The sequence below is a fragment of the Phaenicophaeus curvirostris genome, chromosome 3 (assembly GCF_032191515.1).
Source record: "Phaenicophaeus curvirostris isolate KB17595 chromosome 3, BPBGC_Pcur_1.0, whole genome shotgun sequence".
NCBI classification, from domain to species: Eukaryota; Metazoa; Chordata; class Aves; order Cuculiformes; family Cuculidae; genus Phaenicophaeus; species Phaenicophaeus curvirostris.
The window spans coordinates 92,284,411-92,428,589 of NC_091394.1; positions in this window are offsets into that span (position 1 = coordinate 92,284,411).

Genomic DNA, 144,179 nt, shown 5'->3' on the forward strand with positions numbered 1-144,179 from the left:
CCTTCTTCTGCTTTTCCTGTGGGCTTATTCCTGGGTTTGGAAGGCTTCATGCCTTTCACAAATCCCATCTGACCTTTTATGAGGGAAGGCCAGGAGTAATCCCTGTCACCTTCTCACATCATGGCCATTCTGTTTCTGTCATGGTTCATTGCCCTTGGAGATAGCTAATACTTTTTTTTATAATACTGGAACAAATTCGTAACAGCTGAGGATCTTCTGAGTCTTTACTGCTAAATAAATATGTCACCAGTGCAAGCCCACATCTAAGACCAGCTGGTCCTCCAAAATGCATGAATATTAATTCACTTCTGAATTTTCATTTGGAGTGTATAGACTCAACAAAACAAAAACTAGTTGTGGTTTTGGGCACAGTTCATTGCATGAATCCTCCTGAGTGCCAGAATGAGTGAGTTTGTATCAGGCTTGTGTGCCCTGGCCCCACACAACCCTCCAACACTCTCATGCAGCCAGTATAATCCTAAGCTACATTTCCTTCATGACACTGTAGATGTCTGTCTAGAAAAGCAGGTCATAAGCATTGAAGGCAAACAACATACCTACATTCATAATCATAAAGTTAATTCTCTCTCCCTTCAAAACAGTGTAAACTAATCCTTACAGCCTACTGAGAAAAATCAGCAAACATACTTGAGCTTTGCCTGAGAGAATGTTACTTGACCTGGGCAAAACCCATGCAAGGGACTGTGATAGTAATTAAACTGTAGTGTCAATCTCATTAGAGTGTTCAGACTTATGCCCTCTCTCTGATTTATCAGTAAAGACAAAGCTGGAGAGTCTGCAGAGAATTTGAAGGAAAACTTGGTAGTTTGTGTGTTTAAGCCCTTTACAGTTTAAGACAACTTTTGACAGACATCAGTGCTTAGGAATGAGGTGAGATATTTTCCATTATATGCAGGGGCAGTAGTTTGCACCTTTGCTAACAGACATGATTATTTCATTCATAGCCAGGGCATGGAGCAGACATTAGATGCCCAGGAGCAAGAATTGTACTTTGCAAGCATGACATCTATTTCTGAAAAAGACCATCTTAGTAACTGTTGATTCCAGTTATTATGGAAGAGGAGGAAATATGGAAGGAGAGCAAGCACCACAGACGTGATGTGTCTGGAGGAATGAGGACTATATGTTCTGTCACAACACAGCACAAGAGATTGTGTTCACTTTTGTAGAGATCTACGTGGTGTTTAAGCACTTGTGCGAGAATGCATCTCATATATTGCAAGATGCTCTGGCATATTGATCCTCCACACTTCAATAAATGACTAGCATGAGCTTCAAGGGCATAAGAAAGACCAAAGATGCAGGCAGCTATCTTAGACAATTTTAAACTGTCTTTCTTGACTAACTTCTCCAGAAAGACCATACATCGTTTAAATCTTAACTCTCTATCACAGCACATCAGCTATTTTTTTGCTGCAAACAGCACAACAGATAGTAGTGTTGCCTTCATCTTGGAAAGGCAAACTTGGATCTGCATTTCTTTCCACAGTACAGATGAATTTTATCTCACCAGGTATGTTTTTCATCTTGGTTTCCTCAAAGAGGGTAAGGAGCAATTACAGAGGGCCAGAAACCTTGTAACAGATAATGAAGCTTTTAAATACCTCAGCTTACACTACACATTAAATTACATCTGAGAAGGATGTGGTAAAATGATTTTTTAATTTTTTTATTCTTGTTGATTTCTCAACAGGAATATAACAAAATCTTTCAAGTCTCTCATGGAAAGGGATGGGAAAAGACTAGAATAAGCACCCTTACAGTAAGCATAGAAATAGTTCCTCAAGCATGAATCCAAAACATGAGAAAATCCCGAGTTCAACAAGGCAGTAGCATCCCTGGTAAATAGTTTGTCTGCCAAACTGATAGTAATGCAAGTGTGTTCTTTTTCCCCATGTTTATCACTAGCTCTTCCAAAAGGTTTACAAGGATTTCTGCTAGATGATGATGTTCTCAAAATGAGAAAATTCGGATTTCAGTGATCCATGCTGTGATAAAATAGATTTTGCTGGGCACTTGTAACCAGAATACATTCAGCCCTTAAGTGCTTCAGGAGGACCAAATAAAATTTGGGAAAGTGTGTGTTCTGATCTCATAAATCTTCTCTGACATTTTACCAGCTGTTTGTTGTCTTAATCACTTCTTTTCTTAAAGTGTCTTTTCTTTTGAGCTCTTTGGAAGCAATGATTTTTACATGACGAGTCTGAGTCTGAGACAGATGGAAACACTGTGGGTGCTGAACAAGCAGTCTCTATAGAAAAACCATTAGTGTGGGGAAGTAAGTTGAGGAAGTAACTTCTGGTGCTGCTATTTAACAATTACAATAATATACCTGAGAGACTTAATGGTACTTAGCAGCATAAAGAAGGCAAAATAGGCTGGCAAGGCATTATATGAAAGAAAGCTTACTTGCTAGGTTGTTTTTAAGAATTTTGCAATTATATTATAACAGAAGAAAAACAATGTTAGAGAAAGGGTTATATTTATCTCCTCTATGATATTAGAATTGTTCAATCACAAATGCTTGTAGGAACAGGTTTAATCTAGCAAGAACAGTAAGGGGACAAAAGTTGAAATGGGTGAAAATGCCATTTTCTAAATGAACAATTTTGATCTTATTGATGTCATAGTTGTTTTTATTTTGAAATATTTGTTGATCTGTAAACAAAGAAGTACAGTAATTAAAAAGAATAAAAATCAAATCATAGAATCATAGAATCACTAGGTTGGAAAGGACCCACTGGATCATTGAGTTCAATCATTCCTATCAATCACTAAACCGTGCCCCTCAGAAAGAAAATTAAAACATCATAATGTAAATCGAATAAATTCCTTCAGCTCCTGATATTTTTACAGATTTCAGTGCATACATGCTTCAAGATTTTCACGCTAGCATCAACTTAGCTATCACTAAATGATACATAATGAAGCAAAGAAAAAAATACTTCTTACAAGTTTTATTAATGTTTATTTTTATATTTCCAGTTCCACGCTAATATTTGACATATATCATGTATGAAAACCTGGTTCTCAACTGTTAAGGCAGTTTTATTTAATTGGCTTCAGTTAATCAATGCCTATTTACATCAGTTGAAATTGTGACCCAGGAATTACTATGTAAAAGAAGAAATACACAAGTGAAAAAATTCACTTTTGACTACATTAAACAGATGGGTGACAAAGTAGAAAGGCTCTCTAAATCACTCACCGTTCTCAGCAGTACAGTCCATGAAATGTACTGTGAAATGTATTGCAAAAAAAGGTCAAAGTACAATATTGCATAGGACTAAAATATATATTCATTGCATTAAGTTTATTTAGTAGTCTTGGATAAAGGTCCCACACGATTACAAAAGCAGACATGAACCAGAGGAATATACACTTGAGAGGGGTTATGCAACTGTTGACCAAAGGAAAGAGAGGGCTGTTTCAGCAGTTTCATCTTTGGCTTCTCATCCTGAGATGATGGGAAGCACACTGTCAGTTCTTGGATAATGGCTTCAGTCTGGTGGATCAACACAGCTCGCAAAGTACAGAGGAATCCAGACTGTGTTACAGACTCCTAGTCTTGCTAGGCACCACTCTGGGCAATGAGTGTATATATAAGAATTGGCACAGAAGGATCTCCTTTCTGAAGAAAATTACTTTCTTCTTACCTCTGAATTAGTAAATTTGTCTTGGTTGTTATAGGGATAATAGAGAGAAGACAAAGGACCTGTGAGGACACAGCTGTATTAAGAAGACGTTGCTGCTGTAGTATTCCCAGGATAACTAGGGGAATACGTAACTGTTAGGTCAAATTCCTCTACCTTCTTTCACCAATTTGGATCTGGATAAAGTAAATGTATTAAGTGACTTGCTCCAGCCTTCAGTTGGTGAGTTATGCAGCATTTGGCTTCTTGTGTGAGAAAAATACTCCCATCTGTAATTGTTACCATCTGTTTGGTATTCAGGGTGTAAAAATGTAATGGAGATAAAGTCATATTTCATATTCTTTTCTCCATTTGGAGGTAAGAATGAAGCTGTAACAGCCTGTAAAGGCATCTGCTGGTGAAAAGATAGTACAGCTGGAAATGGGTCGCTAGATTCTCCACGGTTCAGAAAGCTTGTGTGTAGAAGCTGTTATACTGCAGTGTGTGCTGGTATTCTGTGATCCCATGAGATGATTAATGTATCACAGATATAGGGTGACAGAAATGTATTTTTGCTGGTATGATGGGAATAGGAAGTGCAAAATGCCAAAAATGCCCTGAAAATAGCCATTCAAATTTATGTAAATTGCTTAATTAATTGACCTCATTTGCACTTACAGATTTCTCCTGCATTAATTTGAGAATAAGTTATTTCTCATTGTACACTGAGACAATATTCCAAGGCTAATTAAACCTTTTAAAGCTATAGGTTAATATCCAGCTCTTATGTAAACATATTTATAAACATTAATCAGATCTAAATTACCCATTTTGTAAATACTTCTTTATTCATTTTCAGCTAGCAGCTGTACTGCCTGCATTTATTCTGCTTTGGAGTCAAGGAGTTCATATTACTCTGTAAATGTTACTTCCTTAGATGTTATTTCTTTAAATGATATTGTGGTGCTTTTAGTTGCATCTGTTTTCAAGGGTCTCTGCTGTTTTACGATCTTATGAATGTTATTGGATAAGAGTCTGTTTGGAGTACAGAGACCAAACTCAGAGACCCTTTGAATCTCAAAACCTGTTGATGACTGTAGTTGATACAGAGACAGTCTAAGGAGAAAGATTATGCAAGAAGCAGGTTAAGCTGATCCTCTGGTAAAGAGGGAGGGCAAGATGAACACATTACCATGCAGTTATATATATCTTGAAGTTCAATGAATTACCTGCTCTCAGGAAGCTGAGCTGTTACCCTTGTGAAATGTAAACTAAATCAGCTTTCAATGAAAGAGAATGGAACAGTCCTTGATGCATGAAGTTTAATATCCTCTCCATATCATCCTGTTAGCATCAATATTCAAACACTGTATATATAATTTTTTTTGCATAAATGTACTATTCCCCTTGGAATTTTATCTGTTTCTTGACAAACACAAATACATGGGAAAGAGGCAAATGCTTTTCTCTTCAGTAGGCAAAATCCATTTTCTGTTCCTTATTTGAATGAATGGTGAATAAATATTGCTTCACAAATTTAGTAGTACATGGAGAAGTTGGAGAGAAACTTTGGATATTCATTCATGGAACATATGGTGGCATGTTCAATCATACAATAATCCATCCTCTTGCTAGAGCAGCTGTAAATAATTTTTAACTTTTTACGTAGAATCATAGAATAGTTTGGGTTGGAAGGGACCTTAAAGGTCATCTAGTTCCAATCCCCCTTTTATGGGCAGGGTCACCTCCCACTAGATCAAGCTGCCCAAGGCCCCATCCAATCTGGCCTTGAACACTTCCAAGGATGGGGTATCCACGGCTTCCCTGGGCAATCTGTTCCAGTGTCTCACCACTTTCATCATGAAGAAATTCTTCCTAATGTCCAGCCTAAATCTACCCTTCTCCAGTTTATAGCCATTGTACCTAGTCCTGTCACTACAAGCTTTTGTGAACAGTCCCTCCCCAGCTTCCCTGTAGGCCCCTTTCAGGTACTGGCAGGTTGCTATAAGATTTCCTCTGAACCTTCTCTTCTCCAGGTTGAACAAGCCCAACTGTCTCAGCCTGTCCTCATATGGGAGGTGCTCCAGCCATTGGATCATCTTTGTAGCCCTCCTCTGGAACTTTTCCAATAGTTCCATATCATTCTTATGTTGAAGATTCCAGAACTGGGCACAATCATCCAGGTGGGGTCTCAGAACAGCGGAATAGAGGCCAGAATCACCTCCCTCGCCCTGCTGGCTGCACATCTTTTCATGCAGCCCAGGATACTGTTGGCCTTCTGGGCTGTGAGCGCACATTGCCGGCTCATGTTGAGCTTCTCATTGACCAGCACCCCCAAATCCTTCTCTGCAGGGCAACTCTAAATCACCATCCCCATCATGTATTGAAATCGAGGATTGGTCCAACTCACGTGTAGGACCTTGCACTTGGCCTTGTTGAACCTCATGAGGTTCTCAGAGGACCACTTCTCCAGCCTGTCCAGGTCACTCACAACCTTTTGGCGTGGCAAGTGCACCACTCACCCCCCCCACTTGTCATGGATCTCCATCTGGACTTTGAATCATTGACCACTGCTCTCTGAATATGACCATCCAACCAGTTTTTTATCCACCATACTGTCCACCCATCAAATCCGTATCTCTCCAGTTTAGAGAGGAGGATGTTGTGGGGGACCATGTTAAAGGCTTTACAGAACTTCAGATAGTTCACATCCATTGGTTTACCTGTGTCCACTGCTGTGGTTACCCTGTCAAAGAAAGCCATTAAGTTGGTCGGATAAGACCAACTTAAGACCACTGGTGAAGCCATGCTGGCTGCCCTTAATCACCTCCCCATCCTCCATGTGCTTTAGCATGGCTTCTAGGAGGATCTGTTCCATGATCTTCCCAGGCAGAGATGAGGCTGACAGGTCACTATTTCCCAGGGTTGTCTTTTCTACCCTTTTTAAAAATGGGAACAATGTTACTCTTCATCAAGTCACCAGGGACTTCTCCTGATTGCCATGACTTTTCAAATACAGAGAGTGTCTTGGCAATCACATTGGCCAGTTCCCTCAGGACTCTGGGATACATCTCATGGATTTTTTCCTTGTGTTTGTTTTCATTTGCTTTTATCCCAAGTCCATTTTATATATATTTAAACACATATTTGAATATATATGTATATTTATACACACATATGCACACATACATAAATACATATTTTCAAGAAAGAAGGGCTGAAATTGTATTACAACCACTGGGCTATCTGAAGCTTGTTTACATGTTTGCTTTTTAGACAGCTGTGTACAGATACCTAAGTAAAGCACATACGAATATTGAAAGAGACATGCCAGGCAATGGGACCATTCTGTTACACTTGGAGTTAACTCCTCACTTCATAGCTAACTGCAACTGTCTAGGGGGGTAGTCTTGAATTTGTGGGCTTAAACTTATTTACTGTGAAAAGGCAAACAAAAGCAAGAATTTACCTGGAAATGTCCTTTAAAAAATAAAGACCTGACTAAATATAGGCAAAGAAAATACAGCTGAGGCTGTGTGAAAGGGAGGATTTCTGTGCCAGAGGTTTTGAAGGACACTTTACTATTATTTTTTGTTTACATTTAGTATGTTCATATTTAAGAGTGTTGAATCTGAGCTCCATTCTGAAAGAGCTCAAAAATATCTCTCATCTGAAACTACTGATTTTTGCCTTGCTAAGTCTTTGTAACCACAAAATCATCTGGCTGGTATGACTTCCACGTGACATTGAAAACCCTTTCCTGGCATAATCATTCCTGGACAAGGTTCAGCCAGAATCTGGCAGAGTAACGTGCCCAGAATGTGGACTCAGGTTGACTGAAAACCAGCCAGAATTTGGCCCAAGTTTACTAAAAGCTTTTCAAATTATTTCTGGTTTGTTAGGAAAATGTTAACCAGCTGTAGTAGTTACAGATGTATTGAAACTGTTATTACACCAAACAAAAGTGTGTCCTGGGGGTGTGGAAAGATGGAGGGTTCCTTTTAATCTTGTACACAGCAGCAGGATGGGAAACTGAATTCCATTTAGCAGGGTTCTAAATAACTTGACTTGTATTTTTTCAGCCAGAAGAGAGTGGCCCAAACAAAGCCTTTCTGTTGATTCAACAGCTGGTTCCTTGAGATATTTTCTCCAGATGGGTTGCATTTTTATCCAATGCAACAATATTTTTTAGAGAGTAAAAAACCCTATGTAAAGATGGTTGTTTTTAAAGGAAATAATACTTTTGTTTGAAAATTGTGCCTGAATCATTAAATTTTGCTATTTGCATCCTCATTTGTACAGTGTTGTTTAAAAAAGTTTCATTATTGATCATTGTAAAATAGCATGAAGATTTTTTGTGTGTTTTACTGTGGTTCAAAAGTCGATTTTATTTTATCAGTTATGAAAAGAATCCCTGTATAGTTTATGAAATCTTCCCTTTTTTTATGGTATTTTCCACAGTATGTTAAAGTAGGATCATAGCAATTTTTGTTGCTGGAACCATCTAATCCATAACTGCTTGGAGCAGAACTATTGTCAACATCAGGATCTCTGGATCAGGCCAGCTGGGCCTGACATGCCAAGTTGTGAAAAAACCTACACGGACGGAGGGTCAACAGCTCTACTATCCTCTTCTTGTATTGAACTGCCCTCCTAATGCTGTTGTTTATCTTAGTGTCCAGTCTGAATCTTCCATGCATTTTAATGCATCTCATGCCACTGTGGAGGACAGTTTGGGTCCATCATTTCTGTAGTTTTTCTTCATGAAGCTGAAAGCAGAGTTCAGATTATCTCTTGACCACCTTTTCACAAGATTAAATAGTCTGAGGTCCACGAACCTCTCTCTGCAGGGATTGTGCTCTAGTGTCCCAAGTGTCTCGGTAAAGTTCTGCTGGAGCCTCTCCGGTTTTTTAAACTTAATAATGCTACTGTAACCTGTTACTATTTTTAACATTCTTAGTCCATCTTTTTGATAAAAATTCCTCACACTGCAGTCTGTTCCTTTGTTTTTGTTTCTGGGTTTTTATTTGGGTTAGTGGAGAAAAATGGAAAATGTAAAAAAAGTTTTAAGAAACCCTGTGGGAATTTCTTTTAATATCCAAGATGTCTGAATTTTGAATACTCAAAAATACTCCACAAAAACTCACAAAAAAAAAACAGAAAGAAAAGAACCCATAAACTTTCCCTGTTACTTCCCATCTCTGCTTTTCAGTCAGAATTCATAAACCAATCTCATTGTGTGTCTCAAAATGTTTATGCTTTCTGAGCAGTTTTTTTTGTCTGTTTTAAGAGTGATTCAAACAACTACAATGTTAAATTCAACATACTGAGGCTGAGTGCAAGGAAAAGTTTCCCAGAATTGAAAATTATTCAGGGTTGGTTGTTTCGTTTGGGTCATCTAAAGTTATACTACACAAAAGTATGAATTAACTTTTCTGTTTCTACACAGATGAAAGCTGAATGTCTCAAAAGATTGCTTCCAGCATGGACTGCTTCAGGGAATATGCAATACATATTAACTGTTACATACCAAGATGCTTTTCCTGCAATTGTTTATCATTTTGTGAAAGAGATGTTTCTCTTACCCACGCTGGTAAACAAAGAATTCTATATTTTCATGTCAGCAGCCATGAAAATGTGCTAAGGTAGATATTCCTTCATCTGATCATATTCTGAAAGGCGTTTGTGTCCAAGTACCCTCTGGTGACCTCATAACGTAAGGGCCATATGTTAATGACTTTTCCTGTTCACGAACATAAGACTATAATTTCCCTTTGGACTTAACTCCACTCCAAGGAAGTCAAAGAATATATACACAATTTTGCTTGGTCTTTTTCTGTAATGGAGAAATCAGGCAGCCAAAAGAGAGAGTGCAGAACCTCCTGGGTTATTTTTGAGTGCTATTTATTGATGAGGCCAACAGAGTTATGTACATGCAACAGCTACTTTTGTGTTTGTATGGTCTCCCATGAAAGGTAACAGTGTGAAGTCCTTACCAGAATCTCTTTCTGTTTAGAAAAGGGGATGGTGAGGGCTGAGTCAAAACCAGGCAAAATCTGGGGAAGCAAGAGAATCAGAAATTATCATGGCAGGAGAAAGGAAGCAATGCCAGGACTGGAGGCAAAAATGACAGTAAAGGTTCTCTGACAATTAACAAGGTTAATTCCAAAACGAAAAGGATACTCCATTAGTTTGCTTTGAAGTTAACTTGACACAAAACTTCTCCCTTTTATGGTTACAGAAGCCAGTGTAAAAGGATCCAAAGAATGAATAGAAAAGTTCCAAGCTAAGAATTCTGAATTTGTAGGAATTTTTGAGATTTTAATTCTTTGTTTTCATCCTAAATTAGAGTGAAACCATATATCTTTTAAGTTTTGTGAATAATAAAGTGGGAAAAATATTTTTGAAATTCTAAAATGCCTTAATGAATTTATTTATAGTGTCTGTATTTCAGTTACATTCACATCTTTTCATGGTATGTGATCCAATGCTGTTCCATATGTCAACGTAACTAACAATGTAGCTGACTTCTGAAAGTGACTATGTAGTTGTTGAAATACTGTATTACCCATTTTCTAAATAATAAAGGGTAACTGCTGTTAGTAAAGATTGAAATTCTTTATTTCCTTTGATGAATCAGTGTCCTCGTGAGTTGTTTTTAATCAAAATATTCAACATTTTGTTACAAATTATTTAATTATACCAAAAGTAGAAGATATTTTAATCTAGATGTTAATGTATTTCACTACAGGAAACAGGAAAGAAGTTGACTGTCTGATAAGCTGTTTTAGTCATACTGACTAGCACACGCTCATAAATACTTTTACTAAGTTAAATTCCAATAGTTCAAATATTTTAGGTTGCATTGTAGTATAACAGCAATGATAGATGACACTCTTTTGTGATACCATGAAATAAGGTAAAAAATAAAACCAAAATCATTGAACATGTGATACCCTAATTATAACAGGAGTTCATTGACCTAGTTATTGAACTACTGCATAAAATTAATATAAGTAACACATGTCCGAGTAGATTCTTTAAGATGTCTTAATCTCTTCATCTCCTGCTCTTCCCAGGCTTCACCCCAGCTCTTCCCTTGATCTCTGACTGCAACGGGATCCCTGTCAGATCACAGCAAAGCTCAGTATCTCTGTGCTGAACTGGAGACTTGGATTGGCATGGTTGTCTCTGGATGCTCTTCATTTCCAAGAGCATTACTGCTCCTTGGGAAGAACAGCCTGGGACAGCTCAAGATGAATGCTGTTGCATGCAGTGGGTAGATGATGACAGGCTTTGGCAGGAGCAGCAGGTGCACAGCATGAGTTTGCAGGGGCACCTTGGGGAAATGGAGATGCACTCCTAAGTGAACAGGAGTTTACCATACCTCTCCAGTGTGCATCACTCATTCCACAATTTCTGACTTCCTTGACAAAGATTTAGAGCCATATCCATATGATGTGGTGGAAAAGTAATGAAAAAAAATGTCTCTAATGAATAATTTGGTGCAAGTTTTGAGTATAAAAAACATGTAGGAGGAGACAGATCTTCCATTAGACATATTGGTAGTTTCCTCTGAAAGCCCTAGCAGCTTTGTGTGCATTTATGTTGTCCTAAAGACAGGAAGTGTAAATTTAAGTAATTTAATCAGAAAATTCTTAAAGTTCATTAAAATAATCCAAAACCTAAAGGTTTCTTAAAGTATCAGTGTCCTTCTGCAGAGTAAAATGCAATAATGCATACAAACAAAGCTGACCCTGCTACAACTGAGGATGTTGCATGGACAACCTCAGATTTTTCTGCCTCTTTTTACTGCTATGTAATTTATGACTAAGGGGCATTCAAAGGCAAGGTAGAGCTCTGTTTCCCACCTGAGAGCAGCAGAATTGTTCAAAGAAAAGTTAGGATTGTAGAGCTTGCAGCCACAAAGTGACATTATTAGGAAAATCATTACCAATTTGATACAGAAATTTATTCTTAGAGATAGATTGAGATGTGGTAGTTTTATTTCAGTGGCATGTTACTAGCACAACATAAAAACATATTGAATATATAGAATCATTAGTAGAATAGTAGAATCCTTAAGTTTGGAAAAGACCTCTAACATCATCAAGTCTAACCATCAGCCCAACTCCATCATGCCTACTAAACTGTGTCCCAAAGTGCCACATCTACACATTTTTGGAACACCTGCAGGGATGGTGACTTCATCATTTCCCTGTGCAGCCTGTTGCAATGCTTCACCACTCTTTCAGTAAAGAAAGTTTTCCTAATATCCAGTCTAAACTTCCCCTCGTGCAACTTGAAGCTATTTTCTCTCATCCTGTCACTTGTGACTTGGGAGAAGAGACATACACTCATCTCACTATGAGCTTCTTTCAGGAGATTGTAGAGAGTGATAAGGTCTTCACCTGGGCTCCATCTCTCTAGGCTAAACAGCCACAACTCCCTCAGGTGCACCTCATATAATTTGTGCTTCAGACCCTTCACCAGCTCCATTGCCCTTCTTTGCACACACTTCAGCACCACAATGTCTTCTTGTAGTGAGGGGCCCAAAACTGAACACAGGATTCAAGGTACCACCTCACCAATGCTGGGAAGAGTGGTGCAATCACTTCCCTACTCCTGCTGGCCACAGTATTTTGGATACAAGCCACGATGCTGTTGTCTTTCTTGGCCACCTGGGCACCTAGCTGACTGATATTCAGCTGGCTGTTGACCAGCTTTCTCAGGTGCTTTTCCACCCGGGAGCTTTGTAACAGTTCCAACACTTGTAAATAGATTAGGATATTCTGGCCTTTTCAAAAAAACCTGCCCAAGAGTGTTGCCACAAATGTTACCATTACTGAGATTATGAAGAGATTTTGTTGTACTGTGTTGCATTTCACAGATGAAGGAATGACAAATGTGGAGTAATTTTTGTTTTAAATCAATAAATTTTCATCTAGAATAGTTGATGAAAACCAATCTAATATACAATAAAAATTATAAAATATAATTTCAATAAGAAAAATATTTTTATAATTTTTTTTCATGAAGTAGATTAAATGTAATTTTGTCATCAAGATTTATGTGTTGTTCTGATGGGCACTGGTGTATAAGGGGTACTGGGTTTAGTGTGTTCTTCTTGCACTGGATTCATGCTCTCCAGTCCTTCTTTGGGCTCATGTTTTTTCCTAGCGCCTATTGGGCCACATCTGTATTAAGTTCACTTGCTGGTCAGTTCACATCTTCAGCTCACCAGGCCTAGTTGCTGAAGGCATTAGGGTCAAGACCGGCAGCTCTTTTTCACCACTGGTTTACGTCATTTGCATTCATGTAACACTTTCACAGTGCTCAAATTCAACCCAACTGCTATCCTACACATCTGTACATTCATCCGTGACTGGTTTTTGTAAGCCTTGCACCTGACCTGAAACAGGCAAATCAATTATTTTATAGCATTTCAAAGTGCTGTATTCAAATCTGTCATGCCTTAAATCAGCAGCATTCACAATCAGTGAGTGGCTATTCTGGTGGAGAGAAGCAGCATCAGAACAGGAGTAAATAGCACCATTAGACAGAGACAGTATCCATTATGGTAACAACATCACTAGAGGAATCTTTCCGAACTATCCAATGACTGGAATGACATTTATGTAATTATATATTGCCCATGCAAATGAATTTACAAGTATTTGAATTTTAAATGTTACCATTCAGTCAGAGCCCTTGATGGACTATAATGGATATTAACGTAAGTTATGTTGACTGTGTGGATGCTGGACAAATCACCAGACATCCCACCCACCTTGAGCAATGCTGACATCCTCCTGTCCTCTCTCAGACAGGAACACTTACAGCGTCAGGAGATCAGAAGTTCATGGCTTTATCAGAAACACCTTCTTGCTCCGAGTCATGTCCTACCTGGAAAACACTGTCTCATACTTTCTGGCTGGGCTTTTCATGAGGAAAATAAATTAAAATAATCACTTACACAGCAGTGTCCCAAATATCATATGCATTGTCACAGTCTGCTGCTTGCTACAGAACATTTGCTAGCCCAGCAGGAGCCACGCAATCAAAATTGGTGAATAGGGCACTTTGGGACAACTTTTCCAACCCAATACTGTTCCAGCTCCCATGAGGGAAGTATAGCATTTGATAAATTTATTACTGCCTCGTAAGAAGCCAAAGTAAACTGTGAAAGTAAGTCAGAAAGATTTGGGTTACACTGTGTTTTCTCTCATGATGCACTCTAAACCAAACTTCTCACCTTCCTCCTCACCTTTACAGTTCCTGGGCTAATTAGAAACTCAGTGATGACCACAGAAATTTTTATATCAGGCTCACTCAGTAAATTTTTTCTACAAAGCTCAAACACATTCTTTTGAAGAACAAGGATTCTCTAGTGATGATCCCCTTTCCCTGCACTTGCTACCTACCAGGCTATCTCTTTACTCTTCCTTTTTGTTACTCCCCTTCAATTTACTTGCTTCAATTTACTGCTATAATTGCCTCGCTGTTGATCTCTGTTTATCTTCATGGCAGCATCCCAGGAGAAATTTAGAAAGTTTACATTTGGTGCAATATATCTTCTTTGCATTTGGAGATATTAGAGACATTATATATAGATCTTGTTCTGTGCCATTCTCTAAAGTATCCTCATTCTCTTCCACTCCTCTCTTCTGCAGCAAAGTTAACCCATATATCAGTACAAGAAGATGACTTCTGCAAGCACTAATACCACTCAAGGTCTCATGCCTAGGTATCCCCACTGGAGTTGCCTTTTATAGTTGTTTTCTTGTTCTGCCTAGTCCACAACTGCTGGTAGCTCCTGGTTTTTTTACTACTTCTTGAATCATCTCATCTTTCTGGTAGGTCAAGCATCTCCTACTTTGAAAGTCTTTTGTGGTACTTCATGGATCTCAATAATAATGTCCAAACCAGCCCAACCAGGGAAGCAGGAATTTTGTTCTGTCTGTGAGGACGAACTGGCTCACCCTCAGCATCATGTAAGGACGGGTAAAAGACACAGTGTGTGGAAGGATGCTGCACTGACTGCATCTGCCTGACCACTAGCTGTGCATACCAAGCTACTGCCAATATCCAGTCTATGTCCCGGTTTCCATTTGAAAAAGACAGGGTTGACTTGATCCCAGTTAAGCTAGGACATGAGTAAACATCAGCAGTGTGGGTGACCACAGGGGGCTTGGGTTGGAGTGCAGGCTCGGTATTGAGCATCATCATGGTGATGACTGCCTTTGGGATAGAGTTGAGATCTGTCATAAACCAGATGGGCCTTTTATGGGAATAGTGTCTGGGCCACCTGTGCTGTGATGGATTAGTTACCTTCCTGGCTAACTCTTACAGACCAGGTCACTGCTGATGGGTTACAGCCAGTAGCGATAGTCTCAGTGTGACAGCGCTTATGATGGGGATTGGCTCAGATGAGTGGTGAGAAGGGCAAGGAAAGACATAAATCTGGACGATGAAAGCATGTTGTTGTTTAAATGAACAAAATGACACTTTGGAGAAGGGGGTTGAGAACTGGTGGCTATAACATAGAGCTGTTGATGAACTGCAGAAAAAGTCTAGCCCACCTATGGCTGTGGGTGTTTGGGTGACTTGTGCTGGCCTGGAAACCTGCAGGTTTCCAAGCCATCATGAAGCTTATCAGATAAAAGAATTTGGTGGAGTGAAAAAGATTGATTAACAGTGAGGTGGAATTTTTATTTCTGCCTCTATAAATACCTGAGTGACAATCAGCTGTGTGACTGTGTTCATACCAATAACAGTTTATGTAACATGGGCTTGGACTAAAACATTTTGTATTTAAGCATCCATTTGGAGGCTTGAATCTTGGCGATATTAGGTAAAGGAATCAAATACTGTACTATTTCAGCATCAAGGAATATATGGAATAAACAAGCAAAGTCTCAGAGAGATTATAAAATCTGTGCACCAAGATTTGGGGATATTCTGAGAGATAATCCCCTGGAAATTAAGGTCAGTAAGTGAGATTTCGACTGAGATATTTAAGAAGATGATAGAAGTCATATTTCAGAAGTGATTGTTCTTTTTCTCATGGATCCATTTGAAATGGAGGATTAAGAGGTTTGTGATAAAAATACATCTACTTTTGAAATCTGACCAAGGAAGTGCCTCTCTGGGGCTTTGGAGAGAACTCTGCGTTTTGCAACCAGGGCTCAAGTTTTTAAGTGCAACAGATTGTCTATAAAATTACTACAGAATAATAATCTGAGCCCTCATTGGGGTCCAAATCTTGGTTTTCAGTCACAGGTTTAGGTAAAAATAGGCTGCAGATTTTGCAGTTTGGACTGAGCACAACCTACAGAGGGTAAGCATCTGTTACCTTGAATTACTATGGGGCATATGTAGGCAAGAAGCAAGCTACAAGAGACCATACAGATGTATGCCTGGTGTTTAACCGGTCTCCTGGAGACCTTTGTAAGACTTTCAGCCAACATGGCTTATCCCTTGGTGGAATTTCTCCTTCCACTTCTACCAGAAGAGATTGTTTTTCATGATGCTCCGTGTTGCTCACAGACCTAATTGAGAAGCAAGGGGCCATTTACAGTGAAATTGCTATTTCAGATCAGAATGAAGGAAAATTTAACAGCATGTCCATAACAGCAGATAGGATCTGGTCTACATTTGTCTGTGCTGGATAACAAGGGAAGGACAAAATGTATGTGCATGTACCCTTGCAGATTACTTGCACAAAAAGTAACCATCCCCTCTCCTGACAATTTCCCACTATGAAACCAGAGGCATATTTTGACCCTACTTTTTATGCTATAAATAAATGAATAAATAAGACCAAATTTTCTTCTGAGCTTTATGTTAAGAGCCTTTCCGCTCTGAACTTTCTACATGCAGTCTTCTGAACAAAACCTCAGTGTTTCTTATTTGCTTTTTCTTCCCCCATCACGTCAACCTGTAATTGCCACATTGAAAATGAACAAACAAACAAAAAAAGCATTCCAGATTTTTTTCACCTTTACATTCCTCAATTATTTTCCAACAGATAGTTTACCACATCCTTCAGCAGGACTAATTTCTAACCATGAGGTCACTCAGTGGTCCCTGACAGATATGTTATCGCAATCCTCCTGTGTCAGTTGAGGATGCTGCATGACCACAGTTGAGATGGTTCTTAACAGAAATGACTTGTGCTGTTAGAAGCTGGAATAAGCTTCAGTGTGAGAGGCTGAAAGAACTTAAAGGTGTGAAATACAAGGAAGATATGTCACGAATCTTAAGAAGGGTGTGAGAGCTATGAGGAAGAAGAAAGACTAATGTGAGAAAAACAAATGATTTGGTGCAAAAAGGGAGAACAATCAGGAGGAATCCTAGAACACAGGGTAGGGAGACTGAAATATGCAGAGAAAAGACAAATTGTAGCAATATTTGCTGGGCACTCTTAACATTGGCAAAACCAGATTGTCTTCTGAGGATCCTATTCAATAGCTTAGTTGATACACTAACAAGGAAATCTGTTACCTGATTTATTTAAAGAAATCCATGCTGGTAATCCTTTATCATTACTTTCTCTCTTGAAAGGTTAATGTCTGTTCAGCACAGAGGTATCGATCTTACAGGTGTTTCCTTTGCTTGTTTTTTTCTCTTCCTACTCAATTTTTCTCGATTACTTTTTACTCTTTCCACGACTTCGCATTTCTAGTAGACTCTCAACATTTTTGTGGTGATGATACAGTGGAAGGTAATACTGGAGTGCGTGACTAGCAGTGCAGATAGTGCAGGATATGACTCTACTTCAGTGTTTAATATTTAAATAAAATAGGTACGTGTGATTTAGATATACATATGTACATTTCAATAGTGATTAACACAACAGTGGTCAGTTCTTGGCTCTGCTGCAGTGTGACTTTAGGATAGTTCATGAGTCTTTTCTTCATAAATATACAATTTGTTTCCTCATACTGGCTTTATTGTATTTATGTTTACAAAGGATGATATTAGAACCTTTTGAATTTGTTTCTGTAACACTGGATCCTGTGGAGTACTCACCCTTGGCTGCGACACTTTATATATACACTTTATATACACTTTATAAGAAAAGTGTAGCAATCTTTTTTTTTTTTTCCTCAGGTTCCAATTTGGCTTTTTTTAAATGCTAGCTGTTCTTTAACCACATCCTAAGAACTACTTTGGACCTTCAGCTATCCAGGTGGAGTAGTCAGGATAATTTGCTTCATGTAATTTCAGAAGCTGTGTTGAGACTATTTTGTTTCTAATACAGATACAAATAAGCACCAATTACCTATTTATTTATTTTCAATTCAGACTATGTGGAACCAAAGACATTTTAAACAGGCAAAGTTGGGGAGGCTACTAATCCAAAGTGTGTCTATATTCAGCCAGACTAACTGATAATAGTTTGAAAAATAATTGATAGATATTTTAGTATCCCTCTTGCTGACTAGAATTTAGCTGTAGGCTAGTAGATTAAAAAATGTCTGACATAAAAGAAATGCAAACAATATATTATTCTTATTTATGCTGCATGCATTGAAATAATTTTTACATATTGGGAGACCCTTGTCAGCTTCAGTGAGTTTGAATAAGTCTTTTCCAAAGAGTTTGCTTAAACATGTTTGAACCATCCTCTCATAGCTAAAAGTGACTACTGGCAAATGTGTTGAGACAAAGTAGGGAGAGGGATTCTTGTACAAATATTCATTCTATGGAAGTTCTATATGGAAACAAATTACCAGAAGCACCACATTCAAATTTTAATGTATAGGAGTTTCTAAGCATCTTGGCTACAAAAGCAAACTTAAATATTGCACTAGAAAATTAAAAATGCTAGAAAGAATTGAATCAATGCAGCAAAAAACAGTTAGCTAGTATTTACTGAACACACATAGAAGAGTTCAAGTTACCCTGCTAGGGAGAGAGAAGATGAACACAAGACTGTGAGAAGGGGAAATAAATCCTCCTGCAATCTAACTGTGCAGAAGGTAGTGATTTCAATGAAAATGTGTAACATTTGACCTTTAGGACAGTGTACAAATCTTGTGACCCTTGCTAAAGCTTGCTGAAATCAATGGATTTTCCTAGACAAAGGAAAATAATGCTGATTTTATACACAAGCAGACAGTCAATAAAGCTTGTTCTGCTTGCATTGACATGCTGGAGAAAAGTTGAAGGAATATTGGGATGATTAATTAGATTTTGCCCTTAATAATCCTATTGTTATAGATAAGAAAAATAAGACATTTACCTTAATTACCTTAATTTTAAACTCAAACTCTCACAAGAAAGTCAGAGATATTTAGAAATTTCTTCTCATGCCCATTGGCTTTCCAGTTCTGTGTTTGTAACCATAAGACCATCTAGAATAATTATATAACAATAATAAGTGGACTTTCTGCAATCACCATTTCATCCGGTTGAACATTACATCACTGACCAAATTGGAGGAAGGGAGGTAGAGGGTCAAAGAAGGGCTGAAATCTTTCACTTTGTGTTTCTGATAATTCTTGCATGTTTTAAAATCGCAAAGTCCTCATTTCACCTACTGTTCTGTTGTTCTGCACAGGTAGAAATGGAAGATTTTAAATTTGCCTTTGTAATTCTGTGTGTCCAAAGAACTTGCCTGGAGAAAAAGAATTATGCTATCTGCAAGAAATTTATGGAAAAAAAGATAATGCAGGAAGATCTATTGCCACATACAAGACTAAGTGCAATAGTCCTGTTGCATATGATTTAAGCTGAAGCATTGCGTAGTTATACTAAATAACAAGAGTTCATATTCCGTAAGCAATGATAAGGGGTGAAATGATTCACAGTAATACATGAATCCACTAGGAGTCTTTGCATTTTTAATAGACTTGATGTTTATTTCCTATGGCATAATAAAACTGGTATAGTAATTGGAACAGCCTGTTGGCCCTTGCACACCTGATCATAAAAATTGAACGTTATTTAGTTTATGACTTCAGCTTGAAAAGTACCTTAGAAATGGTTGTGATAGGAACTGATTGCAGTCTCACATGAGTAACAGTATAATAGAGCAGCAGAAATCTGAAAAGTTCTGTTTTGTGACTAAAAATCTCTTCTATTTAAGACAATTTCTGGATGTTCTGGTGTTGCTTTTCTGGTCATACTGTTTTCAACATACTACTATAAGGTAGACACAAATGCAGAAATGTTACTCACTGAAATCTTAACTTTACACTTCTGCCTTTGTAAAGATTGGCTTGTCTCCCTTGTAATAACATAGGTACATCTGAATCTGTTAGACAGTCAACTGTAAGGTGCTTTCAGCGAAACTGTAGAAAATGGGTTTGAAGTGATGGGTTTCCTTTGAGCCTGATCTCTTCCCAAGGGCATTTTAAGACCATTAATTATGAGGCAGAAGATGCATATAAATTAAAAATATTTGGGCTTGGGACAGCCCAAGAATTTGGGCTATGCTTTAAGAATTTCTTCTAGAATCAATATTATTGACTTCTGTTTCCAGTAAATGTAAGTGGTGAAGTTCCTGTTTAATCTTATGTAATGATTTCCAGCAGGCATACATGGAGCCTCGTAATGCAATGAAATTACCTACCAATACACTTCAATTCAGAATGTTTGTTAGTATCCCTTACTTTTGTGTTTATTTTATTACCGATTTCTTGGTAAAACAGCAGGCTCAGAACAAATGTACCATTTTTCATAAAACACAGGTAGAAAATAGCTGTGTTTAGTTTAATATATCTTTTTCAAACCCCTGGGTTCTTTTAAAACAAAACAAACAAACAAACAAACAAACACGCAAACAAACTGTTATGTGACTTTTTAATACTGAAAGTCAGAACTGAGAAGACACTTTCAGTAAACTCCTTGGATGTCAGGGTCGTTAGGGGATTGTTAAACAGTTCAAGATGAAAGAACTCAGGAAAAGTGATGGAAAAAAGTATTTTTTAAATGGAAAATTTTAATTGGAATGCAAGTTGTTATTTTTAAAAATTTACATGGTTGTGTTTTTAAAACTAAGTTCTTAACTTTCAAAACCTGCTTAAAGTGAAAGAAAGGTTAGTGCAACAAGCTAAACAAAAATATTCCTCTTTTATAAAGAAAATAATTTTTCAGCAGGGGAGGTTATGTTGAACTTCCTTTTGGTTTTACAAAAACACATTAAAACTTCCCTCTTCGTGGTATTCTGGCAATTACCTATCAAAAAAATAGAGAAAGGAAAGCAGGTGGCACACAGAAAAAAGCATTTGGAATTAAGCACTTAGGAATTTAGTTTTCTGGCCATTATGCTGAAGGTGGATGCCTGACGTTGAATTCTTCGGCTTTAAGTTAAACGAACAAAATTTTTTTAATCTAAGAGAACTCTTCCCCCATTCTTACTATTCTTTTTGTGCCATAATTTTCCATGATATTTACTCACCCAAAATTATACTGAAAGATAAGATTCAGATATTGTAGGTAAGGCTAGAGGAATTATTCTATTGATTTAGCTAATGTGATTGATAGCAAAATTTTTCATCTAATAACTTATTTGCGAATCAGAGCCTTCCTATTCACAGCTGAAATCTATCTGTGTGCAAAAGAGCTCACAGAATCTTTATATGGCACTCCCATCTCAGTCAAAATATCTTTTGAGGACTCAGATGGGAGTAGCATGATGAATAGGCCATGTTCTGGCCTGCTGTGCAGGGACGAGTTTTATCCTTTCTGACCAGCTGAAATGATACAAAACTTAAATAAAGCACATATTGGCCTTGTAAAACACCATTAAGGTCCACAGAGTACCATGGTGATGAACCATGACCAAAGTACTCCCAGGGTTGTAATAATTCATTACTGAAATAACTTCATTCTAATGACTAAGGCTGACTCTGTCAAAGAGCTTGGACTCCTAACCCCAAGGCTTGTTATATAGCATTAAATAAATCTAAATTTCCATTCATTTACCTGCTGTATCAAAGGTAATGAGTCATAGCTGACATGAAGATATGGACAGGTATCTTTTAAGCATTACTTTCTCGTTATTGGATTAATTTATTATGAGGCAAGCCTGGGTGTGCACTCACTAGGGATTCTTGGTATGCATGGGCAGTACTGAGAAACATCTTCCCATTTGCATGAGCTGTTGAGCCAGTTGTCCTGTAACTGCTTCCTTTGAATTCCTATTTTTATTTTTATTTTGGAGATAGTAGAACTCTGCTGTTCTTTCAGGTGAACATCCCAGCTACCAGGGAACAAAATCATGCCTCCTCAGTATATTTAAGATCCATTGATCAAGCTCTGCCAGGAAGGAGCATGACACAAAATGTAGGGTTCATCCTCCCTCAGGCACCACCACTGGGTATTCCTTAGAGATTGGGAAGGTAGGAATTAATCCCATTTAACAAAGAAGAAAATTGAAGGTCGATGTCTCCTATCCCAGGTCAGTGCTCTAACCACTGCATTACAAGAAAAAAGCACTTCATAGAGCACTCTTCAAAACAGAAAGTGACAGCTAGCACCTTACAAATATCTCAGGTTTTTCAGTGTGTATTTGCTACATTCTTAAAATATCCTATTTTTGGAGCACTCCAAGGTTTCCCAGGACATCTGTCTTGAAAGAATCAGAACCACCCTCACCATCTTTGGTCCTAGTCCAGTAACAGCCATTTTTCTGTCTGTAAATAACCCTTATGACCTCATTGCAGTCAATGGCAGAAGTGAACTGTGTGTAATCTATTGTGTATACAGCAAATGTAAACCTTCCTGACTAAACTACCACCATCGGCTTTAGAAACAAACAAGCAAATAACTATAAAAATTCTTAAACATTTGCTTGCATTTCTCATAATGGAATAGCCTTCATGCAGAGAATCAGATAACCCACAGAAACCCATGCATGAAAATAAATAACCCATTCTTCACCAGTATTTAGCAATCATACTACCCAGTGACTACTAATTTTGACTGCTTTCCTGAAATAGATCTTAAACTAGACTTGAGTTGACCAAAGGTATTCAGTCTTCATAAACTTAATTTCATGTGGCATAAGATTATTTTTTCTTAATTAATAAGTAATGATGATTACTTATTACAAGAGTGATGAGGCTATTACCTCTCCCAAAAGTTTTGAGTAGCTAATGCTTAATTGCTTTGACTCTTCAAACTATGTCAGCACAAGAATATTTCATTTGAGGTTCAGAGATAGTCTTGTCAAGTACAGTAACCTGTTCATCCTAGGTTTTCATTTTTGGAAGAAACAATGAAACATTTATGTACCTGTTTAAATGCTAATCAGCTTTTGTTTTGCAGACAGACCAAAATATTAATTATTCTTACAGCCTTATTCTAGGACAAAGAGTTGCTGATGAACTTCGGAGTGACTTCATCTTACATAAATGGGTTATTTAATAGCAAATGAAATTCTATACTGGAAAAAACCCCAAACAAATAATAAAGCACAAGGAACTCTTAAATTACTTGTCAAACCATGCAGCATTCAAGACTAACACAAGTAGATGAAGAAAGGAACAAAGGCACCTCTGAAGACCTCTGCTTACATTTAGCTGCAGTAAAAATGCAAACATAATATTACAATGCATGAAGAATGTAATTGAGATATTTCAGATCATATTACAGTGCCTTTCTGTATTCTGTATAGTGTCTAATCCTGTGTGATCTCATCTAATGAGCTATGTGGCATTGGTGGAATATTTCTCCAGAAGGACAACTCAAGCAAGAAGGGATTTAAAATGTAAACAGGGTTAATAAAGGACATATAAAGCCCACTCAGTGAAAATCAAGAAAAAACCTTATGAAAGTGTCAAGAAAACCAATTCAATTTCAGTTCAACCTATTAAAATAACAAGTGTAATTAATTTGGACTTGGAGCATTTATTTTCCCTGACACATGTTACAAGAAATAAAAAACATTATATGAGCTTAACAGTCACCTTTACACATTTTGTCAGAGCTAGTAAAAAGAAATACATTTTTTTTTTCGTCTAACAGTCAATTAAGTACAGGACTTCTTTTCCATGGAATTTTTCTTTAAGATATGAATTTTACTATATTCTGAAATACACGTGGACATTTAAACAGCTGCTCAGACTTTCCAGATACCATCTACAATAGTTTAGTTTTTGGGAGAGAGAGAATGAGTGAGAAAGAGTACTTGGAGGGACACATTTGCTCATAATTACCTACTACAACTTTTCAAGATTTTCTTATGCATAAGTAGAAAAATTGGATGTAAAGCTGCAACAAAACACTCCTGTATTTTATTTTCCTGGTCTTGTTCAGTCAGATTTTTCTCTCCTATTCTAGTTTCCAAACTGTGGTGACGTTTAGTTCTCTGAGAGTATAATCTAACTACACCTCTTGCAGAATATCTCAGTGATTTTTTGGAAAGTAATTAACTACAGTCTCAACTTTTCCATATTCAGTCTTTAAGAAACCCAGCTATGGCTTATTGTATTCCTTTTCCTTCCCCAGCTGCTCTGGAAATCTGAAGCAACTGGTATTTTCATTCATCAACACCTAACGGTTGGTCCCATTGCAAATAAGCAGAAGTTAGCCACCATCTATTAAGTGAGTACTAATTTTCATGAAGGGCTTGGTATATATAAAATTCATTAAAGCATACATAAATTGCACATTTACCTGCCCAGAAGAGAAGAACTTCTTTAATTACAGAACAATGAACAGACCTGAAATATAAATACTGATAAGGAATGTGAAAATCTGGAAACATGTAGTAGCTGCTGAGTTATCTCCTGTCATCAGAGACATAAGAATATTATAGCGTCACCTTGCTCAGCCTCTACTTTTGAGCCAAAAGTAAAATTAATTACCTTTGATAGACCCCACTTAATTGCCTGTAAAAGTGATGGGACTTTCTAGCTTTTATAACAACCTGTATGTCATCAACATTTTTTCAAACTCTCTGATACAATCACAAAATAAAAACTAAATTGTTGTTCCAATTATATCTTGGCAATCTCCAGAATGCACCAGAGAAGTGTACATGCACAGTCTCTTTAACATTTTGCTGGTAGAAAGGATATACAAAGAAATAGTTATTTAATATTCTGACACTGTTAAGTATTTAAGATAGCACTCCATACAGGTCAGTGTTCTGAAAAAAATTATGTTCTAGGAGCCTGGTAAACTGTTATGGATTAGCTGTATACATAGAAAATGATGTTTTTAGCAATTTCACAGAATCATTCATGGTGAAGAAGCAGAAGGGGAGGGAAGGGGAGGGAAGGCGAGGTGAGGCGAGGCAAAACTATTCCAGTGTAGGATTAGTCCTTGACCTACATAGTCCAAGCTTCTGATTCTTGACCTACATAGTCCAAGCTTCTGATTTATTGCCCTGATTTTACTTTAGCCCAAAGCTAGGGGTATATGTTAATTCAAACTAACACCTTATAAGAAATGCAGTACAGGTACTTTGGCTAAAATCACCTGTCTTTAAAAGCATAATTCTGATGCTTTTGATTCAATTACCTTTGCACTTTATAATTTGCCATATCAACATGGAGTTGTATGGGTAAATGCTACTAAATGCTTTATTTAAGGCAGTACCCGGGAGTGCTTTACTGCTGAAAAGATAAGAAAATGTTTTCCCAAAATGCTCCTACTCTGTAAAAGTCATTAATCAAATGGATAGTGGAAAGATACATTACAGTCAAACTTTACTTAATAAAACTTGTTTGTATTCATTACAGGGGGTCAACAGTGCCCAGTAAGTGAGAAAAAACAAACCAGGAAAAAAAAAGGGGGGCTACAACAAATTCTGGACTTGAGGCTAGATTTATGCTGTTCTGTAAAAATACTATTTGTCGTAGTACCCTCTGGCTATCCACACTATTGCACCTTTTGGACAATGCTCAGAGAGAAATAAAAACATCCTAACTAGTATAACAAAGGGCAAGACGAGCCTGGCCCTGACTATGCTCTTCAATCCATTTCTGAAGCGAGATGAAGAACTTCTGAGATAACCTAGAACTAGTCAAATCAGTTACATGTCAGAATACAACCAAATTCTTCTACCTCAGAATTACTCACAGAATCACAAGGTTGGAAAAGACCTCCAGGATCATTGAAACCAATCAAAAGTCCATGAGTCCATACCTCATCCTGCTGCCTTGGTTTTGAAAATGCAGACATAGGCAGAGCATCGTGTCTGGTCTTTTACTGGGATAGTCACATTACCTCAAATCTACAGCAATCCTAGGCACAGCTCTGGTTTCCATAATATGTGTGACCACAGTCAACCTTGCTCACCTCCACAGGTACAACAGACCACTTCTTGCACCAACCTTGCTTTTGTTTTGAGAGACCAGGTTTCACTTGTAGGTGGCACCAGGTCTGCCGTTGCTAGTCAAGGAATTAGTCCTGAGTTGTTGAATGATATAAGTGTGCCTGGAGATCAGCCAACCTCTCTCATGAGGAACAGCAGCGAGATAATTCCTCAGAAATCAACATTGTGGTTGTGCATGGGCTGCAGCCTTTGTGAGCCCTGGGATTTAGTGCATGTGGCCATTTCTGGTGCCAGCTGAGGTCCACACTTCTCTCCTTCCAAAGAATAGCAAGTTGCATCATTTTGAAGCAGATGCTAACACAGGTACAAAGAAAGCAAAAGCATTCTTTATATTACATCCAGGCTGTAAAGTAACCACTGATGTGTCGTATCCGTCTCAGCCTCAGCCTGCTTCTTGCAGTTCCCCAGCCTGTTAACGCCTACTGGTAATTTGCAGGCACAAGACCCCAGCGTAACCCACAGAGAACCTAACACATGTCAAAGATGCACTCTGGAGAAGGATGGGTTGTACTGGAATGGCTCAGTCTGACCCATAATGGACAGAGACAACAGAGTTTCCTACTCCTTCTTATCAGCCAGCCCAGACACAGGCATACACATGCAAACTTGCTCTAGTCATGCCTTATCCACTTCTTAATAATAGGATATCACTGCCCAGATCTTGTTATATTTCTCTAGAAACTAGATTGACTTTTGTCTGACTCAGTTTATTTGAAGTTTTCCCAAGCAACAAGATTGGCACTTGGTAAAGTGCTTGGGACATCTCTGGAAAAACATATAATTGTGCTAACATAGGCGTCAGGATGAATCATCTCCTACAGAGACTTTGTACAACCCACACCAGTGCTCGGGTGATGAGCCATAATGCTTCTTTTTCGCTCAGTGTTAACTCCTCAGCACACGCTTACAGTAATTGCAGGGGTGGAAAGCAGAGAAAACAGAACTCTGAGAATATTGATTATCTGTGACGCAGCTTTGTCTGGCCCTGACAACCACTCCTCTGAGGACTTATTTCATCTTTGCTTTTCATCTTATGAAGGCACCTAAGACATTCCTAGGATCAGTCCTTTGACTTGACCTTAGCGTCCTCATTCTTTGCACTGCTGGCTGTAGAGGGAGAGAATCTCCTGCCTGCGTCTCATTGAGCCTCACTGCCAGATAAAAAACTTCAATGAGAGAGCAGGGAGTAAGCTACGAGAATCTGAAGTTAGGTCCCTTCTGTGCAGTGTGAGTTTCTGAAGAGATCATTTTATTTGGCAGAGGTCTTGATGACTTTCACAGAGTATTCATCACAAGGCTGAGATGTAATACTTAATATTAAAGAATATTTAATATTAAGGAACACACATGAGTTTCATCAGTACTAGTAAATCAAATGTGCCTGGCAAGACTCCACCTGTGATTTAGTTTCCTTAAGTAAAAAAGGTGTAAGTTCTTCACACTCCAATTACTTGTTTCTCTTTAGTCACATGGGGAAAAATATATGTTCTAAATGTTTTCTTTTATTCAATTTATACCTATAATATTTTCCTAGTTTCTTCTTACATAGTAAAGGAAAAATAAAGGGCTGCAGTTTGGCTTGCTCCCCTGCAGCTTTATGCATCACTTTTTTATTCTCTTTGTTCTTCATGAATAATCTTGCTATATTTAATTTATATCTTTTTTTTTTTTCTAGTACCTTTAGTTACACATCTTTGCACATCTTTTGTTTGGTGGATGAGATGGCTACATAGCATTCAAGGTGAGGATGTCTTATTGACTACTGTGGTGACAAGACACTGTTTATATCTACACCTTACTGCAATCCAACTCCAAGAAAAAAAAAGGAAAAGGAAAAGAGAAAAGTAAAGAGAGAGAGAGAGAGAGAGAAAGGATGCTTGCTTTATTTTCAGAGTTAAGTATTGGCTGTTGCCAAATTACTTCAGCTGGACAAGTGAGGAGCCATGGGGCAGATTTTGAGAAATCACCCAGGTTACACTGCTGAGAATTTAGTCTTTAGAATTTAGAATTTTGTGACCTCTAATTATTTCACAGCACATGTGAAACCTCACAACATGATTTAGAATTGGAGTTTTACTTGGCATTTTAGCACGATCACCACATTTTCCTTCTTTTTTCCCTCCACTGGGTTTTCATCTCACAGACAGACAGGAAAGCAGAGGCAGCAGGGAGGGGTTGCGGAGGGGGATAGAAAAAGAAAAAAGGACCCATTTAATTCTACGTCTGTATGTGGCCACAGAAATCCCTCAGGCTAAACACAACACAGATTGAAAAAGAAGTGGGAAGAGATTATCAGGAGCCTGGCAAGAGCGGAGTGCAGTCTGTGGTCAGGTGAAGGCTGCTTTGGAGGATAAGCAATTTATGTGTTATCAGTGTAGTAGAAAGAACAGTAGCTCCCTACACTGAAAGGAGATTAAAAAGTAACAATAGCCTTTTTTGTACACCACAGGCCAATCTGTTAACTGTATGAAAAGCTGAGAAGCTGCTTAGAGCTGATGTTTGTTTAATTCTCACCTGCACCCACTTGAACTGTGTAAATGACATGGTGCTTTTCAAAACATATGCATATGTTTCCATGTGACATCGTTTTGTGAAAGAGCTTGTGCCCAGTTAATCTAGGAGTACTATAAGATTTACTGTGAGTATAAAAGACAACATTCCCCTCTCAAACTGAGTAGCCTTGTAAGGAAAATAAGATTTTGTTTCCTTTTTTAACTTTGATTTTGGAATGTATCATAATAGGGAGCTGATAGTAATCAGGGGTGTGCAATGTTGCTGGTTTTGTCTGGGATAGAGTTAGTTTTCTCTACAGCAGCTAATATGGGGCTATGTTTTCAATTCATGCTGGAAACAATGTTGATAATATAGGGATTTTAGTTAACTGCTGAACAGTGCTTACACAGAGTTAAAACCTTTTCTGTTTCACACTCTACCTAACAAGTGAGTAGCCTGGGGCTGCACAAGAAGTTGTGAGGGGACATTGCTGGGATGGCTGATGCCAGCTGACCAAAGAGATATCCCATATAATATGACATCATAAGGCTGGAGAAAGAAGGAAGAAATGGGAGACATTTGGAGTTATGGCCTTTTGTCATCCCAAGTTACCATCACATGTGATGGAGCCCTGCTTTCCTGGAGATGGATGAACACCTGCCTGCCACTGAGAAGCAGTAAATGAATTCCTTATTTTGCCTTGCTTGTGTGTGAAGCTTTTGTTATACCGATTAAACAGTCTTTATCTCAACCCATGATTTTCCTCAGCTTTACACCTCCAATTCTCTCTTCTATTCACAGGAGGGGGAGTGAGTGAGCAGCTGTTTGGGGTTTAGTTGACAGCTGGGGTTAAACTCCAACAGTAATACGAAACAGGACTTGCACAGCTAGACAAGACCAATCTTGCAAAAGGAGGCAGGCACTGAAGTCACTATGACTTTGCAAAAGGGAGCAGTTTGACTTGAATGATGAACAACTTGTATGACAGATGGATTGGATTGTAGTCTAACACTCAAATCAGCTGAGTGATACCTGGGGTGAGGCGGAGCGTTCATAGCCTGATGTTTCTTCAGTTAAGCACAGAAAGATTCCCCCAAAACCATATGTTGAGCAGCCAGCCCTGTGGATGTGGTGAGCTGGCTGAGTCCTACTTCTTAGGATACAACAGGCCTTTCCAAGAGCCAAGTAACACCTAATAATTGATTTCGGCTCACCTTGCCAAGAGGTGATGAAGAGTTTTTGCCAAGTATAAAATTCCCACATTTTTTAAGGAGGAAAAATAACCACCTTACCTGATAGAGGCGTTGGCAGCCCACACCTCTCTTCCTTTCAAGAAGGGATGCCTTTTTGGTAGGAGTAGCACACCTCTGTCTTTGTCAAAAATTCCCCCAAGAAGGATAACTACTAACTCTCTCCTCTTTTATAAATAAGTGTGTGCGTGTGTGTGTAAAGTTATTGTTAACTGCTTGTAATTGTGCAGTGTTAATGCAGGAAGTGAATTTATCGATGATAATCCTAAACTTGTTTTTATCTTTTGCTTTAAATAAATTACCTACTGTTTCAGCATTGCAAAATTGTCTCAGTAAGAGTCCTGTGAGGGGCTGTGGCAGGCATTGCAAAAATTCCTAAACTGTTCCAGTGACAGCCCATTTGGCTCTTTGGCAGCAAGTATTAACCCTGTGGCTGACAGCTTCTGAGGAGACTTTCATGGATAGCACTAACTGACTTAGGGCTAAATTCTATACATATTTCCACTTAATCCTCTAATTATGAATCCTTCTCCAAGTCTGGGTCTAGGGGCAGACCCAGCTACACCTAGGCTTCCCCTCTGAAGAGGAGCTTAAGAAGCAAGGGAGTTTGTTCTGAACCTCCTGACATAATGGGATGGCATCTATTAAAGCTGCAGCTATTTACATGGCAACCAGCTAAAGCAAAAGTGACCTTTTTCGGAATACAAAACTCAAGCGTTGGCTCAGTTCAAGATGCAGAATAATTAGCACTCTTGATAAATCAGTGCATCATATGCACTATGGGTGAAATAATGATGGAGGAGCAGTACAGTGAGGTTGTCAAGATATTCGAACAAGAGTTAGAGGCAGTATTTTTTTTCCTACTACTGATTTTCAATGTGTCCTTGAGTCAACCATTTATCCCTTTCTCTTTCCCCTTTGTCTCTAGGACACCAGACACATTTTATACACTATCAATTCCTTGCAGGCAGAGTCAGGTTTCCAGCAACATCCTTGGCTGTTCCAAAAGTAACATTAAAAGACGGTTTCTGAAAGACCTTATCACACTGCCTATTGGAAACTCAGGCACTGTGAGTATGTGTGTAGATGGGAGCTGAGCTACTTTAGAATGTGACAACATTTTTTCCGTGTGCATCTGGTCCTCCCTTACAGCATCTTATCAAGACTGTGATTCAATTACCTCTAGATACATATAGCCACTACCATAAAGATAATGTGATGGGTTATTTAGCAGACTTTGCTTACCTGATGCTATATATCCTGCCATTAGCTAGACTATTGTAAGTCAACCACATTAAATTAACTGCTTCATCCACATCTGATATTTTTAGTTGATAGATAATATGTATCTGTGTCTATTTTACTAACGCTCTCAAATCAATCAATTACCATGGTCATAATATCACACTAATAACTTAATTTAGGGATACAAGGACTTCCATACAATAACATAAACACTCTATTATTGGATTATGGGGCATTATGCTACACTTCTCCTGAAATTTTAGAGCTCCATTGGAAAATATATTTTGTTTTCACATACTGAAAGGCTGATCCAGATCTTCAGTATCCAGCTGTTTACAAAATACCCAGAGCTTACTCTTATTCACAACCAATCTATATGTATTTGTTCTTGTTACAGCTTTACCCTTTTACTGACACAGCTTCCCTCAGTCCTCATATATGTAGTCCCCTGGTGCAGTGCAGGTGAATATTAGATCTTTTCAGCCTCCACTCCAATGTTCCAGACAAGCCTAAACTTCATGATTATCTTTCTACCTTCCTTTTGCATAATGTTCCACTACCAGAGTAGAGGTCACCACACTGTATTTGTAGATTCAGAAAATCTGTACAAATATCTGCCTCACTGGTTTAAAAAAAAAAAATAGATGAGATTAAGCGGCAATTCAAGACACAGACAGACACAAGTAAACCAGTTGTACTGAATTTCCATCTTGCATGGCTAGAGGTATGGGGAATTACACATTGTGCCTTCTACTGAATCCAGTCTTGGTAAACCCATTGGCCAGAAGGCAAAGACAGGACTTACGATGTTGGTCTCATTTCTGGCATCTTCTCTGAAATTTTGGACATGTGTTTGTCCCTCCTTTGGTCTTTCTGATACACTTTTTAAGGAAGAGATCATAATATTTAGGGCTTCATTGCATACGTTTGTGAAAAAAGGAAGTTACATTAAAACTTTTTCATATATGTGCTCTAATTTCCTGACTTCATCTCAAGACTAGCATGTCGGGAAAAAATTGCACCTTTCTACCAGCTTCACCTCTCCATTTTGGCTGAAAAGTCCCTGCTTTGTAGTGTAGAGGAGGAAAAAAAATCATTGCTGCATTTGATTGCGATCTGTCAATAACAATTCTTTTTTTGCCCATCTACAAGAAGGGTCACAGGGAGGACTACAGGAAACTACAGGAAACTACAGGCCTGTCAGTCTGACCCAGTCCCAGGAAAAGCCATGGAACAGGTGATCTTTAGTGTTATTGTGAAGCACATGCAAGAGAACCGGGTGATCGGGTCCAGTCAACACGGGTTCATGAAAGGCAGGTCCTGCAAAACTAACCTGATCGCCTTCTATGACAAGGTGACTCACCTACTGCATGAGGGAAAGGCTGTGGATGTGGTCTTCTTGGACTTCAGTAAAGCCTTTGACACAGTTTATCACAGCATTCTGCTTCGGAAACTGTCAGCCTCTGGCCTGGACAGGCGCACACTCTCCTGGGTGGAAAACTGGTTGGATGGCCGGGCCCAGAGAGTGGTGGGAAATGGTGGGAAATCCAGCTGGAGGCCAGTGACAAGTGGGGTTCCCCAGGGCTCAGTGCTGGGTCCAGCCCTGTTCAATGTCTTTATCAATGACCTGGATGAAGGCATTGAGTGCACCCTTAGCAAGTTTGCGGACGACACTAAGCTGGGTGGAAGTGTGGATCTGCTGGAGGGAAGGGAGGCTCTGCAAAGGGATTTAAACAGGCAAGATCATTGGGCCAATGGCATGAGGTTTAACAAGGCCAAATGCCGGGTCCTGCACTTGGGGCACAACAACCCTATGCAGTGCTACAGTCTAGGAGAAGTCTGTCTAGAAAACTACCTGGAAGAGAATTATCTAGGGATGTTGATTGACAGGCAACTGACTATGAGCCAGCAGTGTGCCCAGGTGGCCAAGAAGGCCAATGGCATCTTGGCTTTTATCAGAAATGGCGTGACTAGTAAGTCCAGGGAGGTTATTCTCCCTCTGTACTCGGCACTGGTGAGACTGCTCCTTGAATACTGTGTTCAGTTCTGGGCCCCTCACTACAAGGAGTATGTTGAGGATCTGGAGCTTGTCCAGAGAAGAGCAACAAAGCTGGTGAGGGGGCTGGAGAACAAGTCTTATGAGGAACGGTTGAGGGAGCTGGAGTTGTTTAGCCTGGAGAAGAGGAGGTTGAGGGGAGACCTTATTGCTCTCTATAACTACCTGAAGGGTGGTTGTGGAGAAGAGGCAGCTGGCCTTTTCTCCCCAGTGACAGGGGACAGGACAAGGGGTAATGCCCTCAAGCTCTGCCAGGGGAAGTTCAGGCTTGACATCAGAAAATAAAATTCACAGAAAATGTCATTGTTTACTGGAACAGGCTGCCCAGGGAGGTGGTTGAGTCACCTTCCCTGGATGTATTTAAAAGATGGGTGGATGAGGTGCTAAGGGGCATGGTTTGGTGTTTGATAGGAATGGTTGGACTCAATTATCCTGGAGGTCTTTTCCAATCTAGTGATTCTGTGATTCTGTGAACATGCAAGGGGTGTTTCTTCTCTTAGTTGTTTAGAATTTAGTGCTTACTCCTTTTTTTACTCTAGTGTAAGGTCACTCATTTCTAACATGATTTTATATAAAGAACATTAATACCTCTGCACTGAAAGGTACTAAGTATATGCTATTGGCATTGTGTAGGGATTATGGAGTTCTGTTGTTCCACTTGCAAGTCAGCTTTAAAAACTTGGCTGGATAGACATCTTAGCTGTGTGGGCAGAGAGCTCTGCACTCTCAGAAGGTCTTTTGTTTGCTTAACAATGGCACAGGGAAGACCCAGGAAACCTTGCTGTTGCTTTATTTGCAGAGTGACTGCTTTTGTCAAAGGGCAGGCTTGTAAGATATAAGCCATTTTGTATTAATTTCATTATTTCATATTGCCTTTTCTGGGTGAATCATTGATTTCTCATTCCAGCTGTTCTGCCCGTGGTTTATAGTACAATTACTGTTCACAGGCTGCTCACTGATTTTACAGTGGATATGGATGTTGCATAATGCCTTGAGTTTTCTTCAGTTTTTTATTTCTATTTTTGTGTGGTTTTGTTTTCACAAGTGCTCTTGAATCAATTGAAATTTTAGGGGTTGCATAGTGAAACAGCTGCATGAATTAGTGTTTAACCACTGATAACATTATTGTGCCTTAATAGAATACCTAGTATTCAGTCACACTTGACATTCACAAATTCCCCTCTCTGTCACTAAATCCTGGAGCAGCTCTGAAGAAGAAATATGTTCCCTGTCACATATATGTAAACATGCATTCTCCCTCCTTTTAAAACAGAAATGCATTTTTCTTTATGATGTCTAATATACAAGTTGTTTTCAAATTAATTAACTGAAAAAGTGATGTTAAAAATACTTTGAGTTATATTTTTTCAACAGTGTCTTGGTAAGGAAAACATATGTCTGTTTGTTTTTAATTATTACATCTAGTAATGTTTCCTCTATGCTTTATGGAAGTTAAACATCTGATATATGTCCTGTTCCTCTCTGTGGGCCAAGCTCGATGGCAAACCATTTTGCTCATGATATTCTGATGCTCCAGAGAAGAGCAACGAAGCTGGTGAAGGGGCTGGAGAACAGGCCTTATGAGGAACGGCTGAGAGAGCTGGGGTTGTTTAGCCTGCAGAAAAAGAGGCTGAGGCTCTCTATAAAAGAAGCTCATTGCTCTCTACAACTACCTGAAAGGAGATTGTAGAGAGGAGGGTGATGGCCTCTTCTTCCAAGTGACATGGGACAGGACAAGAGGAAATGGCTTCAAGCTCCACCAGGGGAGGTTTAGGCTGGACATTAGGAAAATATTTTTCACAGAAAGGGTCATTGGGCACTGGCAGAGGCTGCCCAGGGAGGTGGTTGAGTCACCTTCCCTGGAGGTGTTTAAGGCACGGGTGGACGAGGTGCTAAAGGGCATGGTTTAGTGTTTGGTAGGAATGGTTGGACTCGATGATCTGGTGGGTCTCTTCCAACCTGGTTATTCTATGATTCTATGATTATCTTCTTTATATTATGGGTACATTACTCAAGAAGAATATCTAACATCAGGAGCTGGAGTCTAATGGTCTGATTGTCTCATGAGTTGACCTGAGCATTTCCAAATGGAAAATTTCTGACTTTCTGGCAAAATATTTTCTCTTTCAATTTTCAGTTGCTCCAGTTTTCAGAAAAAAAAAGGAAGTGTTACTTATAAGCACACACATTTTTACACCCTCAAAACCCATTATCTACTAAGAATGGTAGAGGGAAATAGTGGAAGATTTTAATTTAATTCAGTGGCAAATTTGCATTGATACTCAACATGCTAAGAAACTGCTCACTCATTTATATTGTTGTTATACTTTTAGTATAGTTGTTATACTATTAAGGAAAAATAGAGAATGTAAACTTCAGCCCACTGACTTACCACTACCCTCATCTTCAGAAATATTTGCATTGAAATGTCTCTCCTGGAATTGCTCAGATCTTGTCTTGTATCTGGAAAGTCAGCAATACTGCTGATAGAGAACACATCAGAGATGTTTGAATCAAACCAGAAACACTCTGATGCTGTCCAACTTTCTTTCAGAAAATGCAGGTTCTCCAGGCATTACATGTGATTTTACATGAACCTATTGCAACAAATCACTGAAGTGTATCTTTTAAAACTAAGAAATCCTGGAGGAAGCCCTTGTCATAGCACTACTGCTGCAACAAGGCAAACCAGGGTTAACAAAAATAAAAGCACCAAATAGAAAATGAAGCTGTAAAACAAATACACCTGTCATAGTTTGCTTGCAGTCTTTCCTTGGTGTTGAAGGGGAGTTAGGAGTGGCCGCATTAGCCATTCCAACAAGCTCAAGAATCCTGAATGAGTTGCTATGGGAGACAAATTATTGAGGTGTCAGTTGGAGCTTAAGGTTGAGATATAAGGGAACTTTAACCATTATATGCTTGAAAAATTTCCTGAACAACACAGGCTGGAAAAGAGCATACTGGTAATAACAAGACCAGGAAAGCAGATGTTTCATTGACCTTTGCTCTATGCATTTGGACTACCCATTTGTCAGCATGCCTGAGTGAGCCAGAAAGGAATTGCAAATAAGGTGTTCTCTCCTGAGGCTTAAGTAAATAAATAAATAAATAAATAAATAAATAAATATCAGCTATTAAGTGTTCTTTTTTAGGAAGATATGTAAAAGGAACTCAAAAGCATATGAAACCACCTGGGACACACGCCCCAACATTAAAGATGAGGTGAGATGGTTCTGATTAAATTACAGCAGTAATTTCAGTGGAAGGAATTGAAAGCTGGAGATGGATAAGCTCACCTGTCACTGAGGCAGAACTGCTCCAAGACCCAGTTACATTCAGTCTGTTCACTTAGTAAATGGTCACTGTGAACATGATATTGTCTAGAATTGTCTGTGGAAAGAGAATTAGGAGGACTAGGCCTTCTATCCAACACTAACATTGCACTTTGACCCCATGAATCTTACATCTATACCTGTAGAAGGTGGAGTGTTGCCAGTTTCCACCAAGCATTAACTTTTACAAGATAAAGAATTTATGCTTAATTACACACAGGCTTGTTCAGAAAAGTTTAAGGTAAAACCCTCTGTCTGATTTGATACTGCTGATCTAGCTGCTCACTTAGCAGCTATGAGATTGTTTGTGGAGAGTGGTACTATCATCAAAAGAAGAATGAAGCAGCTTGCCTCTATCATATCATTTGTCTAAACTTTTTCATTCATTAAACCTTTTTCCATTACATGACTTTACATCAAGGAACAAGAAAGGGACTTCATTTTCACTACTGAGATAGATGTAAAAACATCTGCTCTTGAGACTATCAGTTGATGTTGACTCTGGGTCAAAGAAATAAGCATAATTAATTTCCATTAATGAAAATATTTTACTACACAACAGTTAAAATTCTGGCCTACTGTTTTTTTAACTTGAAGCTATTTTTCCCAGGGCTACCTTTTCTTCTCCCAGTCTTTCCTACTACGTCTTTATTTTTGAACACCTATGGGTTGTCATCTTGTATAATTTATACATGCTCTGCTCTAGTAAAAATCTTGCAAAGAGGTGTTATTGGGTAATGTATTGTGGTCCAGAGGAAGGCTGCAAGGATGATCAGAGGGCTGTAGCACCTCTGCTATGAAGACAGGCTGAGAGAGTTGGGCTTGTTCAGCCTGGAGAAGAGAAGGCTCCAAGGAGACCTTATAGCAACCTTCCAGTACCTGAAGGGGGCTACAAGAAAGCTGGGGAGGACTGTTTACAAAGGCTTGTAGTGATAGGAGTAGGGGCAATAGATATAAATTGCGGAGATGCATATTTAGACTAGATGTAGGGAAGACTTTCTTCACTATGAGAGTGGTGAGACGCTGGCACAGGTTGCCCAGGGAAGCTGTGGCTGCCCCATCCCTGGAGGTGTTCAAGGCCAGGCTGGATGGCCCTTGGGCAGCCTGATCTACTGGGAGTTGTCCCTGCCCATGGCAGGAGGATTGGAACTAGATGGTCTTTAAGGTCCCTTCCAACATAAACTATTTCATGATTCTATGATTCTAATTGTCATTGAAATACCATAAGCAAAAACAAAGAACAAAAGACTGATACAGGATATCTAAGAATTATAGGAGGTTTTGAGCCACTGTGCTACTCCATTAGACTTTCCTGGTAACACTTCAAGGTTTCCCATAATACCTGTGTTGGTATCTGTATGTTACAGCCAGCACTTCAGTGTTCATATAACTCTTAATATAAACATATACTGTTAGGACTCAGAGATATATTTCTAGAAGGACAAAGGAACAGTCAATGAAAATCTTTCTATTTCTATAACAAGGCATTATCCCTCTCCAATATTTGTCTTTCTTCTTTTTTCCTTGTGTTGCTTGTTGGATTGTAATGATCCACAGTGAGTAAAAGCTGGATATTACATTTAAATAAAGCAATAAAAAGGCCTTGAATTCTTAGATGTCCCTAAATAAAGCAGTAAAAAGGCCTTGAATTCTTAGATGTCCCTACCACCACCACCTTGTATTAAGCTTTAGTGCTCTTAAGGATCGTGTAGGAGTAACGGAAGGTAATCTCACTGATGGAACTGTGCCAGTGAGATCTCTAAACCAAAGCAGAATTTACATGCTATCTGATAGATCTTTTGAAAGCATCTGCTGTGACTCCTAATTTCGAATAAATGATCACAGGGATTTTTTTGTGCAATTTCAACTCAAATGTATGTGGCTCCCACATTCTTAGGCAGCCTTAATTGAAGTTACACTAATGAGAACAAGAAGATTTATATATGGAGAATGCAGCCTCTGCCTGCTGTAGAAGTTGTTGCTGGTGGGTTTTCTTTTATGTCTTCTCTAGTTAATGTCATGGAACAAGTACAGGTAGTTGTAGGAATGCTCTGTAGCAGAACCTGAAAACACACTCCATCTATTCCAGCTACTACCCTTATAGCTAAAGAGCAGATGCTTCTGCATTAAGGATCTCTGTGCAGCTGGAGATTAGTTTGCCAGTCACTGAAATGGAAACACCTGGGGGAAGTGGAACAGGTGTTCAGCTATACATTGCAGCCAGAGCAAAAGTAGAAAAGTACCTTAATTGGAGAACTCAAAGAAGTAACAGGAAAGCAGAGAAAGTAAATAAGAGCAAAGGTTTGTTGCTTCTTAGGTGAAGGTGGATTAGAAATCACTAGTCAATTAAGGTAAATGAAGAAAGGTAAGACACACATTTTTAATAGGGAGAGCTTCTATGTACAGCAACCTTCACATACACCAATTTTTACATTTTATTTGTCATTTATTATTTATTTATCATGAGAGATTAAATAATAACCCACTTTTTTTTTCTTTTAATAGCAGCCAGATCTTTGTTTCTGCCACCATAATGTATCATCTCCCTACTTTGTTAAGATCTGTCTTCTTCTATTTTACTCATCATTCTCTTTGACCATTTCTAGCAGTTGCTGACTCTCTTGAAGTCTTTTTAGAGCAACAGACTGGTATAGGTTAAGGGCATGTTTTTCAGAGCTGGCTATGATCCTGATTATGCAGATAGATACCTGACAGGTTTTTTTGAGACATCTTAAATGCTGAGAAGAATTTCAGTTGATATTAATAAGCCTTCAGTACCCACTTAATTTTAATTGGGTGCCAAATATCTTTGACAGGTTGACCCAAAGCAATTAGTCATGCACAGAAGACCAGAAGTGACATGTCTTTTAGACTGGAATATTACAGGACATAATATATTATTTTTTATGTCTTTTTTTAATTTACTTTTTTCTCTTCCTCTTCCTCTTTGCAGTTCCATCATTTTATACAACTTTCTGAGGAGTTACCTATAGCACATAGAAGTGACATAAATGTGCAGTTCAAACTGTCTTTTCTGTTGTGCATACATGCTCCAAGTATTGAAGTTAAAATTCATCAAATCATAAAATGTTTTGGGTTGGAATCCGCCTTCAAGAATCATGTAGTTCAACCACTTTGCCATGGACAGGGACGCCCTTCATTAGATCAGGTTGCTCAAAGCCCTATCAGCCTGACCTTGAACAGTTACAATGATAAGGCATCTGTAACTTCAGTGGGTAACCTGGTCCAGTGCCTCACCACCCTAAATATAAAAAACATTTTTTCTTTATGTCTAGTCTAAATCTACCATCTTTCATTTTAAACCAACTGCCTCTTGTCCTGTCATTTCCAGGTATCATAAAGTTTCTCTCAGTCTTTCCTTTAAGTCTCTCTTAAATGTTCCAGGGCTGCAATAAGGTCTTCACAGAGCCTTCTCTTCTCCAGGCTGAACAACGTCAAATCTCTCAGCCTTTCCTCAGAGGAGAGATATTCATTTTTGTGAACATCATCACTTTTGTGGCCTCCTCTGGGCTTGCTTTAACAGCTCCACATCTTTCCTGACCTGGACATAATGCTCCAAGTGGAGTCTCATGAGAGCAAAGGGGGAGAATCACCTTCTTTGACCTGCTTCTTGTGATGCTGCCTGTGATATGGTTGACTTCCTGGGCTGCAAGCAAATGTTGCCAGACTATGTCTAAATTTTTATCTACTGACATCCCAAATATTTCTCCACAGGGCTACCTTCAAACTATTCATCACCCAGCCTAAACTGATACTGGTGATTGCCCTGACCTAGGTGGAGGACCTTGCCTTTGACTTTTTTTAACTTTGTGAGGCTTGTGTGGGTCCCGTCCTTAAACCCGTCAACTGTACCACTGATCTTGGTGTTATCAGCAAAGCTGATGAAAGTGTACCCAATCCCACTGTCTATGTTGTTGACGAAGATATCTTTGGATACGGCCATTTTGGGGGACCACGTCAGGGGCATGCAGATGATATCTATGACTCTTCCATAGTCCATTGATGGAACCACTCCATTGTAGAAGACCACCAGATTATTAAGGCATGGTTTGCACTTGGTGGATCTATATTGGCTGTCCTCTAATAAACCCCCTATCTTCCATACCTTTTGACGTATCTTCCAGTAAGATCTGTTCCATGATCTTCTGTCTACAAGGTGACCTTCCACACTTCCAGTTGAGATTGTTTTCTTTGAATTTCCTCGACAGACAAAACCTAAATAAGACATTACAATCCAGACATAAAAAATGCAATGGGGCCTTCTCCTCTGTTTCTTTCTGTCTTTACTGAGGAAACTATGCAATATCAAATTTAGTTAGCTGGGTTTTTTTTTTTTTTATTGCTTGCCAGAGATACATGCAGGAGTTAGCATCATACATCAATGTACAGCAGTCTAGTTTTCTTCCTCTAAATCCCTTAGGATCAGGGAATTCAGTGAAATGATATCTTGCAACATGAAAGAAGGATTTGCACTAGAGTTCTTTTTTGGAAGAGTTTATTAGGAGGTTTGGAAAGGACCAGCAGACTAACTTCATCCTCACTAGAACTATGAGAAAATGAAAGTAGGAGAGTTCTTGTTTATTTTTTTTTCCTCCCCCTATAGAAAGAAACATTTGATCATTGTTGAAGTCCTGTTTGTGCAGGTATAGTGAAGATTGTTTTCTTTTCTTCGTCTCCTACTAACTCAGATCTATGTATGCATCATCATGTATTTGTTGGAAGAGTAACAGGAAGCATTGCTCCTGATGCAGTAGAAGAACATGGAAATGTGAATAATATGGATCTCTCTCATGTTTAGTATAGAAAAATTTGGCATTGCATTCCCAAAATTACTAGTATCAAAAGTATTATGTTCAGCCTTTATTTAGACTTATGGCCTACCGGGTCATCTTCACTAAAATGACTCACAGCCAGTTGTACGTTCTTTATTTGTGTTCAGACTGAATGCTAGGGGAGGAGAAAGGAGAGAACTGTGATGCAGAAATCAAAATTGTAATGAGGTCAAGCATCCACATTTGCAATTGTTGTTAGTGGGACAGTGTAATGTGTTAAATTTCTGGAGGAAAAAGAAGAAAAACAACAACAAAATAATAAATAAGATCATAAGCAAAAGGCAGTTCCTATTGTCCTAATAAAGCAAAGCAAGTAAATTGAGTAGCGAGGGTCAGTATAAGTGTGAAAATAAAATGAAGTATTATTCAACAGTTAAGTAAAAGCAAAAGACCTTGGAAATTCAGAATGACTGAAAAAGGTAAGGGGATAATTTAGCAGAAGTTTGTAGTAATTTTTGCTCTTACAAATATACATTACAAGGTAGAGAATTTATGGGAAGTTTTCTCTCTTACTTGGAAGTGTGATCATAAACTGCTGCAGTAAGGGCGAGTGGTTTCATCCCTCTGTCATGTGCCTAATGACAGGAATATCTGGTGAGTTCATTGAATTGCATAATAATACTTTCATTGAAGATAATTATTTAAACCCTATGATCTCTTTTAAAGACAAGACTATGATGGTGTCATTGATATTTTAGGGGATCTTATAGAGATTAACAGCTGGAAGAAGTGTATGCATTTCTGTAATGGTAGAAGAATTAGGTCTTGGAATTAGTTGTAAGAGTTGTTATTGCTTTGAAAGGTTTGATTTTTATTTTTTCATGTGCTCTGCAAAATTCAGTTGGAATTGATGAAGGCCAGGTAAGTATTTAAAAATCTTGAAACAATAATGTCTCAATTGGAAACATCTGTTGAGGATGATTCGGAGAATATCATTCTGATTTAGTATGGAATCATCTGTCTTTTAACTACCATAAGACTACTGCAGAAAGACCGGTGACATCAATACAGAAATATGTCACTTCTAAAAAATTCACTGTTCAGCCACAGAGGAAGTCTCTCACTTTCTCAGGGGTTGGTGTTAAAATTTTATTGTTTTTATGCCACCAGATGCTTTGGGCAATTAAGACTTTAGGCTATTTGGTTAGAAGGAAATTTAATAAAAAAAGTTACTTGGACTATTAATTTACACTTTAACCAGTAAAAGGTTTTTCCAGAACATGAGAGGCAAAATATTTTTTTTAATATTTATAAATGCAGCAAAAAAAATCCTTCTAAGAAACTCAGGATGGAGATATTAGTAATTATTTTCCCCAAATTTTATACAAGATTAATTAAAAAAAATCATGACACAACCTTAATTAGCACCCTTATTCAGAGACCTGTGTTTGTTTTCAAGATATGATATAAATAACCTTGTCTCCTAACCCTTGCCGCCTTCTTTGAATATGATAAACATCTATTTATTTATTTATTTTCTATAAAAAAGGAGAACAAATAGAACTAAGTCAACAAATTCATGTTAGGGAAAAAAAAACCACCCAGAATTAATTATTTTCCTTGCATTCTTGCTAGTTGGTGTTAAAATCATACTCCAAGGCCTTACTTTTAATACTATCACTAAATCCCTTGGTTAGAGTACCGTCTTCTACAAGGAAATTATTTAATTTTTCATATCTCTATTTCCTTGCAGCCAAGCAAGACCCCTTATATCTACCTCCCAAACTGTGTGTCTTGACAATCTCAGCTTAAGGTTCTATTATATGAACCCCATTAGTTTTTCTGCACTATGGTGAGCTGATTCAAATCACTCCAATACTCTCCTTTCTACATTCAAACTTCTCTAAAGTATGCTTAAAATACAGAAAAAAGTTCTATTTTTTTTTTATTCCTTTTTAGCTGATAAACACATCCATTTTAAGTGTAGGCAAATTCTAATTTAAAGTCATGGGCTTCATTTCAATGTATGAAAAAGGGCTGAAATGGAATATGGTGTGGTGACTCAAAAGCAATTCTAGTTGTAATTACTTTCCTTAAATACACCTTGACATTCAAACATTTTTAAAAAACAAAACTGCAGTTATAATAAGAAATTTTAATCAGAAAACTGGGCACATTTAATAAAAGGAAAGTGTATGTACTCGCCAGTTATGGTTTGTAAATTGAATGTTCATTAAACAGTTGAGTACTATTTACTAGTATTGTCCGGATTATTGAAGTTTTTTTCTTACTTTTGAACAACACTCTCAACAACTGAAATAAAAATTTAGTCTGAATAGAAATATAAAGCAATATATATATATTTTCTTTGAATGGAAATACTGCTTTTAATTTTTATTAAAGTGTATTTTATTATACTGAAACAATGCAGTCCATGTCTGAACACTCTTTGCAGATACAGTAAGTGTTGGGCTTCTTTTGTACTGGATTATCAGATTAAAGAGAGTACAAACCCTCTTTCTTTCCTCCAAGTAACAGTTTTTAGGTAGCAGGAAAAGGGAGAACTGACAGCAGCACTGCTTTATATGCACACATGCAGTTCCCTGAGTATTACTCTTAAATTAAATTTACTTTGAAATTATAATTCCTATTTGTGTCCTGTATTTGGTGGCTTGAGCTAAGATTATTTTTTGATCTACAGACATGGAAACAAAATATTATCAACTTAATTTTTTATTATCTTTACTATTATTATTATTTGCATGAACTTTGGCATGAGGGCAAACCTTCTTATTTCTGCAGAGAGGAATCCGAGGAGAAGATATGAGGATGCGATGTAGCGTTGCCAAAAATTTGTGGTTTAGTGGTTTGGATGGCTCTTAAAGCTGACATTGGGCAATGCCTTTCTTTTGGCTCACAGCCTGTGCTTTGCACTGACTGGAGATGAAGAGATGCATAAAAATTACTTAAATGGATCAGTTTTTAAGTTCTTATAGTGGTTTGTATGAAAGTTAAAAATACAGCAGTCGATAACACGAAAAGTAATTTTCTACATTCTTTGATTTCCAGCACAAGTTCTAACACCTATTTAAGTGAATATAATCAACGGTATTTTTTTTTTAACATAAGTTCTTCATATATTCTTTAAAGACTGTCTCATGGCTCGGAGACATTTGTACACTCTTACTGAGCTGGAAAATAAACAACCCTCAGGGTGAATAGTTCCACCACAGAAGTTATAGAAATTGAGGTTTCTGCTAGATTTTTTAGTTTTTTCCCCCTTAATCTTTCTTCAGCATAGCACAGCACAATGTTCAGCGGAAGTTTTCTAGATGTTTCATGAGATCTATCAACAAGCAATTCATGGGTCTGACCTCTGGATCACCAGGTTTGTAGCTGCCAGTATTTTCAGTTACCAATTTCTTGATGACACTGAAAACATTGTATTATACTTATTAATTTTTTTTAAATAATCTCTATATAATCTCCTACAATGCTCACCCTATGATGTTATTGTACTCCTTTTTTCAAGGGAAAAATCCACCTCTTGGTTCCTAAGCCCTTTGGCATATGTTCATTTAATCTGTCCCTTTACATAACGAAAGCTGAATAGTAAGACTAAACGTTGGTGAAGGCTGTGATTTTCACGTTTTTTTATTGGACATTTTTTCTTCTTTTTCACAGTCGTATGACTCAGAGAGAGCCATTTTGACTTCTTTAGCATGAAATTATACTGTCTCCTTCACTACTACGCAAAAAAATTCCAAAAGAATAAGACTTAAAGGCTGTAACATCAGAGAAGAAACAATAACTGTCAATTACTAATGATCAGAATTCTCCGAGCTGGGGAAAGGTTAATTCATAGTGACTGGAATTAAATTATCATGGCTTCAGTCATACTCAATGGACTGACTCTTTTTCTTCCTGTATATTTAATACGAGGGAAACATCTCATTTTAGGTGTTCCAGTGTGGGGTCAGTATAAATAAGTTACCCTAAAATGTCATGGCTGTTCCTATCACTTGTGAGTTTTTTCCGTGCCCTTCGTCTCCTCCAAGATTTATATCTGTCATCTGCTTACAGAAGTAAAAATGTGGTAGGACTTTATCGTCATTGATTCACAGACAATAATTTTCTCCATCACAACTCACATACTACTAATATGTTGGTATTAAAACTATTTATAGTTCTTGTTGTAGTGTATCCTTTTCAGTTTCTCATGGTTTGTACACCAAATCATTCCCTATAAAACACCAGAATGTTGCAATTTATCCCAAACCGTTATTGGCTTTTTGGGTGTCATTTTTACTTTTAATGTGCTTCATTCTTATAGTCATTGGAATTTAAAGCAATCTTAGTACATATAGGAGGACCTTTAATATGTTTATAAAATTTTTTATGCATGTTATAATTGTGTCAGTCAGCCAAAACTACGTTAAAAGTGGTTGTGTTATATCTGAAGTGCTAGCAACAGCTACTGTAGAATTAGGGGCTTATTCAATGATTTTTAAGTTCATACTTTGTTTCCAGTACTTTTGCAAAAGTCTTTCAGCTCATGACAAAAGTTTCAGAATAATCTGTTCACAGAAATTACTGTTCCTCGGTCACTTCTGGCCTTGAGAAGCTAACATATTTGGGAACAACAGAAATTACTTCACCAAAGGTTTGTATGTATGAGGATGGGGCCCAACTCTTTTCAACAGTGTCCAAGGATGCTACTATAGAGTGAAGGAGTCAAGGGGGATCTAGGGGGACTATAAAAGGAATCCTGCTGTTTTGAGATGTTTTGGGTCACATTTAGGTGATGTACTAAAGGCGGACCTGCTGTTCTTGTTCATATTAAGAACGTAGTGGCAGAGGCCGCATACCAGCCAGTTAAGTACTTGGTCCCTATTTACTCCAAAAAGAGAGGTTTTAAGGACTAGTTATTCTGTAATAATAGACTGCATATGATCCCATGGGGCAAATGAAATGATGGGGTCAGTGTTTTCTGCCACTGCAGAGCTGTCTCACAGCACAATCTTTCAGATGATGCTAAGGTTAGTTAACTATGATGCATCCATCTAAAAAGCTACCATACTGCTATGATCCTTGCAAATCTAAGGATCTATGATGTTCTAGTCTTCATAACTGTAGTGGGATTTAGGTTCTTAAATGTTTTTATTATTCAGGCTTGAGTTTTACTGAATGAGTTTCTAAGACAGGAGTAGAGATTCAGTGACACAGTCCAACTTCTGCTGAAATCTCTAGAGCCTACAATAGTCAGCAGACGTATCTCTAATAACTTGAACCATCTGGTTTCCTTTTCATTATTTTGTGTATCCTGAGAGTCCTACAGAAGCAGCATTTCCCACAGTAATTTTGAGCTACTTCTTCAAATCTCAGCTGTCATCAGAAAGAGCAAAGTAAAGAGGACAGATTTTAAAAGACAAATTTCTGTACCTAAAATCCTTTTGTTGCAGTTCTATGTAAGCAGAAAGAGAAGACTTAGAACAGCTCATAGTCTATTTATTTCCTTAGCTTTAAAGAGCACACTCTCCTTTGATAAACTGTTCCCATTTTTTCATACTTGAGAAAAATTGAAGGTACTTTGGTTTATTGGGGATGGGTTTCTTTTTTGGGGAACTATTTAACTCCCATAGGTCAATGGGGAGCCAAACAGTATGCTCTTTATGACCCAACACAACACCCAGGATAAAGACATTCTCAGTGACGTTTTACCACTAGCTCATAAATTTTCATGGTTTTTCACAGTATGTTCTCAAAGTTTCTAAAACCAGGAAACTGCTGCTAACATCTCCAGTCAATTCACTCTGATCTTGTAATCAAACAAGCCTGCAGATAATCTTGAAGGCAATTTTTCTCTGAAGTGTTTGATCCTTGCAGGCATATTTCTAGTGCCAAAAATCATTACAGAATTGAAAACCTGTTAGTCAGGTACAATCAAGTGTGAATCTGGTCTCTGGGTATATAAATTTTTAGATTTAGGGCATGTTAGTGTTAACAACTTGACAGCTTGTCTGAAACAATTAACTTTTTAACGCAAAGGAACTCTCCTGTCATAACTTTTTACAGTTATCATAGAACTGCTTGAATCTAGTCTGGCAACAAACCCTTAATTTCTGCTTTAATTTAAATTGCATTATTACTATTGCTATTATTATTATTACTATTACTACTATTATCCTTGTGAAACAAGAGGCAAAAATTTGACTACCTTCTATCCAGTTTACATTTCATTATAGTGGTAATCTGTTTAGGAACTGTTCTAGACTTTAGTTCTTTCCTGTTCGAAAAACACCCTGATGACATTTTATATTTGTACAATCAATGTGCACTTTACGCATTTCAAAATTTTAATAAGTCAGCAACAGTTTTCTAGCATCAAATTGTGCTATCTTGCTAAAAACTTTTCCCATCACTCCCTGGTTAAATATCAGTGATAATAAATAAATAAATCGGAGAGCTATTGTCCTGGTGCCCATTTGCAACCTTCATTATTTTCTCAAAGAAATAACAGTGACACTTTGAGGCCACATTAACTAGTGGAACAGCTGGCTGGATCTTAAAGGTTACTGATGGAAATAAACATATATAAAGTTAATTTTCCTGTATTAAGATATGTGTAGTTTTGCTTTATTTTAGTATTATTTTTCTGTAGGGATATTTAAAATGATCTGAAATCAACAAATTTATTTATTTGTACTTACTTCTAAGCCATGTCAGGTAAGTTCAAAACAATTCAGGATTTTAAAGAATGAGATTTTTCTGAACTTATCCTGTACTTTGCAGGTTTTCCATGTCATCACTGCATCCTTTAGCCTTGGGATTTCTGGCTGCTGAATTTAGACATGGTGCATCTTTTGAAAGAATAATTTATTAAGAAATGAGGCTGAGCCCATCAAATCACTTGTGATAAAAACCTTACATCAGCTAAACCCAAATTTAATGTGAACAAATACTGAATAAATTTTTCAGTTTCAGCTTTTGAAGAAATTTTTATTCTGAAAGTTAAACTTAGCAAATCGTTTAACAAAGAATAAATACCTAAACGAAAATGTTCTTGTTAAATGAACTAAACATGGACAGTGTTTATATTTTTCAGCTTTCTGACAAAACTGTTTCTAAACCTCTTATATATTCATGTAATCTTATTTGTAATGAAGATTTACCAAAACAAGGCATCATGAGCCTAAATTTGGAGCTCATTGGACATTGTACATGGGTATACACCACTACAACTGGACAATAATAACACTGACTTTATAAATCTAAAGTGGATAGAGAAGAGGTATCTTGATGGTCTGCATTCCTGTACTACTGCCCCACAGCTGTTTTCTGTGAACATCTTTGTACCCATTGCTCAAAAGTGCATTCAGTTCCCTTATCCCTGTATTAATAAATTCTGTGTTGCACTCTCTAAGGCCCTTTTCTGACTACTCTGACTTTCCAGTCTTCCTTTCATACATGTACTGACAGTCCTTTTTTGGAACCGTTTTACCTTCTTCAAAATCTGTTTCAAGGAGAGGGAGCAGTTTGTATTGCTGAAATACTCACATACATATTTTTAACTGGATAAACTTTCAGTCATGTTAACTTCTTTGAGATCTGTTAACTCACAGTACATAAAACACACAAAACTCTTGTTAGGATGCCCTCTATGCAGAGTTAGTTATTCATTTGCAAGCATTAGGGTCAGTATTTCCTGTCATGAGTGACTTAACTAGAAGTCATAGAGGGTTTTGGTGACAGATGTGACCTAGGAACAGTTCTCTGGGTGCTGTCTCCTCTATCACTCTGTCTCTCTTGCTGACGACTGTAACTATTGGTTCAGGATGATTTCAGTGGCCTTGAGACTGGCAATATTTATCTCTGACAGCACTGAGATGTGAATTATTATTAATGCTAAGGCAGACAGTGTGCATTTGGGGAGGGTAGAGTGTTTCAGACTTACACCACCATTACAATTAGAGAGTTGTCAGACAATATGATTTCTGCTGCATCCTGAGTTCTCTAATTGTTTATCATATTAACCTTGGGTGATCTTGCAATCTCCTGTCTGCAACATTAATCAGCTGACATCATCCTGTGCTCTGAAAGGACATTATTAAATCCAAAGACTGGGATATGTTTCCAATGAGAAGGGCAATGGGGCTTGGTGACCCGAGAAAGCGAATTGAAAAGATCTTTACTTTTTATCGTTGCTATATAACCTCAAACGAGTCATTTTCATCTTTGCCTCTTCCTGTCCTATGTCTGATTGAGACTTGTCTGAGCTATACTGCAAGTTGCTTGGCATGCATGCTGCAGCTGCCTCTGCACTTAATACTGGTAAAATAAGGAGCTCACTCAAGTTTGGTTGATTCCAGATCCATGTTGCATTCAGAAGGTACTCTACTATTCTGCAAACAAACTGAGCCTAAGCCAGCACTCAAATTACAGTACAGATGTAGAATTCATCTCAGTCATCTCAATGTATTTGAAGAATTATTAATATTCAACAACTATTCCTAAATGATCTTCAGTAGGAAGCATTTGTGAAAAAGAGTTACTCATGGGGTTTATGTTTTCTTGTTTGGTTTCTTCATTTCTCACAGAGCTGAAAATGGTCATATTTGTACTGTGAGCTCATACTTGATGGAAAGAAAGGTTGAAGTTCAGTGAAGTCTGGCTAATAAAATATTTTTGCCAGTAAACTAGACTGCAGCATAATAAATATATAACAATGACACTGCACTGGAAAAGCCTTATACTTATGCAAATTATTTATTTAATAATTGAAGAATTATTTCAATAATCTTCACTTAGTTAATGAACTTGTTTTATTGTAGGTGAACTTCATGAAAAGTGAAACAGGTGTGACCTTCACAAAGATAAGTTTTTTTTATTTCAGCTGCAAATACAATATCTTTCATAAATGATTTAAGTTTGCTGGATCTGTGGGATAAACTGATGGATGTTTACTTTGTGTATCAGTAACATAATCCTTTCCAGACAATGATGGATAAGATTAAATGGCCTAGGGTTCTATTGGAACCAAACAGAAAATAACCCTCCAAGTTCTCATTATGGTATGTGGCAGTGTGACTCAAATTATTTGACATGCCTGTAGCCAGCAGCATGGACAGAAAGAACTGTTTCTTATGATCTGAGATTAGAAAAAAAAATCCTAAAAAAAAGGCCTAGAAGCATATGACACTTGCTGTGATCATAGGGTAAATGTAAAAAACTCATTATGTTGGTTTAGAAATTAGGAATTACTGTGACATTTAGTTTAATTTGGGGTACCTTGACTATGTGAAAGATGCTAATTTGTACTCAGGGCCTGAAATCAGCACTATGCACAGCGAGGTGGCTTACTGTTCAGATTTCGTGCAGCAGTAAGCTACTCTGGTGCCTGGAGTACAGCAGGACTCATGCCGTCAGCACCTACGAAGCAGACTGCTTTTCAGCTGGAGTTGTTTTCTAGGAAGGACCTTAAGTCCTTGAAAAACACAAATGCCTACCCTCTGCCCAGAGGAAATTAAAAAAAAAAAAAAAAGGGAAAAAGGAAGGAGAGAAGGAAGGTAGACAAAGCCCATGAATGTGCAACATGATGGGAATCTTTCACTTGTTTTTTTTTTCCAATTAATAAATCCTTAACTACTGTTACAAGTCTGTAGCTCTATTCAGGTGGAATGTGGCTAGCAAGGTATTAATAAGATAACAGTTACTTAGGAAAAAATCTATTACAAAACTATTCAACTGTGTTGAAGTGGTTAATGGAACAGTTTCATTCCATTAGCATGCGTTCAACAAAGAGAAGTTAATTAGTTTCAAGAACTTCTGATATTTGAGTAAAACTTCAGACTAATTTTCAGTTGGATTTTTGCCTTCTGGGGATCCTGTCTGTATTTTCAATTACCAGATTTCCCTCCACAAGTTCTTCAAAGGAATGGTGTTAAAAATAGTGGAGGGTAAGAACTGCATTCTTCATTTCATAGGAAAGGCAAAATTCCTTTCTTGTTATAAAAAGTAGCAAAGAAGAAAATAGCCAAGTTCTAGATATAAATTAAGTCTGATAATTCTGAATCAATTTACACAATAAATTCTCTGTAATATTTTAATATATTGGAACTGAAATGAAAAATCCCTGAAACTGCCCTTTTCTGCCCTGTTAGTAAACTACGTTCAGAATCATCTGTCTCACTTGCTCCTCTACCAAGCAAGAAATTCCTTGTAACTCTTGAAATACTACAAGAATTATCAGTTTTTCTGCAGAACTTGTGCATCCTTTACTGATTTTAGATACTTGTAAGGGTGTATGCTACCTTCAAGCTTTGCTTTAGTGTTAATTAAACAGATTTTTTTGCAAGCTTGAAGACTTTACAGTAGTACGTGTAATCATTACCTACAGACCACAGTGAAACAAGCATAGTATGTCTGCCTGCCCAGGAGAAATTTGATACTGTTTTTGTAAATGATGTGTAAATAGAAGATTCTTTTGTTCCATTCCAGCATTATATGTTTATGCACAGTAAACATGAAATTTTGTCTGTTATATTAAACAACACACAAATGGGCCAAAGAAATGGATCTTCTGTCAGCCAAGTGCCTACTGATAAGTAGTGTGTAACGGGTGGCTGAATGATCCCTGCATCTGGTACATAGGACTTTGTGTAGTAAAAAATACATAAGTGTTCAGATTGCATTTCTTCATGTTTACATTTAGCTAACAGGACTCAAAGTTTTCAGCTTTACTAGCCTATTTATGTATTGGTTCATCTGACCTACAACATTGGATCATCTCTTGAGAACAATCTGCTTCAGATACGGCTTTAATTGAATTCTGACTATTCAGACATAACGATCCTGATTTGTTCCGCAGAAACACATTTTTTATTCTTGTTTCCTCTTCTTCAATGATGATAAGCTTTCTTTAGTTCTAAGAACTAAAGAAATTCCAGATGCCGGATTCCATCCTCTTTTTCTTCTGTCTTTGACTCTCTCTTCTCCAGACAATTACCTCAACCTTCTTTCTTCTTGCTTTTTTGGCTTAAATTCACTTAAAGCTTCCTTCCTTTTAACTGAGTATTTGTTGCTGTGTTCAAAGTGATCATAACTCCCAGCTCTAAAATTAGTACATTGGGGGTTATATATTTTTTTACTACCTTGCTGTTTTTAAACAGTCAAAAATGCTCTGCTCATAATCCTGGCCAGTTCTTCTATGTTTCTTCCTCCAAATATGCTCTAAATTACAAGTACATGATTGTTGTATGCTAATTTATTTTCCCTATTATGCTTTTGACTGAAAAAACTAAAACACATGTTTGTAAAGCTTTTTACTTAAGATGATGCTTAATTTCAGGTTATGCAAAATAGACAACAGACAAGGAAAGGCCACGGCTTACTGGACATCTGGAAGAGCCTTGGAGTACTCTTGGACACTTCTCAACTGTCTGTTTCAGCCTCCTTCTGGAGATGAATAACTCTTGGTTCTAAAGAAAATCTGATGCCAGAAAGCACTATCTTAAAAGAAAATATATGGGCTTTCTTCAGATGAAAACAGATGCTTTAAGCATGAGTCCAAAATTTCAAAAATATTAACCTTTTTGCATTAGCATTATGTTTTAGGATCATTTTATAAACACCACTTGCTAAGATCATCTCAATAAATTGAACTAATAGAGTGTATTTATTTCATGTGGGTTAACGTATTGGAGTAGTAGTTAGCTTTTTGTGATTTTTTTTTCACAATTGGTATAAAATTCTAAATAAAATATTATGGTAAACAGCTATAAATGAGACTAATTTGGTTATATTTTATGTTATCTCATAGTTTTGAAAAAAAAATGATGCTATTGATAGCAAGAGCACTAAAAGAATATAGGAATCATTTTGTACATAACAGAATATTTTCTTTGATCTGTAGACTTGTGCTGAGGGTAGTGGAAGACAGTAATGGGTGAAGAGAGTCAGGTTAAGAAGTAAAATATTTATAGGAGTGCTAGTAAAAAATAAATAAATTTCAATATCAGATCAAGCAAAATAATGCAAGATCACTTTGATTGTCAAATCTGAGTTTTCAACAATATAAATCCACTGCTTTAAGCAGACTAAAAAGTCTCCAACAAAACTTGTTGACAGAACTTCAAACAGACCTTTAATGAAAATGTTTCTATACAGAGCATTTTGCTTTTGTGGAACAAATCTCACATGTAGAAACTGATGACATAGAATATTACAAGTGCTTTACTTCAGTTATCTCATGCTTACACTGGTCTCACTCCCTGCAAAGTCACCTTTCCCATGGTGCTCTCAGAGGATGAAACACACATAATTCAATATCTTCCTTCACCCAGAGTGTAATCGTTGAGACATTATATGAGACAAATTCACACTGGAGTAAATGGAAGTATAAGGCACCTACTGGACTAAACATGATATACCTTAATTCAATTTTAAATCAAATAGATGATAATTTTTAAAAAAAGTTTCAAATTAACTCTTTTTTCTTAAAAATCTTTCCAATTAGAAATAGCTTTTCATAACATTTTATACCCTATACTAGATCTTGTTATTAAACAAACACAGAAAACAACCCACAGGAGTTTTTGCACTAATTTGGAATAACGTATAGTTGATCTCATCAAGAATGTGATTTAGAAGAAAGGAGAGTCACTTCTAAAGGGCAGCCTAAGATGATTGTATGTGAACAAGTCCCACTCCAAAAGAATCATTAATGTGATCGTGTGGTGATGTGCTCACACTGCTGCCATAGCAGGAGGGTCTGCATGCAGGCTGGTACTGACACACTGCAGTGAGCTCTGCTCTGCTGTTGTAGCTGTTATAGATTTGATAGGAATGGTTGGACTCGATGATCCGGTGGGTCTCTTCCAACCTGGTTATTCTATGATTCTATGATTCTGTGAATCTGTGTAATGAGTTAGTACCCATTACTACAGGCAGTTTTATCTTCCTTCTTAAGCATGATGCAGTCTTGATCCTTTATCCTTTTCTAATTGGGAAGCACATGAAATCTTTCATACCCACCACTGCTTTCTCAGTGTGTCTGATGAAGAGAAAGAAAGTGAAATTCTATTACTCCCAAAACATTAGGCATTTTTCTTCAAGTTTCTCTCAGGCCATGCTGAGTCACATATCTCTACTAGTAATATTTCAGAAGCTTTTTATGGTGTGATTTTGGCCCAGTGCAGCTGCACTGTTCTGAAGGGTTTCTGGATAAGATTTAGCAATTAGACCATTCCAGAAATCCCACTAGGCAGTTTCCAAGCAGTTGAGCTCTTCTAGTGACTGACAGTTCATTAGCATAGATGCAGGTCTTTCCTTGCCAGCTTATCTCAGTGTCTGGGAATGCTTCAGGGTACACATAGTTTATTGGCATAGATGTAGCTACTGTGTACAGGGAGATTTCCCCCTGGATTTCAGTTATCTTTCTATCAATAATTTTAGTGAAATATCTGTATTTCTGTGGAAAACAGCAATAACTAATTAAGAAAAAAAGCCAATTATTTGATTATCAGATATTCTTCAATGGAAGTAAAGTCATTAAATAGACCCATTTGGTTTATTAAAAAAAAGAACCACCAATAAAATAGGCAAACTTACTTTTTTTCCTCTTGCAGACTCATGATTAAATTAAATATTAGGAGGTTATGATGCTCTTAGATACTGCAGGAGCTGCAGCCAGTTAACTGTCTTCAGTAAACTGGAAAAATCAGTGAATGTTCAATTGTCTTTGTGAAATGAGATAACTCTCCTGTGTTGCACAAATTTCTTCAAGTTTTTCTTTTTATCTAAAACTTTGGGTACATGAGATAATGAGGCCTTTTCTGTACTATGGTGGAGGAAAGACAATTTTAAATTACATGGCTGCAATATGGTGGCCCAGAAGTGTCAGCCGTGATTCTGGATTATGGGAGACCATGAAACAGTGTATGCAGGGGAGTTTTCAGATTTAAAAAGCTCTCTCTGCAATATTACCTCTGTTAGTGAAAATAATGAGAATTGGTCAACAACAGGAAGTATTTTTTTTTTATCTAGCTACTTTTCAACAAGTCTGAGACTTTCTTTCCAGTTCCCTTTAAGAAGCTTCCATTGGACAGCTTTTATTTCACATATTCTGGACTGCTTTCTGTTCTTGCTGCTAGCATTTATTGGCACCCCTCTGGGATTTTTAAATCACTAGCTTAGTGCCGATGCATAAAGATCACAACGTATGGAAACAAAAGTGATATCATTTATTTTACTTTTTACTTCCCACCCTAGAATAAATATATGTGAAAGAACATTGGGAACATAAGTTCATGGGTGGAAATAACCTTAAACTGGCAACTGTTGTTATTATATTTTATCTTTGTTTATGCTTCTCTACTAAGGTATAAGCTAAATGACTGATGCTATGAGCAAAGTTGATAATAATTCTAAAACAAAGCACAGAATAACTGTAATATCAGTTATTATTTATTGGGTGACAAAATTTAGGATTTCTGGGCATGGATCCGTTGTTCATTATATTAGATGCTATACAAACACAAACCTAAGTGCCAGACCTAATCTGAAAATTTTCCAGCTCTTACAAATGCATGCATCGTTTTTTTTTTCATCTGTTTAAACTGAAAGCTAACATGACAAGTAGCTTCATCAATACAAAGGAGGTAAGTTATATTAGGTACACATAACTCCTTGAATAGAATTGGTGGAGACAGAAGTCATGTGATAAGTCCTTATGCTCTGAGTTTTCTCCCTTGCCCTTAGGACACTCACTACAATCAATGGGTGGTAGGACATCATGCTTTAGGGACATATCAATCTGCCTAGAAGTATTTAAGAGATTTCTATATTACACTTTATGGTGTTCTGCAAATACCATTATTCCACTGTAGACTTCACTAATGTCTTTAGCATTAGTGTAATGGGCCCCTACAGTGCTTAGTAAAGGCACTATAGAGTCTTAGGCACTATAGCACGTTAAGAAATTTGTTAATTGGCACGTGTTCTTATAAAGCAAATAACACGCATAATGTGTCCCAAAATATTATTGCTGAATAGGAGAAAATCATTAATCTTAAATGTCTTATGCAGTGCTCAGGAAAACTAGGGTGTTTATGGTTTGTGAGGCAGTAGTTTGTTTTCAGCAGTGTGCCTATTTCTAGGTAGTTTTTATTGCCTCCTTACACACTTCTTCAGCCCCTGCTGTATCCCTGTGCATTCAGCACAGCAGATGCTTCATTACAGTCCCTTGCAACCAAAGGGTCCTTCTGTGTTCAGAAATTTTGACCTGTGTTTGCCAGGGATTCATTTGGATGCTCTAATGAACTGTGTTAAGGTAAAGTTAGGTTTATTACTACTGAATCTCCTCCATTTTGTCCTGCTGTCAGAGGCTTTGCCTTTCTTTCTGACATTGCTTTCCTTCTTTGGCAGGCTGTGAATCTGCCACGTTTAGAAACCTCACTCCACCACACACCCCTCCCCAGGCTGAGGAGGCTGAAGCGAGACCTAGAGAAGCACATTTTCAAGCACAGATGTATTTGTGTGATTGGAGGAAAATACTAGAGAATGATTGAGGTTGGAAAAGATCTCTGGAGTTCATCTTGACCAATCCCACTGCTGAAACACGTTAAAAATAATTATGATGTCCTTTAATTTTATATAAAATTTTGCAGATAGCCTGTATTCAAATGCAAAACATGCTGACATGTATAGAACAGTAACGGAAGACCTGGTAGAAAACAGTACTGTGCTGCATACAAGTAAGCTCAAGTTTGCAAGAGCTTGGGCAATGCTTCTGGCAAAATAAAGATAAAAACAGCTACATTTGCAAGATAAGAAATCTTCCAGCCAGTATTACTGAAGATTTTTTCAAACATGTAAGCATTACTGTCCTGATTTTTCAGGTAGAACCCTAAAATGATGAACTTTCATGACAAGCATATGCTGGGTGCTGTAAATCACAGCTGCCTAAAAACACAGTGTCTGGAGGCACGTCTGGGCTTAAAGTACAAAGAAGGATGGAAAATGAAGTTGGAAAAATGCCATAGCTTAACCATCAACCTTTCTTTAATCTATCCCTCTTTTATGTACATGTCTTTTCCTCTAAAACAAGAGGTCCCTCAGATTTCTGTATAGACAAGCCTCACTTAAGCCTTGTGAAAATGTTTCTCATTCAGTCGGTTTACTTTTTCATCCTTTCTCCTTTGGCCTTGGCTCTGTATTTTGTCTGGCGTTTCACTAACATTTTAATAACTGAGCCTAAATTAATAACATGAGCTTCTTGTCTTAGAATGCTCTCAGATCTTCCCAGTGTAGCCCAACAAAATAGCTTGGGCTGGATGACCTCAAGTACCAGCCGCTAAGAAAAGAACCTCACCGAGAAATCAAATTCACTCTTTTTCCAAGAGCACCGGGGCAAGTTCCATGTCATTAAACCTCAATTAAAACCTCAGTCTTATTAGTGAAAAAGCTGAGCAGCTTATGATTATGTCTTTGGAGACAATATCACTGCAACATTCTATGGAGATACATAGTGTCCTTAACTGTATTTTTTTAAAAAAAGAGATGTATTTTCTTATGATTTTATTGCTGTTCCTCTTGTTTAGAATATTATTCACTTCACAGGTTGAAAGTCCAGTCCTTCAGAAAACCTTTTCTTCAACTGCTGGATTTCTTGCTCTCATGCCCCAGGAACAGCTCTCTTTTCAGTATTTACACGAGGTAGTCTTAAGTGCCATTCTCAAACAGAGGAAAATCAACAACAATACAAGAAAAAAACAGTGAACTCTTCAGGTTAATGCAGTCCTGAGCAGAGAAACATTGCATAGTTCTGCCAATTTGAATTATAAAGACTTCAGCTTAGATTTCCTGTGTATCAATGACATTGTTTCTTGCTAAATGAAGTCATATCACAGCTTTTGTGGTTACCTTTTGCATCTCTAGGATCAGTCAAGAATAATAAATTGAATGAATTGTTAGACTATTCCTTGGTATGGTTTTAACTCTGGACAACTGATGCTGTCTGAATAAGTTTTTGAGCACAATCAAGTAGCTTTCATGAATCTGCAAATATTTTTAAACATGTTTGTGTTTAGCTATGGATTTTTAGAGTAGAATCGTGTGAACATATATGATTCTGTGACAGATAGTATTAAAAAATCATCCTGCAAATATTTATTTTACTAATACCGATATTGCTTAAGAGATTTATTGATGTAATCTCATCCAGTTCCATCAGCAGAAGAGAATGGTTGTGGTTTTGTTATAATTTGTTTGTTTTTTAATAAATGTGCAAAATTCTAATAACTGATTATTGTATTAGGCTTTAGAGAAAAATGAATCAAATTAAAGGTAAACGAGTATTACAAAGAGCTTTCAACCCTGACAACTAAGAACACAAGTGAATGCAAATGGTAGTGGGAGGGGATAAAGGAGTAGGGTAATCTGGGAGAAGGAGGGTCAGGAATACAAAAATAGTAACATCTAATTTCTTAAGCCTCAGTCACACAGACATTTAAATGTGCACATAATGCAAGATGAGAGTAGTTTCTCTGAAATCACAATGAAGGTTATGTTACAGGAATGAGTCTGATTTGGCACTCTTAGAATACATGAGTCCCAGAAAAAACAGTGGTGGAATAATGCCTTCTGATTCTAGAAGGGAGATTCTAAAACCCTCATAGTACAATGTTTTTGGCTTTGTTTTTTCTTTTTTTTTCTCAAGACATGAAGCGTGTGTTCGGTGCTAAGATTATAAATTGGGGTTTGAGATGCACAGATTCTATTTCTTGTTTCACTGTAGATTTTCTTCTTTGCCATGAACATTAGTTACTGGGCAGTATAGCAGGAAATGTAGATAGATACTTGGCCAAAACAGATAAAGCAGCCTAAAGGAGTTAACGTGTATTAATTTCTCCAAATCACCAGGGAAAGAAGGATCCAGAAAGCTTTTTCTAACAAACATACATCTAGACTCACAGAGAAAAAGGGTAAGAGAGAGAGAAGTACATTTAATCTTGCGGAGTTTAAGTATCCAAACTGGGTTTGTATAACAGCAGTTTCTGCCTACTCAGATTTGGAAAAATCATCTCCTGAAATTATATTGATTCATCATCTGTCTAGAGGGTATATTGAGGAACACACATAAGGTGTCACCAGGCTGATCAGAGGGCGTACTTGGAAAACAGTGTGATACAGAATAACGCAATATGGATCTGTATCTATCTCTCCTGAAGTCCCAGTTTAGATAGACTTTGAGGTATCAGGAACTCTTGCCTTAAGTTCCCTGTGTAAAGTGAGAATAACAGCCTTTCTTAAGAAGATTGTGCAATATCCATCTCTCTCAAGGTTTTCTAAAGAAATACAGGCCAAATAAAAAACTGAGTTAAATATAGTTCTAGGTGATTGTGGCAAGAACAAATTTATCCTAAATATACTTTCTCCAGTTTTACGCCAAAATTTTTGCTTAGCTTTCTGTCTGACTTCAACTATACCTCTTTTGTTGTAATCCAGCTTGCATATCATAGAGATGTAGTCCTCAGCCATTCAGGCAAAGAAATAGCAACAAATGAGACATCCGGACTTACCCTGGGTATTTGACTTCTCCAGTGGAGGATGTATTCTTCTTTGTTCAGACTTGTAATTCTCTTTAAGCTTGAATTCCTTTTTGGGATTTGGTCTGGGCTCTGACACGGTACACATAAAGTAAAAAAAGGATGACAATCTAGTGTGGGTCATTGTAATGCCAGAAACATTTTTGACTTCCACAGCAATTTGAGACCATACATGAAGTAATGAAAATCAGAAACTTGTACCAATATGAAGTGTCTGATAATCACCTCTTTAGACGCATTTCTTGCCCAGTCAAACTGTAATAAGATTTCATTATGAAGATATTTGTTTTCCTTCAGATAAATAGTTCACAATGGTCCTGGATCACGCTGTGTCAGAGTTTGGACAGAAATCCTTCTCTGTTGGACTGCAGACATTATCTGCTGAAATGCCACATTTTGCATGAAACGCAAAACCAAACCAAGATCCAAGTCTGCAATTGTCTCTACAGAACTTCGCTTTCCTTGCAAAAAAATACAGCCAGGACTTCAACATTATGGCCAGAATCCCAGTTTTGGTAATACATTGCTGGATGAGGGAAAGGCTGTGGATGTGGTCTTCCTGGACTTCAGTAAAGCCTTTGACACAGTTTCTCACAGCATTCTGCTTGGGAAACTGTCAGCCTCTGGCCTGGCCAGGCGCACACTCTCCTGGGTGGAAAACTGGTTGGATGGCCGGGCCCAGAGAGTGGTAGGAAATGGTGTGAAATCCAGCTGGAGGCCAGTGACAAGTGGGGTTCCCCAGGGCTCAGTGCTGGGTCCAGCCCTGTTCAATGTCTTTATCAATGACCTGGATGAAGGCATCGAGTGCACCCTTAGCAAGTTTGCAGATGACACTAAGCAGGGTGGAAGTGTTGATCTGCTGGAGGGTAGGGAGGCTCTGCAAAGGGATCTGAACAGGCTGGACTGCTGGGCAGAGACCAATGGGATGGGGTTTAACAAGGCCAAATGCCGGGTCCTGCACTTGGGGCACAACAACCCTATGCAGTGCTACAGACTAGGAGAAGTCTATCTAGAAAGCTGCCTGGAGGAGAGGGACCTGGGGGTGTTGGTTGACAGCGACTGAACATGAGCCAGCAGTGTGCCCAGGTGGCCAAGAAGGCCAATGGCATCTTGGCTTGTATCAGAAACGGCATGACCAGCAGGTCCAGGGAGGTTATTCTCCCTCCGTACTCGGCACTGGTGAGACCGCTCCTCGAATCCTGTGTTCAGTTCTGGGCCCCTCACCACAAGAAGGATGTTGAGGCTCTGGAGAGAGTCCAGAGAAGAGCAACAAAGCTGGTGAGGGGGCTGGAGAACAAGTCTTATGAGAAGCGTCTGAGAGAGCTGGGGTTGTTTAGCCTGGAGAAGAGGAGGCTGCGGGGAGACCTCATTGCTCTCTACAACTACCTGAAAGGAGGTTGTAGAGAGGAGGGTGCTGGGCTCTTCTCCCAATTGCCAGGGGACAGGAGAAGAGGGAATGGCCTCAAGCTCCGCCAGGGGAGGTTTAGGCTGGACACGAGGAAAAAATTCTTCACAGAAAGGGTCATTGGGCACTGGCAGAGGCTGCCCAGGGAGGTGGTTGATTCACCTTCCCTGGAGGTGTTTAAGGCACGGGTGGACGAGGTGCTAAGCAGAATAATTTAGTGTGATATGAATGGTTGGACTCGATGATCTGGTGGGTCTCTTCCAACCTGGTTATTCTATGATTCTATGATTCTGTGATTCTATGATTCTATGATTGTGACAATGCAAACTATTCTTCAGCTTCCATTGTCTACAAGATTTTTATGTAGCATTACTAAGAGTTATTAGATGGAAACACGTGAAATGACTCTTAAGTTTTGGTATCCCTAAATGGATTATAAGTATATATTACGCATAAAATATGATTTTAATTATTATATGAAATTAACCTTGATTTTTTAATAGAATGAAGATTTCTTTAAAAAAGAAAACAATTAAGCATGATAATAGAGCTATTCTTATTGTAAAACAAAGATGTAGTATTTAAGATTTGCTCAATATCAAAAGAACCCTTAGAAGTAGCAAACCTGTTACAAAGAAACCCACATCTTTGATCTATGACTTCACAGCCTTTATTTGAATTTATCAAGGAAGTTATTTGTCACTTCTTTGTTAATTTGTGCCTAGATTTGACTCTGATGTGGCTGTGAAGACCAGCAGTGCCACTAATGAAGTGTAGAAAGAAGATGATGAGGAAGAACTGGTGGGAGTACTGTTTCCATTGTGTTGTATTTTCTGTCAGAAAGTATGAGGATATTTCAAGCAGCAAATGAAGAAGCAGAACAGTGGCCTCCTGGAAAAAAAATAATAGAAATAACTAAGATTGTGAGACTCAGATGCTGATACAACAGAATAAATGGCATCAGGATGCAGATCCCGGCATAATATAAGAAATTGCCTCCCCCTTTCTCCATCTCTCTCTAGTTTTCCATCAGTGATGAGACCAAAACCACCATCAAGGCCTTAAGATTTAATGGGTAGGAAGATGAAAAACAGTCAATTTATCACCTTCATAACTACCAGCTGAGATTTTGATTCCAGTGAGAGCACAGAGAATTGGTTACACAATCTTCCTATCACTGTTAAGGTTGCCTCTATCAGAAAGCAGTTTGGTCTACTATTTTCTATTTTTTTCTATTTTTTATGTAAAATAGTTTTGTATGCTATGATTCATTACTGAAACAGTTAGTTTCATATCTAACTGAAAAAGTTATCAACTCGCTGGGTGTTCGCTTGGTGACATTTAGTCATAAAGACCATTCTACCTGCATAGTACCCTCAGCTTGAATATCATCAAAACTTAAAGTTAAGCACAAAGGCAAAGGCTGTTGCTAGAAAGCTGTATAAAATTTGGCATGAAACCAAGAAAATAAAACCAAAATATTTCATCCAGCATTGCAATGCAGAAAGGAGAAAAATAAGAAAACAAACAAAGAAAGGCAATTACCAGAAATTATTGTGTATTCAGGACCACTTCATTCACTGGAAAGTAAAAAGGGCTACATTCATCTCAGCAAATGTGTGGATTGTATATCAGAAAATACAACCTGACATCTTCTATTGCCCTGGTTGATGAGAGCATATGTTTGGACAGAAAGGTCATGTCCAGTCACATGTGCTAAGTGTTTAGCCAGTAATGCAAAGTCAACACTTTTTTTCTCTTCCTTCTCTCTTTGTTTGGGTAGTAAGACACTAATAAAATACTGAGGATAAAGATATTGCCTTGATTTAAAATCTGCAGCTGCCGAACCTTAAATATTATTTAGCTTCTGCTTCATAGCAAGAGTTTCCTAGCAAGATGTAATCTTATAGTATTCCTTTATCAGGAGCATCAATTTATCAGTAATAGCTTCGCTGATTTAATTCCACCACCCAATGAAAATCTGTGATAAGGAGCAAAAGGTATTTCTGTATTTTATCTATATCTACATGCCTTTTTTTGAAGCATCCGTATCTACATCCATTCGTGTTACTTATGCAAACAGAGGAGTTGAAAATCAAGGATAGTGGAAGGTGAATAATACTTCCTGAAAATGATGGTAGGTAAGAAGTCAAACAGTCATTTTTTTTCCCCTCCACACTAACTATTTCTGTTCCTTTCCAAAATATATGAAAACTGAGCACTATCAGTAACATAACCCTTGTGGCAGTACAGCTTTTTTCCCCCAGAAGTATGGAAAATGGTTAGATCTGACATTTGAGACACTGTGTTCATATTGAGAGACCATTTGATTTCTGATGGAGCAGAAATTCCATTTTCTTCAATAACAAGTGCTAGATTCAATGAATTATTATGACTTTAAGCATTTCCAGTTCTGTCGCCGATGCCTGAATAATTCGATGTCCTTATTTCCCCTCTTGTGCTTTAATCATCTCATCTACTCAAAAGGTGCATCTGGACTGCCCTATGTTATGCATTTGTACAATGTTTAGTATAATTAAGTTCTTATAACTCCGAGAATCCCAATTCTACCTAAAATTTGAATGATAACAACTCTGAACATTTCTGGCTATTGGAGTCCACAGTATAACAACGCAGAGTGAAGGAGGGCCTTTGATCTTGGCAGTTGTGGTCAGAGTTTAAATTAGAATACAAATCTTGATGAAAAATGCCAAACTCATTTGTTTATTAAGGTGTTTTCCCATAGGAAAGTCAATGGTAAACTTATATCACTCTCAGACCTGTTTCGGTAATAAAATCTTGTCTATCTCCTAGTAATTACCATCTGTCACCTAAACGTTTTCCCTAGCAAAACAGGAAAAAGAAATTTATTATTTGCAGTATCAGATGGCACAGTATTTTGTTGTGTTCAGTGTGCATTCAGTTACTACAATTTTCCAAAGATTTGACTGTTATGGAAAAAATATAATCCTGTCTAGGACTTCAGAAAAAAAAAAAAAGATGATAGAATCCTAGAATCATAGAATAGTTAGGGTTGGAAGGGACTTTAAAGATCATCTAGTTCCAACCCCCCTGCCATGGGTAGGGACATCCCACTAGATCAGGTTATCCAAGGCCCATCCAACCTTGACTTGGACACTTCCAGGTATGGGGCAGCCAAAACTTCCCTTGGCAAACAGTTCCAGGGTCTCACCACTCTCATGGTGAAGAAATTCTTCCTAATGTCTAGTCTAAATCTGCCCCTCTCCAGTTTATATCCATTCCCCCTCGTCCTATCACCACAAGCCTTTATGAATAGCCCCTCTCCAGCTTTCTTCTAGGCACCTTCAGGTACTGGAAGGTCACTATAAGATCCCCTCGTAGCCTTCTCTTCTCCAGGATGAACAAGGCCAATTCTCTTATCCTGTCCTCATATCGAAGGTGCTCCAACCCTTGGACCATCTTCGTAGCCCTCCTCTGGACCCGTTCCAACAGTTCCATATCCTTCTTCCACTGAGAATTCCAGAACTGAACACAGTATTCCAGATGACATCTCACAAGAGTGAAATGGAGGAGCAGAATCACCTCTCTTGACCTGCTGACCATACTTCTTTTGATGCAGCCCAGGATACGGTTGGCCTTCTGGGCTGCGAACACACATTGCCAGCTCATGTCAAGCTTCTTGTCGATCAGCAGCCCCAAGTCCTTCTCTGCAGGGCAGCTCTCAATGACATCATCCCCCATCATGTAAAGTAATCGGGGATTGCCCCGACCCAGGTGTAGGACCTTGCCCTTGGCCTTGTTGAACATCATGAGATTCTCACAGCCCGACTTCTCCAGCCTGTCCACGTCCCTCTGGATGACATCCCATCCTTCTGGTGTGGCAACTGCACCACTCAGCTTGGTGTCATCTGCAAACTTGCTGAGAGTGCATTCAATCTCACTGTCAATATCATTGATGAAGATATTAAAAAGCACTGGTCCCAGTACAGACCCCTGAGGGACACCACTTGTCACAGATCTCCATCTATACTTTGAGCCATTATGGACTTTGAGATCCATTATGTTGAATAATATTCATTGACTTGACTGTTTGTTCTTCAAGTTTGTTTTTAATTTTCAGAAGGAAGAAATGTAATGCAGATGTGCTCTTTGGGAGGCAAAAAAAAATAAAATTACTTAGGCAGAAATCTGACACATGAAACATTATTAGTCGTTAGTATATGACACCTCAAAAATAGGATTAGACATTTCTTAAGGTATTTGAATGGTATACCTAGTTATTTGAGTTAAGACATATGTTGTAAAGCTTGACCATTATTATTACCTGGAAGGAGCCTACAAGAAAGCTGGAGAGGGACTATTCATAAAGGCTTGTGGTGATACAACAAGGGGGAATGGGTATAAGCTGGAGAGAGGCAGATTTAAGCTTGATGTAAAGAGGAATTTGTTCACCATGAGAGTGGTGAGACCTTGGAACAGTTTGCCAAGGGAAGTTTTGGCTGCCCCATCCCTGGAGGTGTCCAAGGCCAGGTTGGATGACACCCTGGGCAGCCTGTTCTAGTGGGAGGTGCCCATGCCCATGGCAGAGGGGTTGGAACTGGATGATCTTTAAAGTCCCTTCCAACCCTAATTATTCTATGATTCTAGGATTATTAGGTAAGATAAGATGGTGAGTTGTGGCCCTTGTTTCCCTTCCTTTTTCTGTAGGAAGCACTTATAACCATGTATTGCTAATAGAACCCAAGAGTCGGAGAATGAATGCCAGTTAAGTTAAGCCTGGGGAGCTCAGATCTGATTTTCATACTGCTATATGTGTTTCCTTTTGTTTTGGTGTAGACCACGGCTCCTACCACTAAGTGAAGGATTTATCAATACATCTCAGCCTACTTCTGTAGAACGTTTGACTTGCAGCTATCTCAGACCCTTTGGCAGAAACTGTAGAGCTAGTCATTCTCCTTTCACATGCCTAGTTATCCAGCACGATTTACTAATATGTTTCCTACTGTGGACCAGAAAGTGACTTCTCTTGCTACCAACTTCTACATCACTTCTAGTCGTGTATGTGGATTCTTTCTCTATGTAGTGCTAATGGGCTGTGTGCAGAATGCTATAACAGAGACAGACGTATTTGAAAGTCTTTGCTCAGTGTTGAGCGTCAGATAGTCTCCTCATGAAGGCATAGAGTCTAAAACCTTTCATTAAAGAGGAAATTCTGGAGAGTATTCTTGGCACAGTTTATGTCAGCATAGAATCTCTCATAATCCCAAACTACTATGTAATGAGTGTGCCCATATCAAAATATCTGCATCTAAGATTGAAGTCTAGTAGGTAGATAAGAAACAACCTACAATAATAATAATTGGACATTAGGAAAAAATTCTTCTCAGAAAGCGTTATCAAGCACTGGAACAGGCTGCCCAGGAAGATCGTAGTCACCATCCCTGGAGGTGTTTAAAATGCAGGTGGATGAAGTGCTTGGGGATATGATTTAGTAGTGAACAGGTACAGTTGAGGTTGATGATCTTAATGGTCTTTTCCAACCTAATGATTCTATGATTCTATAATAACTACAGCAACACACATTTATATATTTGCTCCAATATTCAGTGTATTTTAGCGTTCTGTCTGTTTTGGAAGCAAAAAGGACCATCTGCTTAGGAGGAAATCAATACAGGATAGATTTACTGGGCATAAATTGATACAAAATGGTTTCTTCATTTGAGATAAAAAATTCTTCATAAAGTTTTCATCAATAAATACCTCTAAGGCCACATCGGCTTTTTTTTTTCAGGAGATTTATATTCAAAGGATGTATTTAAACTCACATATTTTTTATAAATATGAAAAGTATTAATAAAAAATGGACATCTATTTTAATTGTGATAAAAGCAGGGAAAAAAAGAGTGAAGATGTTTGAGAAAACCAACTTGCTGACCCCATCTTTTCTATATATCCTTTGGTATATTCATCCTCTATTTGGCAAAATTAAATACTAAAGCACATTCAATTAGGAGTATAATATTTGTGTATCAAGAAAGGCCATCTAACAACCCCACAGTTGTCAACAGAAAGGTTAATGTTTGTCCAGTTCTGTAGAAAATGGATTTTTTTTTTTAAAAATAATAGCTCTTTGGTTTGCAGTTACTAGATTTATGCTGTCTTTGTTCAGGAATATGCTAGGAAAAGCGTCTCATTGATGACAGGATATGTTGGATTTCCAAACTCATGAGAGTAAACAACAGCTCTCATTAAAAGAAAAAATATCTCTGTCAGGAAAATATAGGATTTAAGATTTTCTGTTTTTAATTAATAAATACAAACATCCCTCTTAAAATAAAGGAAGCAAAAAGGAAGAATTTAAATCCTTTATTTCTATCTGTGCCAATTATGGGACATGTTCTATAACTCATTTGATTTGTATGACTATTGTCTTAAGTCAGTCATTAAATTCAGTAGGACTATATAGCAAGGCACTGTTCAGGCTACGAAAGGGTGATGTATTTTGTCCATTTGCTGAATAGTGTTCTGATCTTCTAAAAAGGTAGCAGAATTTACCATATAGCTAAACCTTGATACGTTTATACACTCACAACTCAGGATTGTCTTTGGAAATAGTAGTATACCAAAAGGGAAACAGCTTTATATGTACCTTCAGCCTAGAGGCTAAGATAATAACGGAATCAAATCACGTACTAAAATAAATTTTCACTTGATTAATTGTTCTCATCTAGAGTCTTTAAAGAGTTTTTGGTTATGAACAAATCTCAGCATGCACATAGTCTATTTTAGTGGAGAAAATTTCTTATATTGAATTATTGACATGAGCCTCAGAACCAAGATGATTCACAAATTAGACAAGGAACTCAAATAGGAATTTGAACTTTGCAGGAACACTTTTCTGTGTCTGCAAATTTAACTGTTCTTCGTATGAATGCTGCTAGAGGCTATATCTGTCACACAGAGTGAGGCACACTTTCTTCATTAAGGTGAACTGTGGTCATTTTAGCATGTATTTCATATATTTTGCTGAAGAAATAACTAAATGCTTCAGATTGTTCATCTTATCATTACAGAATTGTTTGCTTATTGATGTCAGGTGTGAAAGGAGATACCTTTTCAACATAGAGGCCTGCCATGTGTTCAGTGGAAATTCTTCCACTGCCTTCAATCGATGCTGAGTAAATGCAGTGTCTAGAAATACAAGTCTTCTTAGATACTAAGAGCTCAATCTGTCATACTTGACATAATGACATAAGACCATGAAAAACAGATTAGGAAAAAAATCCATTCATGCTATTCTTTATGAATATTCAGATGATGTGAAGTTACAGAAAAACGAATGTCAGCTGATACTGTAGTCAACAGACAAATACGTTCCTTGAGATGATTGAGTCATCCTATCTAAGATATAGAAGAATTATTTTCTAAATGTCTCTGTTTCTCTTTAATGACTAAATAGAGAGACTAGAGGAGTTCCAGTCACTGAGATGAATCCTCCGGTAGTACTGAAGGTGTTATTGCCAGGGCTAGCTGGGGAGTCTCACAGGCAGGAGATGTGATAACTTATCCAAGCATATAAGTTGCCTTTAATATGCACTGAAACAACAAAACATTTAACAAAAAATGTATGCAGAACACATCCAAAAACTTGGAAGGTCAAAAAAGTGCTATACCTTTTGATGGCTTTGGTTACTGAAGCATCCAAATATTCAGGCTGTCTTTGAGTGATTGCAAAGGGAGTGAACAAGCATCAGATAACTTGATTTATGCAGCTTTAGAAAAAAAAGAAATGGGAGGGGAGCAGATTAGTATTTTTATTTAGTCAAGAAGTAAAATCTGATTTCCCTGAGAACTGGTAGGGCCATTATTAATTTGCTGGATCATCTTATATAGCAATTTCACAAAATATAACATGTTCTTTAGAGGCCTAAACCCCCACTTTTGATCAAAATAAGACACAGAACTGATAGTATAAATAGAGAAAGGGAACTACCATCTGTTTACTTGTTTTAAATAACCCCTGTTATAGATGGTAGTGTTTCATAATAAAGTCAAAGGTTTCTGTAAGGGAAAAGAGGGGGAAAAAAAGTGTAAAGAAAAGAAGACTTCAAGTAAGCAACCTCCCTTGATAAAGGACAGTCTGACAAAAAGAAAAAAGAAAGACCTGACACTACATTTTTCTTAGTCAGCCTCCTTACTTATATCTCTTTCTTAAAAGATTATTTTTATTACCTACCTTAGCTAGTCTAAGATACATTACCACAAGAAGATTCATTCATCCCACATATTATCCATTCGTCTAGTCTAATTTTTCCTCTCTCTGTATCTTCCAAAGGATGCAGAGTAAATGGGATCTTAGTAAAAGAATCTAGTAAATGGTGTATACAAGAATATTGTGAACAGTTTATTTTTCAATTAAATTATATTTCCATGAGAAGTATATCTGTTGAATATTTTTCACCTTGGCTTTAGTGTGCTCCATTTATTTAGTTAATGAACATATGAATGACAATGCATTAATTCTAAGTTTTAGCTTTCAGAGTGGAGTGGCCTTTTCCAACCTCAGCAGAACCCACAATTTCCTGTGCTGAGGGCTGTACAAACATCCAAAAAGGAGATTGCTATTGCTCTGATTAATTTATTACCTAAAAGATAAGCCATATGTAGGATATATCTACATGGGCTCTTGCCCTCTGAGCAGACATGAGCTCATTCTATTTGCATCCAAAGCAGAAGGAAATTTTCTCTTCCTGTGTTCCACATTAAGAAGTCTTGTAAATACAAATAGCGTGGTGTTTAGTTTAGGGTTTCCTACAGTATATGCTCAGGAGCACAGATTAAGTGAGCTCTAGACTTTCTGAACAATACTATATATGTATTTCCAAAGAAAGGAAAATGGCAGTACAGAAGAAAGCAATACAATTTTTGGAGGTATCTAGATGATCAAGATAAAGGAGAGGAGGTGCAATTTCTTGGGGAAGAACTGGGCAACATCAAATTCAAGTACAATGCCTAGTCTAATGCAAAACCAGTGTACCTGAGCCTACTAGAGTTAATCATGGCTGAGAATCACTTGACTGTTGGATTGAGCATTTAACTGTCTAACAATTAGCTTTATTAACTCAGCTACTCATTTGTATTCCCTCTAGAGCGAAGGAAGAAAGTAGATACTCCCAGATAAATTACCCGTCCAGTCACCACAGACACTTAAGTTATGATGGACTGAATCATCCATGGGCAATCCTTCTTTTTCCCCACCAACTACTGAAAAAGAAAGAGTGAACTTCTCATTTTTAGCTTACAGAACTCTTTCCTCTTGATTTTGAAGTATTTGATGTTTCCTTGAATTTACTAAGTCACTGTTCTGACCTGCAACTCATCACTCAGGACGATTACTAAAGGACATTATTCCATTTCAAAAACCTCATTTTCTAATTTTTTTTTATTGTTTTCTGTTTTCTGCTCTGTAGGTTTGTAGCCATCAACCCCATACCTTAAAAATTAAAAAAAAATCAGATTAGAATAACGAGAAAAATAGAACTGATTACAAATCCATTTTACACTCGCCCTCACTTCAGCCTGAAATTATCTGATTCACTGAGGCACAGGTGGTGATTTTCCTAACTTGATTTGGTCATTAAAAATCCTCTAGCTGCTTCAATACTTTCTCCCCGAGGCCTCTATCAGCAGTCTCTTCTCCAGTGATTAGAATAGAGCCGATTGGCCTTCTGAACTTATTACAACGCTTTTTCTAATGATCTCATAATGACTGCAAACCTGAGCCCAGCAACCTGACAGATAATGATGTCAATTATGCAAAACAGAAATGAAAGCTTTGAACCTAATATACTGGATTTGGAAGGGGGAAGGGGGTAGATGGACATGCAGGGGGAGAGGTTTGTTTGTAGTTTCACTGACTAACTGTCATATTTCAAAGTGTCAGTAAAAGTTAACAAAAGTGAGGTTAGGGAACACACAAAAAGAATGCTGTTTACAGGGCTCTCGATGAATTTTAAAAAGAGAGTTGGTCCTTCTTCCTTCCCTTCTTCCCTAAAAAGATCTGATGATTTTTGAGTCTTGTGCTACATCAGCTAGATTTTACAACTTTAGCCCATTCTTTTTGTTTTCTAATGGAATTCATATGGGAAATCCTAAGGTCTGAAGGCACATCTACAGTAGGTGTCAATAATTTTGCTTTTAACGACCACTTATTAGGAAAAAAACTCTTGTCATTTACCTTGGAAGACTTTTAAGAAACATATATTTTATTATTATTTTAAGATATATTATTATTTTATTATGATCTAATGACACAGGAAAGTTCCAAATTCCTCTCATCTGTGAACAGCAACCTTGTCTCTGTGGCATGTTGATTTATCTTATTACTATTTACCTGTTAAAATATGAGCAAACATTCAAGGCTAAAACTAAAAGATATTTAACTTTCAGCCTTGAACAAACCAAAATTTATTCAGCTTTCTCAGAAAGCTCCTCTAACCTCTCACGAGAATGATGTTTCTATCAGGTGTGCCATGATGGAGATCAGCTTGAGTTAGGATATCACATCACACACAGCCAATGACAGGTGGAATCAACATTCCAGCTCAGTTTTCTCTTTACTTATCTGCCTTGTTCTAGTTCCAGTCATTCCCACCTTCCCTTGATACCCAGGCAATAGTAACTTCCTAGTTCTTATGTTGCACTGTATTTTGACAATCCCCAAGGAGCTGTTCATTTAGACCTCAAATTTTATGTTCCCTAGTTAAGAAATTTTTATCAGGATAGGAATCTGTCCCAAAGCAGCTAGAGAAGTTGTAGGTTCAGGACATTCTGCAATTGCTTAGTGTGATACAATGAAGGCCTGAGCCCTGCACAAAGGAAACTGCGTTCTCAGAGGTGCAAAGAAGTCAACGATACGGAGAGGGACAATTGTGAGATGAGTATAATGGCACTACAGAAGGGTGAAAGTGCTTTGGAGCCATATTTCAATAAAAGGCTGGAGCTGGGAAATGTGGAAATTATGTCTGCTTATTCCTAACCGAGTATGACCAGAAGGTAACAGTTTTTCAAAATGACATGCAACATTGCCCTTTCTAAAAAGCAGTCCTAGTTTTGCAGCCTGTTCCAGCACCGGGAACAAAAAGCACCTGTAATCAATGCAGATAGAAGCATAATATGTTGAAGGGCTGATCCAGTTCATAATACAAACGAACAAAGAGCTCCCATTGATATCCTTAACATTAGACCAAACTTCAGGTGGCAGAGATATATTCCAAAACACGATTAAAACTTAGTTATTTTTCCCACATTAACAAAAAATAAATGTATGGATTTTTAAAATCAGGTACTTCTCACAAGGTTTTAGGATCCAGTAATTTCTAGTGAATCATAAGTACTATTTATATAATTTATTAGAAGGCATATTTGTAGATGAATATTTAAATGGTGTTATTTATAGTAGCATAGGAAACGTACTTGTATTGATCTCAGTATTTTCCAGTAAAGAGAGGTGGTGAGAAATCCTACGCAGTGGTAAACTCAGAAATCAGAAGTGAAAAAAAGTTATTGAACCATCCAACTGTAGTATCATCTCACCATAAATGTCAGATTTTTCCTTACAGTGATGATATTGTGTCATCCAGGTTTCAGCACATAAAGTGACAGTTTCCTTCACTGGTACACACCACTTTAATAAGTTACTACCTGCCCTAGAGGGGAGTCTCTTTACTGTGGCTGATCACATTTCTCCTCCATGCCAGCCCCACCTTGTGACAGAATGTCAAAGTTGGGTGACTCCTTAGGGAAATCAGCACATAAACATCCTCAAAAGCCAGAGGAAACCAAACCAAATGAAACCAAACTGCATCAGACAGAGAGGAAGGAGATTAAAGACATGAACATTGAGCTTTTAAATGGTATTTCCATGACTGCTTTGCTGTGTGGCTATAGTCACGGCTATATATCTATTGTGTTTTCAGGAAAGTGGAAACCTAGCATTACTGTCTGTCTGTATCTTTCCTAGAGATTAATGAGCATTGTAAATCCTCAGATAATTTTGCTGAATTCACGGATTTTTACATGCGTTGCCCAACTTGTTCATTAATAAAACAAACAAGTGAAATGTGATTCATTCTTCTGCTACACAGGTTGTATATAGATGAAGGCAATAACAAGGTATTTTTATCCAAAAATATTTTACTTATTATTAGATCTTTTTAGACTAAGAGTACTCCTGTTTCTTACTGTATTTCTTTATTTATCCTATATTCCATACAGTGATTCCCCCACCAAGACCTGGATATTTGTAGAATGTCCTGGCATCAAGAAAGAGATTTTGCCGTAGACAGCAATTATTGAAGAGCTTATTTTCAGGGAGGAGTATTTGTAGAGGGATTGACTGGATGGGAGATTGTAGATTTTGTGTTTACCTCATTTTTTTTCACTTTTCCAAATATACCACCATTTGATTTTTTTATGTGAATTTACTTTTTTTTTGATACTTGGAAATGGAGATAAGATTTTAACCTTATCTGAGTCAGCAACAACTAGCTTACTGCTCATATTTTTGTGCCTGTAGCCAAGTAGAGTGCTACTGAATACTTTGTGCTCTTCTAGCCCCTTTTCATGTCTAATTTGCTCTTCACTACCTCTTCTTAGTGCTTCACTATAATAAGCAAACCAACTCAGAAGGTGCTTGTTGGGGCTGCAGTGCCTTGGATTTTATAGCATCTTTAATTCTGGTGAGACAAACTACTTTTCTGTGGAGTGGTCCCATTTTAATATACTTTTATTTCGAACACTCCAGTACAATGGTGAGGTATGGCAGATGCAGTAAGTGTTGTAACACTCCAAGAGCAAAGATATTTAATTTCAACCTTACATTTAATTGATTGTTTAATATTAGTACTTGTTGCTGAGGGGTATGTTCAAAGTAGAATTGACATTGAAGGAAATAAGTGCAACCAAAGATACATCTGTAATACTAATGCTTTTATTGTCTCTGCATCAGTTACATCTTGTGTGATGGACAGGAAAATTGCTCTTTCTGTCCAGAGAAAAAGCTATATAGCAATAGTTATTAAAGAGCAACAGGGAAAATAGATATCACATACTGAATGTGTCTAGTGCACTAATATTGTTGGGAAAGAAAAGCAAAATCTTAGGTACCAGGTGTAACTAATGCTCCAGTTCAGCTGCTGTGCTCACATCGCCTAATATTTTATTTCCAACTGTAATAGCTTTTTTCTTGGAAAATTACAAAAAGTTATTAGTTTTCCTATAAGCCATAAATTCTATCAAGTTTAGAAACATGCTTATACGTCTCTGCAATATGATGAACTCAGGGACTGGTTTTCTCACTGCTTAAAAATAGTTGATTATCATTCTCTGTATGTCAAATAGTACAAGTCTAGGGGTTTTAAAGTAGAAGCCTACTGTGTTTGGAATGTCAGACATGCATGTCAAAAGAAATCCAACACTGAAGAGTTTGCAATGCAATAATAAAACATAACACAGCAGGAAAATATGACAGACAGATGGTAGGAACACAAGGTACCAAGAGGACAATCATTACTGGTGTCATAAGCAGTAGTCATGACCCACCAGCTGCCTACCTGCTGTCAGGAGTTTCAGAGAACAGCAGTGGAAAAAGAGTGAGGTGACTTTTGACTAGAAATATGACAAAAAGACTTCAGTGGGAGTTTTGGGTTGTTATCACATCTCATGCCTTGGCAAAACCCTTGGGAATGGGGGTAAGTAGAATTGTGCTTTCACCTTTCCTAAGATCATCCTTGGACTGACTGACTTTTCATGGTTTTATTCTTCTTGTTTCCTGATAACAAGACAGCATTATTTATAAGGGACAAGGGCATTACAAGTCTACCTTGCTGACATTTCTTACTTGAAACTCATAAAAAAGACTTTTGAAGCATGGGAAACTGTAACCAGCAGTAGGCACAACCATGAAACTTCAGGAGGCAAGGTATGATACATTGCTGTTTAATCATACCATAGTCTTTTTTATCCCTACACCTATGACAAATCCAGACCTGCTTCTACCTAAAAAAAATCATCTGAGAATTCATATATGTCAATACACTTCAGGTTATGTGTGTTTGTAAAGCTGGTTACACAATGCTGGTATAGCCTTGATTCTGTCTGGGCAATCTCAACAGTACTCCAACACTCAGTTCATTATGCAATCCTTCAGGCTGATCTTTGAGACTTAGAGAATGTGTATGAGACTTAAAGTTGTGGCTGAGAGTGTCTTCTTCCATTTGTCCATGATGTCACTGAATTTTCTTCCAATGTGCTTGCCAGCACCTAATTATTTCTTCCCTCCTCCAGCCCACAGTGAGCAATGATATCTTAAGCCACAAAACCCAGTGGTTTATTAATACAAAAGGGAAGCTGGTGACCATAACATGTTCTTGTATGGCTTTGTCTAGTAGGATGATAACTTTTGGAGACAAGCTGCCCTCTAAGGGCTAGTCCTTATGACAGTTAATTACTTATTGTTGTAATAGAGGTGAAAAAAAAATGATCAGAACATGCACTTAAAAACTCCTAGTGTTTGGTCATGCAGTCCCCTCACACAGCCTGAGGCTACCAAAGAAATTACCGCTTGCAAAACCCTTCTGTTGGGAAATGTGCTTGCAATATAGCAAAAATATTTGGGAAACATATTTTCAGAAGAAGGAAAAAAAAAGTAAAAAAAAAAACCTGGAAAATCCTATCCTGCCACTACTCTTTTCTAAGTTCAAAGGCCAGATCATGTAGTAGCAGATTTACTGTGGAAAGATTGGGTCATTTTCTGAAGGATAAATGCCTTAATATTATTTCTTACTTAAAACACTGAGGGGAAAAAAAGGGGGCTCACTTTTTAAAGATGACTTAAAACCACCTATCTTTGGCTCAAGACTTCCTTGATCCACAATAAAGCAATGAAGGGAAGAAGAAAGTAGTAGGGAAGGTATCATTATAACAAATAAAAAGATTTGGTTGGGAGGTATCCCTGGAGGTCTTTTAACCCAACTTCCTACTTTGAGTGAGGCTATTTTCCTCACATGGTTGGTAAAGGCTTGCCTAGTCAACTGGAAGACTTTCAAGGAGGGAGATTACATGAGGATGATTGTCTGATATGAGTCTATGATAGCTGTTACGTTCTTAATTTCATAAGCACAACCACCATTTAGAAACAAAATATGGGGCTATGTATGCCGTCAATATGATCTAACATGACTATTCACACATTCTCACATTGTATTCTTATTTTATTTCATTTTGTTTACTGTCAATAGTAATGAATCCTTACATCACCAAAGATGCTCATATCCTTTGTCATCATAATAAAAAGCTCTCTTTTTTTAGCTGGAAAATATTAAAGTTGAATTGTTCCTTTAATAGAATATATGTTTGGTTTATGTAACAAGGTTTTGGTAGTGGAAGGGCTGCAAGTGTGATTTCTGTGAGAAGATGATCAAAACTACTCCCATGTCCGATAGAGCCAGTTCCAAGAGGGACTCACTGTCAGCCAAAGCTAAGCCAGTCAGCAACAGTGGTACACCCGTGGGATAACAGAGTTAAGAAGCGGGAAAAAAAACCTTCTGCTGGGAGAGAGGAGTGAGAAAATGTGAGAAAAAGCAACAGTGCAGACAGAAAGTTCAGAGAAGGTGGAGAAGGAGGAGATACTCCAGGCTCTGGAGCAGAGATTCCCCTTCAGCCCATGAAGAAGACCATAGTGACACAGGTTGTACCCTTTCAGCCCATAGGCATCCACAGTGAAACAGATACCCACCTACCTGTAGAGGAACACATGCAAGAGCAGGTAGACATGCCCTAAAGGAAGTTACAGCCCATGGAAGCCCATACCAAAGCAGGTCCCTTGCAGGTCTTTAGCCTATGAAGAGGATCCCATGCAGGAGCAGGTTCTCTGGAAGGATCTGTGACCCTGTAAGTGATCCACAATGGAGAAGTCTGTTCCTGAAGGATTACATCCTGTGGAAAGGACCCATGCTGGAGCAGTTCATGAAGAACAACAGACTGTGGAAGGACTTATGTTGGAACAGTTTGTGAAGGACTGTATTCCATAGAAAGGAATCCCATCAGAGCAAGAATATGAGGAAGGAGGTAAGAAGGAGATGGTGGATTATGAACTGACTGGATGTGTATTCCCAACCCCCTGTAGAAGAGGGTGAAGTAAAGATGATTCTGGGAAGAAGGCAGAGATGAGATAAGGTGTTATCAAATTTTTTCCCATTTCTCAATCATAGAATCATAGAATCACTAGGTTGGAAAGGACTCACTGGATCATCGAGTCCAACCATTCCCATCAATCACAAAACCATGCCCCTCAGCACCTCATCTATCCATCTTTTAAACACCTCCAGGGAAGGTGACTCAATCACCACCCTGGGCAACCTGTTCCAGTGCCCAATGACCCTTTCCGTGAAATATTTTTTCCTGCTATAAAGCCTGAACCTCCTGTGGCAGAGCTTGAGGCCGTTCCCTCTTGTCCTGTCCCCTGTCACTTGGGACAATGTTCTAGTTTGATTTTATATGGCTATAAATTAAATTAATCTTCCTTGAATCAGGTCTGTTTTGCCCATGATGGTAACTATTCAGCAATTTCTTTATCTCGACCCATGATATTTTTATTGTATTTTCTCCATATATCCTATTGATAAAAGGGGGGTGATAAAGCATATTGGTGGATATCTGGTGGCCAACCAAGATTAACCCACCACAGGACCTAAATGCAGATCACTGTTCTAAATGCTTTTCTGAAAGAGCCAATAATGTGAACCTTTTGATTTTTTTATCATTGTGTCATAAATTTTTGCAAATTCTTCAAAGGAAAAACTAAATGATTCCAATAATAATGAATAAAAAAGAAAAGAAACAAATCCACTCCAAACAGTAATAAGTCAATATTTTCTATGCTGTACATATTTGACAGTGGGACTAGGATAAATGGATCCTTCTGTTAAATGAAATAATGCATGGTTTATTGCATCTGTGAATTAGCTGCATAAAGATAACTGAGGCAGGTAAATGCTGAATAAAACTGGATGATGTATATTAGTGAACCAATTCCATCTGTTAGCAAATAGTCTTTATATTAGAGTGCCCATTAACCAGTGACACCAACCTAACACTTGAAATGAACGGCTGCAGATCCTAATTTGATAGCTGGTATAGATATGTTGGAAGCAATGGAAATATGTTGATTTGGGCTACTTAGCAAAAAATGACCGATGCCTTAAACCAGAACATTATTCTGTAAATGCTGATCATCTGTGTTCACCCTTTGAATGCCACAACTGAGATGAGATTTTCTTAATCTCATTCATAGGATGCATTGAAATCAGGAAATTAGACCTTCCACCTCTTCTACGTTTCTAAATCTCAAACTTTAGAATCTGAAGCTATTTGGATAGTCAAGGCCATGATACAACCTGGGTCAGGATCTGAGCCAGGATCTCAGCACAAAGCGTTGCCCAAATTAAATGTGTTTGGGGGGAATGTTTTTTCTGTTTTAAATCATATATCCTAAGTGAAACTTACCTTAAGAGAAAACATTGCCCTACACCCTTCCAAAAAATAAAATGCTATCAATAACATTTTTCATTCATAACTCTGAGTCATAATGTGGCCATTCCTGTCACAAACTTGCTGTCACAGATATCATCATTACCATTTTTATGAAGCACTAGTCTCCTACAGCACTCTTTGTGTCTAAATAAAAATAACTTCAGTTGCTAAGGTAGAACATAAAGGCCCAGAGAATTAACAGCTGGAAATCTTTAAATGTTGCAACAAATTCAAAGCCAAACAAACACATTTTATGGTGACAGAATACAGGCCCTGATACAAGCACATGCATATTCTTACCTTTAGATTAACTTCATTGCAAGGCTGTGAGAAGCCTAGCTCCATTTTCTTTCAGACCTCCTCATGCTTCCTTGGGAGATTGTAGTTAGATTCTCTGAAACCATAACTTCTTCAGGCTGAGCAAGGTCCAGATCCTCAGTCTCTCCTCACTGGACAATTGTTCTGACCCTGAGCATCTCAGTGCTCCCCACTGAACTTCTTCCAGTTTGTAGAAGTATTTCTTGTATCAAAGGAGACAAAACTAGATACAGTATTATAGATGTAGTCTGAAATGTAGACTGATCCCATGTATTTTATCCATCAAAATCATGATATCAGCCTAAAACTCATTAGTAGAGGATAAGTTTGGGTTGCCTTTCTAGCACACTGGCGAAAGATGCAAACTGGCAAACGTCTATCACCTTATCGGATTCCTCTGTTCATGACTCCTTTCCTTGCTGACTGTAGAGAGCAGTAGAGACTGTAAAGTGTGGTGGTTTAGTTTAGTATGGATGGTAAAACATGTGATGGATAAGGACAAGAAAGATGAATATCATACTTGTTGACTGCTCTGTAATGTCCAGTCAGAACTGATTCTTCAAGTGCAAAGTTGAAGCAGCATCTGAAGGCTCATAATGACACATCTTGTGCTTGGCCTGCTGCAAGAATAACTAGAGGCCATTAGTTTGCAGGGCTGTCAAACCATGAACCTTTCACTAAAATGAAGTTGATCTGGAAAAAATGGGCATTTTATCTTTTTTTTGTTCAACACAGGCATTTTGACTGACAGATCATGAACCACAGAGGACTTTTTGTCCTCAAAGACAGGGAGGAATGGAAGGAAGACTGAGATTAACAAACTATGACTTACAATTTATGAAATCTTTTTCATGCCCAAGAATACAGATCTCTTTCATAAAACACAAATAATATGGGAGACAGAAAATGAAACTTAGGATTTCATTGTATAAGAGAACTCTATACAGACATGTGCAGCCAACCTGCAGATGTGGAGTATCCCAGTCTAAATCCCTGACACTATCTCTTGCCAATACAGTTTTTCTCTTCCATTCTGTGTTTTTCCACTCTTCTGCTCCTGTCCATGAATGCATATTTATCCACCTGCTGAATGTGGTCACCACCAGTTCGCAAGGTTCAGGGAACACTGTCAGCCCTCAAAACATCATACGCTTTTCTGTAATTACAAAGCTCCATCAACCACCTGGGGACCACTTGCTGTGGCTTCAAGAACCACTAATACCACTTGAATTACATTTAGGGAATCAGTAGCCTATGCTATTGCGCCTTCAATTGCATCTGGCCTTGATTCAGAAAATATTTCAAAATAAGTTTAATTTGTTTTAATTTATTTGACTTCAGTGGATTTTAATGTCGTTTTTAAGGTGGAGTGATTTGCTTAACGACTGTCCCGTTTTTGTGGTGTGCTGTGTTCCTTTTTTAGATTGACTGTATTTTTCAGTTCACTTGCATTTTGTTGCTGTTAAAAAAAAATAAAATTCTTCCATCTTTTTTAATTAGAATACCTAAAGAATAAATTAGTAGTAGAAAGCTAAAAACTTAATTCTGCAGTCCACAGGAGAAAAGTTTTCAAACTTGTGATACAAGTGATACAAGAACCCATCTCTTATTAAAAGCTCTGAAGACCATAACTGAATATGTGGAAACCTCTAAATATTCAGTGATTTTATGAAATATAGGACCTACAAATCTTTTAAAATATGTTCTTGCCCATTCATTTCATGTTTAAAACTGCATTTAGGCTCATGTGTCATTTAGGTGTGTTTTGGAAATACACATTCGTATTTTGTAAAATAATATAAACTCTACTCAGGAGACCAGACTCAGACTCTTCTGCATTTGAGTGTCCAAAACCTTTCCTGTCCTTAAATCTCACTCATCTCTGCTTTACTCATAACCCTATTCATCCAAGTCTTATTTAATGTTTACTCTTCTTTTCCCCCCAAATTGGAAAAAAAAACACCAACCACCCAGTAACACTTGAAGTTCTAGCTGAATGCTTGAACTCCTGTAGCCGGATTTGTTCACTCTTGACACAATCAAACTTGCTCATCTCTAAAACTCATCAGTTTGAAGTAGCAAGGGTGTTAATTATTATCAGTGTTTGTTGGAGGCTATTAATAAATTAAACTTGATCATGTTTCCTAGAAATGCTATAGTGCTGATTAGATGTTCATTAAAATAAGGAACAGATATGAACCATTTCCATACAATTAATCTTTTCTGTTCCTCATTTCTTGCTTATTTGTTGACTAAGATATGCTTTCAGAAAGCAGGACTTATGCCCAGGAACAGTAATGGCACAAGATTTAGACCTCTGCTAAGCACTCTGCCTATAGAAATGTTACCTGTATATCTATTTGACACATTGTACTGATAGATTTGGGGAACATAGAGTTAACAATGCTTCATTCTCAAGAAAAGTTTGCAGACTGGTTTCACATATTCACCCTAGCAATACAGGAGCCAAAGAGTTTTGGATAAAGTCTAATGTCTACCTACTCAAACCACCTTCACTGGAACTGCACTGCACTTCAGCATCAAACCATATTTTGCCTGAAGTTCAGCCAAGCAAAAATGAGGACATTAATCTCAGCTGTACTTCTAACTCAGAAAGAAGACAACCTCATTTCCACGCAGTCTTGATATTAACAACTAATAATTCTAGTTCATCTTTAAAAGAAACTAAAACATTGGGATTTTCCTAACTCTGCTTTAGTCCTTGGGAAAAGTTTGCTTCCAACAATGAAGTTATGCCTTGATTTCCAGTCTTGCCAGGTTCTTATTTGATTTCTCAGAAAAAAGCAGCATCACAATACTTAGTGGAAAGCTTTGCTACCAGCTAATAGTAGCCTGGTTATGGCCTAGTGATTCACACTGATGTATTGAGAGGTCTTACATCTTCTGTCAAGCTTCATTTACAGTGAAAATGAGCCAATGCCTCCTGTCTACTTTCCTTCCCAGATGATGAGAGCAGCCATCTCCTGACCATGTTTCCTGTCCCTAGGGAAGGACGCAATTATGCTGATAATCACCTTCTTGATTCCATCTGACATGCAATTTCTCTTCTTCTCCAAATCAAACAAGTACTTTTTTGAAACACAATTCTTCCAAAACATGTTTAAATATTAGACCTCTCACATAGAGACAGGCATTACCTAACAGATCCCAGAGTTCATGAATACTCCACTGAACCAACCAACCAACCAAAAAATGGATCCTCCGTAAGACAGTAGCATATAATCTCATTGTGCTGTCCCCTTTCCTTTCCATCTTCTTGCCTTTGTTTGGGAATTGCCTGTTTGAAACAGACACTCCTCATGGAAAGGGTGACTCACTTTCCCAAGCCCTTAAAACACAAAGACAATGAAGTAGTTGTAAAGTCAGACTATGTTGTGACAAGTAATAAAAATAATAGCTAAGTACTAACAATTAATAAACACTGCTGGTCTTGGAGTTTTATTATTGTGCTAGCTTTAAGAAGTAGAAATAGTTGAAAACTGTTCTGTAGATTTTTTTTTGATAGAAAATTGTTTGTTTGATAGAAAGGACATTGTCATGTAATGGCAATACTTCCTTTGAGTGAGGAAAAAAAACCCAAACAAGCAGAACCTATTTAGTACCTCAAGGACTGAAGTCCAAAATGTTCTCTCTGAAATCATTACATTACAATCAGAAGAAAATTTTATGCACACAGAGATACATATATACCTGCATACGCACAAGCATTATTTATTTATTCATTGGTTTATTTATTTATTTATTTATTCATTCATTCATTCATTTCATTAATTCTGTCTTTTTGGGGGTGATGAGATATAAAGCAAATAAATCCTGGAAGGCTCAGTCCTCTGATTTTTAAACACTTTGCTACAGAAATTTTTAATGTTCTGTTCAGCCGAGATACTAAATGTTTTTTCATTTCTTTGTCTGTCTACTCTAATCAATAATATATGCATATCTACATTTATCTATATGTGCATATCCATTTGTACATGCCTAAGATATAGTGGAATTAAATTTTGCTTGTTTTCTTCTAATACAGTTTTAAAGTCATACATGCACACATAAAATACCAACTCCTATTTCTGATATCCATTCTGCCTTAATAATTTGAAATCTTATCTGTACAGGACTGGGAAGGAAAGCAGCTTTGAACTTGTAATAGTTGGATAATACCCCACAGTTTGCTCAAAAGTCATGGTGCTAGCCTCTACTGTCAGCTCCAAATTGCATAAACCCTCATTCTGCAAGCACAGCTTAAGTTAATTCTAAAGTTCCAGAGGAAAACCTAGCTGACACCACAGAGATTTCACTTCTTTTTTCATCTGAAACCATAGAAAATCATTCACGAGTATACAATTACCTTTGCACTCATTCAAACTTGCACCATGTACTATTATGAGTCTGCAAAGATTTATCCATATGTAAAGTGAATCTGCTTTTAATTTATTTTTTTTTTCAGTCACAAGAGAAAATTTGGAAAAAAATTGCCAATGGATGTTTGGCTTAACTGTAAGAAGGCTTACCTGCTCCCAAACCTATCAACTCCTCTTTTTCTTGCACTTGTTATTACTGGTGTACTTACACATGAACAATGCACATTTCTGTTTTTCCATCTTCCTGCTTTTCTGCACCAAACAAGCAGCTGTGTCGAGGGGGATTTCTGTCTAAGTTGTTTACAAAGCACATATCAAAACTTAATTTTTACCTCTGTACTTTGTAGAAAACCTATTTTATGGAGATGACAGTGTATTTCAAGGCTTCAAGGTATTATGGGGGATACACAGAGCTTTGAAGTCCAGACCCTGAAGGAGAGGCTTATAAATGGTTTGTAACCAACAGTTTTGCTCACAGTTCAGACCATTTAACAGCTCAGGATGAGAAGGGCCATGTAGTAAGGAGAGGGATAATTTGTTGCAGAAGCCCAAGATTAAAATTTTTATTTATGAAATACACCTTTTATTCAGTTGCTCCTATAAGACTGCTAGCTATTGTAAATGTGGCTTTCTGGATTAGGTTGTAATGATTAAAATGATGTGTCCCACTGAAAGTAAGTGTTTAAAACTGAATATGAAATGATGTACTTAAAATTTTCAATATGAAAATTCAATGATAATCACACTTTACAGCATAAAACTACAGGGCCCGATTAAGTTTGACATTAGCAAGATCTCTAAAAAGACATTACCAAGAAAAATAACACACTCAAATCAGACGATTCAGCTCTTATCACATTAAGGAAGTAATAATCTCCTAATATGTCTACTAAAAGACATAACAAAAACAGAAAAACATCTTTCCTGTCAGATGTTTTAACAGAAAATCTAAACAGAGAAAAAAGGGAGGAAATTTAGCCTAAGCAGAGGCAAAGCAAGAGTAGCCAGAGGCTGACCTACATTTGAATAATAAAAGAATTCAACAGCAGTGCCCACTGGAGCTCTAAGAACGCAATTTAAAGTATTTTCCATGGTTTCATATGAAATGGAAATGGTCCAGTCTGAATCAATGCAGCATCTGTTGCAATGATCTATAGGAATTATCAGGAATAAGTCTCAGAGGAGGCTGAAAATGTGCACTGTGAACAGCTGAATCCTTCTCACTTCTTGCTGGACAGCAGTTCCTTCTTACTCTCATCCACAGATGAGAAGTACCAGAGGGCAATGGAGTTACCTTGTTATTTTCCTACTCTGTGAGCAGCATTACTTTATAATGAACCTCAATCAGACTTCATGATTTTTGCAAGTCTATTAGTCAGAGAACCTGCTTCATCTTGCCCCCCTTGTAATGGGATTTGCAAAGCAATTATACCTCCCTGTCTCAGTTGATGTGCCTCGGACTAAAACCTTACACATGACTGCATTAGTTTATCACAGTAACACATACACTCTATAACACACCTCTGCTACCTATCACAACAGTCAAAGAAATTAAAGAAAACTGGGAAGTTTCTAACTGTTATTGCTGTAGCTATTTTCCCAGTCAGTCTCTATTAATTTCCTCCAGGGCTTTAAGGTGTTGATTCTTCTTTTACAGAGAAAAACTGAGGAGAAATAAATTATTTTCTACCCAAACTAAGGAATTCTGTTTTCTTCTGGACAAGCATCTGAGACAATTCAGTTCACAGTAATGGACCACATCTGCAGTGTAGTGAAGATGCAGGGTCAAGATTATCCATGGGGCCAGAATTTCAGCTAGAGTAACATTACACACTAAAAAAATCAAGAAAGACAGCTTTGTTGAGCAGTTAGTAGATGGACACTCTTGGCTGTTTAAAATGTAAGTGAAAGGGGGGCTGACTAAACAGATAATAGTTTGAATGAGTGCATGTGAAAATAGTGACACACGATGAATATTTTAATGGTTTCCCTCCAATTCTTTTTTCTTTCAGAAAAAAAATGTATTCATCTTACACTTCTTACACTTTTATCCCGTTCAGTGTAAGATTTCCAGAGCAGGCTGCTGAGGTCCAGAGTGATCAGAGGAAAGGAATACAGAAAGGAATATATCCATAAAGACAGACAAAACAGGGAGGTTGAGTCACAGGTAGTAGCCTCTGAAGCAGGGATGAGCCAATCCAGACAGGGCATTGATTCTGGTTTTATTATACTCAGAGGATCTAAATATCTAACCAGGAGTACAATGCTTTTCTAATTATGCTTCTTTTTTTTCTTCTTTTTTCCTTTTTGTCAAGAGAGGATGGAAACAGCTGTGATTTTATAATGTTTAAAGTTCCAGACTTGACAACTTCCTAGCTTATGTATTTTTCCCAGTATTGTACCCTGCTTTGTCTCTGTTGATCTCTTCTATACAGTACATCTGTTCTTCTTGGTTATTTTCACTGCAAGCTGGCAGGATTTGTTTCTCTTCCAACACGCCAAGTTAAAAAATAAAGAATCCTGCACTGTGTATAAAAAGTATTCTCATGAGATCAACCCTCTCCTAATAAAGTCAGTTGTTTTATTTTTTTCATACACCAGATCATTTACTCTGAGATGATATTAATTTACTACTGGAATCACAACTGACACCTGGCAATGCTCTAAACAATATGGGGCTTCCAATCTACATCATTAGTTGCTCATGCTTTGCTGAATTTCTGCTCATTAAGCTTCAATCCTGCCTCCAGTGAAGTCTCAACATCTTGTTGGTCACTGGGGAGTTGCTTCTGAAATAAAGATGTAGGGACACACCACAAATGCTACAAAAAACTGAGGGCTGGAGCAGCTGTCCAGATGCCTGTGCCTCTAGCTTCATCTCTTCTGGCAGAAAAAGCTGGATGATATGCATGACGGTGGATCAATCATTTATACTTTCCTCTTCCCTTATTTGCACCAAATCCCTGATGCATGTTGGCAGACTCGGGCTTTACAGATGAGCTGGAGATACCCATTACAAACAGAGCCTCCTCCAATCAGCACAGATATGTTAGCTATGATGGAGGAAAAGCTATCGCTTCCCACAGAGATAAGGACCAAAGGAAGATATTTCCAAAGCTATAAAACCCGAGTAATGTGATGGTGAGCTATAGAAATATAGTTCTGGAATCAAGCAGCTGCAGAAATCAGCTTTCCTGCCTTACTGCTTTACAAATTAGCTGTGGACATGGTAAGTCTACTACTCAGACCTCAAACACGGGACAGATCTGGGGGACATTCATAGAGACTGATAGTGTTTTGGTACAGGTTTTGTGGCTATGGAAATAAATATTTAATTGAAAAATACCCCCCTCCCACAACAGGCCTAGTTAGCTTTGTGATCTATTATTTGTCAGTGGTGATTGTTTCTAAGAGCAGACCTTGCAGGAACATTGAATCATTTTTTCCAGCTGAGACAAGCTATTGGCTTAGTCAAGAGGTAACATTGCCTTGACTCATCCAGCAAAGTTTTTGATTGTGAACACAGTGTTGCTAGATTAGGTCTTATATGAGACAATACAGAAGAACTACTTCTATAAAAATTAACTATTGGCTAAGAAGCTCCTTTCCAGTTCAAGCTCTTTCTGATGTTTGTACCACTGGGTAGATACAACATAAGTCATGGCAGAAGTTAAAATGGATATTATTCGTTTAATATGCTGAAGTAATTCAGGTCCACAGTAGAAGAGGTAGTTGTAGAAAAAAAAAGAAAACCAAGAAAAATATTGATTGCTAAAGCGAAGTGGGATTTGGAATGAAGACTGGGGAAGTTTTGAAAGTGCTTGCAGAAACAATTGAGTTATTTGAGGACTAAAGAATGGCTGCAGGTTTTACAGTGGTCACATTTAGCCTTGTAAACCTGACCTTTGCAGTGGGGAAAGAACTAATAGGGGACAGATTTTGGAAGCAGAAAGAATGCTACTTTGACTAGGTTTAGCAAAGAAACCATGAAGTGTACAAGTGAGCTATTTTATCTAAGAGTTTGTGTAATTATTTACTTCAGAAGTAACTATTGCTGGTTGAGAGGAATTTGTTTAGTCCTGCAGCATTTAAAAATAATATTCAGCATGAAAAAAAATGTACATTGCTTATGCTTATACACACTGAATGAACTCACATCAGGCTTGTCTTCACTACTGGAAGAGTAGTGAAAGTATTAATACTAAATTAGTTTGTAGTGATCAGAAAAAGTCACAAATAAAGACAGAAGAGTACCTGCAAAGCTAGTCATCCTTGAGAGACTGAGTGGAACTGAACAGTTTTCAATCAGAGCTCTGCAAGTTCCTTGGAAATACACAAAACACTTCCATTGGGCCTTTGAGTGGTAAAATCAAGATCTGCACTTTTGTTGTAATTTTTTAGGAAACTCTATACTGAGAAAATGTGAAACAAATTGGCAGGTTAGCTTAGACATATTAGTTGCAGAAAAAATTAATTTCTTTATCACACCTTCTGTTTATTGGTTTTAGAATCGACAGAACCATTGAAAAGAATGAGAAATGAAGACTTGTCTGATTGTCAACTAAGTAATACAAGTTTTGTTTTGTCTTAAGAATTCCAAATATCCTGTCTTAAAATTAATTTCATCCTTTGTCTGTCTCAGACACCTGCATTATCTCTCCTCATAGAAAAAGACTGATTTTCTGTAGTATATGAATGAAAATATGAGCGTGGACACGAGACATCACAGTGGTATCTACTGACACGTCCTAGCAATATATTTGTTCACACATGCTCAGGCTCTTCTGTTTTATCTTTGCCATAAAAAAAACTGAAAGGCTAAGATCTTTGCTTAATGAACTTTAGATATAGTAAGTTGAATGGAACTTTTTTACTTTAGAAGAGAATGAGGACAGTGAATTTAAGAACTGCCTGAGAAAATCAAACAGGGAAGTTTTTTTCTGAAAAGCTGTTTGTTATCAATAGGTGGACAACAAGTAAGGCAACCAGTATAAGTAATTGTACTGTTTTGGGCTGGTATGGAATTAATTTTCTTCAAAGTAGCTTGTACGGTGTTGCATTTTTGACTTGTGAGCAAAACAGTGTTACTGAGCTGCGTACTGGGGTTAAATGACAACAGTAATCAAGAAAGATACTAAAAAGAACAGTGGAGTAGAACTGCTGCTAGGACTAAGTGAAGATGCTTTATTTCCGTGGTCTCACTTTTGTGAATTTTGTTCTCATCAGTTCAGCATTTTCCATTCTCCTTTCTGGAATATTCCAAGCTGTGGCTGGCAATTGGTTACATCTAAGCTCTTGATAAATAATATAGTTATTTGGAATATTTGTTACACACAAAGTGACAAAGATTATAGCTTTCAAAATCCATAGCAGCAAATGATGCATTCTCTGCCAGCCATTTCTTGTGTTGATATTGTCAATAGAATGGGCTCCTATTGTGACATTTATTTCCTTTTTTTCCCTCCGATTCTATATTATAAATGGGAGTTACAGTCATTACGTGTCACATTCCCTACTGTGCAGTTAACTTCCTATAGCTGCTGAGATTTAACTGCCTATTGAGAACTATGTCAGACTCCCTAGAAACACATATTTCTGGAGAGAGGTTTTGTTCAAACTCCAGCAAAGTTACGCAAGACTCTTATTTTATACTTTGGGCCTGATTTGAAAACAAATGCTAGCACAGGAAATTTAAGATGGCTAGCCATGTTGTGGTCTTTATAATCATAACCAAAGTAGTCTACAAGGGGTCATCTGAGAGTAACCATTTATATTTTGTATCAATAACAAAGTCCGTGCAGACTATATGATATGGTCAGTAGGAAACTTCTTTAGTAAAAGGAATTGCACTCTCAGTTTTCTTCTCCTGAGGGATAATGTTTTTCACAAGACAACTTTCTGCACAGAAACATACAGAAACAGTCAGTACAAGTCAGTTAACACACACTTTATGCCAGTGGAACTGGGCTCAGAGATGTGATTATCCGATTGTCAGGACATAGTCGTAGCATTTTTTGGATGAAGAAGAATACAGGTCACAACATTCAGCTTAATAACAGCAGGACTGCGGGTAAAATAGACTATAGAAACCAGCCAGAAGCAGGATGGTCCTGACATAATCAAAGTCACAAACTCAGATTGTGTTAATTAGTATTTCTGTTGACATAATCATACAGGAGAGGCACTAGCATTCTCTTCTCAGATAGCAGGGTGCGTATGTGTCAGGCCATTTTGTTTCTGTGTGTCTTTTTGTATTCTTAGTTAGAATTTTTCTGCTGTTCCTCAGAAAGACCCTGCCTTTCTATTAAGCTATTTGAAGCACAGAAAGGAAAAAAATTTAAACCACATATGTGAAAATCATTAAAGAAAACATTCATGAGGAATGTGGAGTGTAGGACTCTAATGCACATGGCTCATTCCTTTCATTATCCAGCTTTGAAAACTATTGACATCATAACATCTCATAATAGGAACATAAGAACCTTCAGTGGTGATAGCAAGAAGAAAGGAGAAATAAAATTGTTTATTCTGTCCAATTAGTTTTCTGATGTTCTTGTCCCTTTCAGTGAAAGTAGCTGAAGTCTAAAAATGAGTGCAAAGCTCTGTGTGTTTTGCCTTGCACAAACACACAGATCCTAAACTGTTTTTCTGTTTGCATGTGATTGGTTTGTTGCAGTGTTGGAGGTTTGTGTGTTTGCTTTGTGTTTATTTTGGTTTGGGATTTTTTTAGGGCTGGGAAAATTGAAACAGCTGAGTAAATACGTAAGGAAAGGGGAGTAAGTGACACAGAAAGCCTTATAATTCAAGCCAAATTTGGTCCTAAGACTGCTAAGGCCTAGAGGCCTCTTTTAGGTCTTTCATATGCCTATTAATGGAGAGATGAATTTATGGACCATGGAAATAAAATAGCAGCTTTTTTCCTTGCTGTTTCCTTACATACTCTCTATATATTGTGTAGTCAAAATAGCTTCTTGCCTTCCACAGACCCTTGGTTATCAGGTAAAATGTGCCCCCTTCTTCAAAAGTTTCCTTAAACCGTCAACTCCAGCCCTTATTTCACAACATGCCTTTAGGTCAGGAATCGAGGAATTACCTTTATTGTAGAATTAAATTATCAGTATTTGACTCAGTCTTTACATAGTCAATGGGACATAAGTACACACTTCAAGTTAAGGACATACTCAAAATCTTTGCTAAGCTGGGTGTGCAATTAATGATGTTATTTCACTCCTGCAGTTTAAAACTAACCTCTTTTGATAAACTGTGTTATTAGACTGTGTCAATATTCCTCTTTTTAATGATTAGAAAACCAAAGGCAATTTCCTTATATTTTTTTGTTTGTTTGTTTTTAATTTGTACACTTATTTTACACTTAGAACACTTTCTTTGTAACTGAACACAATGAATTACTATATAGAGATTGATCCTGCTTAATTTTCCATCAACACATCACTTTGTTCTTTAAACTAATATCTCCTTTAAGCTGAAAAATAACATCGTCATTGATGTTATACTATCATTGCTCTTCCAGTCAATGCAGTGTTTTTCAGGTCCTTGGCCTTGAGATACCTTTATGGATAACACATTGTGTTATTGTTTTAACATTTGATCCATGCCTTCAGAAGCTATCTCTGTAGCATCCTGATCCAGGGGCAGGGAATATTCTTGCATTTCATAAGCAGTTATATGTGTCTCATGTTAAACATGTACCCAAGCATTATCACTTTAGGGTATTTGGATACCTATTTTTTAATTATTGTTGCTGTTTTCTTTTCAGAAACAAAATTGCCATACTTAAAATGCATAATTAAAAAATAATAGTGCAACTCTTCTGCCAGAACTTGACTGGCAACAAGAACTAGTTCTAATATGAAGAAATCATTATTAACACACTCATTAAAGCCTCCACACAGAAACATGAGAAAACTAAAATAAGATTTCTGATGCTCAGTGACCTAGTTTTCCCCAGTCTCAAAGATTAATTAGTTTAAGAAACAATATTTGTATTAAATGGAGAAAACAAACTACCAACAAGACAGATAAGCAAGGCAACATGCAATACCTAATTCATAAAATCTAACTGCAAGATTTTCCAGTCTTTCTCTCTGGGGAAGCAACTAATAGGATAGTCTGCAGCTTTCTGTTTTTCCACGACATTGGATGTCTATGGAGAACTTCTTGGAAGAATCTCATGGGAGACACTCATGGATGAAAGAATGGTCCAGGAGAATTGATCGATTGTTAAAGGTCACTAGTTCCAAGCTGAAGAAAAATACATCATGATTTACAGGAAGGCAAGCGGTTGAAGAAGGTTCTGAAAAAATGCTTAACTTAAAAAAGAACTGTACAAGAGGCTGAACTAGAGACAGGTGAACCAGGAGGAACCTAAGAGGCATTGGCTGATCATGCAGGGGTGATCTTAGTACATCCAAAGCCTAGGTGGCATTGAATCTGGTGAGAAGTGTGACAAGAAAGATTTCTACAGGTATATCAGCAGCAAAAGCATGACTAGGGAAAATATAGAATCATAGAATCATAGAATAACCAGGTGGGAAGAGACCCACCGGATCATCAGGTCCAACCATTCCTATCAAACACTAAACCATGCCCCTTAGCACCTCATCCACCCGTGCCTTAAACACCTCCAGGGAAGGTGACTCAACCACCTCCCTGGGCAGCCTGTTCCAGTGCCCAATGACCCTTTCTGTGAAAAATTTTTTCCTAATGTCCAGCCTAAATCTCCCCTGGCGGAGCTTGAGGCCATTCCCTCTTGTCCTGTCCCTTGTCACTTGGGAGAAGAGGCTAGCACCCTCCTCTCTACAACCTCTTTTCAGGTAGTTATATAGACCTGTTGCTAAAGGGGGAGGATACTTAATGACAAAGGATATGGATATAGCCAAGGAATTATGTGACTTCCCTGCCCTATCCTGTACTGGCAACAGAGATGTTCAGGAATCCCAGGCCACTAAGAGCAATAGGAAAGTCTGGACTAAGGGAAATCTACCTTTGGTAGAGAATGATCAGGTCAGGGAAACGTTAAACAAGCTGGTTGTGCAATAGTCCATGGTATGTAACAGGGCACACCCATAGATGTTGAGGCAGCTCCCTGATATCATCGAGTTGCCACTGTTGACCATATTAGAAAGACTCTGTCACGTAGGGAAGATTTATGGAAAAAGGCAAATGTCAATCCTATCTTCAAAAAGGGCAAAAAGAAGGATCTAAGTACATGCAGACTGGTCAGTCTCACTTCAGTTCCGGGGAAGGTAATGGACTGTGTAATTCTGGAAACTATTTCCAAACATGTGAAGGATAAGAAGGTGATTGGGAGTCATGCGCAAGGATGTATGATAGGGAAATCATGCTGATACTGGGGACAATACCATTTAACCTCTTCATTAAGTACTTAAATTATCCTATAGGATGCACCTACAGTGGATTTGCAGATAATGCAAAGCCAACAGGAGTATACAATGCACTAGGTTTTTGTGCCTTTGCAATTTTTATTTTTAAAAAGCTGTTTGTTATCAATAAGTGGACAATAAGTAAGGCAATAAGTGGGCAATAGAGAAATAGGCTGATGGGAGCCTTATGAAGTTCAACAGCAGGAAATGCAGAATTCTGCACCTGGAATCACCTAGGCAGGTTTCTTCATGTCACTGGTAGAATTGCAAGTGGTAGAGGTGTTGATATCTTGATGTGTATGTAGTTTTGTAAGGGACTTGGACTTTTGCATTAATAACGGATGCCGAGACTTCAGATGCTAGAGAAGGTTCTCCCAAACACCTGTGTCTTATCTGTGAAACTAGCATCTTCTACATAGGATTACAAATGCAATAAAGAGACATGGATTTGCTGCTTCAGGGCTTTGTGTAACAGAATTCTCCACATTGGTTGATTTGTACTATATCTTGTAGCTTTATCATTGACTTTAAATCAGCCAGCTGCTCTTTCCTGCTGAACATTTCTTGAAAGTGGCCAGTTGCTTAGTGGATCCAGATTTTCTCTGAATAGGCTATAAGAGATGGAGATAATCATTAGCAAAGTTGGCTGTATAAATTTACAAGTATTTGGTAAAACTTATCAATCTATTAGTGTTATTTTTCCTGTGTAAAGATCAACTTTTTTGTTTTTGTTTGTCTGTCTTATCCATCTCAATGCAAAACTCTGTTCTTGGAGTAATAAGAAGTTTGGCAGCAGGAGAGGAGAGAGAGGAGCGGGAGGTGTGAGAGGATATGCTGGCTTCCTTCCCACTACACGTCCATGATTGGCTTCAGAGGTTCTTTGGATGATCCATGCCGGAGCCAGTGCTGACCCATTAAAGCTTTACATGGTGCAAATTCAAGATTGGGACTTTCAGTTGGGCTGGGTCTCACCTGTAGAGAAATTGCTCAGGAGTTGACTAAGTACGGTTGGCATGTGGGATACATAAGCATGGAAGGAAAACCACAAATGATGGTCTGGTGGGCCTAGGTGAGGGAAAAAATTGTTCCCCTTGGGACAAAATTCTGATGGGGCAAGTTTCAAGGAGTCATTTACAGAATGAGGGTCTGAGAAAAGGTGTTCCCAGAGATTTAATGGATGGCCTGCTCCTAGCCACTTTGCAGTTGTTGGTAAAAATGTGGAAGACACCAGAAAATGACCCTCCTTAAAGGGAAAATATGCCCCCCGGCCCCTCCATTCCATTAGCTTTGATTACCCCTCTTAATCTGAATGCATGGCTGACCACCAATGCCCATGGAAAGGAACATAAAATAAGTGCACAGTGGATTGTTTCCTTCCTTTCAAAACTGTCCTATTTAGAGTGAGACTCTCTCTTCTCCTTCAGGACAAATTTGTCACTGAAAGAATTGAGGACCTATGATGGAATGATCAAGGGATTTTGCTATGCCCTCTGCTGCTAAAGACAGGCTAAGATTTTTTGTTACACCTGTTGATTTAGCCTTTGTGACCGATGCAACTTCCTTTACTATCGTAACAGAGTGGGCAAGATTGTATTAAAAAGCATTCAAAATGAATAAAACTGCCTTCCTATCCCACTATCATATCTGTTGGTGCCGGACCCTTAACATCCCATCATAGGAAGAAATAATCTCTTTCTCTATGTCTGGTTGTGCTGCAACATTCTTGTTACTCTGAACAGGGAAAGAACAAAGGAGAAAAAGGAGATTTTATTTTTTTATTTTTTTTCTGCTCTGTCCAAAACCAAAAAGATAGAACACTTTCTAGAAACAAGAAGCTGCTCCTTCAAGGGCTAACTTCCTGATATATACGTGTGTGTATGTGTACAGCTATAAACTATGTAGCAGAAAGCTTAATAAGAGAGTGTAGAAATGTTATAGCTTCCTGTGAGACTTTAATATCATTGAAACTGATGGTAGAACTTCTATTGGTTTCTGTGTTACCATAATGTCATTCATAGCTAGGAAAAAAGAAAATGCACAAATTTCCTTCTCATTTGCTCATAAAGTTCAATATGCAAACAGACCTGTAAAGGCATGAAAGATTAATTAGCTTTTTCTTTCCTCTTGGCATTTCACAAGCCAAGATGGATCCCTTCGCTCCCTAAACATATTGTATTGATTTGTCCTAGTCTTAATAAATCTTAAACTAGTACAGATTAGTGCATGAGAGTGTAATAAGCCTTGGGCTACATCCTGTAAAAGACGTAGGTATGATAAAAAGGGCTTGCTTAGAAATTAGAAGCCTACTTCCAAAGTTGTGAACCAAAGAGTCACAGGCATAGCTTTTTTTTTTTTTTTTTCCTCATCATCTGCAATTCTCTTGTTCAGATCTTAGTTTGGTTTTCTCTATTTTAAACTATAAATTCCTGAACTAATTTTCTGAGCTACAGTGTAGAGGTTATATTTTAAGTTAGTTGTTCAGCTAGTTGCCCAAGCTTCCTCCTGAAGCCAGTTTGTTCCAATTTAAGACAGTTATCACCAAACTGTTTTCTAGAATGTTATCATTTGTTTGCTGGTTTGGGTTTGCATTTTTTGTTTCGTCTGTTTTTTTTGTTTGTTTAGTTGGTTTTTTTACTTGGCTTTTGAAACAGTCTTGACCAGCATAGTAGCTCGGACTTAAAGGTGATGAAAAGCAATCTGTTCAGGCCTATTGGTAAATCTAATCCCTGTCAACAATCCTTACAGGGAATTTCTACTGATGTTCTGAAAACTTAAAAAAAAAAAAATCCCCAAATGCTAATTATAATTTGAGTTTAGAAACATTTTTCTGTCTTGCCTGTAGGGAAACTACAGCAGTACAAATCATTGTTTCCCTGTTTTAATCTGAAATTTGCTTTGTCTGGCTACAACATGGTTATGTCTCAAGTTTTTCCCCACTATTCCTTAACAGCAAGTTTATTGGAAGATCTTATAAATCTTCCTTTCTTACTCATACTAAGTATCCATGATCCTTTTCACTTTCTTCTCTCCCTATAGATTTTTTTGCAGCTAACCATATCACAAACACTACCATGATTATATGCTTACATCGATATTACACAGATTCACTTCTTTACCAAACAATTCCTTTGTTTCTTAAGTTTTATGGAAGTAGATTTCTGATGGCTGCTGTCTTTTGGCTCCATGATTCACTGTTGTTATGTATAATAAAGTATCCATTTAGCTGATGCTTTTCCAGCACCTTTGGCTGGTATGTGTTGTCTGATATGTTTTAATTTTGTTGTTGAAAAAAAACTCTGGAAACTTCCACAGTGGTGTTACCATTTTACATCACTCTCTTTTATTCATAAACTGTTTTAATGAAGCCTCTTTGTCCTTAATAGCTATGAGAATTTTTCCTTTCTCACAGATGGTTGAAACTGAAAATTAACTTTTAAAGATATTTTGAGGGAGGACAAGGGAGTGATGGACAGATAATACACAGGCTGATTATATGGATTTCATTTTCCTTGGAAACAGGTTGAAAAATATGACTATTTTTAAAATTAAAAAACCACACAACATCACAATGTTTTCAATAAACCCAAATTACCATTTTCAATAGGGCCTAAAATGTGCATAAAATAGTACCTGACATTTTATTGGGAAACGTAAGAGACATATAAATGATAATATGAATATGGTAATATTTTATATTATTTAGTTGTTATATAGTTATTTTATATCTATAGTTACTTCAGACTGAACCTCCTTTTTCTTCCTCATTCAACTCATCTTAAGGTAGACATCTAAAATGGGATGAATGCATTGCATTCTAGAAGTGGCCATTTAACACCAGACATAAGTGACTAGACTTTGTGGTTCAAACACAGGTGTCATCTGTCATGGATAAACAAAAAATATGTGTAGAAATGATAAATATGCACAGAACTCATGACAGATTTATGTTTTTCTGGTCCAGTATATGGAAGCCAGGAGTATGCAAGAGAACACTAGATTCCTGTATTCAGTCATTGACAACCTACTGCAGGGGTGGGATTCATCTGAGACTCGGCTGTCTAATTTTAAGTGTCTTCAATTTAGGTGTCTGCATGTAAGCCAATTTTCTAAACTCAACAGAGATTTAGCTAGTAAAATCAGTGAAACCTTAGAGATATTTATAGCTATAACTGAGATATCTCAACTCAGACATTTGTGTGAGTTCTGCCCCAAATGTCACTGTTTGCAAGATAGATGCCTAACGTTTGGTTGGATGAACGTTAATCATGTGTCACTAAAACTGTCACACACTTTTCCTGGTCATGTGAGGTCATTCTTCCTCTGTCTATGCAAAGGAATCCATTTCAAAGGTTGGCTTTTGCTCAGTAGAGCCAGCCAGGCCTCCTGAAGTCTGAGAAGCATTTCTGACTTCAGACAGTACCCAGTAGTCCTCCCTCGTTTCCCCAGTATGCTGTGGCATGAAAATACTGTACAATTTTCTACTGTCCTTCTCCAAAATAGCCATTCTGCATGATACTTTAAAAGTCATGGCATTCAGATGAAATCCCTAGTGACTGGAAAAAAGAAATATAATGCCCATTTTTTAAAAGGGTAAAAAGGAAGACCGTGGAAACTACTGACTCATCAGATTCATCTCTATACCCAAGAAGATCATGGAACAGATAGAAACTATAATAAGGAACATGGAGGACAAGATTTCAGTTCGAGAAAGGTAGTATGGCCTTCCCAAGTTGATGTATTTTGATTATTGAAATGTCTTTTGCTAGATATGTAAAACATAACTGTCCAAGGCTATAACTCTGTTATGTAGAGGCTAGATAATGAATGCTTTTGCACTGTTTTTTAGTGTACTTCTCTCTTTTGGAAAGTGTTTCTTATCTTGCATCTCAGATAATAGACTTCTCAGGGCAGGCCTACTTCTTTGTCCAGCACCGGCATGACACAGAATTTCACCATGGCTTAGCAGTGGGGACCATACAAATAACACTGAAAAATCTTGTTAAAAATATGATTTCAATAAAACATGTGGGTTTGTTTTTTTCTTGTTTGTTTTTTTTTTATTAGGAAGTTTCTTCAGAAAATATAGGAGTAAAGTTATGCTGTGTGGTGGTAGTAATACTGTAGTATTGCAACTTAGAGGTACAGACGAAAAATAAGAATACCAGTATTGCAGAAGCACTGGTAAATCCAAACATGAAAGTATATTTAATGAGAATTAATGCATAGTGTAAGCTGTGTTTTCCCTGAGGAGTCTACAGTGATCCCTTGGTACCTATAATTACAATCCATTATTTGTTGTTTCTTCTATTTTTGACACTCAGTAGTCCCATCATTCCTTGCAAGGAATGCCTAAAGGATGCCTTTCGCTGGCTCCTGGCTTCGATGTGTAGTACATTTGTTAACTGGCTTTGATATTCACTTCCTCTGTAATGTAATAGTTTACTTTGATGTGGGATGTTTTTAGCTTTCCACCTTTATGAGATCTGTGGCTTGGCTGACAAACTGCAATCGAGGACTTCATTACATGCCATTTCATCTAGTTTGTGCCTTTTCATCTGGGTACCCTGACATCCAGCTAAGCTGGAGCTTGTTTAGCCTCGTTACTGTACTTTGGTTTCACTACTCCCTCTTTCCCCCTTCTCACTTTAATTTAAGAGTCATGTTTATTATTATATTTATGTCTCATGTAGGCTTTCCATGTACTTCAGAAGGAGGTGATGCTACTTTTAGCACAGCATTGATCTAGTAGCTTGTCTAAAGTCTCATTTTAGATGTTTTCCCCTTACTGCAGGCTGTTCTATGATTGCAAAGGCTGGCTGAGGAGGTGAGAGGTCTTCTTTGTCTCTCTTCTCTGATACCGATTTCTGTTTTTTTTCACTGACTGGATTTTTGTTTCAGTACATTTGTTAATAAAGTGGCTTATAAATAAGTCATATTTTCTTAAATATGGATGTTAAGCTTCTACCAAGGCTTAATTTTGCTTGTAAGCATATTAAAACACTGTTTATCAAAGTTGCTTTGTGAGTGATGATGCCACTTGAAAAATGAGCAAAGTATACCTAAAATATATTTTCCACCTTAATGTCCATGCAGATCATATACTCAAGGGTGTAACTCCAGGTATTTGGGACTTGATCAGCTCTAATACACAAACCTGGCACTTGGAGACTGCAGAAATGGTGTGCTAAATGGCTCGTTGACAGGAGCTGGGCGTAAGTATAGGTTACAGGTCAATAGTATCAACAGATATTATATTAGAGGGCATAGTAAATCTGAGGATAGAAGATAAAAAGCAATTTAGGGCTGATTAAAGGAAATGCATGACTAGTATATGAAATTCATGATCACAAGAGACCAAATAAAAGTTTGCAATTAAAATTAAGGAAAGTAATTTTTAGCCAGAAAAGAGACTGACCCACAGGTTGGGATTTGAGTACTTTTCCATAATGTCTATTTCTTTTCCCAGCTTTCCAAGAGTAGGGCATATTTATGTCTGTTTTCCAAAATCGTTTTGGCCCAGATTCTAAGATTTTTTTTCTAGTGTTGCATTTAAATTCAGGTTTCCAACCAATGGGTTTTTCTCTTTCTTTCTTTTAGCCCCAGCCTATAAACACTGAATCTTCCACAACCCTCAGATTCAGTGAAAATATATTATTATGAATAAAAATAACAGAATTCCTCTCCTCGTAGTGGCAAGGGGTGGAGGAAGTGATATGTCATACACACTGTGAATGTCATATATTGCATTTTATTCTAATTGATATGGAAAGCAAACATCCCCTGCATAAACCCAACAGTTGTGTTAAGGCAAATTAGGCTAAGAGGGACAAATCATTTCTCAGTGACTTCTATAATAATGGAAAACATCTGGTTGGGTCACAGCCCATATACTACTCTAGCATACAGTGTATTTCAGGTCAATGAGGAAATTAAATACACTATGCCTCTATAGACAGCCAGTAGAGCAGTTATTTATGAAAAAAAGTTCAGACGCTGGCACTTCAGGAAAGGTATATCAGGTGTTTAAAATGTTGCAATCACTTCTTTGGCTGATTGCTTGTTTCCAGAAGCAGTCCATGTACCCCTGAGAAGATGGCAACTGTACCAAAAAGGTCTGGAAAGGGAGAAAGATTTAAAAAGTACCAAGGAAAACTGAAAAACAGACAGACAGAAATAATAATAATAAAAACATATAAAGAAGGTCAAGCTCCCATAAGCTTGTGGCATTTCTGACACATTTTTATTCAACCTACTCTTAAAAATCTCTAACAATGATGACTGCACAAGAGCATTCCAGTGCTTCACCATCTCCACTATTCACCAGTTTTACAATGTCTAGTGTTTGTCCTAACCAGAACAGACATGGCCAATAGTTTTGTCTTTTATAAGTACCTCTTATATTTCAAGTGTGTTTATATGTCTATTGTCAGTCTTTGTTCTTCTAAACTAAACAGTCATGATTCCTTCAATGTTTCCTCACAGCTCATATCCTCAACACCCCTCATTATTCTTCTTGCTACCTCAGAACATTGTCCAACAGTTGCACAGACTTTCTAAGTCGTTTTGCGCAATGTAGGACACAGAAACAGACTCATAACATGAATGTTATTTTACAGATAGATAAGTGATTAAAGGAGGGAGAATAATCAGTCCCTATTGGATGCAGATGGAACAATTGTCACAGTGGATGAGGACAAGGCTGAGGTACTTAATGCCTTCTTTGCCTCAGTCTTTAATAGTAAGGAAAGTTGTTCCCTATGTGTACACACCCATGAGTTAGACGAGCAGAACAGAGCTCCTATCATCCAAGAGGAGGTAGTTAGAGACTTGCTTGCCCAGCTAGAAACACACAAGTCTATGAACTCAGACGGGATCCATCCAAGAGTATTGAAGGAGCTGGTGGATGTGCTTGCCAAACCCCTTTCCATCATCTTCCAGCAGTCCTGTCTGACTAGGGAAGTTCCACTGGACTGGAGGATGACTGATGTTGCGCCCATCTATACGAAGGGTAGGAGGAAGGATTCAGAGAACTACAGGCCTGTCAGTCTGACCTCAGTGCTGGAAAAAGTCATGAAACAGGTGCTGTCTTGAGTGCTATCATGAACCACATGCTAGAGAACTGGGTTAAGACGGGTTCATGAAAGGCAGATCTTGCCAAACTAACCTGATCGCCTTCTATGACAAGGTGACTCACCTACTGCATGAGGGAAAGGCTGTGGATGTATCTTCCTGGACTTCAGTAAAGCCTTTGACACAAGCAGAATGCTGTGAGAAACTGTCAGCCTCTGGCCTGGACAGGCGCACACTCTCCTGGGTGGAAAACTGGTTGGCTGGCCGGGCCCAGAGAGTGGTGGGAAATGGTGTGAAATCCAGCCTACCTAGGGCTCAGTGCTGGGTCCAGCTCTGTTCAGTGTCCTCATCAATGACCTGGATGAAGGCATCGAGTACACCCTTAGCAAGTTTGCGGACGACACTAAGCTGGGTGGAAGTGTCGATCTGCTGGAGGGTAGGGAGGCTCTGCAAAGGGATCTGAACAGGCTGGACCACTGGGCTGAGTCCAACGGCATGAGGTTTAACAAGGCTAAATGCCGGGTCCTGCACTTGGGGCACAACAACCCTATGCAGTGCTACAGACTAGGAGAAGTCTGTCTAGAAAGCTGCCTGGAGGAGAGGGACCTGGGGGTGTTGGTTGACAGCGACTGAACATGAGCCAGCAGTGTGCCCAGGTGACCAAGAAGGCCAATGGCATCTTGGCTTGTATCAGAAATGGCGTGACCAGCAGGTCCAGGGAGGTCATCCTCCCTCTGTATTCAGCACTGGTGAGACTGCACCTTGAACATTGTTTTCAGTTCTGGGCCTCTCACCACAAGAAGGACGTTGAGGCTCTGGAGTGAGTCCAGAGAAGAGAGATGAAGCTGGTTAAGGGGCTGGAGAACAAGTCTTAAGAGGAGTAGCTGAGGGAAATGGGATTGTTTAGCCTGGAGAAGAGGAGGTTGAGGGGAGACTTCATTGCTCTCTATAACTACCTGAAAGGAGATTGTGGAGAGGAGGGTGCTGGCCTCTTCTCCCAAGTGACAGGGGACAGGACGAGGGGGAATGGCCTCAAGCTGCACCAGGGGAAATTCAGGCTTGATATCAGGAAAAAAAAAAAAAATTACAGAAAGGATCATTGGGAACTGGAACAGGCTGCCCAGGTAGGTGGTTGAGTCACCTTCCCTGGAAGTGTTTAAAAGATGGGTGGATGAGGTGCTGAGGGGCATGGTTTAATGATTGATAAGAATAGTTGTCTATAGAGTCTATGATCCTGTGGGTCTTTTCCAACCTAGTGATTCTGTGTTTCTACAGCAATTAAGAAAGATATATCACCTATTGCCCTATCATTATCATCCGGATCCACAGTTGCAACAGAAGCCCCTTTTGCAGCAAAGATTTGGAGAGCCTATCCCAGTAGGACCCCCCATTCCTACACAATGTTTCCAGTTGGAGCTGAGTTCTCCAAAGATCTCTGCAAAAGGTCCAGCTTTTATATCATTAAATAGACAACTTATATAATTCTAAAAATGCGGAAATTCTGGTCCAATTACTCATTGCCCCTCCTCCTTTAGCATCAAGGCCCCAGGAGAGGAGATGAGGAGGTAACTGGATATCTCTTATCTTTAAAGCAAGGGGGCTCTTGAGGTGCAGTGTTCCTGCGTAGTTCTTCTCTTTTCATTCAGTGCTCCTGTGGATTTGTTAGCTGGGGTGTTGGTGATCTTTTTTTATCCTGCATATGCTGAAGAAGCTACAGTTAAGGTGGCATGGCCCAATTCTACTAATAATTCCAACTGTGATACATTTTCTCACACTCTCTGTATTAAGAATAGCACAGCACAATTCTATAGTTCTACAGTTTGGATAATAACAATGTAAGAATTTGTAGATTAAACAGTAGACATAGTAATGCAATATGAATAATCCATATATTATTTTAGGCCTGTTGATCAGGACCTGTCACTTCAAGTGCTAAGTTACCCACGCAGTTACCCGCGCATGGGTGCCTAGAACCAGGTTGAATGGTCTAACTTGGTCATTTAAGATCAGACCTTGTCAAACAGAAATTTCTAGCACCACCCTAAGAACAAATCTTTGCCTAATGGTAATTATCATAGTGCCATTAAAACAATTTGTTCAGTGAAACAGTTTTAATTTATAGCAGTTGAAGAGCTTTCTCAAAACTTTTTTAGCATTAGTGATCTTTAAAATTATTTGGGATTAAACCCAAATGAAAGACATTTGAAAGCAGTGTACAAAATTACAGGTATCTTACCTATAGTATGGCAGTGTCCATCGAACCACTCAAAGACAAGCTGCGTGTGAGCAATTCTATTAAAAACTCCTGATTTCTGGGTTTAATACCATGACAGTTTCAAATTGCCTGTGCTTCAAACCAGAAATATATGTGTCAGTCTATATGAGGCTTTCTTTAATTTAAAGAATATTTTAAATCAGTCTTTGAAGAGTGCAGGGCCATTTTTTTTGGTTTGCTTAAAGCGAGTTTAAGACTTGCTTCTTGTCATATCCCAGATCAATAATAGTCTTCTGCTAAGTAAACTATAGCAGAAGTCAGCCCTTAAACCCTTTCAAGTCTCTCCATTCTCTTCTAGTTAGTGACCCTGCAAGAAAGACAAGGGCAATAATGTGTTTGACAGTGTTCGGAGGGTTAATAACTACTGCACTTTTGTACATCATTACCGTAACATCTGAGCAGCACAGCTTTTAACAGCTTCAGATGCAGAACCCTTGAGGCTTGGAGTTCTTCAAGATTATATAGAGTTTTCCAGTGTGCTCCTCATCACGCAGAAGCAATTTGGAGAAGTTTTTGATATGTGTACATCCCACCTAAGGCATTCAAGGCTAGATTTCTATAAAATTGGAAGCAGGAACAAAGCAGGGTCATTGGACCAAGCAATGTAGACTGACACATGCCTATACATCTTGAATATTCCTACCAAGAAATATAAGTAGTTCACTCTACTTGAACTATCAAACACAGAGTGGATGATAAGCAAGCAGATTCACTAGGTAAATTGGATTCCTTCTGGGATAATTTTTTTTCTGTTCTGCAGACTATTGTCACCCTCCTACAGCTGGCAAAAGCTATGTAGTCTTAAGCAAGCTAAGTAGCTGCCCCCCAAACTTGCCATTTACTAATATTTATTATTTATGGGTATTTGTATTTATTATTTATGTCTGCAGCAAAGTGTTTCCTGTGCATTTACCCAGAGAAGGCCACAGTTCTTGATCCCTGCCCCAAGGAGCTAGCAAACTGGTCTGCAATTACTAAGGAGTGGCTAAATCTGGCAATTACTAATTTTGTGCAAAGAGGCTCCATCAAGTCCCGAAAGAGCTTCACAAACAGAGACAATAGAGACTGGAAAATGACTAATCCTGAACCATCAAGTGTTTAATTCCTTAAGTGTAGTTCTCTCTGTGTGTGAAAATGATTTCTCTATACATTTGACAATTAACTCTCCTACTGATATTTTTGTCCGCTTGTTTGGTTTTTTACTCCAGCTAGAGCCTATCTTGCCTATCATTTGAAAATCTAAGCATACTGCGGTTGCTAGCATACCCATCAGCAATACACAATCTCCCTTATTTTATGCTTCAGACTATGAAGTGGAGTAAAGAAGTGCTTGGCCCCAGATACCTCACTGTGGTCCACTAATTAAAGAATAATGGATCTGTGCTCTTACCCAATGGCACCAGAGTAAAATCTATGACCCAGTTAGTTTTATAAAGATCGCTTGAGATACCCATGACATTTCCCAATCTAAATTACAGGAGGAAAAAAAATGCAGGCCTCAGCATTTTAAAACCAGAATAGTCCCTTTAAGGAGACTCTGGCTAAAGGGATACAGAATCTGGGGTCACATCTCAGTCTTCATTAAGTCACCTGCTTCTGACAGAAGAAAACATATATGGGGTTAAAAACATGTAATTTTTCTTAAGAAAAAGAAAATTCATGCTTCCAATCTATGGATTAATCCTTCGAATGAATGCAGAAATGTGCTAAGGTATAAGAATATAATCATTGCTATATAGACAAGCAGAGGAGGTCCAAATTATATTTTATGGCAATTGGTAATGCTATAATTTGTAGAGATTGGGTCTCATTGTATTTCCACTGTTCAAATATATTAATATAAAACCACTCGTTACCACAGAAGACTAAGTAAACAATAATTTATTTGGGCCTGAATGAGAACAAAGGAATATTATTATGTATAAGAAAACTGAATTTTGTTTAAATAATAAGATCACTCACTTCACTGTCTCTCTTTTTTTCTTTATTTGTTACTATTTATGTTTTTCTTCCTCACTCCTTACACATAAATACAAAGACAGGCAAATTGAGCCAAAGTCTTGGTTATCATGGGTGGAACATTGTAAACAAAGATGTTGGACAGTGTAAAACAAAGGCATGAATGATACTGTGACACAGAAAACAGATGTCATAGATGGAGAATTTTTAAAGGAAAATGTTAAAAGCTGACAGAAATCAATTTCACTTGAATTCCTCTATGACAAGGACATTTAAATATAGTCAACTAGGTATTATTAATATTGCAATTTAGGAAGTGAAAGCACAGCATGAAGCTGAACATTGGCAAGGTGGGAACAGATGACTAGAGAAACATTAAACAAATTACAGGAATCTCCCTTGTTTTATAACAGGAAGCTTGGCCAGCAAAGACGCAAGCAATTTACTCATCCCCTATGCAATTTATATTGATTCGTTACTTAGTTTTATTCAACCTGACAATAAATTAATATATCTCAAATAACTGGAACAGTCTAGGATCTTACTTATTACTACTGCTTGTCCATATAAAATTGCTGGCTTAACAAATGGATGAAGTGTATCTCCATTCTTGGACACAGAAAGCTGAAATATGAGCTTATACCACTTCCAAAGGCTCAACAGTAGCTTAAGTAGTTATATTTAACCTAAGTTTGGCCTAGCAGAGTGTAAACTAATTTTTCGTATTTACATAGCTTTTCACTGCACACTAAGCCAATCTTTAGTGATTTACAGCAGCAGTTGCCCATAAAACTTCAATCATCTAAAAATCAGACACTCATTGCAAGCTTATTGACAATGAAGAGCGTGATTAGTATATCCCAAGTGCTAATCAGTTCAATATAAAGCATTGTAAGCTTGTACATCAGGAACAGTCACCTAACATTAGCATGCCCTAAATTAGTTGTGTCCCCTCCTCTACAGTTTTTTTCCAAGTAGTTTTCTGAGTAAACTCCTTTTATTTCTGGTGACAAGCCTTCCAACACACTGTCATTCTCCATATCACCTATGAATATTTTAGAACTGAATGAAATCTAGGGGAGGAGAATTGTTCTACGGTGCTGTTGTGGATTTCCTGTTGCATTAACTCGGCATGTGCCAGGTGGCTCTGGCCAAAGGGCTTTTATACCTTTGGTTCCAGTCCTTTCCCCATTAAAAAAGCCTCTGGAGCTTCCAGAAAGGTGAGAGGAAAACTATTTCATATGGTGTAAAGTGTCAGTTAAATAATGCAATGCACAAAAATTCTTGCCCTTTGTCCTCTCTGTCTTCAGTGCCTTGATGACATTACATGAATTTTAAATGTAAAAAAATTAACTCCCTGTTCAATCATAGTCTTCTCAGATGCTACGTACAAGTAAATATTCTAATCAATTCTTTTGTTTTGATACTACATTTGTGAAGTACTGCAATCTATACAATTGCTTTTCTCTGCAGTTCAGTTTCTGTTGCTTATATACAGAGTGTGGAAACCAGACATCACTTCTATATTCATAAGTTAGAATATTTGTACTGTTAAAAAGAAATTTAGTATGATCATTAGTAAGTTTGTGATGCAGTTACAAGAGGGAGACAAAAGGCTTTATATGAACGAGTTATGTGTATGTATATATACACATACAGGAAATGTGTCCAAATATATAAATACACTGTGCTCATTTTCTTGAGTATCTGTTTCACACAACAGAATTAATCTCCTGATTAACAAACCTGACAGCAGTTCCTCTTCCATATACTTCTGGAGGCTGTCTCTAACCAGGATTGAATTTTAAATAATAAACAGTTACTTTCCACTCTACTAGCTAAAGCACATTAATTTTTACATGATCTATTTTAAGCAAGCATCCATGCATATGTAATTCACACTTTTTTAATAGCTTAGGTTTTTCTCTAAGAAGTGTTATGCAAAGATTCCTCTGTGACAGATCATCTGTGTTTATGGTATAAATTAATGTGAGTGTTATGTTAGCCATTGTAATTATACGCTTTTGAAAAACACAATTCTGAAAGAGAAAATTTGGCATATTTTAAAAATGGGCTTTAATGTCTGATCCAGCTGCATATTTCTAAAAGTCAAAATTTATACACTTTTAAAAAATAAAGAAGTTTTAGGAATAGAGAACAGGGATTTAGGGGGTTCATCAAAGTTATATCTGCTGCTAAAAATAGTTTAAAGTACTTACCTGTAATCACACAGACCTCATAAAATTTCTATCATATGACAAATGATACTGCTGTTGAGAGAGGAATTTTTATTATGTTGATTAACTTTTCCAAGACTCTATGACCCATATGCCATTAGCCTGAATTGTAATTTACTCTGAGAGTAAATTTGTTGATTTTATTGTGACTGCTCAAAAATGAAAGTAATATTGCATTCCACCATTAGTTGGTTATTTAGCTGTTAATATAATCTAGGAGTATTACTTTTGTTCCAGGCTGGATATATAGCAGCTTAAATTCATAAATGGCTATTGAACACTTGGAGGAGTTTCTTGCACATCCAGGATATGATCCAAAAGAGAGAGAAACAGAAAAGAAATTAAAGCAGACAGGCACAGCAGTAATCTTATTTATCTTCATGTGAGTTTTTGTATTCTTTATCTTAAGGAAAATTCAAAACTTCTTTCTGTTCTATTTTTTGGCAAGAATAGCCAGACAATAAATTTTGCTTTGAGTTTCCTCATGCTTTTGTTCTCACTGCTGACTAGGCCTGCAGCAGAAGCAACTTTGAGGCCACAATCAATTCTGGAAACTCATGAGAGAAGCTGCCATTTTACTAATAGCTAGATGTTTGGCTTAGTTCCAGCAGCACTTACAAGATGATGCAATGATGACTGCGATTGAGGTTTTGACCAAGTTTCTGTTGACTGGCTGCTTTAGCTTCACTTTAGTCTTCAATAGAAAAATAATGCTATTGAAACTCAAAGAGGTCCTCCGCATACTTTTGCTTTTTTTACAAGCTAAAACTTGTCTTTCTTTAAAAACTGTCTTCCTTCCACATTTTACCACCCAAATCTGTAATTACATGATTATTTGTCCTACAGTATTTTCAGTTAGAAAAAAATATCTATTTCAGTCATACATATTATTTTTTTCTTTTTTACCAAAGACTTTAACAATTGGATTTCTTGAGGTTTAAAAAGTTACATTATTCTCTGCAGATATCTTCTTTACATCTATCAGACCGTACTTGTGCCATCTTTAAACTGCCTGTTTGCAGAAAGGTGTATGCATCTTGCTAAGATATTAATTTGTAAAAATAGCAGTAAAGCTTGCAAAAGCCAGTAAAAGAAACCTATCACGATGGCAATGTAATTAATTACCACAGCACATTTAAGTATTTTCATAAGAAAATACAGCGCTATTTCCATTCTATATCAAGAATTGACAACAGGTATATTGCATGAGCTATATTGCACACTAACATCAGTTACCATGGATTTAACTGGCACACAACATATTTCTTGCATTCCAAATCACTACAAGATCTTCTAAAAATTATGAGTATGTTCACCTCCACAGAATGAGTATACACCACAAAGATTTAAAGGTTGGCTACGAAGTATGTTTCCAAAACTTTTAATCATTGTAAATAATCAGTTCAATCATGCTTTTCTTTAAACACTCTTTATTGAGGACTCAGCATCTCTGTCACACACCATCCTAATGAACTTGAAATAGAAAAAGCAAATTCAGACCACAACATTTCTTGACTACTAATAGCTGAGGGAAACTTTTATCCAAAACCAAATTTTCAAACCATGATTGTACTGAAGCTTGTGGCAAAATTCTTGTTGGTATTAGAAAGCTGCAATTCCAACCTTAGTGTGAGTCCTCTCAAGAATAAAAAGACATTTTGATACCTATTTCTTATACTTCTATATATTTTAGATATAATCATTCAGAGTTCTGAAAGATTAGGTTTAGCTGTTTCTTCTTTTTTTGCAGTAATTGGTCTCACAAATATGAATTAGGTTCAAGACACTTTATGAGAAATTTTGATGTGTTTGAGGGTATTTCTTTGGACACTTCCCCACTCGTTTCCCACAGGAGTGTATTTTAGAGTAATTTTAGAGTGGACCAGTTATGCTGAGGACAAGAGGAATATCAAGGATGTCTTAAAATTTAGAGCATGTTTAAGTATGTATTTCCCTAAATAGGCCCTGAAGTACATTAGATTTACTATTCTAACATATCCTGTTTGCTGTTGTACTGATGATACCCAGGCAAATAAAGAAATCAAAACACCAAAGCCATTGTATGAACCTGTTCCATGAAGAACAGTGGCTTAATGTGAGTCAGCAAATTGCATATAGCTTCATGTTATGATCAGACTAAAATAGTTTAACATATTATATAGAAAATTCCAGCTCCTAACACAATTTAATAATGTTGTCTTAAATCTCAACTTTCATTTAAAAATATGTTCCTACTGTTGTGCTGAACATAACCAATGAAGCAACATCTGCTTAACACATAACAAACAAGAACCACAACTCATAGAGATACGAAGTACCCTAATTAATCTTTATAGTTTAATGTCTCTAATATATGCTACCCAATAGGTACTACCCACAGTATTTTCTCTGGGGATTAAAAAATTTTGGCTGTCATTGCTAAAAAATAATTTTTCTGAGATTACCCTGAGGATAAATCAAGCGTAAATTGTCTTTTCTCTCAGATATTGCCTAGCTGACCTAGCAATGGCACAGAAAAATGTTGCACAGAGCAGTCATGGGTACATGTTGCATAGACATGGATGTTGTCATGGAAAAAGGCCATAACTGAAACTGATACACATCTTGGTTTATGCCTTTACTTAAAATGGTTAATCATGTATCAATGAACTGCTATTGTTAATATTCCCTTAGGATTACTTCACAAAGTAACTTTAGAAATCTCTTATCAAATCCTAGGACACTAGATATTTTCACTGAAGGAAAAGGTGATACTTTTGCAAAACAGCTCAAAAGTTCTATACCTGTTTTGTAGGTTAACAAGTAAAAAAATGCAGATTTCCAAAAGCCCTATAATGCTCCCAAGAAATTATTTGTTTAGTAGCCATACAGTTCATATTTTATATTTGCCATTAATCAGGATATACCATTTTGTAGAGTACATGATCAATATTCTGTGTTCAAAATGCGTGCTAACAGGGGTCAATAGCTGATCACTCTTAATTAGATGTTGTTCATTAACTCACAGTCATGAACTGGATTGTTTAAACTGTGTATTTTCCTTGTTCTTGAATAATCACTGCTTTACTGCTATTCCTAAGTGACTGTGATGAACTGTGCTGCTACTGACCACAACTTTGTCTATTTGTGTTTTGACAGCTGCAGTTAGGAATGATGTTGGAGAGTGATTGAGGCAGAGACAAACAGTATAATACAACGATGTGGACTGCAGAAAATGGAGATAAGAAGGATCGGATTAGAGGATGAGGTGAAAATACCAGGATGTGTTCATCTTGTGTCTGAGACTATCCAGATATTTTTATTTGCTATTGGGAACAATTAAGTTGAAAAAAGATGGTTCATGCTGCAGAGCTGGCATTACTAAAGCAGGTAGTGTGCTGCTACAAGGCTTTACTTGAGTTTTTGTCCCTTAAGCTTTTGGCAGAAAACTTACTGAAGACTGACAGATAAGCTTCTCCTGCAGTTAAAGGATATCCTACGCTCGTTGTATAAGACAGCATGTGAACAGGAATACTAAAATGTCTGAGGCACTGTCTCCTGTGCTGGATGATGACATATTCCTAAAACAAACAAAAAAACAAACCAACCAACCAATCAACCAATCAACCCAAACGCACAAGCAACCAATCAGCCAATGAAATGTGAAAATTAAAATCATATATGAAATGTGACAGGTCATACAGTTACTTGGTAGTCTACGGTATCACTAAGATGAGAGGCAAAGACATAACAGGAAAGAAAACTGTCCTCTGCCTTGAGAAAACAACTCACTCCAGGAATTCCCAAATGGGCTTTGAATTAAAAAGCAACTTCTTTCCCTAACTGACCATTGTAGAAGAGTTGCCTGAGTTTTTTCAACAAGCCCCAAAATGTTAGTGACCATCTGGTACACATAAAATTAATATGTGAGATAAAACTGTCCTCAGATACTCTGACTTATATGTCATCTACTGTGTTTTAAAAAGTAACTGCAATCTTTTTCAGTGTAAGAAATTCAGTGACCAGTCTTCTTGAGACTGTATGTGGGATTGGCATTCTCATGTTTGGTGAAAGCTCTAATGCTATGAACTACGGAAAAGTTCAATTTCAAGTCTGTGTTTTTCTTGCCTTAAATCCTCAATAAAATCCCTTTATCTCTTTTTATCTCAAATAAAGGATGAAATCTTCCTGTGTTTTTTTTTTTTTAATTTAACATTATAAATAAATGAGGATACCCCCTCTTCATTTTCAGGTCTTACTTCAGAATGTTTAACAACTTATAAAGAAATACGGAGTAATGGAATAGAAAGTAATGCATAAAGATGATAAAGATTAGATACTTCAGTCTGAGATTAAGAAAAATAAAACACTTGATGGTTACCATGGCGACCTTCCAGTACCTGAAAGGAGCTTACAAGAAAGCTGGAGAGGAACTATTCATAAAAGCTTATGGTGATAGGACAAGAGGGAACAGATATAAGCTGGAGAAGGGCAGATTTAGACTAGACATTAAGATGAATTTCTTCACCATGGGAGTGGTGAGGCACTGGAACAGGTTGCCAAGGAAAGTAGTGGATGCCCCATCCCTGGAGGTGTTCAAGGCCAGATTGGATGGGGCCTTGGGTAACCTGATCCAGTGGGTTGTCCCTGCCTGTGGCAGGGAGGTTGGAACTAGATGATCTTTAAGGTCCCTTGTAACCAAAACTATTCTATGACTCCATGATTCTACGATACGTTATTGAGGACATCACAATTAAGTGTGTGTCTGTCTCTATACATATGCACATACTTTTAATAAATTAAGTAATTAATTAATTTAAAAATGCAAAAGTATGCCACAAAGAACTTACAAAAACAAAAAATGTAGACATTTGTTTAAAAATGCTAAGTTTTATTTGAATTTGGCTAAAGGTTTTTGAACACTGCTTTCAATAAAATAATTTGAAAAAAAGAGTCAATATATTTGTTAAAAGTATTTTAATGAAAGAAAAAATCCTATAATTTTTGTTTAGATTTTAGATTATGCAGAGAGGCTTATTTAAGAAGCCAGCTAGTCAAACTCAACAACATCTGGGTTGTGATTCATGTAGAAATAAAATAAAAGGAGAGATGGAGAAGAGAATTTAAGGAAGACAGAAGCAATAGGTGGGTTGCCATAACAATGCATTTGATAGCTATATGCTATACCTCCAAAACAGTTGTTCTCCAAAAAATAGTAGTTTAAATAAATATTCTGGAGAATTCAATGGTATGGAAAGTGTATTCTATAGGTAGGAATCAGAAGGGGTTATAGCACAAAAGTCAAACCCTCAAAAATATCTTGGCTTTCAGGGTTAAAGACTATATATTATTGAGGACAAGAGTAGTCTTGTGCTTACAGTCCGGGTTTAGGCAGCAGAAGACACAGGTATAGTGTTTGGGCCTGCAATATGTCGGCGATGTCTTGTCTTGCTTTCCCTTGTGCTTGTAAGACGCTCATTGTTCTGGTGCACCAGCTGCCACTTGCAGGTACTCTGATGCTTTTTTGCATTATTAGAAGCTAAATGTTAAATGCCATGATTCCAGATTAGCTATTGCACCTGTCTCAAAGACCTAAACTCCACAATAATGTAGTCCTCAAATGTGAGTTTTAGAAACCAAGGTCATTATAGAAAGCTACATTTTAAGGGGATTTTTTTGTTGTTTTATTCCCAGTGAAAGGCTGTCAAAATGGAGCATATTTGCTTCTAGAGAAATCCTACCAAAGCAAAATTACAGTACTGCTCACTTTTAAATTTCACAGTAAAGTAGCACTTAAGGCTTATTGCAGTGCATTAGATTTAAAACCAATTAAGTACAATGCTAAATCAGTGTAAAACACATTTCTGAATTTATCTACAACATAATGAATAACATCTGCATCTGCAAAGAAAAGATTTATACTGAGCAGCAAAACAAAATGTGTTGACAATTTGAGCAGTTTTCATTCCCTTATGTCATATGTCTTCATTATTTGGTAAAGCTATACTATAATCCTTCATTGTTAGAGCAGTAAAAGGGGGAAAACACCCAAATTGCAACACATTTTGGTAGATTCTTCCTCAGTTCATTTCCTCTTCTCAGCAAAGGTACATCTTGTTTACCTCAGGAGCTTTTCCAATTTGATATCTATTCAGGATTTGCTAAGAATCACCTTTCTTCACGCGTGCTGAGGACCAAGGACTATCTTCTGACCTCTGATGGACATTTCTAGTACTGCCTTCTTCAGAAAACTGACTTTCAGTAAAGCCAGCCTCCTGCCTTGTTCTTCTTAGATGACAATAAGCAGAAAATATGACATAGGGAACCAAAATGCTCTAATGTTTTTAAAGGACCAAATACCACATTTGACAGACCTGAATTTCCCTACTGAGTCTGTCTAGAGTTTCATGTATGACCTTTAACTAATAACTAACTTACTGATCCAGACACAGTTTTGACAAACGTGTTTCACAGAGTTGACTCTTAAAACTAGCCTTCTTATAATTCCCCCCTCTTAAAAGAAAGGAGGAGTAGTATACTGTTTTAATTTCTTAGCCTGTAAAGATGCACCCATGTGGGGCTCCTTCTTATTGCAGACGTGTATAGCACTTGGATCAACAGAAAAGGAACGTGGTCAGGCTATCTGAACCCTCTGATGCAGAAGTAATTATTTCATATCTATGACTGTTTTATGAATGCCTTACTGACAATGCTACAGATGTTCCTGTTTATTGATAGCATACATATATAATACACTGCAAAGCAGCAAAAGCATCTACTTCTGCTGCCTTTAGTTTTCTGGCAGGCCCATATTTATTTGGGTAAAAAAACAATCTTACTTTCATTTAGTTTTCAATGTCTTCTGTAATGGATACCATGGAAGGAGAGTTGTTCTTAATGGTGATAATTTCTGTGAGGCAAAACTTGTCCACAGAGGCGTTACTAGTAAGAAGATGCTCGTAAGAATGTCTCTATATTTTAAGGATTAGCCTTTAGTGTTCATACAGCAGAGTGATGAGTCCTAATCTCAAAGAGGATTTTGGTTAATATCATCCTTATTTATTTTCCAAGTTGGCTTATGCTCCTGTTGTGATGGGCTCATAATTATCTCATGCTTCTGGAAAATACAGTGCTTGCTGATGAGGTTTAACAAAGCTAAGTGCTGGGTTCTACACTTCCATCACAACATCACCATGTAATGCTACAGGCTTGAGGACAAATGGCTGGAAAGCTACCTGGTGGAAAAGGATCTGGGGGTGCTGGTCGACAGCCATCTGCATATGAGCCAGCAGTGTGCCCAGATGGTGAAGAAGGGCAACAGCATCCTCGCTTATATCAGCCGTGGTGTACCCAGCAGAAGTAGTGAAGAGATAGTCTCCCTGTACTCAGCACTGGTGAAAGCACACCTTAAACACTATGTTCAGTTTTGGGCCTCTTGCTACAAGAAGGACTTTGAGGTGCTGAAGCACATACAGAGGAAGGCAACCAAGCTGGTGAAGGGTCTGGAGAACAAGTCTTATGAGGAGCAGCTGAGGGAACTTATAAGACTTGTTTAGTCTAAAGAAGAGGAGGCTGAGGGAAGGGAGACATTATCAAGCACTGCAGCTATCTGACAGGAGGCTATAGCAAGGTGGGTGCTGGTCTCTTCGCCCAGTGTAGTAAGGGATAGGATGAGAGGAAATGGCCTCAAGTTACATCAGAGGAGGTCTAGATTGGATATTAGGAAAAATTTCATTACTGAAAGAGTGATGAAACATTGGGACAGGCTGCCCGGGGAAGTGATGGAGTCATCATCCCTGGAGGTATTAAAAAAAAGCGTAGATGTGGCCCTTCAGGACGTGATTTCATAGATGTGGCAGCACTGGGCTGATGACTGGACTGGATGAGCTCAGAGATCTTTTCCAATCTCAATGATTCTATGAAACATGAACATTAGCAACTACAACCCTAGTCTGATTTACACCAGAGTACCCAAAACCTCTGCCTGAGACCACCAGCTCTTATAACAGATCACTAAAATACCTGTGTCCTGGAGCTGTAACCAAGGTGTCTGAAATGGCACTGAATGTCCACATTTTGGCAAATGGATTTTGTCTGTGGTGCCTTGACTTCTCATTTTGACTGAGATACCGCCCCTCTCCCAAGAGGAAATGAAGAAAAAGAGGCAAGTGAAATTCAGTAAGCTAAGCAGTAAAATTTACCTGTGAAAATTTGGCATAGATTTCCTCACAGGATACTGCCATGGGAAGAAAAGCAGTCCCCCTTTTGAAAAGACTGTTTTAAGTGTTTATCCTGCCGTGCTGGTTTGTGTTTTTTGCTGTGAAATCTTGTTTGCAAAGCCCCCGAGGGGTCTAATGGCTGTCATGAAAAGACTTATACTCTGTGCTTATTCTCTGCAAATGTGTAGTCAGGCCATTGGCCAAAAAATCCCTTTTTCTTCTGCACCAAAAGGGTCTCCTGTGGCCTGTGAACAGGTCTGGCACTCTCTGCTAATCTATTCTAAGTCTTATTAGGGACATTGATTCTTTCTTAGGTTTGAATGGGAAGCAGAAATTTACTTTTCCTAGTGACTTTTTTTGAATTGCAATGTGTTTTACACCACTGGGGCTTAGGAATAGCTTCGTTTACCAATATCAGGTAATTGCTACTGCAGCAATTTGCTACCACAGAACTGAGCAGCTGGAAGATGTTGATGTCTTGATAAAAGGTTATAATTTGTTTTAATTTTTTTCTCTCTCATTTTCATTTTTGGCCAGACAAATATGGTATCATATGCCATAGTTAAAGGGTATGTTACCTGAAGATATTACAAAAGTCCATGCCATGTTCATCTCAATGAATTGAGGAGAAATACAGTTTTAATTTTAACTCCAATTATATCCAGGAAGATTAATTGTTGGGGGCAAATCCTTGCATGGGGCCGAAAGGGAGTTATAAATCATTCAGTTAGATGATCAGATAATTTTCAAGCTCCTTTGGATTTCAGAAAACGGACAAGACTAGCTTAAACCTGTCTCTTTCACAAAGAACTTGTAGCTTGCGATAAATTAGAATCTGTCTTTTTCCCCCCTCTCCAGTGATCTCCCTGGATGTGGGCAAAATGTCCACTACTGCTAATTTAATTGCAAGGGGAACACTCTACTGCCTGCAAGTAATTCACTTTTTTCAGTAGCAGGTAATGGCAATAGTGAAAGTGTCTCCTTGCTATCAGGTCATTTTATTTTTAAGTCAATGACAATGGAACCATTATGTACCAGCTGATGAGAGTTTAATTTGTTTAAGTACAGAAGAGGATTTATTAGCAGTAATATGTTGATATTACTATGGCCCTGTACTCATAGCTCTTACATATGCATTAGACAATTTTCCCTAATCTAAGCAAATCTAAACTAATCTAGGTGGAAGTATAAGTATGGACTTCATTTTCTTTCCACTGAGACAAGTGTTAATTAGAAGACACTTACTGGACCTAAAGCAGAGTAACTTAGCAGAGAATCAGGTCTCATATCTTTTGTCTAATCTGAATATTGCATGAATATGTTCATGATTCTAGACGTAATTAGGGTCACAGAATATGACTAATTGCTTCCATGAAAGTGAACTGTCCCCCTTAGCAAGGCATGCATCCATGTCAGCTGCTATACAGCAGCACTGGAGAGCAGCTGTGAATAAACCACTCTCTATTACTGCATAAATTAATCTCTTTTCTCCTCACTTAAATACCTACAAGTTAAATAGAACCCAGAAAAATTTAGAAAAATTTGGATGGTGATTGGGGTCAGTCCATGACAGCTCCTCTTGCCTTCTTCTCCCTCATCACATCTCTCCCTGCTCTGGCACGGGCTAAGGGGCTCAACTGTGTCCTGTGGTGGGGTCATTGGAGCCAGCTGGGAGAGGCTGGAACAGACTGTAACCATCACTTGGAATGGGTTGAATTTTCTTGCAGAGCTGAAAAGCTGTTACCTCTTCTTATTCATGCAGTAAGTATTATGAAGAGGACTTTTTTTCCTGATCTAAACTTTTATGACCATGACTAGAGGTTCATCTAATCCTCTCTGAAGTTTTTAATTAAAAAGATAATGGATGAGTTGGAAAATGGAGACCTGGGAGCACAGAAATCTTTTGAAAATGTTCCCAGCCTCTGGATCACCAGAACTAGATATTTGAAAAGATGTACTGGAACAGGTAAGAAATTTTAAACAAGTCAGAAAGGACTACAAAAGGTACTCACGTCTTCAGAGGGGAGCAGATGAGCTTGTTTTGATAGTTTATACTTCTGGATCTTGTTAGGTTCCAGTTGTTTAAAAATTGATAGACTTTTCTAGACAGAAGGCTGATTTGACAAGATACTGTGAATCTCTGCCTATTTTGCTTTCAGTCCTCTGTTTAGAAAGTCTGAGCCATTATGATAATGATTAAAGGAGATATATATATACTCATGTATGCATTTTTATATTCATATTTAACTAGTCTTCACCAACTGTGCAAAAACACATGGTTTCAGTTGTGAATATTTCATCATAAGCCTTTCACCTGAGAATGAAAGTTTATATCAAGTATTAAAAATCAGCTTCTATTGGAACTGTTTTTCTTGAAAACAAGCTCAAGAAAGTCTACTAAGAAATCCCTATGACTGGATTGTGTCAATGATAGATGACTGGTGCAGAACTGGGAGCCACATTCTGATATAATTTACTCTTCACTGAAGCTGCAGAAATTACACCTAGTTACTCTGGCAAAAATGAGATCAGAATCTATATCCAAACCTTCTTGGCAATGAATATCTTAGCCTTTTCAAAGAGGCTTTTGAAGTTAGACTGTTGCGTCTATTCAGTAAACAAAAGAAGTTCTTTATTCTGTGTTTTCATTCCCATCTTTCACATGATAGTCATTTAAAAGAGAGAAATGAGAACAAATAGCACCATCTTGCCAAGTTGCATTCCTGATGTTTTCTTGTTTAGTTATACAATGGATTTTAAAAAGCAACATATTTATTCTGATGTAACAAAAAAGGCAAAATTACTCAGTGATCATTCTAGGTATTCAAACTTTTGGATTCTGGAATATTAACAAGACACTTAAAAGCAAGACATTGATTTTTACAGAAGTTATATATTCCAAAAGTAAATTGTTTGATGCAGTGTAGTAAGGTTCCAAGTTTTAGTTTTATTTAAAAGTTTCAGGTGAGAAAGTAATGCTTTTTAACATAAAACAGCTCTAATGATTTAATTTCAGAGGATAATTTGTTTGCCAATTAAGTACAGGTAATACTAAATAAATAGAGCCCCTTGCTCCAAAGCATCTTTTTACACTTAATTGTCTTCCCAGTTATAGATAGATATGCATGAATAACAGCATGGGGACCCTGCCATGTTACTTTTTAATTAAACCTCAATATTCCATACTCATTTGATACCCAGTTTTTCTTTTTTTTTTTGCTTTTCCCAATGATTTCCTTGTTCAGTCACCTAAACTTTGAAGTATCCAAGCTGTAAAATTTTAAAAATTTGCACCTCTTGGGGATAAACTTAAACGAAATATATTTTTTTCAAGCAGTCAAACAGACATTTTGGAAACTGAGCTTTTTTTCAAAATCCAGTTTTCAAAAACTAATTGATCTGCTGTAATGAGAAGTTACTAATCAGAGCAAAGGAAGTGCATAGACAGCAAAGCAAAGTTGTGTAGCAGATTTCAGAGCTTTTTTTTGTCAGGGAACACAGAAAGAACAAGAATGCTTTGCATACTGATACATAGCTTTCTTAAAGCAGACTGGCCAAAGGCAAATATTAGTTTTGATATACCAAAGAATATTACTGTTCCCTAAGTGGTGGTAGTAGTTGGTAGCTCTTGAGATGACCTGAGTCTGTGATCTCTAAGTTCAATTTCCTTTTCTTTTGTTATGTTGATACTCTAAGCTAGACCATAAATTTCCCAAACTTCTTTTTTTTGTTTTTGGTTTATTTCCAATCAGAAAAAGCGCCGACAATGAAATATGCTGTATATTGTATGCAAGATGGTTTTCTATGCAAATTGATTTTCAAGTATCTATTGCATTCTAAACAACTCTGAAAAAGTTAATAACAAACAAAGTTGAGGATTTCATTCAGATCTTTTGAATGTCCTGACTTACATGATAGCTGTGTTACAGATGACACAAAGGCTTGTTCTGAATTCTTATTTTGCATGTGAAGCGTTGTGTCAGTTAGACAGTATTTCCTTAGTCTTTAACTCCATCATTCTTCCCCCTCTCACAACTATTTCAGAGTCAGTCTTGGGGTAAGGTTGGTTATTTTTTGAAGAATGAGTTGCAAATATGTACAGCTGAGGAAATTGTATTACTTCCTTCAAGTGAACTGCAGCCAGGAATTCCAGTGTGACAAAGTACATAAAGGTAGACTAAAAAAAAATCAGAGCTCCCTGCTTGGGACAGCAGCCTTTGGATTGATTTATATATTCATAATCCTCTTTGGAGCTGGATGAAGTGTGGCATATGTCTAATAGAGGAAGACAGAATGTGAAAGCTTTTTAAAGGGATTAAAATGATGCACTAAAATGGTAGGAATTGCCATAAGTCTAACTCATATTTGCAAGCATTATGATTTCACACACAAGTCCATACTTCCATGGAAGTGAAGGCAGTCAGCCCTGATCCTGCTTAGGAAGGCTTGATACACATTTAGGACATCATCTTGCTGAGTCATAACAGACCAGAAATGTTTCAAAAGCAATATTATGTGAAAGTCCAGATTTTCAAAAGCAGCAAGCCACTATATTAGAAATTAGAAACTGTGTAACAAACCATTTTTTCATTATGAATTGAAAAACAAGGTATTGATGAAAGGATATCACTTGAACTCCTTCCATTTCCAGGATTAACCTGCCTGCTCTGATAAGTTATGCAGATGGCATATTAGTTCCCTGTTGTTCCTTTGATAGGAATGGTTGGACTCGATGATCCAGTGGGTCTCTTCCAACCTGGTTATTCTATGATTCTATGATTCTATATGAACATTCTTGGCCAATAAAAAGAACATGGTCCTTTGAGTCCTTCCTCTTCATTACTTTTAACATGCATTAGCACAAAATTGTATTAGTGTTTGTATCCATTTGGCCCTGGTGAGATGTATATCAAGATGAAGAGTTAAATATTGGAAAAATACTTAATTTTCTTTTGAAAATATACTGCTTAATTCTTTCTTCCTAGGCAGCTTTAAATGCTTCTCTAATGATGTTTATATATTTTTCTTTGGAAAATGAATGAATGAACAGGATAATTTTTGTTTTTAAAGCTTCCTGCCCTCCCACCCCCACCCCCATCCCCCCGCTCTTCATCCTGAATTAAATAATACTGCTTTCTCATTAGTAAGAGATACTTTTAGGCTATCCTCTTACCAGTCCTTCTTAGTCTTCATTTATCCTCTTTCTGAACATTTAATCCTACATTTAAAAAAACAAATACCATTAAATTAATGGACATAGTGGAACACCTGTACTTTTTTAAAAATCCATTTCATTGCATGACACACTGCCAGAAGTCATATGATTGTAAGCAGGTTGATTCAAATTATTACGGTCCTGGCTTCAATTTAATTTTTCTTTTTAATTCAATTCCACAAAAATCCATTTTTAGTACCAATTTAATTACTTGTTTTCTTCTTAAACTCCTTCCAGTTAATCTACATTTTTTTTTCCTCTCAGAAGGGAAAAGACCAGGTAGAGAAGCAAGAGTAAGGTTGCTTTTCACTACTATTTCTATCTTCAGATAGCTCATTGTTTCCTCCTAAAGTCTACAGTTAGTGATCATTCTGCATGTAGATCAAGGAGTTTAAACAGATTAAAAAAATACCTGTTAGATTCTAGACCAAAACAGTAAGTTTAAATTTGATCCATTACAATTTCTCTGCAGAAAGTCTGTATTGTCCATTGCCTTTCTCCTCAGTGAGGAAGAAATTGTGTTCATTCTCATCTGTGCTGATCTAATCTCACCATTCATCTAAAATCAGTGGTGGAATTTGAAGTCCCTGCTGCTCCTGGTGATTCATTTCAGAAATTAATAATTTCAGCCTTGAGATATGAGGATCTGTCTATGTCTTCAAATTAAGACATTGTCAAGCTGTGACTTAAAAATTAGCTGTACAATATCAGTCTATAAGTGTGGTTAGTTCACTTTATTAGCTGCACTATGTGTTCAGTGATGCAAGAAAAAGACCAGACAGACCAAACATCTGTGACTGCTTTCTGTTGTCGATGTGTGCAGCACAGAAAGAATTGCAAATAAACACAGTTGCCTAAAGGAGGAGTGAGAAATTCAGGTGTAATTCATGTTTTAAGAACCCTAGAATATCTTTTTTTTTTAATTTCAGCTGTGACACCAGAAGAGTATGATCTTTCACGATCCTTTACCTGCATCCTACACAAGGCTTAGATACTCCAGCTGTCTTAAAAAGCCACTAGACTTGGCCTAGTGGATCGATCTTATGAGTGGGCACAGCCCACTTTTAAATTGTAGCTTAAGTTGGAAGCCAAATCAATAAATTTAATCATACGTTCTCTACCCTATTTACATTTAGATGTATTGGTGAACTAAAATTGTAACTTGGCCAAGATATGTTTCTTGCATCTACTTTCATAAGTCATTTTGAACTGTTTATTTTTATAAGAGCTTTTATACTCTGTACAACACACCAGAATGTTTAAAAGTCCTTTATACGGGAATAACAACTATTAAGATTTGGTAATATTTAATGAGGAAATACTTCCTCATTATTTCCTAGATTATACTTTTTGGGAAAAGCTTTCAGAATCTTCATTTGTATTTTTGAGCTTGTCAAGAAAAATACACAGATACACAGAAACAAAATTAACCAAGCTGTGGTAAATACACACATGTTGCTTAAGGAAAAGAGAACATAGGGAAAGGGAATAAAGGAAAGAGAGAATTGTTGTGTTTTTTCTTCCCCCAAAAAACAACCAAACAAAAAATAATATGCTTTAAGTAACATTTTTATTGGTTTTTGTTCTTGAAAACCAGAACATTTGGATTTAGGGATAACATACTCATCTGAGACAAGATATTCACAGGGAATTTGTTTCGACATTTTACACTTCCTCTTAAAAGCTTTCTGGATTCCTATTCTTGAATCATTCCCTCTTCAATTTAACCTCACTGCTTCCTTTGTTATTCATCATAGGCACAAAAATCTGTTTTTTTCTTTCTCTTGTAGCAACAGACATTCTTTATTCCATTCATGTGGTCTCCACACAGTCTTCCCTCCCTTAAGCTCAGCGGCTTCAGTCATTTCAGACTTTTCTGATTGAGAATGACTAATATTTCCCTGGAAATTCTTGTCTTTTCCCAAACCATTTCATGACTGACTGGGAGAGTGAGGCCTAAATTGGAAAACTTACTTCAACTGAGAGCTAAGAATATGCCCACAGTGGGAGATGTTAATCTCCTGCAGGCTATGTTCTCATTTGTGTCATGTAGTATTCACTTCATGGACTGTTCAGTGGTTAGAACCAGTTATTGGTGTTTATCAGCTTGAAAAATCATTTAACTGTGTTTTCTTTCTTTTCTTTTCTTTTCTTTTTTTTTTTTATTTAAAAATAATTATGAGGAAGTCAAGGAAAGAGAACAGTTTTTATTGGAACCCAAGAGAGATTTGTAACTAAATCCATTAACATCCAAATTACTGAGAGATCCTATATTTCAGAGATTCTGATTACAGAATCTTCAATAAAAGAGGTCACAGCATTTCTGAATGCCAGTCTCCACCCTTTGCAAAGTTACATATTTTTGTTCTTTACATCAGTTATAATGATCTCAGCAATGTTTGCCTTTCTGTAGTTTTGCATCCACTTTGTGGAGCTACAGCTATAAACCCATGTCATGCCTTGCCTTGCAATAACCTGTAATAATAAAGATTAAGGACTCACATATATTTTAACTTTACATTCTTACTATGCACTCATCTCACATAGTTCTGGGGAAATCCTTTCAATTTTAAAATCCTAGCTACCCCTTTGTAATATTGGTCCAACAGAGCTCCAAATATACTACTGTCATATAAACAACAGTGGAAAATTTCCACTCTTCCTTTGCTGTCTTACACATGCAGAAAAAGTTGTACAGCATCCATCTTATCTTTTCATTAATAATTGTATTTTATATTATGGTTATTTATCAAATATTCTTAAACCTTTAGCTGCAAATCTATAAGTATCATGACCTGTCTCAATTGGAAAGGGTTGATTTAATTAGAAAAAGTCCTACATCAATCACTAAGATAACGGGTGCTCTCTCTTTCTGTCTCCCCCTGCCTCTTTCTCATCAATTACCTTGATTATTGTAAAAAATGTATCAGACAGACCTACCTTCTTGTTCATGGAATTTTCAGTCTTCTGTTAGCTGGAAAGTTCCTAGGAAGATCATTTTGCAACAGCCATTAAGGAATGTCTAATTTATGTAATCTCACAGAATTAACAATGGATTTAATAAATGTAGTATAAGTTGACACACATGGTATGGAGTGATTCTTCTGGAATTAGCTGTCTGAATTAGGAGTGTTTCCCTTAAAGTGTCACTGTGACTCGTATCAAGCAAGCATCGAAACGTAAATGTAAAGTTAAAATTGCCTTTAGTATTACTTGTACTACTACTCCTACAAATGCTTTTAAAGATGTTTCAAACACCAAGCCTAGAAAGGTACTGAATATCTCCTACCATCAACAGGAGATGTCCTACTATGAATAGTTACCAGAAATTTTTCTTCAACTAATATGTCATGAATTAGTCTTCAGAAGTTGATTCAACAAAGCACAGCAGTATAATAAAAACACCTCTTTGAACTTTATCTTTCAGAATAATGACAAATTTAAGTATAAATTTAAACACATTTTTAAACATGGTTAAATTTAGGCATGTTTCTCCACACTTATGGCCAAACTGGTCTGACTTTCCAAATTGAAGCTGATGTTGTCCTGCCAGCACTAGTAGAGAAAATGGGACGATGTTGAAAAGTTTTGATGATGCACAACTTTGAGTTCTTTGAGGGTTGGACGTTGCTGCAAGATAAAAAAGGAACACCTACTGCAGGAAATCATCACCTCTCCTGAGTATCAAAAGCAAAAGATTTTCACTCTTGCTTTCCCAAATCAAGCCTAATCACTTACAGATAGACATATTCCCATTGTTGAAGGATTGTAACATAAATGCCACTGAATTTCTGTTAGCATGATGCAAAAATACTTTGCCCCAAAGTTAACGTGACTACAGACTGGTGAAGTAAAAATCCTCATCAGATCTTACTTTAAAATGTGGGTTGATTTGAATATATGAATATCAGAGATCTCACCAGAGTAGTTTTAAGCTCTAGCATATTCTGTTGGATGAGTCTGTGAAGACTAGCCATAGCGGGACAGGCAGCTTACCTGGAAGTAGCCCAGAAAATGAAGGGACAATTGCCCTTAGTTCTTCAGAAAGAAATAGTGTCTTCCACATAGATTAGTAGAAAAGGCTGCAGTTTTGTCCATTTCTCTCTGAATTCAAAACACCATCAGTGATCAGTCCTTTGCAGGCAAAAAGAAAACAAGTGATGATTTCTCCCTCTTCCCACCCACACTCATTTATTCCACAGGAATGTCCTTAGGATTTATATTGATTCTAGGAAGATTTTCACACAATGACACTATTAAAAACAAAGTTGCAAGGAAACACTTTTTCTTTCTTTTTTTCCAGGTAGATTTTCCTTTTGCAGGGACCAGGCAAATAAATACATTTTTCCCTACATTTTTCTGGCTTGAGGTATCAATTCTTCAACAAAAGCAAGATGATACCTTAGTCTGTTGGCCTATGTTGTTGAGCCAAAACAATCCTTTGACACTGATATAGATTGGTTCTTCACACTCTAAGGAGTGCAAATGTCCTACATCTGCATCATTTTTCAAGAGTGATTTACTTATTGGTGAAGCAGCACTTGACTGTTATTTTTCTTATCTTTCGAAAATGTTATGCATTGGGAGTAGTCATTCCAGGTATGCAGAGAAATGAAAAAGGTAAAAAAAATGCTTGCAGCAGATGGCTTCTGAAACTCATCATTTCAACCTTTACCAGGTAAATGCTGCTTATCTTTTCCTGATAATGAGCACGTTTGTTAGCAAACTGCACAAAGGCTGCCTCATAAAACACACTGAAGATGTGTCAGAAGTTTACAATTTTTGGTTCTGCACATTGACCTTAACACATTTTGATGTTTTGACCATTTTCTCCAAGTTTAGTGCTACTGCTGGTAAGTTGATTAATACAATAATTTTTCGTATTTTATTACTACTTAAGGTTTATTTTATTCATAAGATTTATAATTACCTTCAAACAAAATTCAAAGCACATACAGAATTTGAAGTCTTCTTGGTTTTCTCTTAAAATTATGTGTGTAGATGTGTCTTGTGTTTCTGCAGTATCTGCTCTCATTTAATAGGCTAAAAATAATCTCTAACTTGTACTTAACAGAAATAAGTCAAAGGGGAGCATTTGGTGATCTCAATCTAGTTCATACAAATATTTCTCATTGAAAAAGGTATTAATGGCAGCTTCTTAGGATCACAGCACATCTGGAGTTTTGGTTCACAGAGTAATGAATCTGAATTTCCTAGCTAGTCTTCATCTTATAAACAATGGTAGTGGAAAATATTGATTTGAATATCCCCTGACAGAATTCATTGATTTTGAGACAATTGAGAACAGAGTTAGGTGTAACTTTAAAACCTGAAGGTAGTAGACATCTGCCTGGCAAAGTCATTCACTGCTTACTGGAAAAGTGCATTTCTGATAAATTCTACCTTGACTTTTTGTTCACACTCATTTGTAATTTTTGTAATGTTTTTTTTAATGCACTCTGATGCTGGATGTTGGAGTGTTTCAACGTTGCTTGATCTCAGTGCTGTTTTTGACACTTTTGATTATAACAGTATCCCACTTGACCATGTCTAATGTTCTCTGGGCTTAAATGGCTCTCCCTTTTGAGATCTTTTAATGTTATCTGTCCAATATATCAGCAGGTTTTTGTGTTTGTTTTTGTTTTCCAGTAGGAGAGTCCCCTTGACCTCTTTTGCTTAGTAGTTACAGGAAGATTCTTTCACCAATTCAGTTCTCAACACTTTATTTCTGCACAAAAGCTGCCTAAGAAAGCAGAGTTGAAAAGGAAGGTTGGATGTTTCCAAAGAACCAAGTGAAAGTTATTCATCTTTTTACAGAATTCCCTCTTGACATCTCACATTGAATCCGCTGACTTTAACAATCATACGGCTTTACTTTGCATAGTTGTATGATGCCTTAGCACAATTCTTACTGTAGTTGACTACATTTTTCTGAAATGCAATAGTGGGAAGCACCACAGCACAGTAAGGGCATAAAAAATTCCCTGGTCATTTCCAAGGGAAACATCTATGATCACAAAAGCTACTAATCCCAAGAAAATAAGAGAGAACTGAAAAAAAAAAAAAATAAAGTGGGATGATCTTAGCAAGACTCCGTATTGTTTTGAATGAGACAGCAGGAAACAAAAGTTTTATAAAGCAAGAAGGGCAGTATATCACACCTGATACACGTGTCAAGAATGAAGAGACAGAGGTTTATCTAACAGCCATGCACAGTTATGTCTTCCTGTCAGGAGCGATAAACAGTGCTTGTGCTTGGACTAAGGCTCAGAAGACTAATGGGAAAAACTGGAATCTCTCCTCTGCCAGGCAAATAGATGGTTTATTTCTGTCCAAACCCTGTAGGATGTGTTACAGCCCTCTATCCTGAAAATCTATATCATATGATTTTTTTCTGAAGAGTTTTGGAGAAGGCAACGAGAAACAAATTAATGGTTTGTAAAGGGGCAGGAGAGCAGGATATACTTTGTGTTCAGTTAAAAGAAAAAAAAGAAGGAAAAAAATTTATTAGGACTACAAAATTAATCAAATTCCACATAGTAGAAAATTAAACTTGTGGCCTTTAAACATGTGGAAATAATCTAAAAATATCAATTCACATTAGAAACTAACCCATGAAACAACTTTGGGTTCAGAAAATTGTATCAATAAATGGAAGGAAGACAAGAAAGTTCAAAGTGAAATGAAACAGCCAGAGTATCCCTTGCCTTGCAAAGCTTACTGCATCAGCAAGGTAGGATCAGATGTCACAGAATCACAGAATCACTAGGTTGGAAAAGACCCACAGGATCATAGACTCCAACTATTCTTATCAATCACTAAACCATGCCCCTCAGCAGCTCCTCCACACGTCTTTTAAACACCTCCAGGGAAAGCAACTAAACCACCTCCCTAGACAGCCTGTTCCAGTGCACAATGACCCTTTCCATAAAAATTTTTTTCCTGATGTCAAGCCTAAACCTACCCTGGCGGAGCTGGAGGTCATTCCCCCTTGTCCTGTCCCTTGTCACTTGGGGGAAGAGGCCAGCACCCTCCTCTCCACAACCTCCTTTCAGGTAGTTGTAGAGAGCAATGAGGTCTCCCCTCCGCCTCCTCTTCTCCAGGCTAAACAACATCAGTTCCCTCAGCTGCTCCTCGTTAAGACTTGTTCTCCAGCTCCTTCATCAGCTTCATTACTCTTCTCTGGACTCGCTCCAGAGCCTCAACATCCTTCTTGTGGTGAGGGGACCAGAACTGAACACAGGATCTGAGGTGCAGTCTCACCAGTGCTGAGTACAGAGGGAGAATAACCTCCTTGGACCTGCTGGCCATGCTGTTTCTGATACAAGCCAAGATGCCATTGGCCTTCTTGGCCACCTGGGCATATTACTGCCTCATGTTCAGTTGGCTGTCAACCAACACCCTCAGGTCCTTCTCCTCCTGGCTGCTTTCTGGCTAGACTTCTCCTAGTCTGTAGTGCAGCATTGGGTTGTTGTGCCCCAAGTGCAGGACCCGGCATTTGGCCTTGTTAAACCTCTTGCTATTGGACACAGCCCAGCGGTCCAGTCTGTTCAGATCCCTGAACAGGGATCCCTGATGTCAGCAAGCTGCACTTCCAAAAGAGATAAAATCAATGTAATGTAGTCAGCTCTGTGAACTTTTTGAATGCCTTCTCTTCAGACATTGTCCATATCACAGGAATGATGGATCCATTTGTTTTGATGAATTTGACTTTGCTGTGTTCCAGCTCTAATCCTTCTTATCATGCTAAGAGTCATCTGGGACAACCTTTTTGTTCTCCTGAAAAGAGAAGAACCACACTACTGCTCCTAACAAGTGCATGCAAGGCTGTGAGGAGACATGACAGTGGAAAGCAGGGGTACATAAAAACTAGTCATAACATGGGACAGATATTTGATTGCACTTGGCAGCCCATATGAGTTCATACACAAGCAGTGCACAACGGTAATCTTGTGGACCTAAGGATCTGAATAGGTTAGATACATCTTTAATAAGCAATGGAGTCTTACCCTAGGTAAGTCAGTGCAAAGAAACAGAGTGTTTCTAAGAGCCTCTAATCCCTTTGGAAACCAGTCTGTGTTTGTTTCCTGAGGCTGTGTAGTGAAACCTGATTTATCAGAGCAGTCACGCATGAGACTTTCCACAGATTACTCTTGTGACTATTTCTCACTTCAAGTTTTCTGTTTCAAAGATGAACTGAAATTAAGAGATTGACCTGGAGTATATTCTCCTTTTGGTTTGAAGACAGGATTGATAGACTACAAAAGAATTAAACTGATCTCCACTTTCCTCTTCAGTTTTTAGGTGGCCCAGAAAACATTGTTCACAGCTTAAACTCCCTCTTGCTGATTGAGAAAGGCTTTTGGCACCACCACAGAAGATTAATTTCCTGTAGTATTTTCAGAAAGACAGTGTGAAGACACAAGAGCTGGATACCCACTTATAGGGTTCAAGTTTTTGCTAAGTAAGTAAACCCATTAGAAACTGTAGTTTCAAAGAGGTCTTGGAAGCATACTGGCTTTTGTCAAATAAAACCCATTGTAGTGGTTTTGTAACCTGGATCAGTGTATCTCACGTCAGGTGAAATTGCAGGTACCTGAATTACTACTGGCCTATAGGGATGCATTCCTCCTCCTTCCCTTATTTTCCCAAAAATAAGAACAGCTTAGCAGAACTTTTAAAGTATCTTGGTGTGGTGAGTTGACCCTGTCTGGACTCCAGGTGCCCACAAAAGCCACTCCATCACTCCCCTTCCTCAGCTGGATAGGAGAGAGGAAATATAACAAAAGGCTCATGGGCTGAGATAAGGAAAAGAAATGACATACTACAATTAAACAAGCAAAAACAGCAGAGAAAATAGTGCAGCAGATGAACAGTCTCCTTATCCCTTTACATTACATGATTTGCAAAGGCACTTAACCGTTTCTTTTTAAAAAATGCAGTACTGAAAATTCAATTATCAATAATATAGATTAAAAATATAGGAAATTTTTCTTAGCTCCTGACGTATTACATGAAAAACTGTGTAATTCAGAAGCCATACAATCAACAGACGCAGCATAGAGCCTGAAAAACTTGTGTTGAGAGAACGTATTTCATTTACACATATTTCTCAGCTATATATCATCAAGAGTTGAGATGAGATCCTCTTTCTTTGTTGTGTAACGACTATGGAACTTGGACATCATCTCCAGTATTTCCCTGAAATTGCAATGTCTAATGTGGGCAGGGCAAAGGACACAATAATATTGTGGCCCAAACACAGAACATTTGTCTCACAAGTGTAGATCACACAGGCAAGATTGCTTACTTAAATTACATCTAAAAGCCTCAAGCAAAACCAAATTAAAGCAAGATATAACACCAAGAAACTGAAAATCAGAGGAGACAGAACATCATCCCCATTTTACAGTCTGAAAACAGAGAAATTAAATTGTTTGTGGTGAAATGAGGGCAGAGAGGACACCTTTGGCAGAGGTAGAAATATAATCACAGAACACTTTCTTAACCATTAGATTAGCCTTTCCTCCTGGCTTTTGCTTAAACTCATTTGACAGAAACTGACCCAATTATTCCTTGTGATTAATTTCCAGGACATGTAGCCTTTTTTCATTTGTTTTCTTGTTTGTGTGTTGTTTTCAGACCTATTTCAGTGTCTATAAATGCATTTTTATTAATATGACATGAATAGATCTGTTGAATAATGTTGAGGGGACTAGATCATATTTTAGGGTATGCTAATTAATAAAAGCCATCAGCCCAGCACAAGATACAGTATTGCATTCTTACTGGGGAGCCTCATTTTGAAGTGTTACAAGTAAATGAAAGACACGAAGTAAACATTTCCATTTTGTACGGATCCCTTTTTTACACATATCTTTAGATATGCAAGTATTTACATAAACATCACTGTCTATTCATTAAATATATGAGAATCCATGTCTTTATTGTCCCAGCTGCTCAAAACCTGTGGCTAGCAGTCTTAAACAGCACAGCTGTAGAACAGGCTGTGCAAAAGCATGTAAATAGAAATTCATTCCTTCCTTCTGTCCTTCCTTCCTTCCTTTCTACTTTTCTATCTTTTCTATTCTTTCTTTTCTTCTTCATTCTTTTCTTACCTTCGTTATTTGTTTCTTCCTTTCTCTCCCCCTAACTTTTCATATTTCCTCCCCTCTTCACCTCTTACCCTCTTTCTCTTTTCCTCTCTTTCTTCCTTTTTGCTTTCCTCTTTATTTCCCTGTCTTTCTTTCACTCTTTCCCTCTTTCTTTCATTCTTTTCCTTTTTTTTTTCTTTTTTCCCCTCCATTCTTTCTTTATCTGTGTCTTTCTTTCTCTTTTTCTCCTTCTCTCTTTCTTCAGCAGCAGGGAATATCATTATCCATGGGAGTTGTGGGTGCCAGCTCTGTCTAAATGTGGACACCAACTGAGTTTGCCTGCCGTGCCCGCTATCAGAGGGAGTACATCTGCCCCACTCAGTTCAGTTCTAAAGGGAAAGGAAGTCTTCACATTGCAGTCAACTAATTATTCTGGCTGACTCCCACCCAGAGCCTCAATTAAGTAAGAACAGATTCAGGACATTAAATTTACTTGCCACCTACGACAGAAAAGCAAAGCTACAGTGAGCAAGACTGAAGAGTTCCTGCACATCACTGTCGAGGAGTCTGGGTGTTGGTGCTCTTTAGTGGGTAAGTGGGTACAGATTCTAGTGCTGTGTTGTTCCTTGACACTTTTAGAACAGAACCTTCCACTCTTTTCATAGGTTCCTGGACGTTGTGCAGAACCGATCTCCACCATCTTGTCAGAGGAGCTGTTTAGTCTACTGTGGATACATGATCTTGCTCCACTTGTCCTCCTACATTCGCCAATTCTCAAACTGCTTCAGTCTAGTTTATAATATCTTAAAAGCCAGTAACGCATCTCTTGTTACAAGCACTTTCTTTTCCCTCAGTTTATTGCCTGGCAGCTATCCAGACAGGTTTTTTTGAGTCAACAGCACTATCTAGTAGCAGTGACCCAAGCCAGTTATGTAAAGCATTGTACTGCAATGTAAAGCAATTTACTTCACACCCTTCTACAAAAGACGTGGAGGAATTTCCATCTGTGATGAAAAAAAAAAAGGATGGGGGAGAACAAAGAAGTCATCATTAGACTTTATTCATCAATAAGTCTTTATGAAATAAATAAGCCGCAAAACCTACTGTTCAAACTAGCAGAGAACAGACATCTTCCAAGCTTACCAGGAAGACATGTTAAAGCACAGATGAAAATGTCTCCATGAACTAAAGAGATTCATTAGATGTAAGTTGCTAAGGTATAGCCATTGAATCCACTGTGATCTGAAGAATAATGTTTTAATTACCACAATGAATAAGTTAAGGTGGCTTTTGAATAAATCAGGAAGAATGTTGAAGAACATCTTTAAAATTGAGAAGTTTCAAAAAAAAGTTGCAAGGGTGTAGTTTTCAGAAATAACAAAAAAAAAATTTATGAACTTATACAGTCAAAATTTTTCCTTGAGGCAGCACATGGGCATAAAACAGATAAATGTATCAAAAACATAAAAATTCTTTCGGAATGTATGATCATTGCCAAATGTCTTTGTGTTTGTACTATTTTTGGCTCTATGATGGAAGATTCGTTCCAGTTATATATATCATCATCAATCATTTTGATTTTACATCTCAAATTATGAAATGTGTTTCAGGATCAGTAGCTGGAAAAAAATCCACTTCACAATAGAAGGGAATAGAAAAAAAAGTCCCTAGAATTATATTTTTGTACTTTATTAAATTCCTTATGTAACTCTCCAGGGTAAAAATAATATTCATTGCATATAATAAACTACTGGTAAGCTACTGAGAACAAAACAATTTCATTGCTGATAGTAGCCAGAATAGACGCAGTACTTAATTTTAAAAATAATTAGATATGTGTGTATAAACAGTTCTACTTGTACATAGGAAAATATTTGAAGAGGAAATTATTACTGTGTCCTCATTTGATGTTTTTCCCACAATAGCTAGTATCTCTAGTAACAAAATTCCATTTGTTAAATAATTAGAGATCTTTACATTAAGTAACCAAAAAGCATTTCAGACCTTTCTAATTCAGGAAACTGAAGCTGTCTTTAAAGAAAAGCCATCTCCCATGGTAAAAAAGCTGGTAATGAAATTATATCATTAACACAAAGATTAATGTGATTTCAAGGAGATATTCTTGGCCATCAGCTTTAAACAAAGACATAGGACTGGAAACTAATCATCTGACTCCAGAAATAACCACTGTCTTTGTCCATACAAATCATCCATAGAAATGAATGACAAAGTCTTGGAGAAAGTGAACAGCAGAAACAAAAAATCTACATAACTTGCAGTGGCTGTTGATTGCTCTCCATGGCCTGAAGTGATATGCATGAAAAAATCTGATATAAAAAAAACAGTTTGAAGGGGTGTGTAAAATAGGTATCCATCATGTTGCCTGTTGAGTTTGTACATAGCCCACATTCTTTCCCTGAGAAATACTATCCAACTGGTAGCAGCAAAGGTTGAAAGAAAAAATAACAGTTGTTATTCCTGAATGAGCAGCACTAGCTCTAATGAAAACATGTTCATGGAGTTTGTATAATACTAACCGTGTGATTACCGGGGTTTTAGTGGTTGTGTCTGAGGAATGTTTTAAAGGTTTTATTTCAGGAGCATTTGGGAAAGAGTATGCTACATGAGAAAGCTTCATTATTGCTTTACGTCTTACATAGCTGCCAATGTACTTATGGACAATTGAGCTCTATTATGCATTATGGTCAGGAGAATTAATTAGCTTTCTGACCATATTTGACCATCCCTGAAACACTTAAAAGTTTGGTGTTTTTTTCTCTCCTACATTTTGTTTTGTATAAATAAAAACATGGAAGTCACCACTCAGCATTCACAGGGAGTAAAATTTATTTTAACACTGCTTTTCTGCATATTGCAAAACCATAACACTACATAGAGTAACTTATTTTATTTATGACACCATAGAGTTGATGTTAATTCAAACAGCAGAGATGTTGGCTAATAAAGTAATTAGTTGTCCACCCTCCTTATGGATTTATCAGCTTTATTTAAGGCAATTGATCTGCAAAAATGGGCCTTCTTTCTACAGAAACTTACTCTATTCAAAGTGAGACATTCAAGCTAAAATTGTTGAAGCAGCCTACTTGTGTGTTTGAAATGTATTACACGCATGAACTTTATGGGAAAAACAACAGCTACTGTATAATTTTTTTGAAAGGTGTAAGCAGAAACTTTTGCCTATAAGACAGTGTAAAGGAGTCCTCATATTAGATTTTTGTCTAGAATTCTGAAGTCAAATGCAGTTGGATCTTTACTTCTAAGTTAGATTTATATTTACCTCTTACACACTCATTTTTTTTCCGCTGATTTTCAAATATCATCACTTGCTTTGATCTCATTCAAGGCAAAGTGTGTGATGTATGAATGGGACAAGCTTTTAATCTGATATACACTGTTACACCCAGAGGAAAAAAAGAAAAAAAAATGTTTAATTTAGTCTGAGTGATTTTCTGCTAGTTTCCTTAAGAATTCTAGTGCTGGTTCTCTTGGAATGGGCTTTTTCTTTGCTTTTTCTTTTTTTTTTTATGAGAAGATATTTGAGTCACACAAGGAAAAAGAGGATCACAAAAAATACTAAATATACCCCAACCAAAACTCTGCTTACTGTACAGTATTTTCATCTTGAGAAGGCTAATAGGTATTTCACCTAATCATCTAATGAAGTACCTTTATAGTTGTTCTGCAGAACAGGGCTGAGCTGATGGTACTATGAAAGTCTTAAATAAGACTTTCATTGCTTTTGTCCATCTGAATTGGTACCTAGATGTTATTAGAGGCTAGTTCCTTGTGTGTCATAAACAAATATTAGAGCTGCCTAAAACTCAGCCTTTACAGAATTTATATAAAGATTTTCTTTGCTTTACCTATTTGTGGAATTTCTGCTTCTCCAGATTTGCTTTCTTTCTGATATCTCAGGCTAAAAATGGTACGATAATCACTGCAGTAGCTAGGGGAAAAGTTCCTTTAACCTCCTTAGGAGTTAATAGTTTATTGAAGACTATAAATACAGAAACTATAGGCATCAAAGGGGACTGAATAAAATATCTGCACTTAGTTAAGGAAATGAAATAGCCATTGTGAACTTGTAGATAACTTTATCTATGTTACGGGTACCTGAAAGAGAAAGATGTGATCACATTTCCCAGGCTTATTAGATCCATTTGGAAATTTTCAGTAGAGACTGGGTGGGTTTTTACTTTTTCAAGAAAATTGTGGTTTTCAGGAATTGTGGTTTTGTTGGTAGAAAGTATGTCTTTCATGAATTACAACTTTTCATCAAAGCACACCCAGATCATCTGAACTGAAATAATTTGGGGAAGAGGGAAAAAATATTCTGGGAGGAAAAGGAGAGGCTGACAAATGTGAAATATTTTCCTCAGAAAAATGAATTGCAGAGAAAAAAAAAATCTTCCCCTTTCACTTGCCTTTTGTGTACACATTGGAGTATAACTCCCAGCTGGATCCTTTCTCGTTTTCTTTCCATATCCCTGGATCTCACTTATTTGCAGCAGTTTCCTGCAGGTGGCCTCCAACTCTGGGACTCCTCTATCCAATGAAAAGCCCAATAGACTGGTCTGATTTTTTTTTTTTCTTAGACTCACTTGGTTCTGAGATGAGTAAACTCACAGTAGGAGAAAAAGATTTTGGGTTTATATCACAGTTAACATTTCAGATATTTTAAAGCCCTTTCTTCAAAGAAAGTACACTTTCCAGGTTGTGCCTAGAAAGGTGTCTTTGACAAAGCCCTTCATATTCCCATCACCTAGTGGATGGGATATCATTGGATGATATCCCATCCACTAGGCTGACCTGGGAATCTGAAGGGTATTAATGCCATGCGACACCTTTTTTCTTATCTAGAACTGAAGATAAGAGAGACTGTGTTATCCTTTGAAGTAATACTGTCAAGATTTAGGAAAATTTTTTTTTTTAAAGTTAATTTTTTTGGAGCAGGGACCATCTGTTTGATGTATGTTTACAAAACACCTACTATGTTGAGTTGCCTGTCTGTTGCTCAATATCTTGCATTCTTGGGATTTTAATAGCAGTTAATTGTAATAATTTGTACCTTATCTGAAAAGTGAGACGCCTGGGGAATTTAGTTAGGGGAAATAGCCAATGCAAAATAAAACAACAACAGCAGAAGCAAACAGGAGGAAAAACTGAGAAGCTTAGTTCATCCAAAACTTCCCCTTGAACAGCACAGTTTTTTGTTTCATTTTGGTTTGGTTTTTTTTTTTCAAATTAAAAAACAGATGCAAACTCACAGTGGAAACAGAATGGACTTAGAAAATAAGCGATACCAGAAGGAAATAATCTTTCCAGTTGCATTACAGCAACGGAAAGAAAATCAACAGACCTTAAGTGGCAAGTTTAACAATTCATCTCTCATTTTTGCAAGTAAGACATTTTGCCTCCTCAGTTTTCCAGAATTTACCTACATACACATGTGCATACTATCTAGATAGATAAATTGATAGATATTGTACTAATTGGTTAAGTAAGGAAAATGCATTTTGCTGGGAAAAATTCTTTTCACCACCTAAACTCCTTTATCTTTACTGTGGTCACATCTCCACAGTCTTCAGTAATGTTTGAAAATAAAAGGTCTTATCCACTGCTCCCTGAAATCAATGACAGTCATCTTCAATTACAGTAAAAACTACCTTCACAGTCCACTTGCCGTTTAAAGCTAAGGGTTTTTATAATAACAAAGCTGAGAAAAAATCTTTGTCTTACATGAAACAATTTCAGAGAAAGAAAAGAAGGGAGAATAAAAAGATATTTCAGTGTTGATCTTAGATTTTCCTCCTAACCCTAATCCACCCCCCACTAAAAAACTGTGAAAACAAAATCACAAAATATTTAAAATTTCCAGTGGAAACACAAACCATGGTATTTTATCATGTCTAGTGCCATTGATTTAAATGTTTTCTGTGTGTTATTATTTATTTTTAAGTAAATGGATGGAAAGTCTGCAGCGTCAAACTGAGACTAAAAATACTAGGCCAAATTCTATTTAGTCACGCCAACCAATTTAACCAGGAATACGTTTCAGATCTTTTTGGGAGAGAAAAAATAACACATATGGATTTACAGATCATATAAAAAAAAAAGTTTTTACTTTGGGTATTTTTTTTTACATTGCCTTGAGCAGTTTAGTTATTTTATTCATTTCTGATTAGAATAACAGTTTCAGCATTTTCCAGTTTTCAAATTGTTGAGGGCAATTAGTTGAATCAGTAAAGGTTTCCAGTTCAGTAGAATTCTGCTTCTGTTTCAACTGTAATTAGAACAATCCTAAGCCAATTCACATTTGAATCCAACTAAACTTCACAATAATAGTCTATGTTTAGTTCCCATGTAAGAAAAAATACAGTTTGTTGGTGTGAACTCTTTCTGACTTCTTGGTTATGAGGCACAGTATCAAAGGCAGGGAAACACTGAGGGACTGTGGCAAGAACAAGATCTCATGAATACTGAAAATAACTAAACAGTTGCTCCCCCTGATCAGTGTCAAAGCAGGAAAACGGATATCAAAGACGGATACTAGACCATAGCATGTAAGACTAGACCTGGGCTTATAAACTGGTCCATTGTATCAGGCAGGCACTTTGTGAAAACTATTTGAAGTAGCGCTGAAACTGCAAATTGCCATCTCCCAGTCCTGATTACCAGATGAAGCATGTCCCTGAAGAATGAAGAATGTAGCCAACATGACATCATGCAAAAGCCAACCCTTGTTTCTCTCTTTGTCCTATTTTGAAAGTGATGGTGTCAAGTATAAAGGACATACTTCTGTGTGAAGAAAAGCCATTCTTTTGGCCTATGATTTATGAGTTCTTATAAGCTTTTCAACAACAAAAAAAGAGAAAACATATTTTTATTAAATTATCAAAATGAAGAAAATTCATATAATTTGCAAAGCACATATAATGTACTTGTTTTGTACAATCTCCTTCATCTTACAAGCTCTTCCTGAGGAGTGAGTGATAAGGGCAACTATCCCAGTTCAGTTCTGGATTATCCTCAATAGGAGGAGTCACAGAAGGATGTAGTTTCTCTAGGGCCTGAACTGCAGTTTTCAGAAGGTGAAACTCATTCTGTGAGGCATCTAAGCCTGATTTCATATACTTTGTAAGCGTTAAAATTTCCTCTGCCTGAGGTATTATTCAAAATGTCTTTTTCAAGTCTTAAGGTAAAGAATATCACAATGTGTAGAAAGTGGGTATATGTCCCAGCCAAATGTTTCTGGAAGACAAGTTAGTTACCCTTATTTTTGGCAGTAGAGCTTGGTTATTTCTCATTGGTTTTACATGCTGATGAAGGAACTATTTATAGAGGGTTTTTTAATTTTTTTTCTGATATGTAACATGTTATTCCTTTCATGAGCAGAAATGTCAGTGTCTGTGAAGAGAACGTAAGTCTGATACTGCACTTTTCTCTTAAACAGTTTGCAAGCTGTAAGACATTCAGACATAGAATTCCACAAATCAAATTTTGAAATCCACTGTGCTAAGTCTAGCTAATAAAAAGAAGCAAACCAACCCAAGTGCATCTGTTTAGAGCACAGTGATTGAACTACTTCTTTAGAAAGTAGGAGAACTGAGTTAGAAACCACTGATAGGGTCTCACTCTTACCAGCAGGCTAAGAAATGACAGAGACTTGAAATAACTTTTTTTTCAGCGCAAGAAACAGCATAAGACTGATAGAAAAAGTAAAAAGAAGCTTCAACCTGAAGCTCACAAAGGAAGACTTTCATGGTTTGGACATTAGTAGAAAACTAGTTTGCAGTTTTGACTATTCTTCAAAAGAACCATACATAAAGAAATGGGACATTCTTGAAGCAGATGAACAAGTGAGCTGCCTCAGAATGGGTAAATTTGATGTTACATGTTCTTTACTTGCATGTATTTTTAAAGAGCTCCAGTAAAAGACTGTTGCTTTTGTTCCATATTCCTACTGCTTTTGTACTTGATTGAATATCACATTTTTTTTTAAAGCCAGGGCACAAGCAACACTTCAAAAATATACAACGCAATCAAGGAACTGCTCTGATAAACATGTTTGTGTAGTTATTCCAAATTCAGAGATGCAGACCTATTGCTAAGGGAAGACAAATCTGGTGGATATTAAGAACCATGGTGTTATGGTTGAATCCTCTCAATGCTTTGAGTGGTTCCCTCAATAGTCCCTGTGGTGGGTAAACCTTAGCTGGCTACCAAGTGTCCACCAAACTCCTCTCTCACTCCCCATCCTCAGCAGGAAAGGAGGAGAACTAAGATTTTAAAAAGTGTGGATTGAGATAAGGACAGGGAAACCGCTCATCTGTTACGCTTGTAACTGAAACAGACTCAGCTTCAGAAAGACTAATTTAATTCATTACCATTAACGACAGAGTAGGTTAATGAGAAAAAAACAAAGAAACAAATAAAGAAAACCCAACCCCTTAAAAGCCTAAACTGAGACCAAAAGTAACAAAAAAAACACAAAACAACCTTCAAAATCACCATGTTGTTTCCTCCTGTTTCTACTTCCTAGGCTTGACTTCATTTCAGACTTTTCTACCTCTTTCCCCTCAAAGCAGTGCAGGTGGATGGGGAATGGAGATTGTGGTTGGTACATAACACTTTGTTTCAACCAATCCTTCCTCCTCATACACCTACCCTGCTACAATATGAGGTTCATTCAATGGGATGCAATTTCCACATTTCCACATTTTCACAAACATTGTTCACAAACTCCTCCTGTGTGACTCCTTCCTACGTGCTGCTGTTCAAGAGCTGCTCCAGTGAGTATCTATTCCACAGCATAGTCCTTCAGGGACTCCATCATAAGTCCCCCAGGGATGGCAGTTGCTGCCAGAAAAACTGCCCTGCATATGTTCCTTTCCACAGACTGCAGATTTCTTCAAGTTATATCCACGTGATCTGACGTGGGGTCCTCCATGGAATGCAGGGTGGATATCTGCTTCTTGGGCTGCAGGGGGACAACCTGCATCACTGTTGGTCTTCATGGGAACTGTCGAGACATCTTTTGGATTGACTGGAGAATGCAGGAACTGGAATCCTTGTTTTTGCAGTCTGAGTGTGTGGAAAAGACTCCTTGTCTACTGACAAACCTAGACAGATGAAGGAATCAACCTATGTGAACCAGCACAGAATCACAGAGTCACAGAACAACCAGGCTGTAAGAGACCCACTGGATCATCGAGTCCAACCATTGCTATCAAATACTATACCATACCCCTTAGCACCTTGCCCACCCATCCCTTAAACACCTCCAGGGAAGGTGAATCAACCACCTCCCTGGGCAGCCTGTTCCAGTGCCCAATCACCCTTTCTGTCAAGAATTTTTTCCTAATATCCAGCCTAAATCTCCCCTGGCAGAGCTTGAGGCCATTTCCTCTTGTCCTGTCCCATGACACTTGGAAGAAGAGGCCAGCACTCTCCTCTCTACAACCTCCTTTCAGGTAGTTGTAGAGAGCAATGAGGTCTCCCCTCAGCCTCCTCTTCTCCAGGCTAAACAACCCCAGCTCTCTCAACCGTTCCTCATAAGACTTGTCCTCCAGCCCCCTCACCAGCTTTGTTGCTCTTCTCTGGACTCGCTCCAGAGCCTCAACATCCTTCTTGTGGTGAGGGGCCCAGAACTGAACACAGGATTCAAGGAGCGGTCTCACCAGTGCCGAGTACAGAGGGAGAATAACCTCCCTGGACCTGCTGGTCACACCGTTTCTGATCCAAGCCAAGATGCCATTGGCCTTCTTGGCCACCTGGGCCACTGCTGGCTCATGTTCAGTCGCTGTCAATCAACGCCCCCAGGTCCCTCTCCTCCAGGCAGCTTTCTAGACAGACTTCTCCCAGTCTGTAGCACTGCATAGGGTTGTTGTGCCCCAAGTGCATGACCCGGCATTTGGCCTTATTAAACCTCATCCCATTGGTCTCTGCCCAGCGGTCCAGCCTGTTCAGATCCCTTTGCAGAGCCTCCCGACCCTCCAGCAGATCGACACTTCCACCCAGCTTAGTGTCGTCCGCAAACTTGCTAAGGGTGTACTCGATGCCTTCATCCAGATCATTGATAAAGACATTGAACAGGGCTGGACCCAGCACTGAGCCCTGGGGAACCCCACTTGTCACTGGCCTCCAGCTGGATTTCCCACCATTTCCCACCACTCTCTGGGCCCGGCCATCCAACCAGTTTTCCACCCAGGAGAGTGTGCGCCTGGCCAGGCCAGAGGCTGACAGTTTCTCAAGCAGAATGCTGTGAGAAACTGTGTCAAAGGCTTTGCTGAAGTCCAGGAAGATACATCCACAGCCTTTCCCTCATCCAGCAGCCGAGTCACTTTGTCATAGAAGGTGGTCAGGTTTGTTTGGTAGGACCTGCCTTTTGTGAACCCGTGTTGACTGGGCCTGATCACCCGGTTCTCTTGCATGTGCTTCATGATAGCACTCAAGATCACCTGCTCCATGACTTTCCCTGGCACTGAGGTCAGACTGACAGGCCTGTAGTTTCCTGGGTCCTCCCTGAGACCCTTCTTGTAGATGGGCACAACATCAGGCAGCCTCCAGTCCAGTGGAACTTCCCGAGTCTTCCAGGACTGTTGGAAGATGATGGAAAATACAGATACTTTTGGGACATTTTCAGAGCTAACTGATGTCAATGCAAAGTTGCCTGGTTTTTTTCCCTCTGTGCATAGCAAGATTAGTAAATGCCTAGGTAATAAATGCCTAGATAATAAATGGTAAACTCATTAAGACAGGAATGGTTACGCAGTGAAGAGGCGTACAAAGAAAACTTCTGTGGTTATAGCACTCATGGACATGCTTGATCATTTGAAACATTCTCCAATAGAAAATTCACTTTTCAAAGGTGAAATGACAATTTTCTCGGGATTTATTCCCCGCCCCTTTATCTCCTTTAGAAACAATTCAATATACTAGGATCTGCTTGATCATTTCCTAAATTTATGTTACGTTCCCCATCCAGGAGGTGAGATCCTACATCATAAATACAGAACAATTTTCATCACCAAAGTGTTCTGGTGATTCAAAAAAAAGTAGTAATGGGTAATATGAATTTGAGAAAACAACTTAATTGTTGGAGTTTTCCTCACATTTCTGTGAGTTCCGCACTCACATGTTTCTAGTTCTTTTTAGAATTCAAATCCATAATAGGCCATATTAGGCTTTCCCCAGGATCACTTTACTGTCAAGCATTCCTGATAAAAGCCTGTTTTTATTTTTAACTCCACAACACCACATCTGCTTTATGAAGCATTTATGCAACGTCTGCTTAAAGAACAAACACTGTGGTGAGCAGAAATTAATCCCCTAGCTAGTTCCTTAAGTCAGGTGTTATTAATACTCCTGCTAGTTCTTCAGTCACTTCACATCCATGAGACTAAATATTTGTCCTATGTCTGATGCTGGATATTTATTAACAACCAATTTATGATGACTATTACTCTCTAAAATGGCTAAGCTTTGTGGACCAGTCCTTAAGACATGCAACTTCCAAAATCAGATCCACCGGATTTGCAGTTTGTAATGTCAGAAGAGTAAAATATAAAAATAAGTAGCATTTTTATTTGATTATTCAAAATAGGAAGTAACTATAAAAAGTAAAGAATATTTAAATCCAGACAATGGTGTAACTTTGTGATAGAGTCACATTATCAAAAAATATGCTCATCAACATACTAATTTGCATACACATGCACAGAAAACCTCATGTGCAAATAAGGGTTGTAAAACATTTATCCATCATGATGCTTCCAAGAAACAGATTTCATATGAGCCAAACTTGCATTCAGCATTGAAGGCCTTGGGACAATGACCACCAAAAAAGGCAATAGGAAGTCAGATGCCAAGATTACCTTTTGCCAGATTTCTTAGTCTCAAAGAGAGAAATGTGTATTAGCAGAAACAAAGAGAAGAGATAATTCATGAGTTAAAAGTTTAATTTCATTTATAATGAACAGGTAGCTTTAAATTCTATCAATAAAGAAGTGTACACAGTTAAAATATAATCTTTGAAATCCCCAAAAAATTCTTTATGTGAGCATCTTTTATAAGCGATATTAATCATATTAATATATTTTCTTTATGTGCAAGAGAGACATTTAATTCCAGAGTCTTGAGTCTTCTATCCTTATTTTCATTAAATATCAGTATTTTTAAGTGGTCCTCCTGCCTTCATTGGACAAAGCCTGGAGTTTCCATGAGGAATACTGACAAACACTTATTCATGACAGTAGGCTCACTCTTTTTGTTAGTTTATGAGAGTAAGCTCAGCTAGGCTTGCTTTTTCTTGTCCAGCTAAGAGGTCTGTATTCATAAAAGCACTACCGTCAGAGTAAACTTCTAAGGAACATCAGTAGCAGAGGCAGGAAACAGTTTCTGTATCAGAAGCAAATGTATGATAAATATGAGAGGTTGATCTGTGGAAACAAGTGTCTAAAATTGCACACTGTTTGAGGGTAGATGGAGTAGCTATAAACAATAGTGCAATTCAGCTAAAAAGCTTTGATGGAAATAATGCCTTAAGTGTTGCTTCTAGCACTATGTTAGAAGCTGTCTGCCTCATAAAACACTTATGAAAGGTAATTAGTGTTTCAATTAATGGTCCATCAGTGTTCTATAACACTCACGCAAATGATCATTCTTTTCTCTGTTTCATAATTGCTCAATTATAGATCTTTAGAAGCTGTAGCATTTGAAATAGAGTAGAATCTGTGTAAAATATGTTCAATAACCACCTCATTTTTACTTCCTAATTACTATTTTGGAGCTTTACATTCAGTTTTATTTTATATATTCAGCTGCTTCTTCTAATTCATGGACTGAAACTGTTGGGAGAACCAGCCTAAGAATCAGACGTATCTTCAACAGTGTTAAATTTGTATTTCAGGCTCACTTCATGAACATTGTGAGTCGATCTTGTGTCTCCTTGGTAGCTATTCTGCCAGAATCTTCCTAAGATCTGTAATACACTTAACTCCACTAAAAGAACTGTGACATTGGCTGAAAGGAAGTCTCATTGTTCTCCTGTGAGGCTGTTATCAGTACAACCTTTAGGTATATGACTGTTTTACCCAGAAGGCCTCATGCTATTACTGCCAACAAGTCATGACACCTTGTCCTAATCAGAAGTCAAGCACAAAATGCTCATGAGCCACCCATGACACATGCCATCACTTTTTCATTACTGTCCGTTCTACTGCAAGAATTTAATTAGCCTGAAAGAGTCTGAATCATAGAATCATAGAATCACAAGGTTGGAAAAGACCCACCGGATCATCGAGTC